The sequence below is a fragment of the Stegostoma tigrinum genome, chromosome 25 (genome assembly GCF_030684315.1).
Source record: "Stegostoma tigrinum isolate sSteTig4 chromosome 25, sSteTig4.hap1, whole genome shotgun sequence".
Lineage (NCBI taxonomy): Eukaryota > Metazoa > Chordata > Chondrichthyes > Orectolobiformes > Stegostomatidae > Stegostoma > Stegostoma tigrinum.
The window spans coordinates 21,598,967-21,738,005 of record NC_081378.1 but is presented as its reverse complement, the minus strand read 5'-3'; the positions used below and the strand labels follow the sequence as shown (position 1 = coordinate 21,738,005).

Here is a 139,039-nt window from a genome sequence, read left to right as displayed (position 1 = left end):
TACTAACCAGTAGACCATAACAGTGTATCAATTGATTTCGCACTACCGTGTGGTCTTTACCTCTCACAGCGTTTTTGTGCCTGATGTTGTTCCGTTTGTGGCTCCAGTCACATAAGAACTAAATGTGCGTGATACTCTACTGAAAGATTTTTTATATAGCTCCTCATATACGCTTATAGTGCACTGCACCAACTGTGCAAATATTAACTTATTTGGCTACGAACAATAATACACTTCTGGAAAAGTCGTTTTTCAAGTAGCTGCAATGAAGATTGACTTTCATACCCTGGGATTACGTTCTAAGGATTGAACGTTTAAATCACGAGCATGTTGTTGAACAATGGGAAATTATGAGAAGTAATCTATCACAAAGATATAATCGATATAAGCCTGTTACTATTTTCATCCAAGGAGTGAATGGAACATTATGTTGGGATTGGTACATTTGACAGGCCTCACATGCATTCATGAATCATTGAATATCTTGATTCATTCCTGGCCGGTACGCAGATTCATTTGCCAACTACCTTGTGTGTTCAATACCCATGGTCTCTGGTGTGACAGAACATTGGTGAGGCCTCTTCCGGAGTCCTGTGTTAAATTCTGACTGCCCTGTTATAGGAAGGATTTTATTAAGCTAGACAGGGAGAAAAGATTTCCCCGGATGTTGCTGGGAATGGAGGGTTTGAGTTATGAGGAGAGTCTGGATAGGCTGGGACTTTGTCACTATAGTGTAGCATGTTGAGCAGCGATCTTGTGGAAGTTTATAAAATCACGAAGGTTATAGATAAGTTGAGTGGTAAGTGTTTCTTCACCTAGGGTGGGGATTTCAAAACAAGGTGTCATAATTTTTAAGGTGAGAGAAGAAAGAATGAAAAAGACTTGAGTGGCAATTTTTTATCCAAAATGGTTCGTGTGTGGTGGATGCAGGTACAGTTACAAAATTTGAAACACATTTGGATATGTAATTGAGTAAGAAATGTTTGGAGGATATAGGCCAAGAGAGGGCAGATGGGATTAGTTTAATTTGGGATTGTAGTTGGCATGGATTGGTTGGACTATAGGGTCTGTTGCCATACTGTATGACTTGTTTGCACATTAAAATGCCTTGCCATGACATACCAGTTCATTTCCATGCAGCCAAAACGGACAAATATTCTTACACAGAATACTGCCAGGCCATCCCTGAATGATAGTCTTTCGCAACTCTTGTTGTTACTCATCTTCAGCAGGTGAGAAATGTAGCTGTTCACAGTGACTCTGACTAATGTGTAACAGATTAACTTTGAGAACATTGTCAATTTTGGCAAATGTGATTACATCATATGTGATACGTCCTAACACAGTGGGTATGGTTTTAATCTCATGAATTGTGACTGTATTGAGATCTGTGCATAATGGTAATCCTGCACTGCCAGAACTTTGGTATCTATAAATTAGAAGAATTTGTGAAGCCACATTGAGCTTGTGCATTGGCACTGTAATATGATTGTGCCAAAGCATAGAACTGATGAGCCATTACATTTGGAACATGTGTCTTAGGTGCACCATGGAGCGTCACTTGCTAAGATGTTAGACCGGTTGTTGATTTTAGCTTCTAGGGTGTGTCAAGCTGCTTTTTAGGACTTTAATGCTTTAACTAAGTACTGAAGCTTGGGTTGTGGTTGGAGTTGTTGGTTAGTTTACCAAGATGACTGATTTTCATGCAAACATTTCGTCACCCTTCTAGGTGACATCGTCAGCGCTGTGTAGCCTCCGTTGTTCTGACCCGCTCTGAATTGTTATGGTCCGGTCTGTCATGGTGGGTAGTCTTGTTTCCAGTTTTGTACAGTAGTAGTATGTAGATGGAGTCTATTTCAACATGTTTGTTTATTGCATCAGTGGTTGAAAACCAGGCCTCCTGGAATTATCATGCTTGTCTTTGCCATGTTTGTCCTAGTGCTGTAACATCGTCCCAGTTAAATTCATGCCCTTCTATGTGGCAGTTTATTGAAACAAGGAAGAGCTGGTTGTGCTGTTTTGCTGCTGGATGGTGTTCATATATCCTGGTGGTGAGTCTCCTGCCCGAATATCCTGTTTAGTGTTTCTCACAGTTGCTGCATGGTATTTTATACATCACATTTGTCCTGCTTATTGTGAGTATTGGGTTTTTCAACTTTAAGGGTTAATGGTGAAGTGTGGATATTGGTTGTGTGCTATTGTTGTTCCAAGAGGTTGCAGGAGTCTTGTCAATTCTGATGTGTTTCCAAAATGCTTTTTAGACAAAATGATGTTAATGGCCGAGAAAGCTTTTGGCAGTGAGGCCACACCTTGTGTATTGTGTGCCATTTTGGTTTGCTAGTCTGAGGAAGGACATTCTTGCTATGGATGGAGCCCAGCAAAGGTTCACCAGACTGCTTCCCGGGATGGCAGGACTGACATTGAGGAAAGATTGGATCAACTGGGCTCGCTGGAATTTAAAAGAATAATGACAAATAAAAACATATAAAATCCTGATGGGACTGGACAGGCTAGATGTGGGAAGAATGTTCCCGATGTTAAGGAAGTCCAGCACAAGGGGTCACAATCTAAGAATAAAAGGTAAGCCATTCAGGACTGAGATGAGGAAGAATGTCTTTGCTCAGAGAGTTATGAGCCTGTGGAGGTGTCTCTCACAGAAAACTGTTGGGACCAGTTCACTAGATATAATCAAGAGGGAGCTGGACATAGCATTTGCGGCTAAATGGATAAATGGATAATCGAGAGAACGTGGGAATGGGATACTGAGATTGCGTGATTGGCTGCGATCAAAGTGAAATGTGGTACAGGCTCAAAGGGCCAAATGGCCCACTCCTGCACCTATTTTCTATGTTTCCAAGTTATATAATACTGTGCATCGATCTATAAGGTTAACAACATGAAAAGATTGATCACCATCCAATCTTTTCCTTTTTCTCAGCTGACTGCATACTTCATTTTATTTACATATGCACATTTCTGATGACTTTTCCTGCTGGCAATGTTGTGGAGTTCTATCACCTTGTGTTTTTATTCACTTGTGGATTGTGGGTGTCGCTGCCTGGCCAGCTTTATTGCCATTCTAGTTGCCCTTGAGATGGTGATGTTGAGCTGCCTTCTTGAACAACTGCAGTCCGCACGCTGTAGTTTGACCCACAAAAGGGAAGGAATTCCAGGATTCTGACCCAGTGACAGAGAAGGAATGGCAATTTATTTCCAAACAAGAATGGCGAGTAGCTTGGAGGGAAACTTGCGAATGGTGGTGTTCTCATGTATCTCCTATCCTTATCCTTCAAGATGAAAGATACTTCAAGTTTGGAAGATACTGTCTGAGGATCTTTGATGATATTCTGCAATGCATCGTGTAAAAGGTATATACTGCTGCTATGGAGCATTGGTGGTGGAGGGAGTGAATGCTTGTGGATGTGGTGCCAGTTAAGCAGACTGCTTTGTCTTGGGTGGTGTCAAGCTTCTTGGGTGTTGGAACTACACCCATCCAGGCAAGTGGGGAATATTTCATCACACTATGACTTATACCTTGTAGATGGTATACAAGCTTTGGGAAGTCAGGAGATGAGCTATTTGCTGCAGTATTCCTAGCCTCTGACCTGCTCCCATAGTCACTGCGATAAAAAAGTGTGGAGCTGGATGAACACTGCTGGCCAAGCAGCATCTCAGGAGCACAAAAGCTGATGTTTCGGGCTCCTGATGAAGGGTCTAGGCCCGAAACGTCAGCTTTTGTGCTCATAAGATGCTGCTTGGCCTGCTGTGTTCATCCAGCTCCACACTTTGTTATCTCAGATTCTCCAGCATCTGCAGTTCCCATTATCTCTCCCATAGTCACTGTGTTTATGTTATGAGTCCATTTGAGTATCTAGTCAATGGTAACCCCCAGGATGTTGATAGTGGAGGATTCAGTACCAGTAACACCATTGAATGTCAAGAGGTAGTAGATAGATTGCCTTTTATAGGAGATGGTCATTACCTGGCATTTGTGTGTTGGTCACCTGTGTTCTGGGATTTGTCTTGGCCTTTGAAACCAGATTTCCTGCATGTGCAATGTCTTTAATGCCCCACACTTCATGAAATGAAGAAAAAATTGAACAGCTTTTGGTAGATGCAACAAACTGCTGCTGTTGCAGACCTTGTTGGTATGGTGCTTATTGCTGAGCATAATAATAATGTTGGATGCACCTAAAACACGCAATTAATGTTGACCTTCAGTATGGCTGCATGCTAGGATTACTTTCTTTTAAGGCATCAATGGACTGGCTCTTTTTTCTTGCCCGAGAGAAATTGTCTAAAGGCTTTAATTAGTGCAGAGATGATTACTAATTCAATGAGCATCCCTGAGAGTTCTGCCAGAAATTACATGCCCTTTGCTGTAGCATCTTGTGACAATAGACTCTTGGAGTTTCTGTGTATATGACATGATGGAGTCTGTTAAGCCTGAAGGGTTAGCTGATCTTTAAGTAGCTTCCAGATTTCCTATGGAATGGTCTGATTATCCAAGGGAAGACGTCCTTGCCGATTACAAGCAAGATTTTCATAGGTCTCTTCTTGCGATAAATAATCATATGATCTGTAAAATAAAGCTGCACATGTTGTTTGAATAGTTGTAAATCACGAAACGCATCATTGGCTGCTCAGTCCCATAATAAGTGTTTGTCTTCCATTTCTGTTGAAGGATTATGTTTTCATTTAAAAACATTGCAGGGTTTATTTCTTTCTTTTACTTGTTTTGCTTTCCTTTCATTGTTTTCTTTTCTGTTTCTGATTTACTTTATTTGTCTTGTTGCAATACCTCTATTGTGCTACAATCACTTTAGAAACCATTCATTTCAGAAATACAGGCCTGTAACAATATGTCTCTGCCATTAGATGGAGTTTGTGTCAAATAAAGCCTGATAACGTTGCTGGAGGTTCTCTCTACTTATGAGTTGAATTGGAGAGACAAAATGGCGGAACCAACTAACCTCTGCATATAGCTAGGCTTGATTAGTTTAGCAAACTGTCTTTTAGTGTTTTAAAAAACTGAATTTCATTCAGGAGTCCTCTGTACCTATGCTGCAAGAAATCATTGAAATTATTTTTACTTTTAAATTAGGAAGCAGACTTTTTTTAAAAGTCTGACAGTATTGGCGATATGGCAGATGATATCACGTTTATCCAAAGACAATGCACTAAGAAGAAAAAGGTGACAAGGCTTTTCTGTATCTAACTCTCAAGGTAGAATCACAGAAACTTTTTTTTAAAGTCTGCATTTAGCTCGATAGAACTTATATATTGAACACAAAGGAAGTAACCCAGTCTTCTGGCTGTTCAATTTTTAAGACATCTAAAATAAATTAGTGTTGTTAGTTTTATGATTGCTTTGAAGTTCAAGTTTATTGACTAGTGAACATTCAATGAGGCTTCCACGTGTCTACCACTGAAAATTTGGATTCCTATGAATAACCACTGCTGTCTTAAAGGTATACTGCACACTAGCCATGAGACTAACAGAATGCCCATGACTTACTATACAGTTCTTCAGTGCAAGAGTAAAGAATACAGTGACATTATGATGAGTGAAATTCAGATAACCTAAAATTATACATGTATTGAAGTTTTGAGCCAGTGTTGGTGACTGAATAGCATATCCAATAGAATGATGCTCACAACAAGCCAGATCTCCAGGTTGGTAACCCTGGATTCGCCAAATTTTTGTAAGCTTGTTACATGACTATTTCAAATGATTGAAGAGGGGTTAGGCCACATTGAAGAGCTAAATCATGGCGCTCTGGGCAAGCTATTATTTGACATCAAAAATTCCTGTGAAAGGATGTCTAAGCCCAAAAAGTATGAATAAATATACTTAAAAGTGGTGTTGCATTGAGAAAAACACAGACACAGAAAATAGGAGCAGAAGTAGGCTATTTGACTTCTTGAGCTGCTCTACCATTCAATATGATGATGGCTGATCCTTCATTTGAATACCATGCTCTTGCTGTTTCCACATACCACTTGACATTTTAATGTCTAGAAATCTACATATTTGTTTCTTAAATACATTCAGTGATTTGGTTTCCACCACCTTATGTGGTTGGGAATTCCACAAGTTCACCACCCACTGAATAAAGAAATTTATCCATATCTCAGTTCTAAATGTCCTTCCCCATATCCTAAGACTGTGACCCTTTGTTCCAGTGGTCCTCCCAACCCATCCCAGGGAAACATCATAGCATGCATCCAGTTTGTCCAAAAAGTGCAGTCATACAATTTGTGGATAATACGCCTTGTAGCAAAACTCAGACATCCTAAGGAAAGGGAGATTCACCATTGATGATTATTGACCATTCTGAAGAGCAAGGACAACATCATGGTACAGTTTGACGAACAGGCATTCTCTCCAGTGAGGCAGAGGAAGAGAACTAAAACACAGAAAATATGTTTGACAGTATTGGCGATATGGCAGATGATATCACATTGATCCAAAGACAATGCACTAAGAAGAAAAAGGTGACAAGGCTTTTCTGTATCTAACTCTCAAGGTAGAATCACAGAATCTCACACCTGCTATGGTGCAGAAAGAAGCCCTACTGTCCATTGCATTTGCACTGGCTCTCTAATTGAAAATTATGACTTAGCCCCATTCTCCTGTCTTTTTCCTACAATTCCTCAGTCAAACCTACTTCCACCGCACCATACCCGATTTTAACACATGATGAGAAAGAAAAATTTCACACACAGTTGTTTCCTTTGTAAGTTATCTTACACCAGTGCCCTCTTATTCTTGATCCTTTATGAATGAAAAATTTCTATCCATTTTGCCTAGACCGCTCATGATTTTGAAAGCCTCTACCAAATCTCCTCTTAGCCTTTTCCTCTACAAGAAGAACAATCCCAATTTCTCAAATATGTCTTCATTATTGAAGTTTCTCATCCCTGAAATCATTCTTGTAAACCTCTATGACGCTCTCTTAAATACATTCACCTTCCTCTTAAAGTGTGGTACCCACAACTGTGCAAATATTTTGGCTGAGGTCTAACTAGTGTCTTATACAAGTTCAGCATTAACCTCCTGCTCCTGTACTCTATGCTATCATTAATCTAGCTTAAGTTGCTGTATTTTTATTAACTTTTTGCTTTACCCATTCCATTACCTTGAATGGCATATGCACATATTTCCTCAGGACTCTCTGCTCCTGCATGCCTTTCAGATCATGTCCTTTATTTTATATTGTATCTCCATGATCTTTATATCAAAATGTATCAACTAACACTTCTCCACATTGATAACTGCCACCTATTTGCCCATTCCACCAACTTGTCAATGTCTTTTTTTGTCTTGCAATGTCCTCTTTACAGTTGGTGAAACAGAAGCCAAGTCCAAAAAAGGTTGATAGACACTACGGGCAGCACAACAGCATTATTACATAATAAGCATGAGCGTACAATTCAACACCTTGAGTCTGCTCTACCATTCAATAAAATCATGGCTGATCTCATCTTGGCTTCAACTCCACTTTCCTGCCCACACCTGATAAATCTTCAATCTATTACTGATTAAAAATCTGTCTATCTCCTCCTTAAATTTACTCAATGTCCCAGCATCTACCACACACTGAGCTAACGAATTCCACAGATTCTTGACCATTTCAGACAAGAAATTTCTTCTCATCTTTGTATTAAATCTGTTAACTCTTATCCTAAAACTATGACCTCTCATTCTAGATTGCCTGACAAGACAAAATGTCTTCATTACATCTATTGCCTAAACAACTTAATGTCCCCTCATAAGACCCTCACCTCTGGAATCAATTTAGTAAATCTTCTCTGAACTGTCTCCAATGCAATTCCATCCCACCTCAAGTAAGGGGACCAAAACCATATAGACCACTGCAGGTGCAGTATCACTAGTGCCTTGTACACTTGTAGCATCAATTCCCTGCCAATACACTATTTCCCTTCAACAATAAATGCCAAATTCAATTTGCCATCCCTATTACATGCTGTACCTTTATTTTACTTTTCTGCAATTCATACACAAGGACACTGAGATCTTTCTGCACTAAAGTGTTGTGAATTTTTTCCCCTTTTAAATAATAAGTTGCCTTTCTATTCTTTCAACCAAAATGGATAACCTCTCATTTATCCACATCACACTCCATCTTGCGAAACTTTGGCCCAATTTATCCATATCCATGGAGAGGAAATTTCTTATGTCTTTACTGCAATTTCCTTTCCCAACTATTTTGGTATCAACTGCAAATTTGGTTAAAGTACCTTCTACTCCCACATCCAAGTTATTCATGCAGGTTGTAAATAGTTGGGGCCCAAGGACGGAAATCTGTGGCTTTCTAATAGTCACATCTTACCAACCAGAAAAACACCAATTTATCCCACCTCACTGCTTTCTGTTGGTCAGCCAAGCTAATAAATTGTCCATAACCTCATGTGATCTTATCTCGTATATTTGCCTTTTGTACAGCATCTTATCAAATGCCAATGGACATCCAGATGTGTTACATCTAATGGATTCCTATCGTCCACTTTATTTCAAAGAACTCTAGCTAATTAGTCAAACACAACTTACTCCTCATAAAACCCTAGGTGACTCCGATGCATTGCATTTTGTCTTTCCAAATGTCCTGTTATTACTTGCTTAACAATGGATTGCAACAATTTCACTGGTCTACAGTTTAATACTTTCTGCCTCGATACTTTTTTGAGTAAAAGTCTTCGTTAGCATTTTTTAAATCAACCTGAACCTTTCACCCAACCAGGAAATTTTGGAATTTTATAATAAATGGATCCACAGTCTCCATTTCTGAAGAAGGGTCTAGGCCCGAAACGTCAGCTTTCCTGCTCCTCTGATGCTGCTTGGCCTGCTGTGTTCGTCCAGCTCAACACTTTGTCATCTCAGATTCTCCAGCATCTGCAGTTCCCGCTATCTCTGGATACACAATGTCTGCTTTCTTTATGACCCTACAATATAGGCGATTAGGCGCCAGGGACCTGTCTGCCTTTAGACTCAATAGTTTGCTTTTCTCCCCTTGTGGTGATAATTGTTTAAAGTTCGAACCTTTCTGTAACCTCTCCATTAATTCTTACAAGTGTCATGGGATTAGCATCCTCCACCATGAAAACTGAGGCAAAACATTGAATTAGTGTCTCAGCCATTTCCATGTTCCCAATTTCATCTTCCAATTGACAAACATTCACTTTAGCTACTCTCTTCCCTTTTAAATACTTACAGAAGCTTTTGCTATCTGTTTTTATATTTTGTACCAGCTTTCTTTCATAATTTACCTTTGCTCTTTTTACTACTTCTTTATTAACGCTTTATTGATTTTTAAAAGTTTTGCAATTTCCAACCCGCAACTTGTCTTTGAAATATGCTTTAGTTTTTGTTTTTATATTATCTTTAACTTCCTTGCTTAGCCATGGATGTTTCAACCCCTTACAATCATTCTTCCTCTCTGGAATATGTTTTAGTTAGGAGGAACTAAATATCTCCTTAAATACCTGCCACTGCTCAATAACCTTCTTACCTCTTAAATCTTCCTGCTAAGTCCAGTAGGGCCTTTTGAGACCCTAATTTCTGAACTCTAAACTATGCAGTAAGATGGCAGTGGAGTAGGACTTCTGAGTCCAGGGCTCATCAGCTTCATCCGTTTATTTTTGTTTCCTTTCTTCTTTGTCTCTTTGTTTCTTTTTTGAAAAGCTCAGTCATGGCAACAGCATGGATTCGAGTGGGCCCAGAGTGGACTTGTGGTGGTGAAGTTGGAGGCAGTTTTGGGTTCCTGACAGCTTCCGTATCGACAAGTTGGTCCTAGTGCGGACTCATGGTTGCTGCAGCAGAGATGAGTTTGTGTTTCCAGCAATGTCTGTAGCCAACGCGGATTCATGGAGGCATAGCAAAGGTGACTTTGGGCCCAGTACGACACCTGACTGCATCAGTAAGGTGGGCCCAAAACGGAGTCATGGCAGCGGCAGAGTCAGGTTTGGGCTGGTGTGGTACCCAGTGGCATCTGCTTTGGCAGGGTCCAGCAAGGACTCATAGTGGTGAGGGCATCTGTGGAGGCAAGATGGTGTCAAAGCGTGGCAACTTTCATTCAAGCAGTGGCAATGTGGCAAAGGGGACTCCTGCCTGGCCATCAGGCCAATGGTCCATGGCTCATGGTGGAGCACTTAACAAGGACTGTAAAGTTGCACGCTTGTTGTTGATTTTTTTTCTTTTTCAGCCTTTGTAAAATGGCGCTGGAGAATGGTGACACTATATAACACTTTTCACTCTATTTTGTAACAAAATGCATGTGACAATAAATCAATCAATTAATAAACTGAATTTGAAATTCTGTTATGGTATGAGATCATTAATTAATCCCATCTCAATACACAATACCAAATTCAGAATAGCCTGCTCCCTGGTTGGTTCCCCAACATATTGCCCCAGGAAACAATCTGAAATAGTTTGAATGAACTCTCCATTAAGGCTACCCTTACAAATATGGTTAATCCAGTCCATATGTACATTAAAATCATGCATGATTATTGCCATACCTTTTTTACAAGCTCGCCTACTTCCTAGTTTATATGGTGCCCCACTCTGGCTTTTTTTATCCCTGACTATGCTCACCTGATTGTGCCCAGGTATAGACCGGAAAGAGTGCTCACCGAGGGTCCTCCTCAGAAGTGTAGGTTGAATGGAGTGTCTCCGGTGATGCCCACTGTTACGACCAGGCAAGATTCCCAGTTACTATGCTACATATACACACACACATACACACACTTTTCTCCCCCATCTTGATCTCTGTAACATAGTGCTATGCTCAGTTTGCTCATCCTCCATACAATCCTGCTCTTGTCCACACAGGGAGCAAGAATCTCAAACTTGTTAGTAAAGCTCAAAGGCTGAGGCTTCTTTGGCACCGCCTCCTGGGTCCCGCTATCCCTGATCACTGGCCAAATATAGGCTGGTTGATTGAAGGGGTGTGACTGTCTTCTGAAACACAGTATCTACGTAAATTCTGCCCCCTTCCTAATATGCTGCAGTGTTTGAAACTTGGACCCTTTTACCATCAACTCTAAGCTGGAATATCTCAACACTTGCTGTAGAATTGGTCATGATGAGCCATAAAGGGGTCCGTCAGCTCTCACACCTTTCAGGCACAACACATCGCCTGGCCCTGCATCTCCATTTTGTTTAATTGGTTTTAATTTGCTTATACATTTCCTATCAGTCCCCTAGACTTTTGGTTATAAAATATTTCTTCTCTTTAACTTTAACCTAAAAACGACCTGGTGTAGGTATTCAAATGCGCAATTACTCCCCAACTGATGAACTTAGAGTACAGTAAATCTTCTGTGTCCACATGTTCACAACTTGTGAAATCACCTCCTCCCACCCTGTATCCTGCAAAAATTTCATCCCATTTTCCCAATTCCCCTGTGTCCCTCGCATCTATTCTGACAAGGAGATGTTCCACTCCCAAGCATCCCGGATGTCCTCCTATTTCAAACAGTGTTCTTTCCCCCTCTGTCATCCAGACAGCCCTCCAATGCACCACCCCCATTCTCTTAATAAAGATAGGGTTCCGCTGTTCTCACTTTCCAACCCACCAGCGTCCGTATCCAACATATCGTCCTCAAACACTTCTGACAAATCCAATTAGATCTACTACCCCGGAACATTTTCCACTCACCACCACTCTCTGTCTTCCGCAAGGACCATTTCCTTCGCTACTTCTTAGTTCATGCCACACTCCCCACTAACCAATCCAACCCACTGACCCCCATCCCCCACCCCCACCCTGGTTACATTCCTCTGTAACCATAAAACATGTACCACCTGCCCACACATCACCTCCCTCACCTCCATTCAGGGCCATGAACAGCCTTTCCAAGTAAGCCAGAGCTTCATCTGCATCTCCTCCAACCTAGTCTATTGCATCCAGTGCTCCTGACTTGGTCTTCCCTACGTTGGTGAGACCAAACATAGACAAGGGTGACCGTATCTTTGCCTGGTCCAACATGGCCAGCCTAACCACCCATATCAACTCACCAACCCACTCCCCCTTCCAACATGTCCATCCTCGGCCTTCCTCCTGTGTCGCAGTAAAACAGATTGTAAGTTTGAGGAACACCACCTTAACTGTAGGGCACCCTACAGCCCACATGACTTGACGTTGAGTTCTTCAACTCCAAATAACCTCCCACCCATCCCCCAGCTCACTATCCAGCCCCGCCTTCTCTCTTCCATTCCAACTACTGACCCTCCCTTCCACTGATCAACCAGGTGGTACCTGCTACAGGTGTCCACCTATCACCATCATTCTGCTACACTCCTCCACCCCCCACCCTCTTTATATGCAGCTTCCTCTACTCCCACATCCAGTACTGAAGAAAGGTAATACCTGAAACATTGACTGCTCCTTTCCTCCAGATGCTGTGTGGCCTGCTGTATTCTTCCAGTGTTCTGTTTGTCTACCCTGGATTCCAGCATTTACTCTCAAGCACTTTTGTCTCTATCCATGTGAAATCACCTGTCCACTCCAAAAGAGTAGCAAAGAAATTCAAAATTTGTGGAAAACTCACGTATCTGTGATTTTTAACCTATTTTTAACAGACACTGCACTGCGAATTTCATTATTCACAGCGGTTCACAGAAATGGAACTCTCATGCGTACAGAGGAATGACTGTAGTAATTGAATTGCAGAGAACATCCTTCCAGCATCCCAGTATCACAGTACACCAACTCAGAAAAATTGAACTGAACCAAACATCATTTTGTACATGGCTTTCTTCAATCTCACAAAAAACTTTGATGTGGAGAATTGGACTGGCCTTTGGAAGGTGTTGCAATAAAATTGATGCCCCATTAAGTCTGCTCAGCTATTCAAAATGATCGTGGCTGATCATCTAGCTCAATATCATGTTCCTGCTTTCTCTATAAACTCTTTGATTCCTTTAGATCTAAGAACTATCTAACTTGGTCTTGAAAACATTCAATGTTTTGGCCTCAACTGCTTTCTGTGACAGAGAATTCCTCAGGATCACCACGCTGTGATGAGCAAATTTGCCCTCATCTCAGTCCTAAATAGCCTACACTGTAATCTTAAACTGTAACCCCTGCTTCTGGGCTCCCTGATCATTGAGAACATCCTTCCTGTATTTACCCTATCTAGTCATGCCGAAGGTTTATAGGTTTCTATGAGATTTCCCCCTCTTCATTCTGAGCACCAGTGAATATAGTCCTAATTAATACATCAGTTCTGCCATCCTAGCAATCAGTCTGGTAAATCTTTGTTGCACTCCCTCCACAGTCAGAACATCCTTAAGAATAAGAAGACCAAAACTGCACATGGTACTCCAGGTGTGGTCTCATCAAGGCCCTGTACAATTGCAGCAAGACGCCCATACTCTAGAACTGGAAACTTTGCAAGATGAAGACTAACATTCCACTTGCCCTCCCTAATGCTGGCTGCACCTGTATGCTTACTTTCAGTATCTGTCACACAAGGACACCCAGGTCTTTAAATCCCAAAACCCTCTTGCATCCTCCCCCACCCTGCCCCGCATCCATCATCATTCAATTAATAATCTACATTCCTGGTTTGGTCTCCTTGTCTTAAAAGAAAAGTGAAAGCGTAATGCACAACAGTACGTAGCTGCATTTCCTCAGCCTTCCTGTCCACCATTTGTTTAAATTGTGAATGATAGCTTTGGAATCTCGTGGTCAAGCTTTGTTTCTCTGGGGTTTGGATCCAGTCGCCAGCTCAGTAACAATGCCTACTTATAATTAATGAGTTTGCTTATTTCCGTATCAGTCTCATCAGGCTAGACTTGGTGTTTGTTTTTTGTGGGACTGAGGATTTTGTGGCACGTTTAAACGATGAAGGATTCAATGAATGCTGGTCATCTTGTACGTTGTTCGATGGTGTGACCCCTTGTTTGGTCTTGTTTTTAATTGATGTTGCTTGAAAATTGAGCTATTTGTCTCCTATTCCTTTGGACTGACTTGGCCAGAAAGCTCATAAAATGCAAGGCGTGTCACATTCCAACAGGTGGTGTGTTTGCTTTTGTTCTGATAATTGCTGAAATTTCTGGGAACAGGCAAACTGCCCATTCGGTATTCAGCAGCCATTTTAAAAATCAGCAAGAGCCCATTTAAAATAACACTTAAATGAGAAAATGTAGTTTTCATTAAAGAAAATCATTTTAGGATCTTCCTCTTCCTGCCCTCTGGGCATTACAAGTGATAGAGAGGATATCATGAAACAATTGCAAATCCTTCACGTGGAAAAATCATCTGCTCCAGATGGGACAACCTTAGTAAGTAAAAATATAAATCGTGGAGATTCTGGTCACAATATTCTAATCTCTTTGGATATATGGGTGGTGCTAGAGAGACAAGATGGATAAATCAAACAATTAAAGGTCTTTACATTAGTTGACAGATTTCTCTGAATCAAAATTAATTGATGTCGAACATACTCTGCTCTAAGGAGAATAACTCTAGTAACTCCACATCACACAGTTCCCTTGTAATTGATACCATTCTAGTAAATCACTACATACTGTCCAAGTGTGCACACTTCGCATTTTCCTGAAGTCTGGAGCTCAGCATTGAAAACAATGTATCAGAAGTGTTTAGATAACAAGGTATGGAGCTGGATGAACACAGCAGGCCAAGCAGCATGAAAGCTGACGTTTCGGGCCTAGACCCTTCTTCAGAAATGGGGAGGGGAAAGGTGCTGTGAAATAAATAGGGGGGGAGGTGTATAGAAGATGGATACAGGAGAAGATGGATACAAGGAGAAGATAGGTGGAGAGGAGACAGACAAGTCAAAGAGGCGGGGATGGAGCCAGTAAAGGTGAGTGTAGGTGGGGAGGTAGGGAGGGGATAGGTCAGTCCAGGGAAGACGGACAGGTCAAAGGGGCAGGATGAGGTTAGTAGGTAGAAAATGGGGATGGGGCCTGAGTTGGGAGGAGAGGATAGGTGTGAGAAAGGACAGGTTAGGGAGGCGGGGATAAGCTGGGCTGGCTTTGGGATGCGGTGGGGGAAGGGGAGATTTTGAAGCTTGTGAAATCTACATTGATACAATTGGGCTGCAGGTTTTCCAAGCAAAATATGAGTTACTGTTCCTGCAACCTTCGGGTGGTATCGTTGTGGCGCTGTAGGAGGTCAAGGATGGACACGTCGTCTAAGGAATGGGAGGGGGAGTTGAAATGGTTCACAACTGGGAGGTGCAGTTGTTTAGTTTGAACTGACTGTAGGTGTTCCGTAAAGCAGTCCCCAACCCTCCAAGAAGTGTTGGTCAGTGTTGGTGTGGGAGATGGGGTCTGGACCATGGGAGATGGTGTTAGGGTGTGAGACATGAGATTTAGGTGTGACCGATGGGATTAGGACTATAGGATGTGGGGTCCGGATGTGGTAGATAGCATCATGGTGTGGAAGATGGGTGAGAATGAGGGAGATGGGGTGAGGGTGGGGGAGATGAGGCCAAGATCAAGGTTGCAGAGCCAGAATTTTGGCAGGCTGCAACATGCATACAGGGATCATGGAAAGAGGAGGTACAAGGTGTCAGGGTTGGGAAGAGCTTGAAAGAGGTGGGTTCTAGTCCATGTTATTTTATTAATTTCAAAAATACATTTTATTGATAAAAATATCTTCATACATAGTCACTAAAGCAATTTGTTCTGTACAGTAGCACATGAAGGAACTAAACAAACATTGGAGTTTGGCTCTATCTAACAAACAAACAAACCAAATGCATTTCTTACTTACACAGGATCATACTTACATATATCTAAGGCACTGGGAGGGTCTGATGACTGAATAGATCCCCATTTAACTGCCCAAGTTTTACTGCAGTCCTCAAGATCCTGAACCTTGGAATGTGCCAGTCTGCAACACACAGTCAAGGTCAACTCCTTACACTAGAATAAAAACCTAAAGAACTCCAGATGCTGTAAATCAGGAACAAAAACAAAGTTGCTTTGTTTCTGTTCCTTACACAGGAAAGCCAACAAGCTTCAGGCACACCAAAGTGTGTCTTTCACGGAGTTGATGGTCCTCCAGGCACAGCTGATGTTTGTCTCAGTGTGCATCCCAGGGAACAGACTGTAGAGCTGTCCCACATCACAGAGCTACTCAGGATGGACCTCTACAAAGACCATTGTTTCTTCCTCTAGACTTCCTTTGCAAAGGCACATTCCAGAAGGTGGTGCATGACCATCTCATTTCCCCATCCTCCAACCCTCTTCCTGTTGCCACTTCAAGGCTGGCATGCTGTGGCACAGACAGGCCAGATGGACAAGAAGGAACTCACAGGTCATTCCTTTCCCACCCCCAACCAAGCAATGTCTTTGTGTTTCTGAAGTACCTGGTAATTGATTCCAGTGGTTGGCAACTTGCAGTTCAATCATTGTGACTAATGATGATTGACAGGATTGACTTGCTGATTGAAAGGCTGACTCCATTGTCTGATTGGCAGACACAAGCAACTCCCAGATGAAGCTGAAAATAATGCAATGCAACAGAAAGCTAGAGGAATGAATTTATGTAAGTGCAAGGGAGAAGAGTGTGCACAATATCCAATTAAGATCAGGGTGGCACACGAATGGGACAGATGGAGGGGGAGGCAGTGTGATAGACGAAATTGTAACAGCAGTGGTTACGTATTCCCAGTCACTGCGTACCAGCTCCTAGCTCTGACTCTCTTGTTTGTCATTCTCCAGATGTGGATTCGAGCTCGTGGTCAGCGGGTGCCAGGAGTTCTTCTCACTCCAAAACCAAAGAAGCTTGTCCCGGCCTTCTATGAGAAATTTCTGCTGTGTCCTGTGCTTAATGTCGCAGCACTGCCACCTATTGTCTGAAGGCCTCAGGTGCTGGTTCCCCATGCCTAACTTCCTTGCTTGAAACTCATAGGAATTGCTTGTATATTCTTTTATGCTTTTCATGAAATGTTCCCCAATTGCTAGTGATTAATGCTCGTTAAACACCTTGTTAATAGCATAACCCGTAACATTAATATTCAATCTCTCAAGCTACTGAAATCAACAAACAAGCTAGATGTCAGGAATACTTCACAGGGAAACCAGGCTCAGATCTCTGCATATTCCAAATGACCTGCATCCAGGGATCCATACCCAGCTCCTGGATTGCACAAGGCTGCAGCTTTGGACTTTTTGCTCGCTGTCATAGCATTCACTCACTGAGTCTACCTGGATGCTTATACAGCATCGCTTCCTGGCATTACCTTTTCTTTTTGCACTTTGACCCCTGCGCCAGACATATGAGACGACATGCAGTACCAGAGTTGCTTCTGCACTCAGACCTTGGAGGTCCATGTAGGAAATAAACATTAGCATGATCTTTATTTCAGACATGCCTTTTTGACACCTTCGCACTGTTTTTAGGGCTAGGAGAGAGAGCGCCAGTTTTGCTCAGTTGGCTGGACCGCTGGATTGCAATACCACCGCTGTAGATTCAATTCCCAGCCACAGTTACCACGAGGGGTTTTGCTTCTCACCATCTCCCCTCAACTTGAGACAGGGTGACCCTCTGGATAAATCGCCACCAGTTCCCCCCAATGAGGGAGCAGCCCTATAATCCAGTAAGACTTTATCTTTCCTTTTTTTGTATTTCAACCCTTTCTTAGCTGTTTCCTCTGCATTCCATTTTGACTTTCTACTTTTTGATCTTTGATGGCCATTTTTTGTTTCCCTCAATCTTTTCTCCCACTGTGGTTCCTAACCATCTGCCGTTCTAATTTAAAACCTCCGCTACTGCACTAGCAAATGGCTCTGCTGTTCTCTCTCTGATTCAGACAGATTGTAATGTAACCTTCACATGGTTTACACCAATTCCCTATATATACAGGGGTATATAAGCAAATATTTCATTTTTTACCCAAAAAGTATTTAGGGTTTGGAATACAGTGCCTGGAGGAATAGTGGGAGCGATTCAATAAAAGCATTCAAGGGGGCATTTAATGATTATATTTAAAAAGAACACTGTGCAGGGTTTCAGGGAAAAGGCAGGAGATTGGCATGAGATTAAAATATTCAGAGATCTAGTGCAGCTATGATGGATTGAATGGCCTGCGCTTGCACTACAACAATTCTGTGGCTCACCTTGAGTAACATGCAGAATGTAAGTTGGCCAATTTGCTCCGTGCCTGTTCCACTATTCAAATAGATCATGTTGGATTTCTGCAGTTTACCTGAAAATGGCACACATGATTGTCAATAAGTGTCAGTGGTGGAGGGGTGGATGTTATGGATGTGGTTCCAATCAAGCAGGCTACTTTGTCCTTGTTAGTATCAAGTTTCTTGAATTTTGTTGGAGCTGACCCATCCAGCCAAATGGGTAATATTTCATCGAGCCCCTGGCTTGCACCTTGCAGATGGTGGACAGGTTTTAGGCAGTCAGGAGGACAATTACTCATCACAGTATTCCTAGTATCTGACCTGTTCTTGTAGGCACTGTGTTTACGAGATGAGCCAAGTGGAGTTTCTGGTCAATGCAAATCTCCTGGATGTTGGTAGTGGGGTAATCTAGTGATGGTAACATCATTGGATTTCAAGAGGCGATGATTAGATTGTCACTTATTGGAGGTGATATTTGGCTGGCATTTGTGTGGTGTGAATGTCACTTTCCACTTGTCAGCCCAAGCCTGGATATTGTACATGTCTTGCTGCATTTGTCGATGGACTGTTTCAGTATATGAGGCACTCCAAATGGTGCTGCAATGTGCAATCATTGACAAACATGCCTCACTTGTGATGGACAGAAGGCCATTGATGAAGCAGCTGAAGATAATTGGGCCTGGGACACTACCCTGAGGAACTCCTGCAGTGAGTCCTGGAGCTGAGATGACTGACCTCCACCAATCACAACCATCCTCCTATGTGTCAGGTATCACACCAATAAGTGGAGAGTTGCCTCAATTCCCATCGAATCCAGTTTTCCTGGGGTCCCTTGAAACCTACTCGGTCAAATCTGCCTTTGTTGTCAAAGGCAGTCACTCTCACATCACCACTGGAATTAAGCTCTTTTGTCCACGTTTGAGCCAAGGCTGTAATGAGGTCAGGAGCTGAGTGGCCTTGGCAGAAGATAAACTGTGCATCACTGAGCAGGTTATTCATGAGCAGGTGCTGCTTAATAGTAGCATTGATGACACCTTCCATCTTTACAGATAATCGAGAGTAGACTGATGGGGTGATAATTGGCCGGGTTGGATTTGTCCTGCTTTTTGTGGTCAGGACATTCCTGAACAATTTTCTACATTGCAGTATTCAGTGCCTCAAACTGTTTCTTGATTTCATAGACAGTGAATTGAATTGGCTGAAAACTGGTACCTGTGATGCTGGGTCCTCTGAAGGAGGCTGAAATGGATCATCCACTCAGTATTTTTGACTGAGGATTGTTGTGAGTGCTTCAATCTTATCTTTTGTATTGATGTATTGGGATCTTCCATCTTTGAGGTTGGGGATATTTATGGAGCCTCCTCCTCCAGTGAGTTGTTTAATTGTCCCTCACCATTCATGCCTGGCTGTAGCAGGAGCGCAGATCTGAGATCTGATTCATTGGTTATGGGATCACATAGCCATGTCTATCTCTAGCTGCTTATGCTGTTTGACATACAACTAGTCCTGCTTTGCAGCTTAATTCAGGTTGACACCTCAGTTTTAGGCATGGCCTCCTGCACACTCCATTGAACCAAAGGTTTAAGACCGTAAGGCCATAAGATATAGTAGTGGAAGTAAGGCCATTCGGCCCATCAAGTACACTCTGCCTTTTAAATCATGGCTGATGGGCATTTCAACTCCACTTCCCTGCACTCTCCCCGTAGCCCTTGATTCCTTGTGAGATCAAGAATTTGTCGATCTCTGCTTTTATTACCTGGCTTGATGGTAATGTTCAAGTGAGAGATAAGCTGGATCATGAGTTTGTGGATTGTGTTGGAGTACAGTTTTGCTGCTGTTGATGGCCCACAGCACCTCACGGATGCCCAGCCTTGCGTCATTAGATCTGTTTGAAGTCTGTCCTGTTTTGGTGACAGTGCCACACAACATGGTGGAGGATATTCTCACTGTGAAGGCAGGATTTTTTCTCCAAAAGGACTGTGTTGTGGTCATTCTTACTGATACTGTCATGGACAGATGCATCTGTAGCCAAAAGATTGGTGAGGATGAGGTCAAGTAATCTGCCATTCAATAAGATCATGACTGAGCTGATTGCGGCCTCAAACCTACAATCCCACCTACCCACATTGGTCCACCTGATTCCCACCTACCCATGATGTTCCACCCTATCTCCACCTACCCACAACGTTCCACTCTATCTCTACCTATCCCCATTGCTCCACCCGATTTCCACCTACCCATGATGTTCCACCCTATTTCCACCTACCCTCATTGGTCCACCCGATTCCCACCTACCCACAATGTTCCACTCTATCTCCACCTACTTACAATGTTCCACTCTATCGCCACCTACCCACAATGTTCCACCCTATTTCCACCTACCCACAATGTTCCACTCTATCTCCACCTACCCACAATGTTCCACCCTATTTCCACCTACCCACAATGTTCCACTCTATCTCCACCTACCCACAATGTTCCACTCTATTTCCACCTACCCACAATGTTCCACCCTATTTCCACCTACCCACAATGTTCCACTCTATCTCCACCTACCCACAATGTTCCACCCTATTTCCACCTACCCACAATGCTCCACCCTATCTCCACCTACCCACAATGTTCCACCCTATTTCCACCTACCCACAATGTTCCACTCTATTTCCACCTACCCACAATGTTCCACCCTATTTCCACCTACCCACAATGTTCCACTCTATCTCCACCTACCCACAATGTTCCACCCTATTTCCACCTACCCACAATGCTCCACCCTATCTCCACCTACCAACAATGTTCCACCCTATTTCCACCTACCCACAATGCTCCACCCTATCTCCACCTACCCACAATGTTCCACCCTATTTCCACCTACCCACAATGTTCCACTCTATCTCCACCTACCCACAATGTTCCACTCTATTTCCACCTACCCACAATGCTCCACTCTATCTCCACCTACCCACAACGCTCCACCCTATTTCTACCTACCCACAATGCTCCACTCTATTTCCACCTACTCACAACGCTCCACCCTATTTCCACCTACCCACAATGTTCCACTCTATTTCCACCTACCCACAATGTTCCACTCTATTTCCACCTGCCCACAATGTTCCACTCTATTTCCACCTGCCCACAATGTTCCACCCTAACTCCACCTACCCACAATGCTCCACCCTATCTCCACCTATTCCCAGTGCTCCAGCCTATCTCCACAAATCTCTGGGGAAAGCAATTTCAAAGACTCACTACACTCTGAGAAAAGAAAGCTTCACTTAATTTCATCTTAAATGGAAGACCCCCTTACTTTTGCATGGTGTCCCTGGTTCTAGAATTACACCATCAGGGCAAAAAACATTTGTTTTAGCATCCACCCTATCAAGTTCCTTAAGTTTATACACTTCAAGAAGCCAAAAATATAGAGGCATACAAATTAGAAGCAGAAATAGATGATTTAGCATCTTCAGCCTGCTTCTCCATTCAATGAGATCATTGGTGATCTGCTATCTCAACCCCATTTTCTTGCAATACCCCATATCACTTGATGTTGTTAACATATATAAATCCATGGATCTTAGTCTTTAATATGCTCAAAAAAACAGAACCTTTGCATCCTTCTGGAGCAGAGAATTCTAAAGATCACTTTCCATTCTTCTAACTCCATTGGATAGAGGACCAGCCCATCCAACCTTTCCTCATAAGATAAAACATCGTTCACATGGACATCAGGGATAGTAAGAACTGCCAATACTGGGGTCGGAGATAACACAGTGTGGAGCTGAAGGAACGCAGCAGACAAAGCAGCATCAGAGGAGCAGGAAAGCTGGCATTTTGGGTCAGGACCCTTCTTCAGAAATTTTGGAAGTGGAGTCCTGACCTGAAACACAAGCTTTCCTGATCATGTGGACATCACTGACACACATGAGCTTCAGAAGCCCACGCAGCCAGTTAGAAAATTAGAGGGAGCGCTGGTGTCCACACACATCTATTTTTCCTAATGGCCAAGTGCATGGAATCTTATCAAGTAGTATCTGGAGGTTCATAGCGATTACACTGGTAGAACCACCCTCCAGGTTTGCCATGGTAGTGATTGACTCAGACAGGACAAAAATATGGCCATCCTCAGACCTTTAGCAAATGATTTATGTCTGTGCTCTAAGACAAGGGGGCTCATGTGTGGAATTTGAGAGGGGGACAATGGTGGGGCTAAAAACTGGGTTCTGGGCTGAGGGATCTATGATGGAATCTGCTATGACAGGGTTGTGTGAAAGGGTGGTTCTGTGATGAAACAAAAAACCTCAAAGAACTAAAGATGCTAGAAATCAAAAATGAAAACAGAAATCGCTGGATAAACTCAGCTGGTCAGGCAGTATCTGTGGAGGGAAAGCAGAATTAATATTTCAGGTTCAGTGACTCTTCTGAAAACAGCAATTTCTGGTTTTGATCATGTGATGGAGTCTATTGTAACAGGATGAAACTCTCATACTCTATAGCGACAGTGCAGGTCCAAAGCAGTCTATTGTGACAAGCTGAGTCTGTGACGGGCATTTTGCAAAGGGTTCCTGCAACATTAATATCTATATTTTAGATTAACAGAAAAGCTTTACCCAGAACGTTTCTACTGGGGTACTTTGGGGAATGATATTCTAGGATGTGTAATGGTCAGGCCCAGAGAGTGGAATCTGAAGCTAAGAAATTCTAAAAATCCCAGGTGGAGCCTGGAGCAGTGCATCTTGCACACGTGTGTTATTATGCATTTGTACGAGCATTCCCATGTATGTATAAGCTAGTACGTATAATTGTGTAAAAGCATGTGTCTATGTCTGTTTGTACGTGTAAATTGTCACAAGGTATATCTAGTGTGACTATGATTGTGGGTAACTATCCTATTTCATTCCTCCTGACCTTTTGTAGCATTTTATCTGGCTGACCATGCTCGCCTGATCTTCTGTCATCCAGCCGCACAGCCCTGCACTCACATGTTTCCATTCTTGTCTTTCCACTCATAGCCAGAGAATTACTATCAATGGCTTCTTTTCCTGATCCTGCTTTATTACCTCCGGAATTCTATAGTAATTCAACCTCATACCTCTCCCCTCAATCATTTACGATGCCCCTCCAATGTCTTGAAAGGATAACACTGTATGTTGGTCTTACATCCAGCACTATCACAAGCTCCATTTTACTGGAGTCACTGACTCCACTGCTCTGCAAGAAATTGTCTTGCTGAACTAGATCATTTGCTCCATTGATGTTGTATTTGACCCTTGGCTCAGCTTTTGGTATTTTCTTATCCATTTCTTTTCTCTGCCCTAACTCAGTTCATCTGCTACTGATACCCTCCAGGCTTGATTATCTTAACTCACCCCGGACATTCCATTCTTATTTTTCACCTTCCACAAGCTTGAGCTTATCCAAATCTTTGTTTCCCACAATCTAAACTGCATCAAGTGTTATACACTCTGATTTTATGAACCCTCCATTGGGTCCTTGTTGTGCAAAACTGACGGTAATATTCTTATTCTTGTTTACAAATCACTCCATTGCTGTATCCTCCCTATCTCTGTAACCTCCAAGTCTCAACAACTTACCAAGAGCTCTGCACGTCTCCAGTTCTGGTCTCTTGCTCATTCTGTTTTAATTGTTCTAGAACTGGCAGTTGTACTTCCTGCTGCCTCGACCCTAAGCTTTGGATTTGCCTTTCTAAATCTCTATGCCTTTCTCTTCTCCTGAAAGCCAGTCTTTAAAATCTACCTCTTTGACCAAGGTTTTGGCCATCTTTCCCACTATCTCATGTGGCTCAATAACTTCCCAATTCAGCTGCGAAGAGCCTGAAGTTGTGGTTCTGTGTTAATAATACAACACCAATGTAGGTTATTGTTATTGTTTATACAAGTTGGTTTTCATGCGCTGCTGCAGTTCAGCTTTTAATGGCTAAGATTGGGTGCAAATGTAACCAGATTCTTTTAAACTGAAATTATCAGCCAATTTCCTTGAGTTAATTCACTTCAATATTAAAGCAACTTTTGAAAAATTAGGGCATTCATGAATTGTTTTTGTTCCTGGGACATGTGATAGAGAATTAGAGCATATATGATTGTTGTTGGACTTGTTGCGTGGGTCATTGACTGTCTTAGGACATTAGTTAATTGTTGTTTGTGAAGAAGACAGACCTATCAGAAGCAAAATATTTTCCAATTTGTATTGGGTAACCAACTGCTGACGCAGGTAATTTCATGTTAGACTGATCCAAGTCCCTTCCTTTCAAAGCTGCTGCAACGGGCTCCAGCTGGTAAAGCCTCCGTTTCCACACATCTGTTACTAGCTTTAATCCTAGTTAATAGAGTAAGGGATTTGGGAAACATTCAATGATTGACATTTCTGAAATGTACTGAACCTTGAGTGCCTTATAGTCATGCAACAGGTTTTGGCGAACTTTCACAAAATCTTCAGTTTAAACATGAATTTAACCCCACAGACATTAAACATATAAAACCCATGTTCCAAATGGAAACCTTAGGCACTCCCCATCTCTCGGCCTATCAGTCTGTCTTGCTCATTCTCTTTACATTTCTGACAGCGTGGAGGGAGATTTTTGTGCCTAACAGGTGCTGCACCAGTCTGAGAGTGTTTGATAAAATCATGTAGCTTTACTTTGGACCTAAGCTGTGTTGCAAATTCCCTCAAAATGTTTGATGAGACAGTATAGAGTTCCATAGTTACATAAATTTAACAGTTTAAACCAAGCCATTTAATGCAACTAGACAGTGCCTAATCCTAATTAGCCTTCACGTAAGCCTCCTGCAGACCTACTTAATCTAACCCCATTAACATATCCTTCAATTCCTTTCACTCTCATGTACTTAGCATTCCCTTAAACTCATCTTTGCTGGCTGACTCAAGTTAATCCCTGCAGTAGTGATTTTGCCTGGATTTGTATAGCTCCAATAGCACTCAAGAAGCTTGACAAAATCCACAACAGAGCAACCGACTTGACTGGCACCCCTTCAATGCCAACACAAAGTGGCAGCAGCGTGTACCATCTACAAGATGCAATGCAATAAGGTTTCTTCGATAGCAGTTTCTCTATACCTGGAAGAACAAGGTCAATGTATCCAATGGAACACCACCACCTGCCAACCAGCCACTCATCATCCGGATTTGGAATTAAGTTGCTGCTTTTGTACTGTCACTGGTTCAAATCCTGGAGCTCCCTCCTAACAGTGGGTGGACGTGACAAACAGTTCACATCCAGTGTGCCACAACAGGCTGAGAAGAGCGCTGTGAAATTTTCAGGAAGAGCACTGCTTAACTGAATTTTCAAGGCAATGCTACTGTTCACCTCCAGAACCCTGGTATTAATTATTGAAGGCAGTATCCTCTGACACCAGGTGCTTCTATTGACTGTATTTGCACAAGCTCCAGAGCCTTGTACATGTAGACTTCCAATACTGTGCACACAGAGATTCACATCAGTTCAACTGGAAACATTGGGTGCATCATGGAATTGTTTGTCTCATTGGTGTGTGTATTGATACTGAAAAGATTGGGAACTGCTGAGCTGTGTCAGGTAGACTGCAGCAGTAAAATAGGCAGATCACTATCACATTCACAAAGGCAATGATGAATGGGCAATAACGATTTGTTTAACATTCATTCATAGGAAAAACCAAAAAGGAGCAATCATGTTCTTGGGAACGTACTAGAGGCCCTCAAACAGCCAAAGGGGAATGGAAGAGCAGACGTGTGGGCAAATTTCAGAGAAGTGTAAAAGTATAACAAGGGTAGTGGAATGTTTCAACTTCTCCAACATTAACTGGGGTAGGTATTGTGTGAAGGGTATGTATGAGGTTATACAAGAAAAGTGTGGTCCTGGATTGAATTTTAGGTAATAAAGCTGTGCAAGTTGTTGAAGTATCACTTGGAGAGCAATTTGTAGACAGTGATCATAATTCTGTTAGACTTGAAACCAAAATTCTAAACAGGGAGAAGGCTGATTTTAATAACATAAGTTAGGTAAATCAGTGTTAGAGTAGTGGATAAGCATTCAAGAAGGAATTTGGGAGAGTACAGGCATAACATTTACCAATAAAAATAAAGAATAGGTTCAACAAATCCAACAGTCCCTGAATATCAAGGGATATACAGGGTTGGATAAAGAGAAAGAAGGAGGCTTCTGATGGATACCAAGGGCTCAAAACTGCACAAGTATAGATGAGTAAAGAACGTCCATGAAGGAATCTAAAAAGGAAATAAGGAGAGCAAAAAGGTGGCATGAAGGAATAATGGCAGGAAAACAAAATAAGTTAGTTTACAAAATAATAAGGGTAAATGGATAACTATGGAAAGAGTTTGGCCCATCAAGTACCACAGGAGTAATTTGTGCAAGGAGCCAGAGGACACGGGGTTGTAAGTGAATACTTTGTATCAGTGTTCACTAGTGAGTGGGAATGATGTGGGTATAGAAATGAAAGAGAAAGTCTGTGATATAATTAAAGAAATTAGCATAGACAGAGCATAGTTTCTGAGTGGTCTGGCAGGCTTAAAAAGTAGATAAATTTCCAGGGCCAGATTAAATGATTAAATGTTGAGTTAGGCAAGGGAGAGAATAGCAGGGATATGGACAATAGCTTTCACATTTTCTCTGGCACAGGAGAGGTGACAGAGGACAGTGGTACTGTTATTCAAGAAGGGAGCAAGGGATAAACCAAGAAAGTACTTACCTGTCAGGTTAACCACAGTGGCGGGGAAACTATTGGAAGTAATTCTGAGGAACAGAATTAATCTGTACTTGGAGAGCTAGAGATTAAGAAAGAATAGTCAGCATGGCTTGGTAAGGGGAAGGTTATGTCTGACCAACTTGATTGAACTTTTTGAAGATGAACCAGGTGTGTGGATGAGGACGATGCATTAGATTTAGTCTACTTGGACTTCAGCAAGGCCTTTGATAAGGGCACGCATGGGAGACTGAAAGCAAATGTAAGAGCCTGTGGGATCTAAGGAAAGTTGAAAAATTGAATCCAAAATTGGATGACTGGCAGGAAGCAGAGACTAATGTCTGGGGGTGTTTTCGTGATTGGAAGTACTGATTGCATCACCCAATTTGATGTAATTGCATTTTTGAATTCATATTCAAATTATTAATGTACATCGTGAGCATTATTATTTCTGGAGCACCAGTTCCTACTTTTGCATTACTGTTAATTTCTGCTCTGTTTTTTGTTTCATAACCAGCTTGTAATCCATTATTCTATCTATTTCCCGGGCTCCACATGCTCTAACATGAGTCTCCTATATGGTACATTATTGAAGGCCTCTGGAAAATGCAAATATGCCATCTCTATTGCACTACCCTCATCCTATTTAGTCTGTTACTTCTTCGAATAATTCAGTTATGCTTATCAAGCAATGCCCTTCTTTTTGAAAAGTGTACTAATTTTATTATTATTTTCATTTTGTTGATATTTCTGTTATACCTTTGATAAAGGATTCCATTATCTTCCAATCAGTGTCACGAAACTAATCAATCTTATCTGTTTCCATTTGTCAGCTAAACAATAGTTGCTCCCTTTCCTAGTGAATATTTATGAACAGGTAACAATGTCTCTTATATCTTCCGTAACATATTTAATCTCTGCTAATGAAAACCATCCACACCAAGGCTTTGGCTCACTTTCTTACATTCGTTTATGTACTTTTCATCCACTTCCCACCCCTTCAGCAATTAGTTGCTTAGCACTATGTCCTTCTAAGAATGAGTGAGCCATTCATGTCCTTTGTCCCATTCCATATGAATTCTGTTTCTATGTTAGTATTAGTTATGCTTTTTTCTAATGACATGTTATCTCTAATTAGTTCAGTTGCCTACAGTATTTTCTTCCTTCTCTCTCTTTCTAAATATGTTAATGCATGCATTATTTAACCACTAGTCTTATTCCTTGTTACACCATAGTTCAATTTTCCCTCACACTTCTGGCTCCTTTCTGCAGATTATTGCCTCCAGCTGGGCCTTTCTCTGCATATTCTTCGCATTGGGAGGTGCACAGTTACAATTTCAAACTGTAAACTGTCTACACTTTTAGAAATAAATCATTTAGTCATTGCCTTAAAGTGATGAATTACGCACCAATAAGGATTATGTTTACATCAACTTTTGCCTCCCAATTTAATGAAATATTCATATTTGAAATCCTTGTGAACACATGAACAAGATGAGACAGACATATTCAGCCTGACACCTGCAAAAACATGGACACACAATTGGCAGACATGTGCACACAGGTCAAGATAATGAACAGCTTTCTGTACTTTTTAAAATGCAGTTAGAGGTGAGAACGCCCATAAGGTAAATGAACTGTGAAGTGAAAGCGAAATGGAGATTATTAATAAACTGCCCTTACAATGATTAACACACAATATCGCTACAATCTAATGAAGAGTAAAAAGGTCACATTGTTGACCCCGAACATTGACCCTTACTCATCCTACAGAGAACTATTTAGCTCCATGAGTTGAAGCTTGGATGCACACATAATCTGCAGCACCATGACTGTTAAACAACCCCAAATGGTGAGTCTCTAGTGAAAACTAGATTTTGAAACTTATAATACAAATGCCGTGGTTGGGAGAGAAAGAAAAACGGGGAGGACAAGTTAGAGACAAGGTAAGACAGAACAATAAAGTGGAACAGAGATTGAGCCAGATAGAGGGAGTAGGACAGAGGGAGTGAGGTAGGAAGAGAGAAATGATCACACAAGAAGAGATAGCAATTGAGAAAGCTCCAGATGTGAGTGGAGGCTGAGCCCTATGTTAGTCAGGCTCCTCTCTCTCTTCCTATTGTTCTGTGTGGCTATCATTCTAAGTTCGTTCATTTGTCCCTCAGTTCTCTTGTTCCATCTCTATTCTCCTTGTCAATCATATTTTGTTCTCTCCCTCATCTCTGTAGTTCTCTCTATATTTTTCTCTCTCACTCTGCCTCTCATTTTCTGTTGTTTCCTTGCTGTATCTCATTCGTCATCTCTTGTTCTCCCTCTGTCTCTCTTGTTTCCACATCTTTTGTCCTGTCACTCTCCTGCTGTTGCTCTTATGCTCCCTCTCTTTCTCAATCGCTGCCACTCCATTTCTTGCATCCTTTCCTTTTTGTTGATTTTCAAACTTTTCTGTTTCCCATTTTTCTGTCCCTTTAAGCAACTTCAGATTTGTGCCAAAGAATTGTGTGAGGTCAGTATCAAGTAAAACCTAGAATAAGTGAAGATTGGATAGCCTGGGATCAGGCCAGATTGAGTTAGGAATGAGCAATAATTGGGCAGAAATTGAGTGAAGCTGGGACCATAAGGAATCAGGCAGAGGGTTAACGCCTTGACATTCCTCAATTATTACTATGTGACTAGAGAATAGGGCACAAGTTTTGACAGAAGCCACTCCTAAAATATTTTAATGCAGCTCTTTACTATTTGAATCGCCTTCTGGGTATTTCTTAGTCTGTTTATTGTAGTTATTCTCATCCTCTGCACTACTTGATTTGCAGATGCGGGTTTACCCTTCAAATGATATCTCCATAGTTTTCCAGACTGAGAGAGATAATGAACTCCCCCAAATTATAGGACCAACCTGGGGCTCAGACTGTCAGAAGTACCAGAGTTTTTAAAAAGTAGCTCGAAACTGAATCTCAGGCAGATGTAAGAATCTACAGTCACTAATGAATAGAGTTCTCCCTGTGATCCCATCCAATATCTTTCCATCAAAAACAAAATACTCAAAACATTATCTGGTCATCTGTCTGGCTGCTGTTTGCCAGATCCTATTGCCACATTAACAAGTGACTAAACTTCAAAATTCTTCGAATGTTAGCTGCTTCTGAGAGATATGATCTGGCGTGAGATAAAGAAATCTTTCTTTTGTATTCACTAACCAGTTGCTCATTGCAGAATTTAAAATTCACTGAGTCCTCACGGCTCACTACAGCTTGGAGCGACACTAAGAATTTGGCCACATACAGGAACTTCAAGGTAAATCCCAACTTGATGGCAGATGGCACCGGTACAGAAAACATTTTCAGTGAGTGATGGGCATTGGGGGTGCTTGTGTGTGTGGGAGGGGCACTGAGAGAAATAGTAGGACCAAAGAGCCCACAGCAGTATCACCGTGGCATCAGGGCTTGGAGAAATGGGGAGGAGCTAAGTACCAGAGAGCAGTCCAGTGGGTTTTATCTGTATCTGGGCAAGAGATCTGCACGGGGTGGGGGGGGGGGGGGGTGGGGGGAGGTGGTGTAGGAATACTGGATAATGGGGGTATAGGAATTCTGGACAAGTGGAGTGTAGTAATACTGGCTGGGAGGGTGTAGGGACACTGGATATGGGTAGGTGTAAGGCTACTGGGTGGGAGGGAGGGGTGTGGTATTTGTAGGGATACTGATACAGGGGGTGTAGGAATACTGAGTAGGGGGGTTGCAGGAATACCAGAGGGGAGGAAAGGGAGACCAGTAGCTAGGATCAGTAAAGGGGCTAGAGGGGATTAGAGCAGTACCTACAGGAAAAGAGTTGTAATGGGAGGGGAAGAGTAATAGGATGGGGCGAGGGCAATACAGGAGATGGAGAGGACAGTAGGGGGAGAGAGGGCAGTAACAGGAGGGCTAGAGGGCAGTAACAGAAGGAGGAGAGGGCAGTAGGAGAGACAGGGCAGTGGGGGCGGGGGTGGGGGGATGAGACCAGTAGAAGCAGAAGGAGTGGGCAGTAATAGATGGGCGAGAGTGCAGTAATGGGAGGGGGAGAGGGTAATAATGGGGGGAGGAAGTTGCAGTAATAGAATGGGAGAGGGCAGTAGCAGGAATGGGGAGAGCGGACTTGGGTTAGAGTGATAGTGAGCTAGCGTCAGTTCTACCCGCAAATGGAAATATCTGCAGGGATTACCACGTGGAGAGGGTTAAATGGCAAATCTTTCCTCTGTTTTTGACAGTCTGGATTGCTGCACGAACGGGTGCTGAACACATATCGGCTGATGCACACTAACCAGACAGTGGCATTCGTTAAGAAGAAGGTGAGTGGTTAATCCAAGCTACCTGGAACCTGGGATCTCAGTCAATGATTTTTTTCAAAATACACCTTAGAATTAGACAGCTCAGGGAGAAATCATTTAACACAACATGCATGTGCTAACTCTTTAATAAAGTTATTCAGTTAGTTCCACTCCCTGCTGTTTCCGTATTCCTGTAAATATTCTTCTATCCAAGTCGCCCTTGAAAGTTAGTTAAATTGCTTCCACTGCTTTTCAAGCTATATTTTCAGCTTGATGCCTAAAAGTATACTTCCTCCGAAACTACATTTCCTTTCATTTTTGCTGTGCGGACCTCTGACGTCTGTGCATGAATGTGACTTCCAGAGCTGGAATTCATCGGACCCACGTTTCTTTTGAGATCCCCTCCAAGCAGCTGCACACCACAGAGCTCAGAGGGACCATTGCTTACGTCGTCTCTGCTACTTACTCAAATCTGTCTCCTCTGGCTACTGGCCCATTTGTTATTGGGAAGTGTTTATCTTCAAAAACTATCAAAATTCTTCACGAACAAAACCGAAAGAGCTGCGGATGCTCTAAATCAGAAACATAAACAGAGGTTGCTGGAAAAGCTCATCAGGTCCGGCAGCATCTTGCAGAGAAATCAGAGTTAATGTTTCGGGTCCGGTTATCCTTCCTCGGATCTCTTCACAACCTTGCATGCCTCTTTAAAATGTCTTGGCAATCTTCTTTCTCGAAGGAGAACAACCGAGACGACCGCAGTATTACCATCATTGTTTTGGTAAGGCCGAGTGATGAAAATGATTCTATCGCAGGTTTTCAACCAAAATATATATCACTTTACAATTCTCTGAATTAAGATTCATCACCATGTGTCTGCCCATTTCAGTTGACGACTGCTGGACCTCTGGTACACAGGTGATTGCTACGTTTGAATTTCATGTCATTTGTAAACACTCAAGTTTCTTGGCATGCCCAAGTACAGGTCATTAATGCAGGTCAAAAAGAGTTTTACTTCCAATATTTACCACTGTATACCGCTCCAATCTCAACTTTCTGTCCGTTAGCCAACCACCGACCCTTTAATCACCAGGGCTTTAACTTTGCTAACAAGTCTATTTTTAAAGTGTCCCCGTGTATGTCAACCCTCCCTTCTGTCATCATAAAATTTTGACAGAATTAATAAACATATTTTGCCTTTTTTTAAAAATCAACGCTGACTTTCACTAATTAGCCCGTGTTGTCCATGTGCCAATTAATAATGCCCAGATGGCTGTATCTAAATGTTTCCCCCTCATGTTAACATTAGGCAGACTGGTGTCCACTTACCGAGTTTTATCTAACACCCTGTTTTTGAACAGGGGTGTAGTGCTTGTAATTTTCCAGCCCTCTGACACCAACCGCATATTCAGGGAAGTGCGCGCTCAGAGGCGCTGGAATTTATAACCCCATCGTTTCACTGGCCAGTTCAGACCAGGAGACTTTAGCACTTGGAGTGCAGTCAAAGTTTCGAACTTCCTCATCCCCCTGTCTCCGATATTGCTATTGCCTTCTTCTTTACTGCTGCACTGTCAACATTCTCTAGGGTGAAGACTCATCTAAAATAATTATTTCCTACATCTTACTCCATAAAAAGATTTCCTTTTCCATCCTGAGTCAGTCCCCACTCTCACCTTTTCTTCTGTAAGGCGTTGGAGTGTCCTTTTATATAACTCACTAATAGAGACCTCACTTTGTCCCTCATTTCATTTTTCAATTTCCACTGTATCTTACTTGTTTCCCTACTGAACTAAGAAGCCAACAATCATAATAGTCCCATTGCCATAATAATATTTCCAAAATAACTGCCCTCTGCGCAGTTAAGACGGGCAATAAATGCTGCCTAGCCAGCGACGCCCTCATCCTGTCAATGAATGAAAAAAAATAATTTGGACCTCTACACCCATAATAATCCAGGGAGATCTAGTTTTGGACGCCTTTCCTTTCTGCTTCACGTGTTTCACCTCTTTGAAGTACACCCCTTGCTTATTTGTGATTTTTCCTATCTTTGATTCTAACACACGTCAGCCAAATATATTATCATTTGAAATTTTGCCTTCATTTTTATTCATTGATTCTTAATAACAGGATGACGTTACACAGGTGTGTTCAACCCAATGGGATTTGAGATATTTTGAATAACTGGGCAAGATTGGATTGAGGGTGTTGTATCGAGTCTGTTAGGACCTGGTGGGCTGGGGAATTGAGTCATCAAATGAACTGGTGACTTCAGTCACTTATGTACTCGCCTCTCTGGTTTTAGATCTCTCGATGGGCCTCATGTTCACAGGCTCAGATGACGGTGATGGAAGCTCTTCAGGCACTTGATCAAATAGTGGATGAATCTGACCCTGATGTTGATTTTCCAAACTCTTTCCATGCCTACCAAACAGCAGAAGAAATACGGAAGGTCCATCCTGGCTTGGGTAATCTATCTAACTCTACTGAGGGAGAGGCTACTGAGAATGAACTGAATACAGATACATAGCATACTCATCGAGATTCCTACACAAACACATCGGGAGGGAAAGCCAAACTAAAGACAGTCAGACACGTACAGAAAGAGAAGTAGACAAATGTAGGTTGGCATGGACAGTTAAAACCAAGGACACAGATGGTAATAAATTTCTGCAGATGTGAAAGAGTGGTTTTGTGGGTTCTAGAACATCATGTGGTACAATATGTGATAATGGTTAGAATGTTTGATTTGGGACTCTTTCAGCACCGTCACTAACCATGGTGCACTTTCACTGTCCCATGATGGTGCAGCTCTCAGTAGTGCCCCCTCTGTTGGCTTAGCATTCCTTCGGTACAGTCTCTTGAACAGTGCACCACTCCTTCCATCAAAACTCCTCCTGCAATGCTCCTTCAGTACTGCACATATCAAATTACCTTCTCTTGTAATGCCCCACACAGTGTAATGCTCCCTCAAGACTAACTGACAACACAGCACTTCCTCAGTATTGCCCCCTTCCACAATGCAGCACTTGGTCAGTACTGAAATCAAAGACAAGCGCAGTTCTCCCTCAGTACTGTGCCTCCAACAGAGCAGCATTCCCTCAGTACTAACCCCAATGCAGACCTCTCTCAGCATTGCCACTCATAGAGCATATTTTCCCCAAATACTATCCCCAGGAGTACCGTGCTCCCTTTGTCATTCTAAGTACTGCCACATGACAGTGCAATGATGCTCTGTTATTTCTATCCCTCTGACAATCCAATTTTGCTCCATTACTACTGCCCCTCTGACAGTGCAATGCTGCTCCATTAGTCCTGCCCCTCCAACTGTCCAATTTTCTACATTAGTACTGTTCCTCTGACAGTGCAATGCTGCTCCATTAGTCCTGCCCCTCCAACAGTCCAATTTTCTACATTAGTACTGTTCCTCTGACAGCGCAATGATGCTCCATTAGTACTGTCCCTCCAACAGTGCAGCATTCCCTCAGCACCATCCCTCAATCAGATTCTTCAGGCCTGACTGCTGGAGAGTGATTATTGGATGGGGTTGGTGGTGTCGATTGATGAGGATTGGGGAATTATGAGATGCTGCAATGAATCTATGTATGTATGTTCTATTTTTATTTCATAGACTGGCTCCAGTTAGTTGGGTTGCTGCATGATATTGGAAAAATCCTCATTCTCTGGGGGGAACCACAGGTAAGGACAGCAATCCTAAGTGTAGTGACACTCTTTGAGATCTCAATGATGATTGTTGCATTTATCTCTAACAGATTGTATCTACTACCCAAATGGACATAACTATAGGAACATGAGGCCATTCCAGCCATCCCTATGGGGATGTTCCACCATTCAACTAGGTCAAGGCAGATCTTTATCTTACCCCTATTGATTACCTCATCACCTTAGGCTAATAAAAATTTATCAATTGACATTCTCAAATTTTCAATAGATCTCCAGAGGCAATAGGCCAGATTATGTGAAGAAGTTTTTCTATGATGCTGAATTGAGTTCTCATTTTAAGGTTACATCCTGCAGTTGTAGGTTCCCATGCCAGCAGGAATAGTTTTTATTATATACTTTATCAATGATTTTAGCCATTTTAAATACTTAGGTAACCTCTAAATTTTCGCTACACATTTCTAACTATAATATCACTGCCTGCATCCCACCACGCACCAAATCCTCTTCCCCAATCAGTCTTCTGCCCCTGACTCAAGTTCCACTCCCTACAGATACCAATCCTAATGCACACATTTCAACATCATCCTACTCCTCCAGTTCGCTGCACACTCGAAACCTGAGTCCCTGACAGCCAATGCAGAAGTGAAAGCTCTGTGCTGGTGCACAGCCTTTTTTTTTGGACTGTGGATATTTTTTTAAAAAGTGTTTTAATGAAACGTGGCTGTTTTCTGTTCACAGTGGTGTGTGGTTGGAGACACCTACCCAGTTGGGTGCAAGTTTCGAGATTCCATTGTTTATAGGGACTCCACATTTTCAGACAACCCAGACCTTAAGGATCCTAGATACAGGTAAGAGGCTCTGCTCATAATTTTTCCTTGTTGAAGTACCTGGAGGGTTTGAGCTGCAGGGACAGGGTGAATAGGCTGGGTTTTCTTCTCCCCGGAACATCGGAGACTGAGGGGCTACATTATAGAGATTTATAAAATCATGAAGGGCATGAATAGGGAGGTGAATACCCAAGGTCTTTTTCCAAGGGTGAGGGAGTCCAAAGCTAGACGGCATAGGCTTAAGGTGATTTAAAAACGACCTGGAGGATAACTTTTTCATGCAGTTTGGTGCATGTATGGAATGAACTGACAAGGAAGTGGTGGAGGCAATAACAATTACAACATGTAAAAGGCATCTGGAAAGGTATACGAATAAAAAGCGTTCAGAGGGATGTAGGCCAAATGCTGGCGAGTGGGATTAGGTCAGATTGGGATGTTGGGTTGGCATGGACAAATTGCACCAAAGTGTTCGTTTCCATGCTGTATGACTCCGAATTAAATCTAACCACCATTAAAACACCACTGAGGAAATCAAACAAGTATTCGATCCGATCCAGGGATAACAAGGTGTAGAGCTGGATGAACGCAGCAGGCCAAGCAGCATCAGAGGAGCAGGAAAGCTTACTTTTGGGCCTAGACCCTTCTTCAAAATGTCAGCCTTCCTGCTCCTCTGATGCTGCTTGGCCTGCTGCGCTCATCCAGCTCTACACCTTGTTATCTGAGATTGTCCAGCATCTGCAGTTTCTATCTTTGATCCGATTCAGAACCATTTCACCCTCTGATGCATTATCATGTGTAAGAGAATCAATGCACAGCAATGTGATTGTCTTTTAACTGGCCTCTGAAATAACCAGCTACTTGGTTATACCAAAACCACTATAGCAAAGTCAAGCCTGTTTGACTGCAACAGTTAAAGGAAGCAGCTCATCACCACCTTCCAAAAAAGAATTAGGGATGAGTGACAAATGCTAGCCTCACCAGCAAAGTCCATATTCCATGAAATACTGAAAACAAAACTTTCATCCTCTCAGTCTTAAAACTGTACTCTACGACCAAGGTTTGTTTGTGTGTCCCCATCCCGTCTAATGTAAACCCAAGCAGCTAAAAATGAAATTAATAAAAATTAAGCCAAAGAGGGGTACTGATTGAAGACATTTGTTTGGGGTGTGATGGTATTAACACCACCTATTCCTCTCTGAACACAATCACAAGACTGTTACAAGAAACACACTTGACCCTAAGATCCCAAAGTTGCTACAAGACAATGACAGAAAGCATGCCATGTGACATCATGATATTTCTGTCTCTATTTTGGCAATACATTAAGCATGTCATCCTGTCGAGGTGGAAATGGATAAGGATGGATATGTCTTAGATGATGCTGTCTATGTGTAAAGTTCCCCTAATGATTTAGTTATGTATTTTGCAGCTCGTTTTATGGGATGTATGAACCTAACTGTGGGTTGGACAAAGTACTGATGTCATGGGGACATGATGGTAAGCAACATTTGGGAGTCCAACGTTGTGACGAAAGATGGGGGAAATTTTTAAAGGAAACGGAGTGCCTGTTGTACCACCTGAAAACAGAATGTAGAAGTGGCATTTGGCTATGTTCATGCGAACTCTAAGCATACAGGACGATGTGTCAAAACATCAGAATTTATGTAGATGATGCATATTATATATGGACTAAATAGATTGCTATATATAGGAGCATGGGACCTAAGAGCAGGCCATTTGGCTGATTGAGCCTGCTCCACTATTCAATAAGACTACAGGTCACCTGGCCGGTCTCAGCTCTATTTTTCTGTCTCTATGCCAGAGCCTGGATTTCCTTATCAAAAGATGTATCGTCATCTGATGTAACCTTAACTGTAAATAAATAGAAATATCTAGTCTCCACTACCTTGTGGTAAGAAAAAAATTCTCATCTATCTTAAAGAGAGATCTTTTGCGTATAACATATTTTCCCTAGTATTAGTGTCCTGGATATCCAGAGGATGGTTCCTCTTATCCAGTATCCCACCTAGATCTTAAGTGCATCAGTAAGATCATCTTTCATTCTTCTAAACTCTAATGGGTACTGGCCTAACCTGTTTCAAACTATCTTCACAAGATAAGCTCTTCATCCACAAAATGTGTTGAGTGAAATTTCCCTGAACTGTTTCTAATTTAATTATCTTTTCCAAATGAGATCAAAACTGTACATTGTGTTCCAGATATGGTCTCACCAAATTCCTGTTCAGCTGCAGCAAAACTTCCCATTATGTTCCATTTCTCTTTTAATGAATATAAATATTGTCTTCCCAACTATTTGCTAGAACTGTACTCATTTCACATACCAAGGCATACAGATCCTTCTACAGAGGTGTTCTGCAACTTCTTTCAATTTACACTAGATATTGCTTTTCTGATATTCTTGATGAAATTGTAAAGTTCACAATTATCCATATTATCTCTCACAAATTCTCACCCAGCCTATATCCCTTCACATATTCTTACCTCCTCTTGAAAACTTCCTTTCCCAATTATCAAGTATCATCAACGAATTTCAAATCCATTCATTCCATCCCATGATGCAAATCTTTGCAAAGTTCAGAATGTTGTACTAATTCTTCTTGCATTTCACTAGTTACAGCTTGCTAATCTAAAAACGAAACCAATTTATTCCTGTTTTCTGTTAGCTACCCAAAGTGCTTTTCATTGTGCAGTAACTGTGAAATACTCTGCAGTGGGAAACAATGAAATAGTCAGTGAATTAGTTAACAAGGGCAATAGATTGACAATTATAATCCAGTCACTTATTGTCAGAGAAAAAAGAACTATATCAGGGTCATAAATTGAGGACTATCACCGCGAGAATGGATGAGTTAAGTTTTCAAAACAGAGGAGTATCACCTGGAATGACGAAGGAGAGACTAACAACATTTAAAGCAGTTCACATAATTTAATTGGATAAGGATTTCAGAAAGAACGCAAACAGATATAGCACAAAACAGGAAAACAAGATTAGTAGATTGCCCCAGCAGAGCAGGCTAGGATCATCGCCACAAGCACAATGAGTCAGAGAATTTACAACCTTTAAGAAGGGGCTGTTGTGTTGCAGTGGTACTGTCCATATCACCTCTGAGCCAGGAGGTCCTGGGATCTAGTCTCACCTGCCCTGGGGGTATGTGTAATAACACCACTGAACAGATTGATTATTTAGTAAAATATCCACAACCTTTGACACGCTACGAGTTCACTTTTGTGGACCTTACCTTCAGTTACTATTGTAAGCATCCAAAGAGGAGAGCTTGGGACAGATGCTGTTTTGTTTTAAGGCTGGTAACACTGAACAGTTAAATACTAAAAGAAAATAAGTTTCTTGAAAGTGGGTTTGCTGGTGAAGGCTCAAAACAGAGGGACTGTGTTGCACTCACCATCACATCTTATAGCATGTGTTTGCAGGAGAGCAAGAAAGTGAAAAGAAAACACAAATGAAACAAAAAAAACTCCTTAAAACCTTGTTACGTGTGATGATCTGAGTTCCAGGGCTACTTCCTGAGATTTAACTTGGACCTTTCTCTTGTAGAGTATCTATACAATGTGCTGAAAACTAATGGGTGCAAACTTCCTGAAGAGGTAAGTTTGAAAGCCTTTCAACTTCTTCTCTGAACTTAAATCTGGATTAATGTACCAGGTGATCACTATTCTCCACGACTGCATGATCTTCCAAACAGCCATACCTCAGGGGTACCACACATACCTCAGTCATTATGTTATGGGTTTAAGTCTTATTGCAGGTTCTTGAACACAGAATCCAAGCTGATACGCATGGGTGACTGTCAAGGGGTACAATGGGAATGCCCCTCTACTGGAGCTGCAGTACTATGGGAGCACTATGTTACAAGGGGCAGAACTGCCCGAACACCCCTCAAAGGAGCAATACTGGAGAAAACACTAACTGATGGGAAGGAGAAATTATAGGAAAGAAGGGGGAAATTCTGAAACAAAAATTGGTGTCAACATTTTATCATGTCTATGTGTCTGTCTATGTTTGTATGTTTGGTTCAGGGACTGTATATGATCCGCTTCCATTCATTCTACCCCTGGCACACAGAGGGAGATTACATGCATCTCTGTAACAGCAAAGACCTGCAAATGCTTCCATGGGTTAAAGAATTTAAGTAAGTTCATTAAAGCTGCTGCAGCTTTTCTAATCAAAATTCTGCTGTTTCAGCAAAGCTATTAAATCTGTGCCACACAATTAACACTTGGTAACTTTAGCAGAGGGAACAGAGGTGTCAGAAGCAGGTGGAAAAAGAAAACAAAACCAATCAATAAACTGGGCTGTGTCATTACAATGAAAAGTCAATGGGAAAACCATGGAGACCATCAGGGGATAACACTTTTGTCACTGCTGGAGCTACTGGAGTACATAATTGGTTTTTGTGCTAAAGACTGTTCCTGAGCTGAGTGTTACTATGGGAGTGATAGCACTGGGAACAATTTGTGAAGATGGCTTGGTGATTTTCAACTGATACTTAAAGCAGAAAAGTCAAAGAAAATGACACATGGAGTAGTCACCCAGAATAGAAACTAACTGGGACAACTCAAGTGGGAGGGTATGTAATGGGGCTGGTTTTCCATGTTGAGATACTTCCTGCTAGCCTAATCAAACGCTCTTGTGCTTGCAGCAAGTTTGATCTGTACACCAAGTGTGATGACTTGCCCGATATGAAGATGTTGCAGGCCTACTATCAGCAACTAATTGATAAGTATTGTCCAGGAAAACTGCACTGGTAATCAGCAGAACATATTCAACCTCAAATCAATGCTCTAATCTTGGATCAACAGCTTCAGAACCAGAACAACTTTCCCTCAAAATGGCTGCTTACCCGGAATTAAACACTATGTGGCATTGGATTCCAACTTTAGACTAGGATCCATTGGGTTAATCTAACTGTGACTTCCACAGGTCAGACACACATCCTATTGACCTGTATGTTTTCATTTTAAATAATTATTCTCTGCATTCATAAACCACCTTGTGGACTGTTCCCTTGCTGTTGTAATAGGGAATGAATCACATCCAGTTACTCTGTTTTTCACATCACCGCTCCACTTGCTATCAAATCTTACACAGTTTGAGTCCTTGAAGCTAAATATATTTTAATTAGTAATAGTGATTCTTTTAAAATAAAAAAAATCTGGATTTAGTGGGTTACAGTGGAGTAGTTGGGTAAACTGAGGGAACATACACCACTTTGGCTCACACAAATACCTAGTTTTAAACAATTTAGGTGAGGAAGGTACTCCCGTCATCGCTGCGTCGGCTGTTCAGGCAGTGGGTCTACAGCTCAGTTTCTGACTGCTAGAGCCCAGGAAGCACAAACTCAAGATAGAAATAAAGAGCTGAGTGAAGGCTGCAAGGAGGTTTCCTGGTTTCCTTCAGTGTAATAATGAGGAGTCAGCAAGGATACAATGCAAACAGTTAGGGAACAAGCTTTAGAATAATTAACTGCAGGTGGGGAAGTAGAGAATAGGCCAGTCCAGAGCAGGAGGGTTGCAGGAAGCTTGCTAAAACAGCAGTTCCAGTTTGACAGAACAACCTTAACTACCCTGTTGTTTCTATGGGTATTACAACAACTATTGTTACTTAATAAACACAACAGCACTGAAATTAGGGTCACTTGCAGTTACTAATTTAAGTGTCTTCACTAAAATTGTGATTGCTACTCAAAGCTTCCCGACTAATAAAATGCTGTACCACTCCTTCATATCTTAGATGTTGTCTGTCTCTGGGTATAAGGAAATGAGAAATTCATCACTGAAGTGCTAATGCAGAGACACTTACAGTACATTTAAGATTCTTGTCTTACACATTATTTCACTCAGCTTGAACTTCTCAGTTTGACACACCTTAGTATTCCAGACATCCAAAATCTATTCCACGACTTTGTATTCAGACTCTGTTTAAAGAACATTACATATATTATACAAAACAAGAATCCATGGAGTTCCAACGTCACTGGAATATTTTGAGCAGGGAATTTTTTATTGCAGAAGTGAGAATTTTGACAATTCCTCTTAACATAGAGCATCATGGATAATTTACAAATTAAATTGGGATCAAGACAGCAGCAAGAGCCCATTAAACGGCACATAAGGCAAGTTACCATTTCACCAGGAATCAACAATTTAAAAACTATAATATGCTGACTCATAGTAGGTGCAGGGTGAAACATGGTTAGAAAGAGGAGTGGGAAACTTGCAAGTCTAGTCAGGTGTGAGTGAGAATCCGCAGTTTGAACACCGTGGAATCAGATGGATTTTATGGTGACTTACTGACACCTGGAGGCAGAACCGCGACACAGCAACCTTTCCTGAGCCAGACTGCTAGACATCTGAATACAGAACTTGATGTCATATTGAAGCAAACTTAATGACTTACCAATTCACAAAGATTTAACAAGGCCTCACAGAAGGACAAAAGCATAACTTGAAATATATAACATGATCCTTGTCAAAAGAAGGCTTGCAACCAAAGACAAAAGAAAATGTTGTCAAGATGGGAAGAGACCCTTAAAATCCCCTCAATATATAAAAAGCAGCCAGTTTACCAACCCAAAGTGCAGAACAAACTCTCAAACATCAAATATTGAACCCCAATACATTACCTGATCAGTGAAACTTGGGCACTCAGGCTCCAGTAACTCAAGGCATACCTGTACAATAATCTGTAGATTGTACTAATGAATTCTATGGGTGACCAAGTTAATTACTTCAATTAAATACACAACTTAGTGTAAACAGATAATAAAGTTACACAAAGCACTTGTTAGCACAGAGTTGAAAACTATGTGCAGTTTTGGTTCTCCACTATAGAACATACATTAAAGCCACAGAGTGAACAGTGTACATTCTTCATGATTTCAGAAACAGGAACTAGGCTTTGAGGACATACTTGAAACTGGTACTGTTCTTAATGGAGCACAAGAGGCTCAGAGGAGATTTAATAAAGTTTTTCTTTTAAATAACCAGTCTGCTTCTACCTCAGACATTTAGATCCTAAGTAAGTGGCACCCTGGGATCAGATGGGATCATTTCTGTCATTTGGCAGGTGTAACATGCAGTCTGGCAACCGAGTCTCTCTCATTCTCAAATGAACCGCAGCAGAAATGTGAGGGAGAGAGTTAGATATAATAGAAAAATATACATCAGTTAAAAAGAGACACAATTATTACTTTCTTCTGCGAACATTCTCTAGTGGCTGTTCCTCAGCAGGTGGTCGCACTTTACCCTCTGATCGTCGAAATTCCTTCCACCTCCCACCAGCATCTACCTCCTCACCACCACTCATGTCCTTCCTCTCAGGCCTCCTTGAACCTGGCTTCAATGTGCTCCCTTTGCAGTTTGTTAGTGACTTGAGCAAGGAGATGAACAACATAGCAATGAACAGTCCCCAAATCACCTGCTCCCCCGAGTAGGGCTCCACTTGTTCACGGGTTAGTTTCAGGATGGATGGTAAAATACCCTTCACAACCCGTTTTGGCTGCACTTTGTCCTATGAGAAGAACAATAATTAGTTACAAAAATGCAGATGGGTGAAGCACAGATGCAGCACATGACTATTGCATGAGTTGGATGCATGCGCAGAGGAAGCTTTACATTGTGTCTAAGATCCACAAACAGGACTGCTGTGACAGGCTCATCATTTCAGTCTGATCTTTGCAAACAAAACTTATTTCCAGCTCCAACTTATTTCCCCTGTTCTCTGGCTTCTTCTGTTAACTTCTGTCAGTTGAATATTTTCTAGATGCTGACTTGCCTCCTTCCCAAGGTGGGTATTCAGTACTTCTATCTCCTCCGTCAGCACTTCCTGCCCTTAAATACCCTCACTCCCAGCAACATCTAGGTGGGCTGAGGTGCTTCCATTTCTTCCATGATGAAGGCACAAACAGTGCCCACTCTGCTGATCAGATTTATATCCGACTCCACTCCTTTCTAGTAAATAAGGATCGTCATCATGGGAACGCAAACAGATCTGGGTTTTTCATGGAGAATGTGAACAATCATTCCAGTCCTGCTCAGTTCTCTTGAATCCTTATACTCTCAGTACTGCATTGGTATCACTTTTGGCTGTCTATCCAAAATACTCTGATTCCAGCCTTCCCTGCCTCAACTTTTCTATGGTCCATCTTTAACTATTTCTTCTTTGATTTCTCAATCTACATTTCCAGTGTATAATCACTGGACAATATTCACCACAGTCCAACAATTCCTGATGTTATCCTGATAAGATTTCTTTTCACCAGGTTCAGGTAACAGCTCAATTCTATTCCAGCAGCTTCTCCAGCCACATTGCATCTGTTCTGACGATGCCACTTTTTACTTCAGTGCTGCCGATATTGTCCCTTTCCTTCAAATGAGGACTCTGCTTTACTGTGGTCGACAGCCTCTTGACCTTACCTGCCCTGTTCTCTAACTTCTCATCACTTCCTTTCCTTTTAGAGCCACAATAGGAATCTTGTGCCCTGCACACCCATCACAGTGTGAGCTTTATTCTGCATCCAACCAACACTTTACATATTCTGGACAGGTTTGATAGCAAAGTATAGAGACAAATCTTAAATCTAATCATTGCTATTCCTCCACGAGTGGGTTTAACTGGTCAGTGTAAACAAATCAGCCACAAGCTGCCGTGCAATCCTCACCTTGAAACCATGTTCATGCAACAGTGATGCCAAACTGGGGTCTCCTAACGATACCGAAGGGAAGAATTCTCCTACATGTTCCCGAGTCCACCAATCGTTAAGCGAGCTGCTGGTAGGAGGAGTGGTCATAAATGGGACAGCAAACAGGGAGGGGAAGGGTGATTGATGGCAGAACAAGGGTATAGTGGGAGAAGAAAGACACATATTAGAAAGGGGATGTATGGCATGGTACCAAGCCATTTGTTCCAAACATCTTTACCTACCACCCGATCAATTGGTTCCAAACACACTGTTCCTAGATCCCTTCATCCCCCGTTCAATTCAATCTCAAATGGTAGCAGTTTTACTAGCCCTCCAACATCACATGCTTTCTCCCTCTCTCAATTTCCCTAACATCATGTTTTCTGTGTGGCACATTTTCTCTTTCTAAATTCGACCCTCAATAATGCATCTGGTCTCCCGTCCCAACTTGCCTCCTTCCCAAGGTGGGTATTCAGTAGTTCTATCTCCTCCATCAGCATTTCCTGCCCTTAAATACCCCCACTCCCAGCAACATCAGGGTGGGCTGAGATGCTTCCATTAATGAAGGCACAAACAGTGCCCACTCTGCTGATCAGATTTATATCCGACTCCACTCCTTTCTAGTAAATAAGGATCGTCATTATGGGAACTCAAACAGATCTGGGTTTTTCATGGAGAATGCGAACATTCATTCCAGTCCTGCTCAGTTCTCTTGAATCCTTATACTCTCAGGACTGCATTGGTATCACTTTTGGCTGTCTATCCAAAATACTCTGATTCCAGCCTTCCCTGCCTCAACTTTTCTATGGTCCATCTGCAGCACCCCATATGCTTTCCCCACACATCCAACATTGTGCACTTGCTCGAACCCATTTTCACAGCAGCTGTGTCATTCCTCTCTTGCCCCACCCACTTACACACATACACTAGACACCACCTTGACACTGTCAGATTTTCTCCTTCTGCTCCCATTTCATGTTCTGAATGCACAGACTTCATAGTTCTCACGCAGTAAGATGTGAAATTGAAAACTACAAATGCTGGAAATTGTAGCAGGTCAGGCAGCATCCATGGAGACACAACAAGCTAATGTTTTGAATCTATCAGCGATTCCAGCATCTCCAGTAATTCGTTCCTACTAGTACCAAGTGAACGTTTTCTTTTTCTCTTAAGCCTGGAACTGTGTATAGGCTCTCTCTCAACATGATCCGGTTCCACCCTCAAAACTACATATGCTGTGCTTTCACCCTCCCGTTGTTATGACTTTCATCTTCTTGCTCAGGAGCAAAAACGCACACTTCACCGCTCATTCCCTACTCCTGAGCCACACTCTCCCTCTCGGGGAATGTATGTTACTCTATCATGGCCACTCACCTGTCGGTCCCATACATTGTATACCAATACTTGTAGAGCTGGGCTCGGATGTAAGTAGGGGGCTTGGTGCTGAAAGCATATTTGGTCTCATCCACTTGCACCAAGCGAATGACTGAAACCAAAAACAAATGAGAATGAAGACGAGATGACCAGCTGGATAAGTGTAACTTTTAACACTGTACTACTGCAGAAGCACCCTGTGACAGTGAGAAATGCTGCGAGTAGTGCAAGATAACATGATCAGCATAATGTAACTGTCAGTTACTGTAAGCAGTTCAGTGCGACAGTGAGATATACCACAACCAGTGCAGTGTGATAGCGAGAGAAACTACAGCCAGCTCAGTGCAACAGGGTGCAAGATTCTCTGCACTCACCATTCCTCTTTCCCTGGAGAAGCCGATGGATAAAGCTGGTGAACCAGGGGCTGTGCCTGTGGTCACCCAGGGCAGCAAACCACATCTGCCAATCGAGCCGAGGCTGGTGTGGGGCCACCAGAGGAGGGGCTACGCTGAGGTTCCCTGGCTTATACATGAATTCAATTTCCTAAGAAAAGAAAAACACTCGGAATATGGGATCAGAAACAACAGGAGTAGAATAAAGGACCAGGGTAGAGAGTTAATGTCCTCATTCTCAGGACAAGGATCAAAGGTGGCTATCTCCCATAAAGAAGGCAATGATAAGAGAGCCCTGTATTCCACACACAAGAGTGAGGACCGAGGGGTACTGTACTGTACTGATAGGACAACGAATAAAACAAAACTGTACTGTCTCACAAGGAGTGAGGGGGACTATACCACACTCTCTGGCAAGAATGGTGGGGTGCTGGTTCAGAATACGACTCTCCTGGAAACCTGTAATCTGCCCCCTTTCACAGTTTGCACACCCACCTTCTCCACTGTGCATGAATCCTACCTTCCATTTCTGGCCATCATAGCTTCCTTCCACCACAACCTCTGGACGACCACCGACCCCAGTCATTCGACGAAACAGTCCGTAGGAATTGACTAGTTGGTAACGGTCGACCACATCATACAGCTGACGAACCTCAGGCCTCAAGTTGGAGTTAGCCTCATACTCAATGAAGGTATATGGTACCTGGGGTAAGGTAGAACATTAAATTATCAGTGTCCTGAACTCTCCAATCAATCACTGATGCATTATATAAACGTTATAACAGGTGAGACTGGATCAGGGTTGGAGAGAATTGATGGTGGCTGAAATAGAAAGTGTATGGGAAAAGATGAAAAAGGGAGAGGGGGTGGTGGAAGACATGGTATGTGGACATTAGTACTTTATCTTCCCAGCTAATCTGACTCCATATTTCTGGTCATCAAAATTCCACCAAAGATCAGCATTTAACAGGGAATCAGATGAACAATTTTAAACGAACAAAGTTGGATGAATGGCTGGCTTCAGCTGCAGGTCTAGCCAAATCACAGCTCTATAGGCAAAACGTGACCCGGAGAGAGAAAATAAGTGGCACGGAAGATTATTTATCTCAAATTTTTTTGACAGAGCCAACAAAAGACAGATTCATCCCATTTTAATTTCTAGCTCTTGATTTGTTGCTCTGCTGCTTACAAATGTGTACACCTACTGTTTTTTTAAAAAATGTGACCAGAGTATCTGTATCTCATCCTTTTCGGCCCCGAATTCCAGGTCTCCATCACGTTCCAGGTGGACAAAAATTCTCACCTTTCCTCTAAAGCTTTTACCAATTATTTGATGAACTGTAAATCACCATTAAACTGTGAGACACGGATGGTCTTGGCACTATAAATCAATCTTCAGTATTCACACACTTTTCTTTAACCTTTAGTCTGCTCGAAGGAAAAGGAATGACTGGCAAATAGGAGGCAATTAAAAGTGTGATATCAAGAATCCAGGGACATTATGTCCTGTTAGCGTAAAGGGATCCCTGACTGATGAGGGATATTGAGGCTCTGGTCAGGAAAAAGAAGGCAGCAGACATTGGGTTTAAGCTATTGGGCTCAAGTGAATTTCTAGATGATTAAGTGTAGGAGCACACTCAAGAGGGAAATCAGAAGAGCAAAAAGGTGTAAGATTGATCTGGCAGATAATGTTAAGGATAATCCCAAGAGGTTTTATAGCTATATTAAGAGTAAAAGGGTGATTAGGGAGAGAATAGTCCCCTTAAAGACCAGCATGGCTGTCAATGTGTGGAACCACAGGAGATAGGGGAGATTTTTAATGAATATTTCTCCTCAGTGGATGCTAAGCAAATAAAGGAAACAAATGGGAATATTTTTGACTGCATACACGTTACCAGAGAGGAGATGTTTGAAGCCTTAAAGCACATTACGGTGGGTAAATCCCCACGGTCTGATCAAGTCCATCCACAGACGTTGTGGGAGGCTAGGGTAGAAATTGCAGTGGCCCTTGCAGAAATTTTTGCTTCATCTTTAGCCACTAGTGAAGTTCCAGAAGACTGGATGGTGGCTAATATTGCTCCATTGTTTAAGAAAGGTAACAAAGACAAGCAGGGAACTGCAGGCCCATGTTTTTGGACAGGATACTGAAGGATAGGATCAACCAACATTTGGATAATCAAGCTATGATTAGGGATAGTCAGCATGGATTTGTGCATGGGAAGACATGTCTGAGAAATCTTTTAGAGTTTTTTTGAAGAGGTAACCAAGAAGATGGATGAGGGTAGGGCAGTGGGTGTTGTCCATATGGACGTTAGTAAGGCCTTTGACAAGGTTCCACATGGCAGGCTGGTCATGAAAGTTAGGTTGCATGAGATCCAAGGAAAGCTAGCTAGATTCAAAATTGGCTGAATGGCAGGAAGCAGGAGGAGATGGTTGGTGGTTGTTTTTTCTGAAAGGAGGCCTGTGATTATTGGTGTGCCATACTGGTTGACGCTGGGCCCTTTGTTATTTACATAAATGATCCGGATGTCAACGTACAAAGCATGATTAATAAGTTTACAGATGATACAAAATTAGTAGGTATTGCTCACAGCGAAGAAGATTATCAAAAGTCACAGAGGGATCTTGATCAGATAGGGAAGTGGGCTGAGGACTGGGAAATGCAATTCAATACAGACAAGTGTGAGGAGTCGCATTCTGGAAAGTCAAACCAAGGTAGGACTTACACAGCAAATGGTAAGGTCTTGAGGAGTGTTGCAGAAAAGGGGGATCTAGGAGTACAAGTACATACTTCACTGAAAGTGGCATCACAGGTGGACAAGGTTGGTGAAAAAAAGGTCATTTAGCATGCTGTCCTTCATTGGTTGAGGCACTGAGTAGAGAAGTTGAAATATTATATTATAGTTTTGTAAGTCGTTGGTGAGGCCACACTTGCATTATTGTGTACAGTTTTGATCACCCTTTTACAGCACAAAGAGGATTTTCAAGGATGCTGCCAGGGCTAGTAGGCCTGAGTTAAACGGACAGGTTGGCCAGGATAGGATTTTATATATTGGAACGCAAGAGAATGAGGGGGAAACCTTATTGAAGTGTATAAAATGATAAGGGGCACAGATAGGACGAATGCATATAGTCTTTTTCCCATGTATGGGGAATTGAAAACTAGAGGGCATAGGTCTAAGGTGAGAGGAGATAAATTTAAGGAGAACCTGAGGGGCAACTTCTTCATGCAGAGAGTGGACTGCCAAGAAAGTGGTTGGGGTAGGCACAATAGCAACATGTAAAAAAGAATTGGACAGGTAGATGGCTGGAAACGGCTTAGGGGGATTTGGACCAAGTGTGGGCAATTGGAACTAGCTGAGTGGGCACCATGGACCAGTTTGGGTCGAAGGCCTGTTTCCATGCTTTATTACTCCATGAGTCTAAACATTTTCACGCATCTCCTTGAGTCAGCTATTCCACAATTACCATCCCCTTTGAAGGAGCCGAGTCTGATCATGTGCTTGAGGAATTCACTCTAATGAATACATTATCAAGATTTATCCATTCTCTTAGAACAATCGACTGGATTATTAATTCTCTTGTCTTCTCACATGAGTTCCTAATAATTGAATGACAATTTTGACCTAATTTCACACTCTCCAAATAATTAACCTTAGTTTTTCAGTATCCGAATAATCCGGCTCTATAACATGGCCCAGGGTGAAACATGTGCATATTCTAGGAAATGAACTTGATTTGCCTTCATTGATTTGGGCTGTCATTAAACTATTAACTGTGCTCTGTTTGTAACACACACCTCTGAATCAGAAGAATGTGTTCAAGTTTTAACTCCAGAGACATGAGTTCAAAAATCAAGTTTGACACTCTTGTGCGAAGTGTTGCACTATAGGAGATGCTATCTTATAGATGAAACTTCAGACCAAGGTCCCCCGTTCTCTCAGGTGCACATGAAAGATCTCATGGTGCTATTTTTAAGCGGAGTCTGGGATTTGTTCCTGATGTCTTGTCCAATATTTAGTCCTCATTCGTCATCTTAAAAACAAATCATTTAATTTTTAAAAATCTTATGAATGCTTGTAGGATATTGGCTGCTATGATTTCGACTTGACAACTATTATATTCAAAAGTTCTTAATTGGCCGTAAAGCACTTGGGAATGCCTTACAGTTATTTAAACATCATATAAATGCAGTCTTTCTTTTTCTTGAACTAGGACTCAAAATTCTGAAGGGAAGAGTCCCAGCTCCACCTCATGATCCTCACTCACCAGACTAACAGCAAACATTGCAGCAGCAGCAGCAGCAAACACAGCCCACTGAGAGGTAGCCCAGAGTTTGGCGATAAATCCTCTCACCATGAGGGAACTATGAAAGACAAACAGATTTAATGTTAAAACAAGAGGTAGCTAGTCAGTGCAACTTCAGGGGTTCATAGGATTTGAGAGTGTGGTTGTGGAAAATCAAGAAACTGAAGAATGGGGGATTTGGGCAACAGGACCCCATAAACCGAGCACATAATAAGTAAAACAGGAGTGAAAGAGTGCAAAGTAAACTGTGCAAATTGGAAGGGATGCTGCAGCAAGAAACCCTGTATTTGCAGGCTAGGCAACATCACAGACCATGAATAAGACAAGTAAACCCGGGGATTGGGAAGAGGACATGATGAATGTTTTCTGCAATTTTTCTATTTGTGTGGACCCACTCAACTTAATGGGAACATTGATTAAGAAGAGCAGGATATTTTGCTGTATTTATCCCTGAAACAACTTCACCAAAAAAAACATGGATAATCTGATTGTTTACTTCATTCTTGTATGTGGGAGCTCACTGTTTGCAAAGTAACCAAAGTACTTCCATAAACTTCAAGGACATACTGTATGAGGAACGGTTAAGTTGGTTAGATAGCTAGAGTGTTTCAGGTTATGCTAACAGCAAAGGATCAGCTAGGGTAGCCTTGACGTCTGTCTTCTTGTGGATGGCAGTAGCACTAAACTGATAAAAACAGATAAATATCAGCAGCAATAAGTCAAGGACATGCCTTCAAGCAAAGCACTCATGAAGGAAGGAGGGAGAAAAAGACTCTGTATAACTCCTCAGAAACCCACCTGAGCAGTGACGAGAGTATCTCCCACGTGAGGGACACAGCACCAATCCAGATGGTGAGCGGAGTCACAGTCTTCAGCCATCGAGTAAACTCATGGAAAGTAAAGCCTGTGAACCATGATGAGAGAGAAAGAGAGAGAGAGAGAGAGAGATGTGAGAGTGCCCACGTTGTACCTGCTCTGGGACCGTTTAACTGGACAATGCAAAAGGATCTCTAACCTTTACCTGACCCGTGCTATATACGGACTGGAATTTTTGGTGATACAGCACGAAGTGAGGTTTACTCTGCTGAACCTGTGTTGCACCTGTCCTTGGAGTGTTTAATACTAACAACCGAATGCTTCAAACTCCAGTGAGTTTCATTCGTAAAACCATTTTGTCAAACAAAAGATTAGTCATTCTAGAATTAGTCTGTACCAGTATTTTAGTAGAGCTATCCAATTAATCATTCTCATTGCAAGCAACTTCCCCTTCAAGCAAGCATCCTATTCTCTACTGTGTAGTGTAATTATATTTCCTTCTATCACACTCTGTCACAATATATTTCAGATGATAAAAATTTTTGTCATTGTTTGAATGCTTTACTGATGGGTCAGTAAAGCCAAAGATCCCATGTGCTTTTTAAATAGTCTTTGCAACTTGACGAGCTACCTCCAAAGATTTGTGCACATACACCCCCAGTCTGAAGACGTAAATCAGATTTTGTTTTGCCTCTCTTCATTCTTCCTACCAAGATATATGACTTACCCCTTTTCTACATTTAAATTATTCTGTAACGTCTGCTTATTTTATCTATCCATGCCCTTCTGAAGCATATTACTTTCTTCTTCAATGCTTACATTTTCAAGTTTCTTAACTGCAAATTTTGAAATTATGCTCTGTATAATTAAACACAAATTGTTAATATGCACTACCGCCTCTTTAGTCTGGAATGCTTGGGACAAAGTCAATTCTGGATTTTGAAATTTCCTTAATTATAGAAAGAAGTTAGAATGCCTAACAAGCATATGAACTAGAAAATGGGGTAGATACAAATATTTAGCTGAAACATACAACAGTGATGAAAATTTATAAAGTAATAATATAAAATGGTTTTACTTATCTAAATACCACAGCTTCCAGGTTTCCACTCTGCACAAAGTAATGTATGAAAACAACACTGAGGATGCTTGGGTTTGCTCAAAAGCTTTTCAGACTACTGCTGTTTCCAAACAATAGATTTCCATACTTCAGAGGTTACAGCATGAAATAGAAAAGATAATTCCAACTCTTGGGGACAATATATGCTTTCCTCCAGTCTCAAACATTTGTCATTATTTGCTGTTGATTCTGCATCCAATGTCCCTTTATGCCCTTTAGTTTCAAAGGCATTGATTTTGCTAATGAGTCATTGACATGGCACGTTGAAACCCTATATGCACATCAGCTGCATTACTCCTATCAACCCTCTGTGGTCTCAAAGAACACAACTGAGTTTCTTAAACACTACTTTCCTGTGACAAGAATACATTAGCTTTCATTTTTAAAAACATTTACTTTGCGGGACGTGAATGCCACTAGCTAGGGCAGCACCTATTGGCCATGCCTAATTGTCCTTGAGAAGATGGGGACGAAATAGCTTCTTGAATCACTGCATTCCTTTGTGTGTGAATGCTCACTTGGTTACTTGGAAGGGAAATCCAGGATTTTGACCCAGCAGCACTGAAAGAACAATTAATATTTCCAAGTTAAGATGGTGTGTCTTGGGGGGGAACTTGGAGGTGGTGGTATTCCCATACATCTCAGCCCTGGTCCTTCTAGGTGGTAGAAGTTGCAGGATTGTAAAGTATTGTCAAAGGAACCTTGGTGAGATCCTACATTTATTAGCCTATGCATTGAGATGCCAAGTAATTTTACCGGAATTGTTGTTTTTGAAAGTTTCCCCGACTACGGTTAGGCTACTGCCTCCTCTTTACTGTGACAGTGCAGTCCTCTTTAGTGAAGACAGATGAAAAACACTGATCTTCTATCTCAGTTATGCCCTACATCTCCACGAGAGAATTTCCTCTTTTGACTGGTTCTATGCTCACCCTTCCCCCATGGCTATCTTTTAACTATTTTTGTTTATTATTGTACATCACTGTGCCATTTTTCAGTACTCATACAAAGGATGCACAAATTTACCTGTAGAAAAGAGATGAAAACAATTACAACTTGTAAATGTAAGGAATCTTTAGTAACTAAGTATTGAGGAGGATGTCTGAAGTGGACCAGAGTCTGCTGGTTTGTTGAGGCAGGTTGACGGACGGATACAGGCAAAGAATCTGAAGTTTGTGATAACACAGTGTGGAGCCCGAGGAACACAGCGGGCCAGGCAGCATCAGAGGGGCAGGATAGTTGATGTTTTGGGTTGGGACCCTTCTTCAGAAAATCTGAAAATCAAAAAAATCTCTCTCAATCTGAAGTTTGTGTTGTTCATACCTGTTTTGGATTCTATCATCCTTTTCTCCCAGTTGAGACTTAGTCCAAAGTAGTGAATTGTTCCATAAATCAATGCTACATAAACTGCCAGCTCAGTGAGGCCAACGACAAAAGATTGTAGTGTCCGCAACCAACCCAATCCTATAGGGAAAAGAAGCAACAATTGCAGTTCAAATGTCAGAGTTCAATCACTTTCTCCCTGGACGTACATCACGAGTCGCTGAGCCTGGGCCCGCCTACAGAGACTGACCACGGGTACAGCATCAGTCATGGATAGTCAACATGGACACGTCATCTGCAACAGTGTATGTACCACACGCTCTCCCCTCCCCTGCCTGATACTCACTCTCAGGATTTTGCTTCTTGCCTCTCCTGACCCAATAGTGTACATGCTGATCGTCCAGTAGTGAAAGCCCCAGAACAATTGTGAGTAGATTGAAGAAATTATAGTTACCAGTGATGATAATTAATACCTGGAGCAGAATCTGCAGATCCAAAAAGAAAATCATCCATTAGTGAGAAATGTTCATGGAAGTTGAGAGCACAAGCAAGACTCCGAAATTTTTTGCACAGGGACATGGAAGACTGTAAGTATGATCCAGACCAGAAATGTCATCTTTCTGCTTACTTCAAACCCATCCCTGTCCTCCAAACTTCTTTTGCAATCTTCAACACTTTCTCAGTTGAGGAGGCAGTGAATAGTCACCATCACCCCAGATAAGAAAGGCACTGGGTGCTCTGTTTAACTCCAAGAACACCCACACCTCCTCCCACACAGGTATTTACAGAACCTGGACCTCAATCCACCAATGCACGAATCTCAAGCTGCAAACTGTACGCTTTCATGTTGTTCCAAGCACAAGTGTACCAGGGGGTCTCAGATTCGATCAACTCTTCATGGCACTTCCTTATTTTGGCCACACCATCCTTTGACCATCTGATACAACAATCAAGTATTTGAATTAGGTTTATTGTCATGCGTACTCAAGTACAGGAGTACAGTGAAAAGGCTACAATGTCATCTGTACGGCACCATCTTAAGTACAAAGTGCCAAGCTACAAATCTTAAGCTACAACATAGAGAAGTAAAGAAAAAAGCTACATTAATCAGTTAGAAAAATACAAAATAAAATTAAAAAGATATATATTACTGTCGTTCTTTCAAGGGCCTGCAGTATATCAGCACAGGGGCATTCACACGTGGTCTAACAGGTCAGACGTTATGATATCTGCAGAATCTAGGCTTACCTGTGTGTAGAATGCAAATATCCTGAGGTGACGAACTGGAGCAAAGAACAACACAGGAACCACAATCTCCAGCACAAACACAATGACCACACTGAACTTGTGAAACCAAGACGGCAGCTGATGTGCAAACCAAGCAAGAGAGGTGGGGATGCACTGTGTCTCGTAGTGGTATGTCAGAGCTGCAAGGAGATCAGGAACATAAATTTAATGAGTTCTGATGAAACATTGTCAACCTGAAACATTTACTCTCTTCCTCTCTCCACAGATGCTTCAAGACTTGCTGAGGATCGGCATGGTTTATTAATTTCAGCATGCACAATAGTACACTTTGTACAGTGTTTGCACTTGACATTTTTCAGGTTCACCATCAACAATCCACCCAAATGTGGATGGAAATATTCCCTTATATGACATGGGAATAAAATCCAAATGAATGGGTGGGACATGCATATCTCTGATGTCCTCAAAGATCAATTGTAAACACCAGTGAGAGTGGCTGCATACAAACCAAGAAATTCTTTTACTTTGCACAAAATACAGACTGAACAACATCCAGTCTTAAAGAAAATCTCTAGTGCTTCTCGCAATACTAAAAATAACAAATGGCAAAATCATTGCCCAACCCCCAGGATAACCTGTGCTTTTATAAGTCAACTTTCCATTATCTGGCCAAATCTAACCTCAGTAAAAGGTCCACAAACCAGGTAATTGTTTTGCTGCTTGACTGCAGATACTGTGTAGCTTTCTAACTGGATAGCATTACCAATAGCTCACCTCTGACTCCTGCCCCTGTTACAATTCAAGGAGAAGGCATTGGAACCACCAAAATCAGATGCTGCCCTCTTGGTTAGGCGCTCTGTGTATCTGACCCTTACCACTGATTCCACAATCAACTATCTCTTTCAAATATATCATATGTAAAAGGCCACAACAATGTTCTCCTGAACCTTGACTGTCTCCAGCTGATGAGGATGCACGGGTAACACTTCCAGATACGGCTGCAAGGTTGAACAACATGACTTTTTTTTAAAACAGACAATGTTGAACTGATGCTTGGGCGGGCTGCATCTAGCCAGTAGTACAATTAGTTGGGGTGGTACTGGTGTATATAAATAACTGCAGTAACATTTACTCACCTGTTAGACCCCACCATGTGGGGCATCGACTGGTCAGTTTCACCACGCCTGATGCAAACATTAGCCTGAAGAAAAGCCATCGCACCAACCAGAATGTGATGCCATCATGGTGCCGTACAGGTGCTGCACGCCATTTCTTCAAGTGTAGTGGTGCCACTATGATTGCCAGGAATCCAGTCTCCAGTAGCAAACTATCCCTACAAAAATCAATGAGGTGCTAGTTATAAATACATGATCCATCTCTTTACACACTGTCCACTGCTTAGCCCTTGCATACTATTCACACCTTTGCACACTGTTCCCTACATGCATATTGCACGTGGATCACTCCCTGACATGGTGTTCTGTGTGTCCCTCGCACACTGTTCCCTCCTGACACATTGCCCCTCACCAATACACTTGCACACATTCTGGTAGAAGGAAATAGGGGATGAGATGGACTCACCATTGAAAGTAGAGGAAGACTTGTCCAACCTGGGGAAATAAAAGGTGAATCATTAACACTTACCCAGAGTTTGCCCCCTCATTGAACATCTTCCCCCTCAAAAGCTCAAGCCTGGTACCCAAGCACACAGATCAACTCCTCCCAAACCTTAACCCACGGGTGATCAGTTTTTGTTGCACAGTTTAAACTCTCTCACCATATCATGTTGCTCTGGGTTTTGCTGTCACCTTACTTTGAAATTCAGGCCTAAATCTCAAAACCGATTGGCTCTTGGCCCAACCTCTAACATGCCAAAAACCTGACCCAGAAGCTGACCTGTTCCAAGCCCATGCCTGGAATTGACAAAACATACATGAACGCAAGTGGAATAAGCTCACAGACATGGATGGGAAAGATACATTATGCCATTTCACAAGACACAAACATAATCCTGCCAAAGTTGTTGTGCCACAGTTGGCTCTGCTGCAAGGGAGAGGGAGAATAGGTATGAGAAGGCTATCATAATAAGGAATTGCAAAATAGCATTGTGCGCACCCCCCACCACCACAAGTGGATGGATTAGTCAAGCAGACAGAATTATACTTTCTCATGGACTTAGAGGCTTGGCTGCAGGGTGACCAGGGATGGGAACTGAATATCCAAGAGTATTCAATTTTTGGGGAGGGCAGACAAAGAGAAAAAGGTGGTGGGGTAGTATTGCTAGTTACAGATTACATTGACAGGAGAGATATTACCTCTAGTGTAGAAGGATCTGTATGGGTAGAGCTTAGAAATATCAAGGGACAGAAAAAAACAGTGGTTTGTATACAGACCCCAATACTGCAGCAGTAATGTTGGAGGAAAGCATCAAACAGGAAATGAGAGAAGGAAGCAATAAAGATACAGCTCTAAATATGGTTGACTTTAATCTGCATGTAGATTTGGCAAGTCCAATCAGTAACAATATCAGAGAAGAAGAATTCCTGGAGACTGCACAAGATGGTTTTTGGGATTAATACATTGAGAAACTAACTGGGAGTCAGGCCACACTAGACTGGATATTGTGTAATGAGAAAGGAACAATTAGCACTCCAACTGGGAGGCCCCTTGGGAAACAGTGACCATCCCTGCTTTCCTGACCTGTCCGTCCTTTCTCCCACCTATCCGCTCCTCCCACCTCAATCCCCACCTCACCTCCTACCTACCAGCCTCATCCCCACCTCCTTGGCCTGTCCTTCTTCCCTTGACTGACCTACCCCCATCCTAACTCCCCACCAACACTCAGCTTTACTGGCTCCATCCCTGCCTCCTCGACCTGTCCGTCTCCTCTCCACTTATCTTCTCCTTTAATCCACCTTCCATTCGCCTTCGCCCCTCTCTCTATTTATTTCAGAATCCCCTTCCCCTCCCACATTTCTGAAGAAGGGTCCAGACCCGAAACGTCAGCTTTCCTGCTCCTCTGATGCTGCTTGGCCTGTTGTGATCATCCACCTCTACACCTTGTTATTTCAGATTCTCCAGTATCGGCAGTTCTACTATCTCTCTAATAATATGACGTAATTCTTCATTAAGATGGAGAGTGGCATACTTGATTCTGAATCCAAATAGAGGTAACTACCTTGGTACAAGGTGCAAGCTGGCTATGATAAATTAAGGAGTATTACTTAAAGGGATGACAATGCATTGGCAAGGGCAAACATTTAGAAAGTACATGGAGGAACTGCAACAATTGCACTTTCCTATCTGGCACAAAAACAAAACGAGAAAAATGGCTGTGCCATGGCTAACAAAGGAAATTAAGGATAGTGCTAGTGTTACGAAGTTGGGTACAGAATTCATGAATTGGAAGGCAGGAAGTTAGAATTTGTTGATAAAAATCAGCGTGGGGTAAAGACTGCCACAGTCCCTTTAACAGCTTGTGCCTTGTCTGCACTTTGAAGTTAATAAATGCAGGTGAACAGCGAGTGCTTGAATGGAAACATTTTGTATAGGACAGACAAGCAGCACTTTTTCCAAAACAATAAGTTTGAATTTGGCCAATTAATTTAAACAAAGCGCCTAGATACGGAAAGCCATTAAGTTTAAATCTGAGTTCCTGGCAACCTGAAACCAATCGCATTATAAGAATTTGATTATGTCATTACGGGTATCTCAGATGTGGGCATTTGGAAAATCTGGGACAGCCAACTGCCACCTGAACAGAGAGCCATCTGCCAGAATTAGCACCATTCAGCTTTCAGAGAAAACCATCTAACTAATCACAAGTATCATGGTGTTTTAGCTCCAAGTCCTCATTGAAGAAATTATAGAGATAAAACATTCCTGACTGCAGAATTAGCAGAAAAAATGCATTTGTGAAGACAGGAGAGATGACAGAATATTCCAGAAGGCAATCTGTGCGAACGTGGAGAGATTAAGTTGTTCTTTCTTTCCATACTGTCATTATTAGAGCTGCTAAGAGGAAACCAATGGATGTAGTTGATTAGACTTTCAGAAGGTGTTTGCTAAGGCCCACGTAACAGATTAGCACAAAATTAAAACGCTTGGGAATAGGGATAGAGTGCTGACTGGATAGGGGACTGGCTGGCAGACAGAAATTGGCAGGAATAAACTGGTCATTTTCCAAGAGACAGCCAGTGGGTGACTAGTTGGGTACTGCAGGGATCAATGTTTGGACCCCATCTATTGATAATGTAGGGAGCTCTGTTATAACTCATGTTCCAGCAATGCGAATTGACTATAGTGAGAATGATGAATAGGGGAACTTTATTTCTAAAACACAAACTTGTGTTGGCTCTAATGTGATTTCATCGGTGCGCAGAAGACTTAAAGATTAAGCCTGTGATGGTGTATCACTCTGCCGACCTGTGAGCCTTGAGATGTTACCTTAAGATTACTCTGGCATGTACTTTAGGCCAAACAAAACAGGTTGAATGATGGGGCAAATTTTTTCTGACTTTATTGTCGGTGTTTTGGAAGATGTTTTTAGAAAGTACTGCAGGAAAAAAATTTAGATTTCAAGATTCTACTCATCCTGGATAAAGCATCAAGCCATCCTTCCACAACTGGTGATCTTTCTGAAAACACCAAAATGCTATTTCTATGCCCAAACACAACCTCTATCATTCAGCCCACAGATCAGGGTGCAAGAGCAGCTTTTAAAGCTTATTATTTAAGGCGCACATTTAACAGGTAGCTTGCAGCCAGAGGGGGATCAGGACTGTGTTCTTCAATTTTGGAAAAGTTTTAACATCAAGGACGCCAGTAAGGACTGCTTGCATGCAGTTTGGTGGAAGCTTCTCCCAGACGTCTTTCAAGATTTTAAAACCTTGATCTGTCGGAGGAGCACCCAAAATCAAAGACAATTTGTGTTGATCTTGCAACGCATGTTAGATTTGAAGAAGTGGAAAGTGACGATGTTGAACAGATGCTTGAATCCCACTGCGAAGACCTCCCCACAACCAATCTACAACTTGTCGCTGAGAAGCAAGTTGAAGCTGAAGATGAAGTAGTAGTAGTCTATGATGCAGCACCATGAGAGTTTTCCACTTATGTTTTGTCTTCCATCCTGAGGGCAATTGAGAAGCAGCTGCAACTCTTACAGGATAACAATTACAATGCAGAACACAGCAGAGTAGCAGTTCGTGGAATAAGATCTTATTTGGCACCCTATGAGCAGCTACTTCATGAAAGAAGAAAAAGAGCAAAGCAGAAAAATCTGGATGTCTTTAAGCCAACATCAAAGAAACAGTCAGGAGACAATGAATCACAGCCATCCACTTCTGGATTAACAATTTGTCGCCCTGACCCTGGAACCAGAAGGTGATGATATCAACCCCCAGCCCCTGCATCAACAACAGAGTAACCTCAAAACCTCCTCCCCCATCAAGTCATCTTAATATTTTTTCAAGATAAGGTGTTAAATTTTCACTGATTTCATTATTAGATATGAATAAAACATTTATTCAAACTGTGTGCTATCCCTTGAGTTAAGCTTTTGAGGGATTTTTGAGCGATTTTATTGTGAAATTTTGCTGGTCTGCCCCAACCCTGCTTTTCCCATAGGGCCCGTTTTTGTATCGTATGATTTTCTATAATGCAATGTTGCACAGGAACACAGTTAGTGCCCTAAAGCAGAACCCCCATATAAAAAAAAAGTGTAATATTTCCAAGTTTGTAGATGACAGAAAATTGTGAGGGAAGGTGAATTATGAAGAGAATGTAGAAATACTTTGGGCAATTTGTGATTTGGGCAAGTTGAGTGAGTGGGCAAAAGTATGGCAGATTAAGATTAATGTGGATAAATATGCAGTTATCCACCTTAGTAGCAAAAACGGGAAGGCAATCAGCTGAATGGTGACAATTTCAGAAAAAGTAAGGTGCATTAAGACCTGGGCGTCCTTGTGTACTAGTCACTGGAAGTAAGCATGAAGGTGCAAGTAGGTTGTGTAAAAGGCAAATGGTATGCTAGTTTTCATAGTCAGAGGATTCGAGTAGTGGAGCAGGGATGCCTTGCTACAATAGTACAGTGCCTTGGTGGGACAACATCTGAAGTACTGTGTGCTGTTTAGATCTCCTTATCCTTAAGGACGCTCTGGATATGGAGGGAGTGCAACAAAGGCTTACCAGATTGATTCCTGGGATAGTAGGACTAATGTATGAAGATAGATTGAAGTAGTTAGGACTATCTTCACTGAATTTAAAAGAATGAGAAAGAGCAGAGTCCAGAATGAAGAAGCAAAGAAGTTAGACAGACAAAGGGATTGTTCATAGTAAGCTAGGGAAGAGGAGAAGCTAGATGTGTGGTAATGGGGGGAAGCATTGGCCAAGTGGTATTATCACTGGACTGTTAATCCAGAGACCCAGGTAACGTTCTGGGGACCAGAGTTTGAATCCTGCCATAGCAGATGTTGGAATTTGAATTCAATAAAATATCTAGAATTAACAGTCTGATGATGACCGTAAATCCATTGTCAGTTGTCGGAAAAACCCATCTGATTCACTAATATCCTTTCGGAAAGAAACTGCCATACTTGCCTGGTCTGGCCTATATGTGATTCCAGACCCACAACCATGTGGTTGATTCTTAACTGCCCTCTGGGTAATTAGGCACGGGCAATAAATGCTGCCTAGCCAGTGAATGCCCCCATCACGCGAATGAATAAAAAAAAAATCAGAATCCAATAAAATTCTATCAGGATGAGACAGGGCAAACACTGGAAGGATATTCCGAATGACTAGTGACTCCAGAACCAGAGGTTACAGTTTAATGACTTGGAATAGGTCATTTTGGACTGAAATGAGGAAAAAGTTCTTCATCTAGAGAGAGGTGAGCCTTTGGAATTTTCTGCCACATAAAACAGCTGAGGCCAAAACATTGAATGTTTTCAAGGAGACAGGTATTGTTCTTAGGGCTAATGGGATCAAAACATATGGAGCAAAAACATGAAGAGGCCGCTGAGTAGATGTCCAATCATGGTCATACTGAATGGAGAAGCTGGTTCAAAGGACCAAAAGACCTGTTCCTGTTCCTATTTTATATGTTTCAATATGCACACCTACCTGGTACAGTGACAGGTAGAGGACCCAGAGGCATGCAAAGATGAAGCAGTCTCGGAGAGGCTTTGCCACCAGAGCAATGATGGACAGGCTGATGCCCAGTAAGCAAATCAACTCCATGCCTTGCGCAGTGTCAAGCCCAAGCCAGGGGCATAACCACAGTAATGTTGGAGAATCCATCAGCTGTTCAACCAGTGGCCTTCCAGTGAAAGGCAGCATCCTGCGGACTGGTAGAATTCCTTCATTCCCATAGAGTCCTGTCAGAAAAGTAAAAAGTCATAAAATTATTAATAATAGAAACAAGCATGGTTTGAGCGATAGGACCCTGTTCAGTCCATCAGCATTGTGTGAGCCAGCAGACTGTTATCTGATCTAATCCTAATTCTCAATTAAATTAGCATTTTCTATTTCAAGCGACTCCAACTTATGAAAATAAAACAAAGAACTGTGAATGCTGGAGACCTGAAACAAACAAACAGAAATTTACAGATAAACTCAGCACGTCCGGTAGCATCTGTGGAGAGAAAACAAGAGTTAACATTTTGAGTCCAGTGACTCTTCTTCAGAACCAATTGCAGCTATGATATGTTGGTATTAATGCTGATGAAAGCATGGCTAATGGTGAGCGGCTAAGTGGAAACAGAGCCCAAAGTGAAGAAACAAAAAAGTTAGGCAGACAAAGGGATTGTTCATAGTAAACTGGTGAAGAGAAGAAGCTAGATACGTGGTAATGGGGGCTGTACGTAGTGGAAAATGGTTGTACTGGGAACAAGTCAAATCAAAACAGAATCTGGGATGTGGATGTAGGTAATAGACATTGAAGATGCAGATCATGCTCTGAAATTATCATTATAGAATCCCTACAGTGTGGAAACAGGCCCTTCGGCCCAACAAGTCCACACCAACCCTTGGAACATCCCATCCAGTCCCATTCCCCCATAACCTACCTAATCTATACATCCCTGAACACTACGGGCAACTTAGCATGGCCAATCCACCCAGCCTGCATATTTTTGGACTGTGGGAGGAAACTGGGGCACCCGGAAGAAACCCACGCAGATACGGGGAGAATGTGCAAACTCCACACAGTCACCTGAGGGTGGAATTGAACCCGGGTCCCTGGCGCTGTGAGGGTGCAGTGCTAATTGCTGAGCTACCGTGCCACCCTCTTATTAAACTTGATATAAAGAGCTGAAGGCTGTTACAGGAGATGAGGTGTTGTTCCTCCAGATTGCGCTGAGTAATGTTGGAGCACTACAGCAGGCCTGAGACAGAGATGTGTGCTGAAGTGGCAGGAAACTGAAAGTTCAAGGAGATTTTTGCGGAGGGATATAGGTGTTCTGCAAAGTGGTCATCTAGTCTGTGCTTCATCTTCGCCCGTGTACAGTGGACCGCAATACGAGCGGCAAATACAGTAGATAAGATTGAGTGCAGTGCAGTGCAGGTAAATTGTGATTGTATGGGTAGGGGTGTGGGGAGTGGAGGAGTTGGACCAGGTTATCGTTGAGGGAATGGTTTCAATGGTAACAAGGGAGGGGAGGGAATATGTGCCTGGTGGTGGTGAAAATGGCAGCTGATGATCCTTTGGATGCGCAGCTGGTCGGGTAGAAAGTGAGGACCAGAGACACTATCATTGTTGTGGGAGGGGAGAGAAGGGGTCTAGGCAGAAGTGTGGGAAATGGCTTGGACAGTGAATTCTTGGTTAAGGAAAAAGGTGAACATTTGAGGCCAACCATGTCGAAGGTAGCATCATTAGAACAGCTGTGACAGAAAACTTGGTGAATAGAATGGAATCCTTACAGGAAGCAGGAGTGAGGATGTATAGTTAAGATAAATGCAGGTGTCGGCAGGTTGTAACAGATATTGATGGCCAACCTACCCTCGAGGTGGAAACAGATGTCGAGGAGAAAAGGAAGGAGTCAGATGTATCAATGGTGCTGCTTCCCTCATTTGTCTGAACTGGAAAAATTTATCAATTTTGCTTCCAACTTCAGCTTGTCCATTTCTGCCTCCTCCTTTTCATTCTTTGGCATCTCATTCCATTTTTGGCCATTTAATGTGTATTCTCCTGCCTTGTTAAGCTTCTCCGAATGGTTATCTCTCACCTGTTCACACTGAATTCCACCTGCCACTTTTCTACACATCGATCAGTCCACAGCTTTCGGCTTCCACTATTAACAACCATTGCAAACTTTTTAAGCATGCCCTCTAGAGTTACTCTAAATCAGTGATTTATAACACAAAAAACGAGCAATTTAACACTGAGACCTATGGAACATAGCTGGAAAAACCTTTCCAGTCACAAAAAAACATGGATCATTGTCTTTTGTTTCCTGCCCAAAGGCAATTTTGAATCTCATGGTTTTTACTTTCGAGGCTACTTTGCATTAAAACTTGTCAAAAGCCTTCCCAAAATTAATCAGTTGTGCCACTTTCTCAAAAAAAATTCAGCAAAGTTAAATAGACTTATCCTTTCCTAAACACATTTCTGCTGTCTTAAATAAATGTGCCGTTAAATGACAATTTATATCGTGCCTCAAAACTTTCCCTAATAAATTGCATTGGGTTTAGGATGGGCTGTCTGTAAGTACTTGATCAATCCTTTTCTCCCTGTTTAAACAAGGTAGAACCTTGACAGCCCTATATTTGTAACCAAAAAGACTGGAATTATTGCAGTCAGATCCACCTTAACTTTCTCAATTGCTTCTCCCAGCAGCCTATAATGTACATAATTCAGACCCAGTTATTTACTGACTTTCAAAGATTCCACTGCTCTTAAAGTTTCCTCTCTATGTTTATTCTGTTCAATATTTTATATTCTGTAACTATGAAATCACTTCCTTTATTTTGTGGAGGCGAATGCAAGTTATTAATTAAGAACCATACCCTTGATTTTGGCCTCTACACACATTATACCTTTCTAGTCTCTATACGGCCCTACACTTTTGGCTATCTGTATAGCCTTTATGTATTTCTGGGAAAAAAGTGTTTCAGTGAAACTATATGTATTGACAAACTAGCTTTGATGATTCTCTCATTTTGCTTTTCAAATGTCCTGTCTAGGTTTGCTCCTGCCCTTTCTACATATCCCTCAGTTACTGCGTTACTGGTTCTTAGCTGTTGCATGCTGTTTCACATTGAGGGAAGCCTGTATTTGGAACTCCTAAACCTTATCTCTACAGGAGTACATTTATGCCAAATATTCTGTCTCCTTCATGTATGCCTCTCATTGTTCTGACACTGGTTCATCCTTGAGTAGCTGTTTCCAGTCTTTGCCAAAGCACATCTCACAACTTTTACTTTTGTGGCTACTTTGCATTAGAAGCTTGTCAAAAGCATCCAAAATCAATCAGCTGTGCTACTTCCTCAAAAAAAATTCAGTGAAGTTAATAACTGTAGAAACATTGGTCTCAGGATAAGATCACTGAAGAATGTCATTTCGTGTATGTGCATGGTTTCTGAACAATCATATTACCTAGTGACATTTCCCAGTGTTCTGTGTAAACCTCCTGCACATCATTCCTTTGCAAAATAATAAAACTCACTTTTTGAATATCTTGTTTCAAACTTCCTCCACCACTCTCCAGTCCATTCCAGGCCCTAACACTGTACTATGTGCAAAAGCTTTTCCTCGTAATTTTCTTGGCTGAACAATTACTTCAATCTATACCTTTTATTTCTTGGTCATTTCAGGAGAAACAGTTTCTTCCTATCAATTCTATTCAGACACATCTAAATTTTGAGTGCCTTTATCAGACCTCCTCTCATCCTTCTCTTGGCCAAAGGAAGGAGCCCCAACTTCTTCAATGTATCTTTACGACTAAAATTAATTTCCCTAGAACTAACCTTGTAAGTCTCAGCCCTCTACAATGCCTTCACATCCTTCCTGAAAAGTTAAACTGCCATTGTCCTGGAGGACCACAGGACTGCTCTCTCATGATAGAGACAAGACTGGTAACGAATTTAACCTGAAGATCAACATGTCTCAGGCAATGAGAGAGGTTGACAAGTTGGGGCCTTCATGTTAACCTTGCTTGTGTGCAAATGAACCCACGCTACTGGGGTCACTCTGCACTGTAAGCCAGCTGTCCAGCCAACTGAGCTAACCAACCTCATTCTTTCTAAACTGTGACACCAGAAACTGTCACAGTAATCCAACTGAGGCCAAACTATGCAAGTTCAATGCAATCTCAAGTAAAAGCAAAATATTAAAGATGCAGGAAATCTGAAATAAAAACAAAGTGCTGGAGAAACTGAGCAGATCCAGCAGCATCATTGCAGGAACAGAGTAAATATTTTCAAATCAAAGATTACAAAGGGACATTGATAGGATGCAGAGATAGGCTGAGAAGTGGCAGATGGAGTTTAACCCTTAAAAGTGTGAGGTGATTCTTTTGGAAGGACAAACTTGAAAGCAGAATAAAAGGGTTAATGGAAAGATTCTTGGTAGTGTGGAGGAGCAGAGGAATCTTGGGGTTCACGCTGGCAGTTCCCTGAAAGCTGCGACCCAGGTGGATACAGTTGTTAAGAAGGCATATGGTGTGTTAGCTTTCATTAAGAGAGGGATCGAGTTCAAGAGCTGCAAAGTTATGGTCCAGCTATACAAAAGCTTGGTTCGGCCACATCTGGCATATTACGTCCAGTTCTGGTTGCCTCAGTACAGGAAAGATGCAGAAGCGTTGGAAAAAGTGCTGAGAAGATTTACCAGGTTGTTGCCTGGAATGGAGGGAAGGTCTTAGGAGAAAAGGCCGAGAGAGCCAGGGCTTTCCTCTTTAGAACGACGACGGATGAGAGGTGACTTGATAGAGGTATACAAAATGATCAGAGGCATAGATAAAGTGGACAACCAGAGACTTTTTCCTAGGGTGCAGGTAGCTGTTACAAGGGGGCATAGTTTCAAAGTGAGTGGAGTAGAATGCATTGCCAGACAGGGTAGTGGAGTCGGTCTCATTAGGGGCATTTAAGTGGCTATTAGATGGGCATATGGATGATAGTGTAAGGTAGGGGTGCAAGTTAGATAGAGCTTAGGATTAGGGTAAAAGTTCAGCACAATATTACAGGCCCTTCGGCCCACACTGTGCTGTAAAAAAAATACTGTACTCCAAACGTTTCTCTTTCCACAAATATTGAGGAGTTTCACCATCTGACTTGCTGATTTCAATATAATTTCCTGGCTGTATATCCATGTTAAAAGCCTTTATCACACCTGAAATTGGCCAGTGACAAAAAATTCAAGGAAAGGGAGTGGACAATGTGAAAAAAGAAAAATGTTACTTTTAGGATCTGCAATAGTTATGTTTTGAAAGTCCTTCTGACATCATCTTAATGGGAACGGCACACAGCCTCAGCTAAACAGCCCAATCACAGTCCCATACTGGCAAACAGCTCTCTTCCAATCACAGCTGCCATCTTATCAGAATGGAGTTCAACTGATCCTACGATTCAGAATTTCACCCTTGCAGGTGAAGCACAACATTCTGACTGCTGGCCTGTTGTTCTCACTGGTAGATGATTCAGGAAAAACTGTGCATTCAAATGAAAACTTCAAATCCACACACGCACACGCGTTAAAAAATTACAGACAGAAGTGATAGAGATAGAAGATGCTTGGCCTGCTGTGTTCATCTAGCCGTACACCTCGTTATCCCATGAGAGAGAATATGTTGCTTGTCCAACATGACTCTCATTGGACTCAACGTTTTTGTATTACTCTCTGCAAGGTACTGCCACACCTGGTTTTCTTCAGCACTTTGTCTTTACTTGGGAAGCTTAAGCTTCCCTGGAAAGAAATGTGATGGAGAGAGAGAGAGAGAGCACTCACGATGTTCAGAAACATGGAAATAAAACGCCTAGCAGGTTTCTTCTTTAATAAAAGTCATGGGGTGGTGGCTTTTCTGTTCGGACTAGCATTTATTGCCCATCATCTTCAGGGTAACTAGGAATGATGCTGAGCTGCCTTCTTGAACCTCAATAGGGGAGGGTTCACAGTATGGAATGGTTTCAATGAACTGACTGCAATGGTCATTTCCTAAACATTATTCCCTCCATACATAGCACACAATTCAAGTCTCGCACCAAAATAACCATGCAATCTGAAGCAAACTCGCACCAAACTCGAAACGTTACTTCAAACTCCCTCTCTCTCCCCCCACACGCTGCCAGATCTGCTGAGTTTCTCCAGCATTCTGTGTTTGTTTTAGCTTTACAGCATCTGCAGTGTGTTGCCGTTAACTATAGAGTGGCTCTGCTACACCAGAGTCCCCAGATCAAAGTCTAAACTGCACCACTTCATAAACACAAAAATGCACTCTGTCAACATTAACAGCAACAACTCTTTCCAAACTGCCAGCCAACGCTAACTCACACGGTGCTGTTTTGGAAATAAACGATGTGTTCCACTTCAGTCGGTTTCCTTCCATTAACCACACCTCTCCCTTCTCCATGAGGCTCCTTTACCCAACTCCCGCCAACTGACTACACTCTTCACCGAGGCAGAGCTTTTAAAACCCAGAATATCAGTGTCATCACTATTACCTGGGATCTGTACATAAAGCGAGGTGAATGCACACAAGTAAATAGCATTCGTGCCCCAGAGGAAAGCTGCCCGCGACAACACAATCTCCCCCATTCCGAGCTGCAGGCCTGGACATAACCACTCTCATCACCGCAAAGGGGGGGGGGGAGGTGGTCAACAGCTTCGATCCATAACGATTCCATTATAATAGCTCACAATATAACTCAGACTGAGTCGCGCTTTGAAATAATAACCACATTTTGAAATATATAACCAGATTATCCACGGTGTTTTTTTTTACTTTAAGAAGTTTCTAAAGTTACTATTCCCTGTTCCCGGAATGGATTGCTCTTAATCGTTACCGTCTTTCTGCATTTGCAGCCTGTACCATCATGGCAGAAGGGGAGATCATCTCTAAACATCTGAAAAAAAAACAAAACAAAGTAATAATTTCAAATTAAAATTTAAACCCGCGTTAAAAATTTAGCGATCTGGTTTTATTGTGATGGAAATTCTTTCAAACTCTGTTTTCTTGCCTCTTACTAGTAGACTAATGATTGAGTCCGTGTCGCGCGCATGCGCATTCTGTGGTTTGTACCTGCGCGGGAAAAACAAAAAATGGCGCTGGCCTAAAAACGGGTAAAATAAAACAATCAGAGAAAAGAAGGGAATATTCAGAGAAAATAGGGGAATATTTTGAGAACTGGATTTATAATAATCGTGCTTGAGAAATGTGGAACGTAGCTAGATACGGTTCTTCGGTGGGGGGTGAGTCTCGGCTTGTCAGTGTCAGTTCGAATCTCCTTTTGTTAAATATAGTTTCTTTCAGATTTCTGTGATTGTATTCTTGTTCGTTACAGTTTCTTGTGTTCTGGTTTTGAAGAACGGCCCACTTCAATCATTTACTAATTTCTTCCCTACAGTGTCTGATTGAACCACTTCTGTTTACTGCAGTTACTGGTTTACTTCTTGGCGGCAACAGAAATCAACTTGTCTTTAATAATATGATGTAACAGAAAAATAAAACGTGTGAAATATATTGGAATGGACCATTGTTATTTATTGCAAAGGGCTTTGGTGCGCAAACGTTGGGAAATGTCATTATAGTTGTTCGGCCCTTGGTGAAACCAGGTGTCGTAGACAGTTTGGTCACCTGAAGAAATAATGTAATCGTATTGGAAGCGCAGAGAAGGTTGAATCGATTGATTTCTGAAATGAGGAAAATATGGGCAGGTAGGGCTCGTGTACCTTGGAGTTCAGAAGAATTAGAGCGTATATTGTTAAAATATGTAAGGTACTGAAGGCAATGGGCAGGATGAATGGTGGCAGGACGAGAGAGATTCGGACTAGGAAACAATTTTAAAGTGAGAGGTTTCCCATTTAAAATGGAGATTGATGAGAATTATTTTCCTGAGCAGGCCATTAATTTGTAAGAGCAGTGGAGGCATGGTCATTGAACATTTTTAAGGGTGTGTTAAATATATTCTTGACTGAAAAGAAAGTGATGTTTTAAAAGGATGTCAGAGATAGCAAAGTGTGAAGCTGGATGAACACAGCAGGCCAAGCAGCATCTCAGGAGCACAAAAGCTGACGTTTTGGCTGTGCTCCTGAGATGTTGCTTGGCCAGCTGTGTTCATCCAGCTTCACACTCTGTTATCTTGGATTCTCCAGCATCTGCAGTTCCCATTATCTCTTCTTTTAAAAGGATGTCGCTTGGGCTGTAAGGTTTGAGTTATAGGGAGAGGCTGAATAGGGTGGAGTACTGAAGGCTGAGGGGTAACCTCTTAGAGGTTTGTCAAATCATTAGAGGTCCAGTTAGGTGAATAGCCAAAGTCTTTTTCCAAGGGTGGGGGAGTCCAAATCCAGACGACATAGGTTTTAAGCTGAAAGAGCATTGATTTTTAAAAAGGATCTGAGGGGTGACCACTTCACGCAAAGTGTGTATGCAACAAGCTGTTAGAGAAAGTGGTGGAGGTGTGTACAATTGCAACATTTAAAAGGGATTTGATTGGGTGAATGCATGGTTTGGAGGGTTATGGGTTAAATGCTGACAAACGGGTCCAGGCCAGATTAGGGTGTCTAGGTAGCACAGACTAGTAGGACCGAAGGGTCTGTTTCAGAGCCGTATGACTCCATTAATCAAATGGTGTAGGGGTAGATAGGAGCAGGTACAGGGTGCTGAATCACCTACTCCTGCTCTTAATATGAATGTCTGTGGAACAGCTCTTCAAGGTCAGAATTCAGGACGTCAGAAAAACTGATGTCACAATAATCAGTTTATTTAATTCTGTTGTGTAACCTTAATTGTTATTGTATTATCATTATCTGAGTAATGTACTTGGATGAGACACTATTGCCTCAATAATGAGGACTTATTTAAGTGATTAAAGTAATTCCCAATAGACTTTTTGTTTGCTGTATAAACCGTAATTTCATGGCCTCAGACATTGGTAGCAAATTACTGACTATTGTACTCCAGGAATAGGGTTGGAACCGAGCTGCGTTTTCCCCATGTATTATTTCTCATTTTTTCTGTTAGGATCTCTGCCTGAGGTAGTGTTGACTAGATGAAACAGTGTGTGATGTGTTTTAAAGCTTTGAAATAACAACATTATTTTTAACCCTTCTTTCCCAATCATGCCTCCTCTTCCTCCAACCCATGTTTTTGTTGCTCTTTCTGTAGTAATGATTTCTTGGTTCGATGATTAGTGGCTTTTTGCTTTGTTCCCTATATGCTTTGATTATGTATTCCTTTTAAATGAACATCTTGCCCAATTAAAGAGATGTTTAAAAATTCTTTTAAAGGTTTTGCAAACAGATTGTTTACAGTCTGTTGCTGATGTTGTGGGATTTGATTTGATTTGATTTATTATTGTCACATATGACATACAGTGAAATATATTGTTTTGTGTGTGAGACAGGCAAATCATATCCTACATAAAGTACATTCAAATGCTAGAACAGAATACGAATATAGTGTTACAGGCTTAGAAAAGTTGCAGAGAAAGAACAAGTTTAATACATAAAAGGTCTGTTCAAAAGTCTGCTAATGGATGATATCAGTTCATCCACATGAACATGACAAAAAAGGACAAGGAATTTGTATTTAGCTTTTTAATTGTGGAGGTAGACTTTCTTTTGAATTCAAGGAGGCTGAAGTCTAGAAAATAAGAAGATTATGACTTGTTATTTTGCTTGTGGTTTGTGATCTTGTCTCCGAGCCTGTGACCTAAAGACCCTAAATGTGAGGGGCAAATAACTTCCATCCTGACACTTACTGAGACACAGTTAGCCATGATGTCTGAGCCAGTGGCTGTCACATTCAGTTTACTGTTTATACCAAGCCTCCAGGAACCAATAATAACGGAAGTTGGGACTAAGTGTTCTGACTCTAAACATATGTGACAGAGTTTTGAACCCATACCTGGATACTGCTCGACTACCACCAACTATCTGGAGTCTGTCTTCACGATTCACCAAGGAAGGAAATAGCAATAGTTTATGAAGCATCCCTAGATTTCAGAGTTTCCGTCTGAAACCATGATTGGAGATGAAAGTGCTGTTCATGTAGAGGATAAACACCAACACAATTGACTGCGCTAGATGGACCTATTTGAGTTCTAATCCTGCGTATCTTATAGTTTGTGCTTTTATAAGCACCTTCCTGTCAGGTACCTATCTAAATTCCTGTCGGAAGGAATCCTCTTCATTACATTTTAATGTTTGATATGACCATTGTCAGCCCTGTTAGTTGATTTTGTCATACGATGAAAATTGTATTTTTTCACTTTGTGAGAATAGCAAACAAAAAGGAAATTTCTGTTTTATACAGTTAGAGATTCTTCTGTGAAATGAATTGTCATATTCTAGTAATTATATACCCCCAACCTTATGACATTATTACAGATTTTCCCATATTTCTAATGGTTTAATGAAGTGTAATTGACCTGAAATGTTAACTGTTTCTCTCCCACAGATGGCTGCTTGATCTGCTGAGTACTTCTGTTTTAACTCCTTGTCTCAAGGGTTCTGTGCTTAGTCAAGGATGGAGGATGTTGAGTCACGATTCACACATCTCCTTCAGCCCATTAGAGAGTTGACGAAGAACTGGGAGATTGATGTGGCATCTCAGCTTGGGGAATACCTAGAAGAGGTGATGCCTTTGTATTGCTAAATTATTTGGTCTCTTGTGACACAATTCATTCCTTTTTGCTTTTCTCCCTCTCTCTGATACTTTCTGTTTTGACCCAAAAAACTGGTGGTGAGAATTGTAAGGGGGAAGCAAAGGTGCTCAAGTAGGAACTTGGAAAAGTGAAATGACTGGGCAAAGATATGGCAAATGCTTTGCGCTGTGGACAAATCTGAGGTTGTCTCTGTTGGGAAGAATAGAAATGCAGAGCAATTGTTAAATAGTAGGAAGTTGGGAAGTGTTGGACCTCAATCTTTGTGGCCTTGTTCATGAAAATTAACATGCAGGTACAGTAAGCAATTAAGCAGGTAAATGGCACGTTGACTTTTATTTTAAAAGAATCTATGTACTGTATAGGAGTACATGTCTTACTGAAATTATATAGCGCCCTTAGTGAGACCACACTTGGAATATTGTGTACAGTTTTGGTCTCCCTACCTAAACAAGGATATACTTGCTGTAAAGGAAATGCAACAAAGGTTAACTGAACTAATTCTTAAATTAGAGGGATTGTCCACTGAGAATAGATTAAGTAGACTGGGCCTGTATTCTGTGGCATGTTAAGGAATGATGGTAATCTTTGGACATCAAACATATAAAATATTAAATCTGGCATTTCAAAATATCCCCACTCTTAATTATTTTACCTCTTAAGTGATGAGGCATTTTTGTATCAGATATAGGGATTCAAAATGCGTTTTTACTATTCGTGGATTTTACCTCCCAAAGTTTATGTCTATCAACAAATAACTGAGGGAAAAGTATTCGATACATTGCGTCTGTAGAAGTGTTACTCAAAAGGTAATAAAGCCAATTTATTTAATTAAAAAATATTTGAAGTATGTGTAAATGATGATGTTATCTTTTTCATTTTCTTACATATCTTGTTTTGAACTCTGGCAATTTCAGTTTGTGACCAACCAACTTAATTTTGGCCAAATGTATTTTCTGTAAATTTTTGCTGCATTTACCCATGCTCTAATTATTGAAATGTCTTCCCTGTGGAATGGACTCGTGGGATATCCCACTTCCAAGTTTTGTCCCTTAGTGCAGGATCTAGGGATGCCCCAAGTTCCAACTGCTCTTTGATCTGAGTATCATTGAATTAACTGATTGCTGTTCCCTTTTTTCAATCGACTTTCTATTCTTTTGGTTGCAGTTGCATTGTGCAATCTTGCGACAATCTATCTGCCTCTTGGCAGGACTCTGATGACACGTCAGCAGGGTCCATACCTCTGATCCATAAGAACCGAGCTCAAGCATAACTGATCAGTTTGATTAGAAAATATCTCTCTGCCTTTTTCAGTTGGACCAGATCTGCATTTCCTTTGATGATGGGAAGACGACAATGAACTTTGCAGAAGCTGCACTCTTGATCCAGGGCTCGGCATGTATTTACAGCAGGAAGGTCTGTTTATGCCATCCTCCACTGGTGAATGGGATGAAGTCTGGGGTGGCATGGGTGTGCAAATGGGTGGGCCTGGTCGAGAAGAAGAGCAAAAAGATCTGGAGGATGATTGGGACAGGGTGGTAGGCAGAAATTTGGTTTGAGGTGAAGGGTCTGGAAGCTAATCATTGATCATTTTTGATCCTTAAATTTTTCACTAAGATGATGAAATATGCCTAAAGGGTAAAGCAAGACTTTCAAAACTTAGGTATTTAATGCATGGTTTGGAAAATGTCAGACCTGCCCATGTTGTGGGTCTTGGTCCGATGACTGCTGCTAACTAGCTTATGGGATTGATGAAATTGAATAGTATGAGGATGTTTTTCATTTCTCCACAGGTGGAATATCTGCATTCTCTGGTGTTCCAAGCGCTGGACCTGATCTCCAACAAAAAGTAAAGGATAAAAGAAATGAACTGCAAATGCTGGAAATCAGAAGAAAAAACAGAAATGTCTGGGAAAACTCAGCAGATCCAGCAGCATCCGTGGAAAGAAAGCGAGTTTACGGTTTAGGTTCTGAGGAAGAGTCACTGGACCTGAAACGTTAATTCTGCTTTCTCTTCACAGATGCTGCCAGACCTGAGTTTTCCCAGTAATTTCTGCCTTTGTAAAGAATCCTTGTAATAACTAAACAGTACTGGCCTTCAGGAAGTTTATGCTAAATACTCCATATACACAAGTGTAGTACAGTCAGTATTGCACGGTATCTTATGTAGTGTATACAACAAGATTATGCAAATATTAAAGTATTACACCTAGTGGAATATTGTTTGGTAATATATAAGGTGATTATTCAGATGCTATTTACAGTTTTGTAGCAAAATTATCTAACTAAACATTTAGTTACTGCAGGAGCATCACACCCAGTGATGTCCTGTTATTACAGAAATATTACAATTCAAAATCACATTATTTCACACTCAGTAACTGAAATATTGCACATATTAAACAGATTGTGAGCCTTAACATGCGTATTACACCTGTGTCTCTGTGGGACTGTAGCACCCAGTAACAGTCTGTGCTTTGAGGTGACACAGTGGTGAGAACTGCCTCACAGCACCAGGTACCTGGGTACGTTTCCACCCTCAGGTGACTATTTGTATGGAGTTTGGACATTCTCCCCGTATCTGCCTGGGTTTCCTCTGGGTGCCCTATGGCACTATACAATCTGTGCCACTAAAGGGCTGTAACAACAAGTAACAATTAGTGTTAACATGAGACACAGAAGAGGATTTGTCTACTTTCTCCAAGTAAAAATGCTTTTATGGTACTCTTGTTGAAATGGTTGTAAATGATCTTTTTATGTTTGTTATTATAGACGGAATCAAAAAGTTACATCCATTGCTGCGGATGGGACAGATAATGATGTGTCTTTGGCCAATGACCAGGATTGGGAAGTAAGGAGCATTGACTCAGGACTTATTATTCATTAAGACTGAAATTAATTAGATACTAATGACTGAGCAAAATAATAAAAGACTTGCATTTACTTATTGCTGACAGTTGAGTAGATCCAGGCACTGTGATTGTTATGTTGGCGAGCTGCTCCGTGAGCCAAAATATTGGTGTCAGGGGACTTGGGACCGAAACTTAAATTGTTTAATTCCTTTGTATGGTCAAAATAAGCAAATAATATATTCTTGAGGTTGTTTATATACCTATCCCTGGGAATTAGGTTAACCACTATTCTAGAGGGTTTTATGTCTCTGTGACATTGATGTTTGTGCCTAATATCCTTTCACATTTCAACACCATAACAGTCATAGATCTGGTGTATGTCGTTGCATGTATAAACAATGTTTGAATTTTCTATCTTTCTATGTTAAATATCACTAATTGCTGTATCCTTCTTTACAGTTTTTGTCTCTTGACGATATTGAGTGTCCATCAAAAGCCAGCATTGATTTGCAGATGGATCACAGTTCAAATGTATGTATTCTGTGCAATTCTCCCTACCTTATTTGAAGAAGGATGTAAATATATTGGAGACAATTTAGAGGAGCTCTACTAGATTGATGTATGTTGTTTTATAAGAATAGGTTGAACATGTTGGGATTGTTTCCACTGGAGTTTAGAAGAGAGAGGAGCAACTTGATTGAAGTGTATAAGATCCTGATTGGACTTGACAAGATGGATGTGGAAAGTATGTTTTCTCTTGTGAGTTAGTGCAGAGGCAGGTGGCACTGTTTTAAAATTAGTGTCCTTAGAGATGAGGACTACCCCCAACCCTCCATGTTGCCTCAGAAGGTATGGTCATTGAATATCTTTAAGATCAAGTTGGATAGATTCTTGTGAGGAAAGGGACTTCAGGGTTATAGAGAGTTGATAGGAATGTGGAATTCAAAACACAAATAGATCAGTCATGATCGTATTGAGTGGTGGAGCTGGCTTAATTGCTGAATGGCCCGCTTCTCCAGTTGCATGTATTTGTGTCTTTATTTGTGATTCCTCAAATTTTCAACAGTGCAATGTGGTACTTTGTTTATACAATGAGTTATCACTGTCCCCAACACTGTTCACTGCAATTTTCACAAAGGATAAAGACTGGAGTTCAACATCAGGATTCATCACAGGGAGATCAAATACTGGGAAAATAATGCATTTGAACCAAAGAGAGTTAGAATTAAAGATTAAGGGAAGTTGATATCTGGATCAACAGTTCGGTAGATAATTTGCATGAGATAGAAAGTGGCAGTGAAGATAGACCAAAAGACTTGAGGCCAAGCCAAGGAATATGGGGCAAAGTGTAGCAGACAGTCTGCAAAAAGCGATCAAGTAAAGAGCTGCAGTAAGTAATGGGAGCTGGGGGGTAGTGATGGAAGAAGATGGTATTTGGGCATTTGAGAGTAGCAGAGCAGTATTCAAAGTGGGCAAGTACATTGAGTAGCGATGGACAGAGGTGGTAGGAAGCTAAGTTGGAAGAATGAGTTTTCAAAGCTAACTATGACTGTGACTGTATCTAATCTGACTGAGAGCCTGTATTGATTTATCTTGATGCTACAGGTTGTGAACATTATACCATTAACACCAATGGCACTGGTTCCACTAGAAGAAATTGAGAAAAAGAACAACCCGCTGCTGAGGTATGGAATTTGCTGTATCTCACACAGAAAGGCAGCCACCTTGTTGGTAGGCCCTGTACAGAGTGCAGAAGATCCAGTCAGTGTATGCCAACAAACTAATTTGAAAGGCTTCTTAGCTCCTAGCCATGTGGGTTTTGAAAGCGTAAGACAACTTTATTCGAGTTGCTTTGGAGGACTCAAATTGAGTTTTGTGCTGTCACTCAATACTAAATTGACTGGCTGGAGAAATAGATGTGTCACAGTCCAACAGTACAGATGTGCTTTCAAGTCTGGAGATGGTTACTTAAGAATTGTTTGGCAGGATTGCATAGAGAGAGCTTTTCTCTGCATCCTATCCCCTGGGGGTATTTGATGTTGACATTGAGTTCCAGCTTGAAGCTTGCTTCATTTTCCAGCACTGAAATGTTTCACTTATTTGAGAACAGCAAATTTCTCAGATTCGGGATACGATCATGTTGCATGCTTCTTGTCAGGTGAGTTGTATTTATCAAGGAGGTCTGAAGTTGTATTCCAGGATTTGGAGGCAGATGTTAACTAGTGCAATACTGAGTCAGGTAGAATAGGAAGATTACAGGTTACCTTCAATGATAAATTTTGTTGTCCATTTGAACTAATGAGGAGCAGTGATGATATAAATCAACCTAGTTACCTGTACAAATACTAATGATGTTGGGTGATGCCTAGGGTGAGATTTAGGATTAGGTATCTTCCCTCTACATTTGGTTGTGGTGTTGATACTGTCTTGCCTCTCTGTCCATTCCAGAAGTAGAGAGACATTGGGAAATTATGTGAATGTAGATTTCAAATTACAAACGCAGATCGACCATGATCTTATTGAATGGCAGAGCGGGTTCAAGAGGCTGAATGGTCCACTTGTTCTATTTCGTGCAAACTGGATCGTGGAAGGAATGGGACACCAGTTAGAAGATTTGAAGATAATGCAAATGTTCTGTCCTCAGTTACTAACCTGATTGGTTTTCCATTTCACTGTAGCCGAAGAGGAGAGATCCTTGGCAGCCGCAAGGATTTCCGAATGAATACTTGTACCCCTCATGCCACAGGTGCATTCATGTTAGAGCTGGCCACTGTGTCACCGATGAGCTATCTGCACAGGCAACAGCAAGGCAACACAGAGTACACTAGGAATGGTAATTAACTATGTGCCAATGAACAGTTTGCACATTGTTTTGTTGCAACTCTTGCTGAGAATGAGTCTGAATATGTCACTGATCTCAATACTATGCCATACCTCTGCAGCTTGGTTATTGTCTGATTGGATAGCTGTTATTCCATTTATGTCTGGCTTGTTGCTGACTCGTGTTAAATGTTATTTGTTGTGATTTGACTCAATTATTCCCTCTATTATTTGTGACCACACATGTCATTTGAACTTTGCACCATGCTGAACGTTCTGGAGTACAGAATGATTTGCTATGGGTATTTGTTTAAATGGAAACCTTTTTGTCATTTCAAAACAAAATGGTGGACTAATATTTAAAAAAAACAAAATTACATATCTCTGGAAAATGTGAAGCAATGGGATTGGTTTGGGATTAATACAAGGAAAGAGTGAGTCTGTGTGTTTATTTTAGGGTTAATACAGAATTATGGAGTTACGGCAAGGAATAGGATTAGTATGGTATCAAGGGTAAAAAAAGGCCTTTGGGGAAGTGAATAGGACACTGCCATTAGCTCAAGATTTGTCCACAATAGGCAAAATGAGCCCCTTGGCCTACTGTGCTGTTAAACATTGAAAGTTCTGTGATAATGGAAAAGTCTCAACTAGATCACTTAGTATCTCCACTTCTATAATTAAATCCACCTTGACTTTCTTAGACTTAAAATCCTAGAGACCTGAGATTTCCTTTTGACTTTCCTAATCCTCTGAAGATCTGTCCTGTGTGTTAGTACCCTGAACTAAGCACTGTTTAAGATGGAGCTTGATTGGCATCATTTAATGCAATTCTTAATGACTGTGTCTCCCACTGTAAGAGATTGGTATAATCAAAGCATGAAATAAAGCTGAAATTGTTTTTGGGATGCAGGGAGGTGGGAAGAGATCAAATGCTCAGAATCGGGCACAATACTCCATAAATTTTCCCACAGCTATATGATCACCTGAGTCCCCAGTGATCCCCTTTCTTGGCCTCTTTCTTTTAGTCTATCGCCCAAGATCTTTAGACAGTACCTTCCAAACCCATGACCGCTTCAACCTAGAAGGACAGTGGTCGCATACACATAGGAGCAACACCACCTGCAAGTTCCCTCCAAACCATACACCATCCTCACTTGGTCATATATCAAGTTTCTTCATTGTTGTTTGGCCAAAATCCTGGAATTCCATTCATAATGCATTGAGTCTACCTACAGACATGGACTACAGTGGTTCAAGAATGCAGCTCACCACCAACTTCTCAAAAGGGCACCTAGGGGTGGGTAGTAAATGCTGGCCTGCCTGTGCTGCCCATGTCCCACAAGAGAGTAAAAAACAAAACTGCTCTCAGTGACATAATTCAAAAGGGCACTGTCAACTTTCATGTGTATGCCAATCATACTTGGCTCCACCACACCATCACTTCTGTTTCTTCCACTGTCCTGGTTTGCGAGATTGCTTCTCCAGCATATAACTATGCATGTTATGCCTCTCTGGGGTAGCTAACTGGAAATCAAATGCTGCCATATCTAGAGTCGTTGTAAAAGTAAAAAAATAAAATTTCAAAATATGTAAAATACCCTATTTACCTTTCCCGTAGATTCATACTAACAGAAAACACGTATCCATTTTTGGTTATTAACAAGAAGCACTATTTATTACACATAAATAGATCTTGTTGTTTTTCTGTAGTTAGAATCTATCAACATCCAGCAGATAAAACCCTTAATTCCCCAATAAATCCCCCTACGCGCATACTTGGACAAAATAACGTTTTTATGGATGGAGGGGAGTAAAACTGTGAAGCAGTTTGATGGCCCCAATATACCTTCACTGAGATGATCCTGTTGTTTGCCACGATTTCCTCTTATTCAATCTCTCTTCAGCTTCTTTTCACTTGTTTTTAGGAGGCACTGATTGTGGCTACATTAACTGCAGAACTCTTGCTTACTTATTAAACGCAGCTTATACCAACTGGAGAGGGGAAAGGCTTCAGACAACCACCTGTTGTTGCAGAAATCTGAAGACTTCTGCAAGTATCATGCAAACCCACAAACTGTTCAGCTACCCAGGAGTGAATCAGATGATTGAGAGGCGAGGCTTGTTTCCTTTGCCATCCACAACTCCAGAAACTGATCAGCAACCTGTTGCTATCTGAATCTCAATTTATGCACACCCCTGGTGCCAGCCAGGTTACGACCAGCCTCCTCCACTGTTTGAACAAAGCAGCAGTGTAAATATGAGCTACAAGAAGTTTCAGGAACTTGCTTTTTGAAAGTGCAGCAATTCCTTCCTCAAATCATTTGTTTTAAAACTGTCTTTTTTGCATTTAAGTCCTGTATCAAAATTATGGAAAAATAAAAAGAAACAATTTTAAATGGCAAGCAGAAATTTTCTCCTGCTAAATATTGGGAAGAAAGTAGTCGTTGTCTCTTCTTCCTTCGCTGCCACTTTCATTCTGCTCTTGGACAACTGTCCAAAGCTGAACTAGATCATATGCTTGGTATTTTGTTACAGATGAGCTTTGACTATATATGTATTTCAACAAGACTGCTTGCTTCCACCTTTGTTACGTCACCCAATTCTGGTCCTGTCTAGGCCTATCTGCTGAAACCTTCATCCGATCTTTGTTATTTCTAAATTCACTATTCCAGCATACTTCTTCACAGGGACTGTTGTTTTCGATTCTGTGTCATCTTGTGGTCGTCCAGAACTCTGATTTTTGTATCTTAACATGCATCTGGTCCATTTCACCAATCACCCATTTGCTCCCTGACCTTCACTTCTCCATGTTTTCAGACCCTGTATGACCTTGCCCCTCTAGTTTCCTTCAACCCAACTCTTGCTATATCAGCATCTTCAATATTGGCATCTTGCATGTCTCAAATTTACATTGTTTTACCATTTGTGGCAGTTCTTTTAACTGTCTGGGTCCTAAATATTTGAATTGTCTCCTTAAGCCTTTTTTATCTCTTTTCTGCACTAAAGGTTCCATATTTAACCAAGCTTTAGTTCATCTGTGCATAACCTCCTATAAACTGATATCAAAGTTTGTTAATTATCTTGTGAAATACATTGGGATGGTTTCATTTTTAAAGGGCCCTCAAAAATGGAAGGGTTTTTGGCAGGATATGCATTAAGGGGGGTTACTGGTAGTGCAGACATTTGTTAGAATGGTTCCAGGGTTGAGGAGCATCATTGATGCGATGAGACTGGGAAACTTGGGTTGTTCTCAGTGTAGAGAAGTTAAGCGTAGATTTAGTTGAGTGTTCAAAATTACGAAAGGAGGCAGTAGCAATTTTTTCCATTAGCAACAGAGTCAGTAACCAGAGGGGCACAGGTTGAAGGTAATTAGTAAAAATACGAAATGATCAGAAGATTTTCATTACATTATGTTATGATTGAGAATTCATGATCTACAAGTGTAATGGAGATAAATTCAATAGTGTCAAATGGGAATTGAATTAATAATTGAAGAGGAAAAACAAAATGCAGGACCAGGGTTAAAAAGCATTGGTATGGGACTATAGTATAATTCTCTTTCAAACACCCAGCACAGATATGGTGGACTGAATAGTCAGCGGTGCTGTATTATTTATCGAGTTTGAATCTTAGCGTCCCTACTGTTGGAAATGGGGCCCAACAAGTCCACACCGCCTCTCCGAAGAGCAACCCACCCAGACACATTCCCCTAACCCTGCATTTCCCATATCTAACCCACCTAACATAGACATTCCTGGACAATTTAGCATGGCCAATGCACTTACCCTGCCCATCTTTGGACTGTGGAAAGAAACTGGAGCACCCGGAGGAAACCCATGCAGACACGGGGAGAATGTGCAAATATCACACAGCTTCCTGAGGGTGGAAGCGAACCTGGGTCCTCGGTGCTGTGAGGCAGTTGTGCTACCTAATGAGCCACCATGCTGCCCATTATTCTTAGAAGAAATCTGCCCCCCTTATAATTATTGACTTCAAAGATTGCTGTTAGTGCTTACTGTGTGCACAGAAGGCTGGGTGGAGCATATGATGTTGGCACAGACAGATTACCCTGCTGAAATGTGAGCATTACACTGTGCATTACATCTTTACAGGCTTGCAGAATGTTCAGGAGGACATGGGCATGGATAACAGTGACTGTCAGGCTCCAGTTCCAGTATTGAACTTCTTGGACGAAGCGGGTAAGTAGGCTACTCTGGAGAGGAAAGAAACAATTTCGTTTTGAGGGTTGCTGCTTTGTCTCTTCTGCTTGGTATATTTCAGTACCACATGGGATTGACAGACCAATCTGGTATTTCACATTAATTCATGCAAAGTAAACAACTGGTGCATTTCACCAGGTATGTGTTGCAGAAATCTCAGTGTTTTGTTTCACACTAACTCAGATTGTCAGTTGTGTGGCTTAGAAGGTGGTGTCTCCTGTTGTTCTGTAGGTGCCGTGCCACCTGCTGGTCCCTTGCATAAGCGAGGAAGAATGACAGCTGAGCTTTGTTTTAGCCTTGCTTAACATCCCAGAGCCCACTAATTAAAAACAGGATACTTGAATGATTTTACTCTGTCCAAGATCAGGGATACTTAACATTGTTCTGGTATGCAGAACGGGCAAAGTAATAAGATGCCTTTTTGTCATCTTTTGGGTAAAATCAATTCTGTTCATGTTTAATCACAACTAACCCAGCATGAAATACCTGCTGCAGAAGGCTGCTTTGTGTCAGTGTCTTGCAGATGAGATACCAAATCCATGACTCACCAGCTGACAGCCTAGTAAATAAGATAATAAAATGTGAGGCTGGATGAACACAGCAGGCCCAGCAGCATCTCAGGAGCACAAAAGCTGACGTTTCGGGCCTAGACCCTTCATCAGAGAGAGGGATGGGGTGAGAGTTCTGGAATAAATAAATAAAGAGGGGGAGGCGGACTGAAGATGGAGAGAAAAGAAGATAGGTGGGGAGGGGATAGGTCAGTCCAAGGAAGACGGACAGGTCAAGGAGGTGGGATGAGGTTAGTAGGTAGGAGATGGAGGTGCGGCTTGGGGTGAGAGGAAGGGATGGGTGAGAGGAAGAACAGGTTACGGATGCGGAGACAGGCTGGGCTGGTTTTGGGATGCTGTGGGTGGAGGGGAAGAGCTGGGCTGGTTGTGCGGTGCAGTGGGGGGAGGGGACGAACTGGGCTGGTTTTGGGATGCGGTGGGGGAAGGGGAGATTTTGAAGCTGGTGAAGTCCACATTGATACCATTGGGCTGCAGGGTTCCCAAGCGGAATATGAGTTGCTGTTCCTGCAACCTTCGGGTGGCATCTAAAGAATGGGAGGGGGAGTGGAAATGGTTTGCAACTGGGAGGTGCAGTTGTTTATTGCGAACCGAGCGGAGGTGTTCTGCAAAGCGGTCCCCAAGCCTCCACTTGGTTTCCCCAATGTAGAGGAAGCCACACTGGGTACAATGGATGCACTATACCACATTGGCAGATGTGCAGGTGAACCTCTGATTAATATGGAAAGTCATCTTGGGGCTAGGAATAGGGGTGAGGGAGGAGGTGTGGGGGCAAGTGTAGCATTTCCTGCGGTTGCAGGGGAAGGTGCCGGGTGTGGTGGGGTTGGAGGGCAGTGTGGAGCGAACAAGGGAGTCACGGAGAGAGTGGTCTCTCCGAAAAGCAGACAAGGGTGGGGATGGAAAAATGTCTTGGGTGGTGGGGTCGGATTGTAGATGGCAGAAGTGTCGGAGGATGATGCGTTGTGTCCGGAGGTTGGTGGGGTGGTGTGTGAGAATGAGGGGGATCCTCTTTGGGCGGTTGTGGCGGGGGCGGGGTGTGAGGGATGTGTTGCGGGAGATGCGGTCAAGGGCGTTCTCGACCACTGTGGGGGGAAAGTTGCGGTCCTTGAAGAACTTGGACATCTGGGATGTGTGGGAGTGGAATGCCTCATCGTGGGAGCAGATGCGGCGGAGGCGTAGGAATTGGGAATAGGGGATGGAATTTTTGCAGGAGGGTGGGTGGGAGGAGGTGTATTCTAGGTAGCTGTGGGAGTCGGTGGGCTTGAAATGGACATCAGTTACAAGCTGGTTGCCTGAGATGGAGACTGAGAGGTCCAGAGACATTAACTGCCTCAACCTCAACACCCCTCTCACCCACTCCAATCTTTCCCCTGCAGAACGGGTAGCCCTCTGCTCCCTCCGCTCCAACCCCAACCTCACCATCAAACCCGCAGACAAGGGTGGCGCAGTGGTAGTATGGCGCACTGACCTCTACATCGCCGAGACCAAATGCCAACCCTCCGACACCACCTCCTACCGCCCCCGCGTTCATGACCCCACCCCCGAGCACCAAACCATCATCTCCAACGCCATTCATGACCTCATCACCTGAGGTGACCTCCCACCCACAGCCTCCAACCTCATTGTTCCCCAACCCCGATTAGCCCGTTTCTATCTCCTTCCCAAAATCCACAAACCTGCCTGCCCTGGTCGACCCATTGTCTCAGCCTGCTCCAGCCCCACCGAACTCATCTCCACCTATCTGGACTCCATTTTTTCCCCTTTGCTCCAGGAACTCGCTACCTACGTCCGTGACACCACCCACGCCCTCCACCTCCTCCAGGACTTCCAATTCCCTGGCCTCCAATACCTCATTTTCACCATGGACGTCCAGTCCCTATACACCTGTATTCCGCATGCAGATGGCCTCATGGCCCTCCGCTTCTTCCTGTCCCGCAGGCCCGACCAGTCCTCCTCCACCGACACCCTCATCCACCTAGCCGAACTCGTCCTCACCCTCAACAACTTCGCTTTCGATTCCTCCCACTTCCTACAAACAAAGGGGGTGGCCATGGGCACCCGCATGGGCCCCAGCTATGCCTGCCTCTTTGTAGGTTACGTGGAACAGTCCCTCTTCCGCACCTACACAGGCCGCAAACCCCACCTCTTCCTCCGTTACATTGATGACTGTATCGGCACCGCCTCTTGCTCCCCAGAGGAGCTCGAACAGTTCATCCACTTCACCAGCACCTTCCACCCCAACCTTCAGTTCACCTGGGCCATCTCCAGCACATCCCTCACCTTCCTGGACCTCTCAGTCTCCATCTCAGGCATCCAGCTAGTAACTGATGCCCATTTCAAGCCCACCTACTGCCACAGCGACCTAGAATACACCTCTTCCCACCCACCCTCCTGCAAAAATTCCATCCCCTATTCCCAATTCCTACGCCTCCGCCGCATCTGCTCCCACGATGAGGCATTCCACTCCCGCACATCCCAGATGTCCAAGTTCTTCAAGGACCGCAACTTTCCCCCCACAGTGGTCGAGAACGCCCTTGACTGCGTCTCCCGCATTTCCCGCAACACATCCCTCACACCCCGCCCCTGCCTCAACCGCCCAAAGAGGATCGCCCCCGTTCTCACACACCACCCCACCAACCTCCAGATACAACGCATCATCCTCCGACACTTCTGCCATCTACAATCTGGCCCCACCACCCAAGACATTTTCCATCCCCACCCTTGTCTGCTTTCCAGAGAGACCACTCTCTCTGTGACTCCCTTGTTCGCTCCACACTGCCCTCCAACCCCATCACACCCGGCACCTTCCCCTGCAACCGCAGGAAATGCTACACTTGCCCCCATACCTCCTCCCTCACCCCTATTCCTAGCCCCAAGATGACTTTCCATATTAATCAGAGGTTCACCTGCACATCTGCCAATGTGGTATAGTGCATCCATTGTACCCAGTGTGGCTTCCTCTACATTGGGGAAACCAAGCGGAGGCTTGGGGACCGCTTTGCAGAACACCTCCGCTCGGTTCGCAATAAACAACTGCACCTCCCAGTTGCAAACCATTTCCACTCCCCCTCCCATTCTTTAGATGACATGTCCATCATGGGCCTCCTGCAGTGCCACAATGATGCCACCCGAAGGTTGCAGGAACAGCAACTCATATTCCGCTTGGGAACCCTGCAGCCCAATGGTATCAATGTGGACTTCACCAGCTTCAAAATCTCCCCTTCCCCCACTACATCCCAAAACCAGCCCAGTTCATCCCCTCCCCCCACCGCACCACACAACCAGCCCATCCCGTCCCCTCCACCCACAGCATCCCAAAACCAATCCAGCCTGCCTCTGCCTCCCTAACCTGTTCTTCCTCTCACCCATCCCTTCCTACCACCCCAAGCCGCACCTCCATCTCCTACCTACTAACCTCATCCCACCTCCTTGACCTGTCCGTCTTCCCTGGACTGAGCTATCCCCTCCCTACTTCCCCACCTATACTCTCCTCTCCACCTATCTTCTTTTCTCTCCATCTTCAGTCCGCCTACCCCTCTCTCCCTATTTATTTCAGAATGCTCACCCCATCCCCCTCTCTGATGAAGGGCCTAGGCCCGAAACATCAGCTTTTGTGCTCCTGAGATGCTGCTGGGCCTGCTGTGTTCATCCAGCCTCACATTTTATTATCTTGGATTTTCCAGCATCTGCAGTTCCCATTATCACTCAGCCTAGTAAATAAGCCCCCATCACTGTCCTAGCTTCAATAAACTTGCAAATTGTTTTTGAAAGCACATTTCCAATTTTTTTTTCTTCATTGTTTCTGTGTTATTCATGTGGCGTCGCTAGAAAGATCAGCACTTTTTGCACATTTCTAATTGTCCTTGAACATAGTGACTTGCTAGGCCATTAGAGGGGGCAGTTAATAGTCAATCACATTGCTGTGGATCTGGAGTCTCATGTAGCAGGCGAAGATGGAGGATTTCCTTCACTAAAGGATGTTAGTGAATTGGATGGATTTTTATGACGGCCATTGTTAGGCCCATAGCACTATTACTGAGTCCACTTTATATTCCAAACTTAATTGAATTCAAATTATATCAGCTGTCACTGGATGGCTAGCCCAATGTCGCTACTGCTATGCCAAGCTACTGCCTTCCCATTATTGTCAACAGCTAGAAATAGATTTCATCTCCTAGTGCAGCAAAACAAGCTGACTAACTCTTCTATATGCGACTACATTTAAAATTGCTACGGCGTGGCCAAGTTGCTGATTAAGTAGACAGAATGTAAGCATGCTTATCTGAATTCAAACAAATCCCTAGGGTGCATAAGCATAACCTGCTTGTTTCCATTACATCTAATTGTCTTCCTTCCTTTATGGAAGACCTTTCTGGAATTTAAATTTTGAAAGCTTGCAAAGTGTTCAAGCCATTGTTTACTGTATATTGGAAAGTTTTTGCCTCAATATCATGAATGAGCTTTGTATTTTATGCAACAGTATTGATATAAAGGTAGTGGATAGTGTTGGAAATGTTGCCAAACATTGCTCTTCTATTGAGCTTAAGATCACTAAGGCTGGTTGTAGCACCCTGACTTCAGACCATTCAGCCTGGCAATGCCGGGAATCACATTTGGGACTTTGCACTGTGTATCCGAGCACTGTTACAGGACCTCAGTGTGGATGCTTGCTACGCAAAGCCCTCCCAATTATTGATCTTTACTATTCTGGGGAGTTGCTGTATTTGCTCAGAGCTAACAGATTGATCAGCATTGAGAATTATTGACATGCGGACCAAGGATTGGAGTAAGTTTAAGAATTGGATAAAGACATTTGGGGTATATCTGGGGCAAAGGCTTGTGTTGAGACATGCGCGAGCCTGTGCGTAGAACTGTGCCTAGTTTTGGAAAGACTGCCGTTATTTTGAATAAATAAGTGGAATGCAATATATTGGCAATCCACAACCCCCAATCCTCAACTGGGGAGGCGATGGCCTCGTGGTATTATCGCTGAACTATTAATCCAGTGACCAGACAACATTTGGGGATCCGGGTTCTGGAATTAAGATTCTAACGATGACTGTGATTGTTGGAAAAACCCATCTGATTCACTGCCATCCTTACATGGTCTCCATACATGTGACTCCAGACCCACAACAATGTAGTTGACTCTTAACTGCCCTCTGGGTAATTAGGGACAGGCAATAAATGCTGCCTTGCCAGCGATGCCCTCATCCCGTGAATGAATAAAGAAAAAAAATCTGTTTATCCTTTAGATGTTAACATGCAGAAGGGTCTGAGCGAATAATACGAACTAAATGCCTTCAATATGTGGTCTTGTCTTGGGTCCCACAGGAATGGATGATGATGGTGGTGATGCTGACGGCAATTTTGTTCCACCTTCAGCAGAGGGTGATTTCGTTCAGGAGCACATTGCAACACAGAAGGTGAGTGCTGTTTATGATGGAGATCTGAAGATTAGTGAGTGTGTGCAGTGATACTAAACTCCATCAGCTCTTGGTGTAAATGTAATTTGTCCACTTCATGTTCCTGCAGGCTGAGAATGAAAATCGGGGTTATGTACTGCGTAAGCGGGATCCAGTGGTGCCTGACGTGTTGCACACAAAGGTAGTGTAGCAAATCCTGAAGTCAGTTTTCATTTGTTTCATTTCAAAGAAAATTGCAGGCAGCTTGAAATCACAGCAGAAAATATGTATCTTCTCATTGGGTATAGTAGTACAGTGTCTTTCTCTCTGGATTAATATACCAGCCGTCTGGGTACCTCCTCTGAAGATGAGAATGGAAATCTTAATGTGGTTATCTGTCAATTTGAATTCTATTAATTTCATCTGGTGTTGTTTTTAAAAAAAAACTTCAGCCAGCCATTCCATTGTGTCAAACCACTACTTAAAAACTGAAAGGATGAAAGCATGCAAATCATCTGACTGCAACCTGGGCGTTGGTTTAGGACATCATGACTCCATGCTCAGTCCCGTCAAACCTGCAAAGCCCTCCTCAATAACGTCTGGGGACTTGTGCCAGAACAGCGAGAGTTATTTTATAAAGGAGTTAAGCAACATGTACCCTTGGCCATTGTTCTTGTTACCTTTCCCACTATCTGGGATTGGCTTGAAGAGTCCTCATTGAATTCAGTCTTCTTGAAATCTTGTGACTCTGGGTCAAACATGTCTAAAGAAACTGGACAGAGAACTTGTGCCATTAAGCAGAATTCCAGCATTCAGATAATGGAATTCTGTTCTACGTTTTTAATTTTTTGCTGGTCCACCGCTGGTAACAAATTTGGAAGAAAGACCCATGAGCCCAGGAGTGTTTTAATTACATGATTCTTTGTCACAAAAATATTTGGACCTTGCTTTTAGTCACTAATTTTCAGACCTTTTGTTTTCTGCAATTTTCATCCCTGAGGAAACTGCCCTTGTCATGATTTGACAAATCTGTACTCCTTCATGTTAAATAGCACTTGCAGGAAGCACTGAGGATAGCACAGAATGTAGACTGGACATCAGTGTTCAAAAATACTGGAGGAACTTGACACCATCCAGGACAAGACAGATACTTGACTGGCATCCCATCTAACATGTTCATCATTCACCCTTCCTTTGCCAACGCACAGTCCATTAGCTTATCCCAGCTAAAAGATTTTTTGCAATAACTCACGAAGACTGCTTTGAAAGTATCTTACAAACCTGTGATCTTTAACACCCAGAAAGACAAGCAGCAGAAACGTGAACACTACAAGTTTGTGTTCCCCTCCAAGTCATACGCTACCCTGACTTGAAATTATATTGCTGTTCTTTCACTTTTGCTGTGTTGTCTCAGTTGGCTGGCCCATTGGTTTGTGGTGCAAAGTGACACCAACAGTAGGGATTCAGTTCTGCACTGATTGAGGTCACCATGAAAGTCTTGCCTTCTTAACCTTACCCCTTGCCTCAGTCGTGGTGAATCTCGTGTTGAACCACCGCCTGTGGTCTCTCTGTAATGAGAACAGTCCTGTGGCCCTGTCACTATGGCAAGGTTACCTTTTTATTAAATCTTTTGTTAATCTGGCCTACCATCTTTAAAGATTTGAGCACAACATACCAAATGTCTCTGTTTGTTAGCCTTCTTTATGTTGCTGTGGCTGTTGTGGAGAGAGTGGGGAACCAGGAAGTGGCATGTTGTGACTCACCTGTCCTGAGATAACAAGATTCTCTGTCGGAGCTTGATTTCAGAAAATTAGTTCATTTTCAGAAAAGGTATAAAGTTTTTAAGAATTCATCACTACTTTCTCCAGCAGCTGCTACTCCATCCTATTGCCCCTATCTGTACTCAGAGTGATGAGACGTTCTGGAAGAAAGTATGAAACAAATGATGAAGATAAATCTAATGTGGTGGGGGAGGAGTGTGATGTGTGGTCTTGGATATTTAATAGATTGACATATTGGAACAGTTTAGGGATTAGCTCAGGGATTAGCCTGAGCAGTTTTTTTCATTAGATTTTCGAGAATGCTGGAGGGAGAATTTGGTGGACTTGATCTCAACTCTTAATTCAGGCTGACATTCCAGGGTACTGCGGAAAGGTTGATACATTGGTAAAGAACCAGTGCTCATGGAGTGCTGCACTGGCTGAGGGTATGTTATGCTGTCAGATGTAATATCTGTATTCTTCAACCAAAATCATACGCACACACTTGATTCCACTCTGCAGCAACATTGATTCACCCTCTCTCAAAGCTGTGCCGTTCCCCAGGTTCACTTCATCCTCCACCTCATCCAGCACCTCAAAAAAACTTTTTCTTTCAGACATCAAAGCGCACAAGCTCCAACAGCCTATGGACTCCAACATCTGTCCTGTGGACTGCCCCTTAGCACTCACCCCTTTCCAGCCATCCGATGCCAATACTTTCTGTCTCTGAGGCCACTCCCTCTAACCCCTTGACGTGTTTTCACCATTCGTCCTGACCCTACCCTCTCTGAGGCTGAACATAGTGTCCTCTGCAAAAATAACCTCAGCTTCATGCCTTGCATCCCCACTTCACTGAATTTTGGGCTTGCCATGATGCTGAACTGTTTTTCTGCTGTTTCTGCCTCCTCACTCATTTCTTCAAGTAGGACTCCCCTTCCTGTTCCACTGATCCCTTCACCCACTTCCAGTATTCACCTTCCATTTGCACCCCTTCTCCTGGCCTCTTACCTGCCTTTGATCTCTTCAGTGAAAACTGCCGATATGACATCGGCCATCTCAATTTATCTGCTTCTCTCACCAACTCTAATCTGTCCCCTTCTGAAATTGCCACACTCCATTCTGACAGGTCCAACCCTAACTTTCATTATCAAACTTACTGACAAAGGTGGTGCTGTTGTAGTCTGGCGCACTGACCATTACCTTGTGGAGGCTCAATCGGTCTTCCTACTGCCCCCCAGACCATGACCCCACATCCGAACATCAAGCCGTTGTTGCCAGAACTGTCACTGACCTCATTAAGTCCAGAGATTTCCCGCCAACCCCCCACCTTGCGGAATAGAGACAAAAAGGTCTCCCAACCCTGGACAGCCCGCTTCTACCTCCTTCCCAAAATTTACAAACCAGACTGCCCTGGTAGGCCCATGGTATCAGCCAGTTCCTGCCCCACTGAGCTCCTTTCCTCCTACTTTGACACCATCCTGTCTCCACTTGTCCAGATCCCGCCTGCCTACATCCACAATTCCTCTGATGCCCTCCACCACGTTGACAATTTCAAGTGGTGTTCACCGTGGATATGCAATCCCTCTTTTCCTTTGTTGCCCACCAGGACAGTCTGCAAGCTCTTGGCTTCTTCCTCGATCAGAGACATGAACACTCCTCGTCCACCACCATTCTCCTCCACCTGGCTAAATTGTTCTGTCATTGAACAATTTCTCCTTTAATTCATCTTACTTCTGCCAATTCAAAGGAGTAGTTATGGGCACCTGCGTGTATCCCAGTTGTGCCTGCGTCTTTATGGCATATGTGGAACATTCCTTGTTCCAGTCCTACACTAGTCCCCTCCCACAACACTCATTTTTTTTCTGTTTCAATGCTGTTTCATGCTCCTGCCAGGACCTTGAAAATTTGTTCATTTTTGCCTCCAGCTTCCACCCCACTATAACTTTCACATCATCTACTTCCCTCCCTTTCCTTGATCTCTCTGTCTCTATTTTGGGGATTAAACCGTCTACTGCCACCTGCTACAAAGCCATTGACTCCCATAGCTACCTTCACTACAGCTCTTCACACCCATCCTCCTCCCATTCTCCTAATTCCTTTGGCTACATTGCATCTGTTTCAATGATGCCCCCTTCAAAACAGCGCTGCTGACATGGTTTCCTGCTTCCATAACATGGTTTCCCGCTTCCATAACGTGGTTTCCCACCCATAGTGGTTGATAGGGCCCTCAACCACATCTGACCTTTTTTATAATTATTCATTCAGGGGAGGCCAGCATTTATTTTCCATCCCTAATTGCTCAGAGGGCAGTTATGAGTCAACCACATTGCTGTGGATCTGGAGTCACATGTAGGCCAGACCAGGTAAGGATGGCAGTTTCCTTTCCTAAAAGACATTAGTACCCATGGACCTATCACCCATGCTTCCACCCTTGTCCCTTCCCAATCCTCACAATAGCATGGGTGGTTCCTTCTTGTCTTCGCTTTGAGTCCTGCCAGCTACTGCATCCAAAGGATCATCCTGCACCATTTCAAACAACTCTAGCAGAATGCCACCACCAAACACATCTTCCCCTCACTCCCCTGCCAGCATTTTGCAGGGATCATTCCCTCCGGGACACCCTAGTCCATTCCTCGACCATGAACACGACACCTTTCCCACGCCACCTTCTCATGTCACCTTAGAAGATGCAGCACCTGCCCCTTCACCACCTCCCTACTCACCGTCCAAAGGCCTAAACAATCTTTCCTGGTGAAGCAGTACTTCACCTGTACCTCCTCCCGTGTTGTGTATTGCCTTCGCGGCACCCAATGTGGTGTACTGTACGTTGGAGAAACCAAAAGCAGACTGGGTGACCGCTAAATAGAACACCTCCAGTCTGTGCACAAGCATGATCCCAACCTATGCGTAGTCAGTCTTTGAAACACTGTGTCCTGCTTGCATGCCCACTTGTCTGTCCTTGACATGCTGCAGTGAATCACAGCGCAAACTGGAGGAACAACATCTCACCTTCAGACTAAGCACTTCACAGTCTTCTGGACTCAATATTGAGTTCAAAAGTAACTCACATTTTTTTCCTTTCTTTTAGCTTTACTTGTTATATTCTCTATCACCATGTCCTCTCTTCCGTCCACCCACCCCAGTGGGACTGCCTGTTCTTTCTAGTCTGGCAGGTGTATACACCAATGTTCTGCCATTCTCACATTCCAATCACATCTCTTCTCCCTAGCACTTTACACCACCCCCCCACCTGAATTATAGTACAAATGCTGTCCGCTACATGCTTCACTTCAGCTGTGATGAAGAATCATTGAGACACAAAATGTTAGCTTGCTCTTTCTCCAGCTCTTTTAACCTGCTGTAATCTACAGCATTGGTCGTTTTCAGAACAGATCCCAGCATCTGCAGTAACTTTACTCCATCAAAACCAGTTAATCTGGTCACACATCTCAACTGCTGTTTATGGATCTTGCTGTCTCCAAATAGTTGCCAACTCTACTAAATGTTGCATACAAGTTGTGAAATATATAAATACAAGTTAATTCTTTTAATGATTGTTGGCTGTTTGCACTATAGGAAGTGCTCGACCCCTGGAGGAGTCTGGATCCTTTTGAAGCCACTCAAGACAAGCCATTCAAGAAAGGTACCTTGGTGGATATATCAGTTTCCATCTCCAGAGTTCTGCCAAGAGGAAATAAACCTGGGCATGGAGATTTTAAACTTCAGCAAAATTTCTTACACTCAAAAGGGAACATTAATGGATTATCAAGGGACAAGCTGTGCATAGTATTGTTGCGTGATAGTTGTGTGATTATTCCATTATTCTACCTTACACTGTTTCCACATTCCCACCTGCTGATATTTACTTTAAGGAATGCCGTGATTTTGATGATGATGGAAATTTCAGCAGTGTTCTTTGATAGCCCTCTTCCTCAAGTCGTCTTTTGTGGCAACCATCAACTGCTGCTCACATTGGCAGGATGCTGTTTGGACAGCACATTTTGAGAGTCACGTTTTGCATCACAACTCTTGTGCAAATGCAGCTGCTGGTGCCTGAGGCTGAACAGTTTGAGGAAGATGGATGTGATCAGATTAGATTAATTCCCCTGTTATTTGCTGCTGTCTCACCTGTCCAATTTTCATCAGTGAGCTTGGGCTGAGGCTGACCTCTGTTGAACCACAAAGGACTGTACAGCTGAATCTACCTTAGCACAAGCACCTCCCAACAGGACAGTGATTGGAAACTGACCACAATCTGAAATTTAGAGCTTGGCCTTTCAAGAGTGATGTAGGGAGTTTTCAATAATAAATTGTAGAAATCTGGAACTTTTCCCTCAATATTCTTAGTGCTGGGGAATTTTTGGGTCCTCTTAACCTAGAGTAGCAGATCTTAGCCAAAGTGGGGTCTAGAGCAGAGGTGGATAAATGGAGTTGGCATGCAGATCAGCTGTGATCTAATTTGAATGGTGGAGCAAATCGGAGGAGATGAATATTTCCTGGTTTTGAACTCTGGGATTTTATACCTGTCCCCTGCTACTGACTCACTTTGAAAATAAGCCAATGATTTCTGACCTGGTGTCCTGGCCTGCACAGCTGAATAAGAAGCTGACTGCCACTGTGCAGCACACTGGCGCACTGATCAACCAGAAAGCTATTGAATCATGGAGTGAGTGAATGTCTGGTTACAGTGTGTTGTTTCTGATGAATATCCACGTTATTACCTGTTCAGGTCCTAGATATGATGCTATGATTTTGTATTTTTCAGGAATACATTTTGTTATACCACCACGTGTTGATATCACTGGAGGCAAGCGGAAACGAAAAACCTTTGTAAAACTGAAAGATTTTGGGAAATGGTTCTCTGAGACATGTAAGTAGTCATTGAACATTTTCCTCCTTGTGTTTACCGAATCTATACAGTTTTGTGCTGTGGGTGACACTAACGTTGCTGTGACGCTCTGGTCACCAGTCCCAGGTGAATCATTGTACTGTGTACTTTACACTAGGTGTGCTATGTATTGTGAAATTCATTGCTACAGTAATTATACTTTATAGTCTTCTCTGCACATTCCATCTTTTTCAATCTCTTATATTTGCTTTTCTCTTCCTTCCAGATTATGGTGGATGGAGTGAGGCAAAGAGTCGGAAAAGAGGCCCAACATTTGCAGGTGAGAGGCAGAGCTGGGTGTCTGGGATCAGCTTTGATTTGTGCATCAGTGGGTAAATTTAGCATATTTCCTCAGACTTTAGGGAACATAAGAGCTGGAGTGAGTTGCTTTTAGAAAGCTTACTGGCCATATCTTGACGGAGCCCTACTCTTTCACTGAGGCAACCATTGTCTTTTCAGTTACCCAATCCTTCAGCAACCACCAATGATGTGTACTTCCATGGGATACAATTATCTGGTTATGAGACACTGACCAAGCAAGAGCATAAAATTAGGAGCTAGATAATTTTTTTTTGGGGTGGGAGCTAGAGATAATAATGAAGAAAATTTCTGCAGATTGTGATTTTGTTATAGGATGAGCAGTGTGCCAAATCAGTGACATTGGAGGGTTGGGAGAGGTGGTTGTGAGGTACAGTTGATTGTTGTTGGCTATGTGAGGACCCTCAGAATATATTTTTAAATTGTGTCACTGGGGAATGGATAAGATAATAAATATGAGAGGGACAAGTATAGATCGTTGGAGATTTTGAATGTAATTGTGAGAGTGGGAAGATGAGCCATTGCATGTGACTCTCTAGCTTTGATTGGATGGCTGAAAGTGGAAGCAGGTATGTGCATGTTCTTGAAAAAATATTTTTAATTTTTGGGATGTGAGCATCGCTGGCTGGGCCAGCCTTCATCGCCCATTCCTAGCTACCTTGAGAAAATGGCTGTGAACTGTCGTCTTGAACTGCTTTGTTCATTTACTGTAGGTAGACCCACAAATGCTGTTGGGGAGGAGTTCCAGGCTTTTGACCTGGTGACACTGAAGGAATGGTAATCCATTTCTAAACTCAGAATAGAGAGTGGCGGGGAGGGAAACTTGAAAACGGTGGCATTTCCACATATCTACTGCCATTGGTCTTCTCGATGGTAGATGCTGAGATGGTGCTGCTTAAGGACCCTTGATGAATTTCTGTAGTGCACCTTATAAATGGCACATACTGAACATCAATGGTGGAGAGAGTGAATGTTTGTATACGTTGTTTTTATTCCACTGATTACCATTGATTCTTGTTTTACTTGGGCTCCAAGGTGCCACACGCCGTCAGTTACAGCGTCAATGTAAAGGGCAGTCATCCTCTCATCACCACCGAGTTCAGCGCTTTTGTCCATCTTTGAATTAAGGCATTAATGGGAACAGAAGCTGAACGGCGCTGGCAGAATCCAAGTCGAACATCACTTAGGTTATTGCTGACTAAGTACCTCTTGATAACACAGTTGATGTCTTTTCCATCACATTATTGATAATCAAGAGAAAATTAGAACATAGAACAATACAGCGCAGAACAGGCCCTTCGGCCCTTGATGTTGCGCCGACCTGTGAACTAATCTAAGCCCATCCCCCTACACTATCCCAGCATCATCCATCTGCTTATCCAAGGACTGTTTAAATGCCCCTAATGTGGCTGAGTTAACTACATTGGCAGACAGGGCGTTTCACGCCCTTACCACTCTTTGAGTAAAGAACCTGCAACTGACATCTGTCTTAAATCTATCACCCCTCAATTTGTAGCCATGCCCCCTCGTACAAGCTGACGTCATCATCCTCGGAAAAAGACTCTCACTGCCCACCCTACCTAATCCTCTAACCATCTAGTATGTCTCTATTAAATCCCCTCTCAGCTGCCTTCTCTCTAATGAGAGCAGATCCAAGTCCCTCAGGCTTTCTTCATAAGGCCTTCGCTCCAGACCAGGCAACATCCTGGTAAATCTCCTGTGCACCTTTTTCATTGCTTCCACATCCTTCCTATAATGGGATGACCAGAACTGCATGCAGTATTCCAAGTGAGGCCGCACCAGCGTTTTGTACAGTTGCAGCATGACATCACGGCTCCGGAACTCATTCCCTCTACCAATAAAACCTAACACACCATAAGCCGCCTTAACAGCACTATCAACCTGGGTGGCAACTTTCAGGGATCTATGTACATGGACACCAAGATCCCTCTGCACATCCACACTACCAAGAACTGATTTTAGATTTGTCCTGTCTTTTTTGTACAGGGCATACCTGGGCAATTTCCCACACTGTCAGGAGAATACCAACGTTGTATCTGTTCTGGAGCGGCTTGGCTTGGGGTGCAGCACGTTCAAAGTACACATCTCCAGTTGCTATTGCCAGAGTATTGTCAGGGCCCATAGCCTTTTCCGTACAAGCATTTTCATCTGTTTCTTGATATCATGCGGAGTGAATTGAATTGACTGAAGGCTGCCATCTTTGATGTGATGGGTTATCCACTTGGCACTTCTGGCTGAAGATTGTTGTAAACTACTTCAGTGTTATCTTTAGCTTGATTTGTTGAAGTTCCCTATAATTGAGGATGGAAATATTTGTAGAGCCTTCTTGCCCAGTGATTCATCTGGTTGACACCTCAGTTTTAGGTATGCCTGATGCGGTTCCTGTATATTGTCCTGCACACTTCTATGACCCAGGATTAGTCCCCTGGCTTGATATTAGTGGTAAAGTGCTAGGCCATGGAATTGCAGATTGTGTTGGAGTATGGTTCTGCTGTTGATTACGATGGCCCACAACTCCTTGTTGATGCCCTGTCTTCAGCTGTTCTATCAATTTAGCAATGTAGTAATGTCACAATCCATGATGAAGGATATGCTCAATATAAAGAACAAGGCTTTGTTTCCACAAGGACTGTGTGGTGGTCATTCCTACCACTGCTGTCATGAACAAACACATCTGATGCAGGAAGATTTGTGAGAACGAGACTAAATAAGTTTTCACCTCTTATTGGTTTCATCACTAGCTGCTGCAGACCCAGTTCTATCAGCAATGTCTCTTAGGATTTCTTTATATTTTTGTTCAAGAGGTTTGGGCATTGCTGGGTAGGCCAGAATTTATTGACCATTCCTGTTTGCCCAGGGGGCAGTTTAAAGTCACTTTACATTGTTATGGATCTGGAGTCACACGTAGGCCAGACTGGGCAAGTATGGCAGATGTCTTTCCCTAAAGAGCATTAATGAACTAGATGACAATCAACAATGGCTTCATGGTCATCATTAGACTTTCAATTACAGATTTTACGGTTTCTTAGTCACCAATGAGTTAAATCTTTGGGTTCTGGATTACTAGCCCAGTCATGTTGGCTGTGATACCATTGTCGTTTTCAGTGCCTTGGCTGATGCCAGGTTGTCTGTACAGTTTCATGCTTTTTTCCTGAGATATTTTGGCAGTTTGATAGAACAGAGTTGCTTTAGAGGGTCTGGAACTGCATGTATGCCAAATCAGGTAAGGATAGTAGATTTCTTTCCTGAAAGGATGAATGAACCAGATGGAATCTTATGATACTTAACAATGGTTTCGTGGTCATAATTATACCTTCAATTCTACATTTTCTTTTTTTACACTCAGGTTCCACCATTTGTCCTGGTGGATTTTGAACTCGGGCCCCCACAATATTTCCTGTTCTTCTGGATTTCTAGTCCAGCAACAAAATCAGTATGCCATTGTTTGTCCTCAACAAGCTGGTGGATGGTACAAGAGGATGGTGTGATCACCCACGTGAATAAGCAAAATCGAGAAGGATAATTTACCATTGTCGCACAGCTTGTCATTTATGATTTCAATAAGGGCTGTTTCCTGCTGTGGCATGTGTATGTAAAACAGATTGAAAGGTTCATTGATAGAATTATGGGAAGAAATGGTCCAATATTGTAGATGATAAAGTGTTCAAGCTTGTTGGAGAGGAAAGGGAGGCACTTTGGATGATACTTTGCAAGGTGCAGGTGCCCAAGGCAGTACTCCCTGTAGAATGTTCAGTAACCTGAAAGTGTCTGTGCACAAGTGGTCTGCTTTTCAGATACCACACATATGTGGCTGCACGTGACAATTTAAAAGACCTATATACTTAACTGATTCACCTGCAATAATAGACTAGGAATTTACATGTACTTTTACATGAGAAATATAGTGAAAAGTTTTACAAGCTGCCCCACCACAGCATCTGTTTCAATGCCAGAAAACATATATAATAACTTCTAAAAAGTAAAGTAAAGACAAAGTTCACCGCGATTCATTTAACAGCCCCTGGGCTCGGGGAAAACAGGTTAAGGAGCGATGGTATACCATGATGATGAAGCCAGGACGAGACTGCCTGCTGGGTCCCTGAATACCTGGACGCCAAAGAAGAAGAAGACCTCCACACAGGACAACCGCCATGCTGAGTTGAGTCTGCCTTCCTCCTCCTTCAGGTGGCCACGCCTAGCTGCAGACAAGGATCCTCGGCCTAGACTGCAAGTCTGGGCTGGGGGAGTCAGCCTAAGATTTGTTCGTGCTTTGCTGGGAGACCCTGGACTGGTTTGGAACTGTGTCTGACTCGTCCTAGTGTTCCCGCTTGCAACTCTGGCAGAGTATCCATTCCTCAGCTTCCCATTGATCTCACACGACAGACAAATGGACACCATTGTGCAAAGACTTATCTATAATTGGGGTGGCTGATGGTGCTCATCAAGTTAATAACTTTCCTGAGGGCGTGGAACTTTGAGCTTTTGTTTTTGCTAATTTTAAAATGATCTCTTTCCTTCGCAGATATGGATGTTCTGTACTGGCAACATATGAAAGACAGACTCCGAGCACAGAGGAAACATCAGCAAATGATGGTAAGTGTTTGGTGAGAAACATTTGTTAGGGAGAGAAATGCCAGTGGATAGTGGAAAACTCTAAGTGTTTTGGTACATTTTATTCCAAAAAATGCATTTATACCAGTTGTTAAATATTAATAGCAGGAGTTTTGACTGGATCAGGACGGGATTGAACCACTTAGCTAGGTCTGTGTTAAAGTGTTTGTTTTCAGATGGCAGTCAGGGCACTCCAGTCTGACAGAACTTTGAGAAGGTGAAAAGTCACCAAGGTTTCTGCTCTTGTTCAATATCTAATGAACACTTCTGGTAATGGTACGTTGTGAAACACCATCATCCTCAGATCTATGAATCTGTAACTAGGGGTACAAATTAAAGATGCTACAAGGAGAAGGAAGGAGGAAGTTAGGTTTTCACATTATTATGACGAATGATTTGCCGTAAGGACCTTTCAAGGACAAAATTAGTGTATGTGTATACAATTACATCCGTTTAATGGGGAATTGAAATGGGATTGGAAGAGAAAGCTATGGAATAAAAGTGGAAAATGCCCGTTGAGAGCTCAGAGTAGCTTTCTGAGAATGACCTCTTGTGCTGTAATAAAATTCTGTTTTAAGTGCGTCATACAGAATAATTAATTCTTGCTGTATTGTGGAAGAGATGACAGATCCAATTTTGTGTGCTTGTGTTTAGCGTTGACTGAGGGTATTGGTGTGTGGGTGAGCATGCTCTTATGTTGGTGTGCTTGTGCAATATGTGTTGAAGGTGTATGTCATTACAGGGTGGGCATACAGTATGAAGGTGCTGTAACATGTGGCAGAGTTTAAGCTCACCCTTGAGTCACCTATCTGAAAGGAAGCTGATGAAAATGGAGTGTGATTCAGGTGCTGTGTTCGTTGATGTGTTCTGGTTTGTGTCAGAACTCCTGCTGTTTGTGTATATGATTATGCTAATCAAGTCTTTCCTCTGCAGATTGCTCTACGTGGGAGGGTAATAGAGGAGTTAGATGTAGAAGCAGGAAACATGGAAGAAGAATTAAATGACTTGCAAGAGCGAGCTGAAGACCATCTGGATAATGACGGACTGGAAGGTAATGAAAGAGAAGGGATTTCTCCCATTCTGACCTAAGTTATGTTGCAAATGTAGAAATAGTTTCTGTACTGAAACAATTGCAGGGACTACTTCCCTTATGTAGGCCATTTGTATATTCTGGTGTTGGATTCTTTTTCTTACAGTTCTGTTTGCTTGGATTTGTGATCTACAGCGGTGTTCTGCTGTTCCTGAAACTATTTTTCATTTGATCTCTCACATTATTATCTTCTATAGGCCTGCATTGCAATCTTAATGACCTCTGTTTACTTTCTCAACACTAGTGAGGAGAGCCTTAACTCGACTCTAAATTACGTAGCACCTCTTCTAAGGCATTATGAGCCTACTGCTTAATATATACAGCACAGAAACGGACATTTTAGCACAATATATCTGCACAGGTGTTTATGACTTAAATGTGCCTCCTCCCATCCTTCTCCATCTAACACCAACAGCATATCCTATATTACCCTGCGCTTACCTGGCTTTCCTTTTAATATTTTGACCTGTGCTAGTCAATTTCATTGTAGCATCTGTCTATTCAGCACATAATTTAGTTTGCATATTTCTCATTGCTTTTACATTCTCCTGATAATGAAGTGCCAGAACTTTAACTGTGGCCTCAACAAGATGTATAGATTTAACAGCATTTTCTTGCTTTAGTTGAGGCCCCTTTACTTTGCTTTGAAGTCTCATTATTTAAGAATTTTTGCTGCTTTCATGAATGTTTCATGAAATTACATCACCTGGCCCATGACACTAGCTGTGCCCTTTGTTTATTTAACATTATTCCAATTTGCTGAAATGACCAAATTTCAGTATCGCATTCCCCTGTGTCAATTGTCACGTCCTGATTTGCAGGGTATAAAAGATCAGGATGTAGATGTGAATATCAGAATTTCTAGGTGAAAATGTCTATGTAGTTGATTTAATAACCTAATATTTGCAGGATTTGACAATAATGGAGTTGTTGACTAATCATGCTAATCAACACACATCCACGACAAACACAGGCATGAGTGAGAAACCAGAGGCTGAAGAACACAGCAAGCCAGGCAGCATCTGGAGGAAAGGAGCAGTCAATGTTCTGGGTCCAGTCCTGAAGAAGGGTAAAACTCCAAACGCTGACTGCTCCTTTCCTCTAGATGCTGCCTGGCTTGCTGTGCTCTTCCAGCCTCCTGTTTATCTATCTGGATTCCAGCATCTACAGGTTTTTTTTTGGCTCTACCGAGTGAGAAATCACCTGGTGCCAAACAGTTATGGGAATCGTCGATCAGAAGTCTCTTGTTACCCCCAAATTTGAGTAACCATTTATGTAACTGAAATCACTTGTATTGTACCACGCAATGTTATGCCCGAAATATAATTTTGAATTTCAATGATCGGTATTACCTGCATTCATCATCTTCCAAGAGAGCCTGTGCTATGTATTAACCAGTTTGTTCCTGAAATATTATTTCCACAGATTAGTTTGGAAGTCACCCAGTCTAGCTCAGGCCAGGTCCTCTACTGTTATGGTCAAATAATTTGTGATCCTTTAGAATCCTGGAAGCAATCATGTTACCTCTCAGTAGAATTTACATAAGTATTCAACACAAAAAGGATTAATATTCTTCTGTACAGACATGAGGTGATTGTTATCTGGGTTACAGGGATAATATACCCTGATCTCAGTGCTTATTGTGCTTGAAGAGTTATACACACTACTCTGTAAGGGTATGTTTTAAGGGTGGGGTGTGATATGAAGATATCAAATGTGCTGCATCTGCTACCTTTCACAACGGGACTCTGCCATAAACATAAATATTCAGAGAATGCTGTCACTGAGAACATTTCTGAAATTAATTGATTTCTGTGCTTAGTGCAAATAGAATCACAAGTTGGCCATCTAGCCCTCAGCATTGTTCCTTTATTACTTGAGAGAGATCTGTGTGCATGCTGCTGTAATGGGCGTTTATAATAGAGAGAGAGAGAATGAAATCAAAATCAGCAGTGTATGTGTGAAGGGAAAGCATGACTGGGATCAGTGGGGTGGTGCCCAGAGCAATATCTGCTGGACCTGTTCAGCCTGTTTACTGTGCAGATAATCATCTGATTGCACAATTACATTTTAATATTCTATAGAGTGACACACAGCCCACTCGTATAGTTTCAGAGCAATTGTTTCATATTTAGATATTCACCATTTGTCTTATTTGTATAATTTATTTGTGTAGGAGGTGGGATTAGTTTCCTCCCACAATGTGCCTCAAAAAGGCGGCTGAAACAGAACTTCAATAATCTGCCAGAAGTTGGATTGAAATCTGTGACTTTCTAGAATTTCAAATACAAATTAATTGCCATGTAGGAAGAAAGATTGCAAACACTCTCCAATCACTGTTGGTTAGTAGGAGGTGGTGCCCTGATTTAGAATTAATGGAATTCTTCTTTAATTACGGATGGTACAAAAAAGAAATGAGAAATGTTAAACTTTAATGAATTAATGCTATAATTGGCCACAACATGTACTGTAGCATCTCTGACAACTAAGTGATCAGTACCCAAAATTTGAAACAGACAAGACACTTTCTAGAAAACCATAAAACATGAGAGCAGAAGTAGGCCATTCAACCCATTGATTCTGCTCTTCCATTCAATGAGATCATGGATGATCTGATAATCCTCAAGTCAACTTTCCTGACTCTTCTCTATAAGACTCAATTCCCTTACTGAGAAAAACTCTTTCTTAGCCTTGAATGTACTTAGTGATCTAGACTTAAGAGCTCTCTGTGGTAAGGAATTCCATAAATTCACTACCTTTTTGAAAGAAGAAATTCTTCCGCATTTTGTCTTAAATCGTGACCCTTACTCTGAGGTTATGTCCACTGGTCGTAGACATTGCCACAAGGGGAGACAACCACCAACAGAAGTTAGAGCATTGGCATGCTGCTCACCACATGCGGAACATTGGATTGGCTGTGAGTATGCACAGTGCAGCTTAGAGGGGAATGTTGGAGACAACCTTTACACATCTACCCTGTCAAGCTCCCAAAGAATTGTGCATCTTTCAATATGATTGTCTCTTGTTCATCTGAGTTCCACTGAGTACAGGCCCAATCTACTTAACATCTTCTCGTAAAATATCTGGGAACAACCTAGTGAACCTTCAATGCCTCCATTGTCAGTATGCCTTCCTCTTAGATAATGGCACCAAATTGTTCACAGAATTCCTTTTAGATATGGCGTGGAGAAGCTATTCTCACATCCAGATCCAAGTAATTCAGCAATGGTTTCTATCACTGAAATATCGAGATTCTGCTTCATCATAATCCAGGAAGAATCTCTGGTGTCTTGTCATATTATTTGGGATGCTGCGGTTTAGGCAGATTACCTTTGGGCACGGGAGAGTGGAAAAAGTGAACAATGTTCATGTGCTTGGTCACAGGCCATTTGTCCTGGCAATATAGAGCAAAGATGGACAGGTAGAAATGATCTGATCAATCTCTCCTCTCACACAACTCTTCCTTATAGCATTGTGGAGGTACCTACACCAGATGGACTGCAGTGGTTGAAAAAGATAGCTCATTCTACCTTTCTCAAGGGCAGTCAGGGATCAGCAATGAGTCTGTGAGATCCAGCGGTGAGCTTGGGTCATGAACCAATTGTGCATGAAAGTTGAGTTTGCCTGCTGTTTGACATATTAATTTAGCATTATTAACCAAAATATTGTGAGCAGTTGGAAAGCTGCAACATTTCAATCTGTGTTTTTTTTTTCAGATGATTACGACATTAATTTGGATCAAGAAGCTGATGCAGCTCAGGACAACCACAGCCCCCCAAATCTGGGTAATATCCCTTCCTCTAAATATGGATAAAACTTGTCCCTGTAACACAAGTTTAACACTCCACTCTCCTCTGTGTAACACTGGGTAAACACTCCTGTAAGACAGCAACAATTTCCAGCTGTTGTTTTCTGTCAGTAATTAAGTTACCATCTGTAATTGCAGAACCTTTTGGAGAAATGGGATCAGCGTGTTATGAGGAACTTGTCAGAAGGAATGTGGTATGTAAAATTCCTGAAAACGAAATATGTTTTAGCCTCCATTATTCAGTAACCATGTGGAAAATGTTTTAACATTCAGTTATAATTAAAATCTCTGCTCCAGTTGAAATCAGTACACATGTTTGGAGGACCAGGTTATTTGATTATTAGTTAGGGTATGAAATGACCTGTCTAGAAGTTCAGTAAAGGTGGGTTTCATTGAGGTATTCAGGTATTGAGGCATTAATTATTTCAATGTAAATAGTGTGCAGCGATATGGAAAAGGCAGCAGATTGACATACTCGCAGGTGCAGACACGATGGGCCCAATTGCTGCCTCCTGTGATTTAGTAGGCTCACAGTAGATCCAGTATCCAGTATCCAAAGATTTCATAATTCATTCTTTGGATGAGAGCATCAGTGATAAGGCTGGCATTTAAATATGATAATTTAGTTTTCCTGAGAAGGTGGTGGAGGAGAGGGTAATAACCCCCTTATTTAAATATACAAGAGTAGTGTTGTTGAGGTATATACTGTTCATTTTAATATGAAAGGAAAGGACAATGTTGTAGGGAATAAAAGGGTGATATACTCCTTACAATGCCCTGGCTGTGATGAACACTATGTAAGCTGGAGTACAGGCTGTTTTTACTGTTCTAATTTACATACATCCTGTACATGTAAGAAGTGAGTCTCACAATGCACCTGAGACTTGTGTTCATCTCTGATCCTGAATTCTTGGCAATTCCTAGTGCATTGTTGGACTGAGCTGTTCTAGATTGACACATTCTTGTGTTCCAGGAGCTGTTCATCGCTAACTCCCAGCAGTATGCCAAGGAAACAGCCCTATCCCTTCGTGTGAGGGACTGGGAGGAGAAAATTGGCCCAAGACTTGAAGAACAGGTACGAGTGATTTCATTGAGCCTAATGTGGCAAGCAATATTCTTGGGGGTGTGGTGATTATGGCAGATTACTTAGCATTTTAACAAATTAGGCTGAAAATTATGATCTTACTTCAGTCTCCTACTGACAGTGTCATTCCAGCATTTTCAGGTTTTATTTTAGATTTTCCTTTGCTGAAACTCTCTTTTGTATGGTGGCTGTTCTTTGAAGGGCTGGCTGAAGGGTCAGTAATTAATAATACTGGAAGGGTGTATGTACCTCCTAGGAAATGAAATGATCTTCAATGCAACAGAAGCAATAAAGGAGGTAATAAGGCATATTAAACGAAAGGCCATAAATGATAAGGGAGTTGTGGAACAAATAATATAAATAAAGTGGAAAGTAACTGCTATTAAAAATGAATGTAACTATCTCTACAATACGCAATGTCCATGATAAAATAGGAAAGCTGGAGACAATGAGGAACCAGATATAATAGGAATTACTGAGAAATGGCTTCATAAAAATCAAACTGAGACTTAAACTTCCAGAGGGGGCAATTTGGAACGAACGGAAATGGAGCGTGAAATAGCTGTCTTTGTTAGAAATAACTATGGCAGTACCAAAGTGTGGTGTAGCCATGAGTCAGACAGAATAGAATTCACATAAATAGATGTAAAAGCATCGAACACTTTATTCAGGAAATCTACAAACCATCCAAAAGTGAAAATAAACCAAAGGAAGAAGGATGAAAACAAATTAAGGAAATGAATTTTGAAAAATGGAGAAGTTCCATTACCCTGAATTAATTTGGCCAGAAGTGATGAGTAAAGTGGAATAGAGTTCCTACAATGAGTTCCGGACTCCTTTCTAACCTGGTATGCAAGCATGCAATAAAGGAGAATTCACTATTGCATCTACTGTTAAGGTATAAACCAAGAGGAGGTAGTAAGAGTTAGGCAATGTCTAGGCAGAAGTGAATAATAATTGAGAAGGGCATTATCATGAGACAACAGTAAATCTTTTTTTTGTTGGCTTTATGTTGGATCACTTTGAAGTTTATATTCAATTAATACAGAATTTACAAAAACGCACGTAGTTAGTCTAACTTAGTAATTATGACTATTTATTTTGTCTGTGCACACATGCTGTAAACTATGGTGTACCATATTATCAGTATGGATTTAAAAGATTCTTTGGTTATGCTTTTCACCATATCCATCTGGTGGACAATTCTTGTTGTATTTTATTCCACCCTAGCCCTCAATTGTTGCAATTTCAATTTCTGTAATCCTTCCTAACTCTAACTTGTTGTTTTTCAACTTGCAAACCTGAAGTCCACTTTTATTCCTTCATCTGGCAGCTACTGAGTTGCTGCAACAATCTTCAGGCTGTGTAGTTAAACAATTTCTTCTATTTCCCAACCCTTCCATTTGGAGCTTGGGGAGGCTGTAAAAATTCCATAGCTGAGAAAGGGGAAATGGTGTTTCTGTGCCCAGGTAGTTGTCCTTTCATGGACATCTTCCCAATTATATTAGGGAAAGTGCATACTTGCTCCAAAATCACAAAAACTAGAATTAAATGCAAGAAGAGGCCATTTAGTGCTGGAGCCTGGTCTTCCATTCAAGAATCTCGTTGATTAAGGTTTCGATCCATTCTGTTATCCATGCGGTCTTATCACCACTTTGTTCGGCCCATGCAGACTTATATAGGCTTCGTTTAGCTACTAACGTAAATTAAAATGTCACCATTTATCATTTTTAGTTGTAACTCCCTAATTGCACTTCAGGTGAACAAACAGTACGTGGACTACATCAGTTCAGGAATGTGGCTTATTACCAGCTTCTCAAAGGCATTTAAGGTGATCAACCATCAGTGACCTTGCCTGAGGCTGCACAAATTTCTCGAAATATTTTTTTTTAAAAAATGGCATGGTGATTCAGTGGTTAGCACTGCTGCCTCACAGCACCAAGGACCTGAGTTCGATTCCACCCTTGGGTGACTATCTGTGTGGAGTTTGCATGTTCTCCCTGTGTCTGCATGGGGTTTCTTCTGGGTGCTGTGGTTTCCTCCCACAGCCAAAGATGTGCAGGTTATATGGACTGCTGTGCTAAATTGCCATAGTGTCCGGAAATATGCAGGCTAGATGGATTAGTCGTGGGAAATGCAGAATTTCAAGGAATAAGGTTAGTGGGGGAATGGGTCTGGTGGGATGCTGTTCGGAGAGTTGATGTGGAATCAATGGGCTGAATGTCCTGCTTCCACACTGTAGGGATTCTACAATGTGTGGCTGATTTTGCTGGGATACTGCATTGAATCCTCCGTGCACAGCTTAGCTGTTCGCACCATTTGGGAGCAGCCGTCACTCCCTGTTGGGATGCCCCAGTTGTTGCTGGATTTCCTACATTGTTACCATTGCAACAAAGCTAGTTCACCAACAATAGCTTCGTTGTGGTTTGAACAACTGGACTCTTTTCTCTCGAAAGTAAATGGCTGAGGGCTAACTTAACAGAATCCTTTAAAATTGTAAAGGTTTTATCAGATAAACACGAGAAAATGTTTCCTTTTTCAGGAAGAGCAAAACTACATCACCATAAGGTGGTGATTGAGAAAAATCAAATAGGGAATTCAGAAACAATTCTTTCACCAGAGTGGTTGAGAAATGGAACTTGCTGCTACAAGGAGTAGTTAAGGTGAAGAGTACAGATACACTTCAGGATGTATATAAGTGTAGAGATGGAAGGAATTGGAGGATCATGCAAAATGTGCTGGGTAAGGAAGGATGGGAGGGATTTACAGTAAAAAGTATAAATGCCACCATTAACATTTTAGTTTGAATACCTTCTCTGTACTATATGTTCTATATAAGCATAAAACAGAAAAGACAATTGTCAAGAAGTCAGATGGCAGGTTTCATGCAACAAATTATCGCAACTTGGCATGCATGACCTAAGTGGTGGTGCAAGCAAATTCAACAGCAATGGTCAAAATCAAATTGAGTAATTTGCAGAGGATGGGTTTAAACTACATAGATCTTTTGAAAAGATTGGGACATAGAGGGTAGTTTTAATGGCTCTATTCTATAAGTCCCTCCTTATCACATTCTGACTATTTGCAATGTTTCTGATCTCCTGTAGGATGAACGAGCTGCCTTTGACATCCATGATTATGGAATCAGAATTATGGATGCGTTTGACTGCATCAGACAGAGGCGTTCATTTGCAAGCATTGTGGCTGGAAAGGAGGCATTCGAAGTGTGCAGATATATGCTGGCCACGCTGCAACTGGTAAGCATGTTCTTCACTGTGAATTGAGATTAGATAAGAATCAGGAGCTTCATGCACCCACCACCATAGCAACATGTGGTGACTGAAAGGAAGGTGAGTGCAAAGAAAGTGAGAACAGAACTTTGCTATAAACTAGGCAGATATGATGTGGGGATGCAGTTGAAAGCAATTCGGTGAACAAAGCCTAAGAAATATGTTGCGACTCAACAATGGTTCAAAATAGAGATATTTCAGGTGGATAGTATGAATGAATGAATGACCTGATATGTTGTTACTGCACACTAGCACTTTTTTCCCTGATGGATTTCATTAATGGGTAGTCTCAGTGCCAGCTTGGCTCAATGACAGCATTCCTGCCTCTGAGTTAGAAGACTGAAGATTCAAGCCCTGAGCTGAGGGCTGTCAAACACCAGCTAAGTTGTTGCTGAAAGGGTGCAGCATCTTTGGAGAGGCAGTACTGTGAGAGTGCTACATTGTTGGAGAAGCAGCACTGAACAGGTGCTGCAGTATTAGAGGAGTGGTACATGGGGTGGTTGCACTCATGGAGGAATCACACTGAAGAAGTGATGTATTGTTGGAGGATGAGAACTTTAAACTTAAGATGTCTCAAATGGGTTTTACTTGACTTTGTGACAATGAACAATTATATAATTGATGCTTTGGGATGGATACATAAGGTTCCTGGGTATGCCATCGCTGAGATTTTGTTTCCTTCAGTTCCTTTGGATTTACTTTTTTCCTCTCATTTACCCATTGTTTTTACCCCATCCTTGTGTTAACTTCTGGATGTTCAGGGGTGCCTCTGTACAGAGAGTGGGCTAACGAGATTTACTTCAGTGTGGACTCTGAATGCCTGTTACGGTAATGCCAAGTTTAGCTCCAGTGCTGTGAATATTAACTATCCCTCAGCTGCTCATGGTGAGATCTGTTTCCTCTCCTTTGCAGGCCAATGACTACACAGTGGACATATGGCAAAAAGAAGGGCTGTATGAATCAGTCGACACAATGGAACTGACCCTTTTGAGCAAAGTAAGAGCTCACGAACGTTTCCGGACATACATGGCTCCATCCATTTCAAATAAATGAGAAGATTCACAGACCTTCATTCAACTTGCACAGTCCTCAAACTGCAATCTTGACATTACATCCATTGTTTATGGCACACCAGGAGGGACTATGCCCATATTTCCTCGCCGTATGACAGCAAGTGTCTGGGACACTGACTAAAAGGATGCATGTTCCTCATGTTTCAGTGGAATGCACCACTTGCCCTAAGCCCTGCCAAAACAATTCCTGGATTGTGATTATTCTCTACTTATGCTTATATATTTGCTGTGTTCTGTACAGCTACTATCCTGGGCTGTTTTGATTATATAATGTGCTTCGTGCAGTTTACTGGCTGCATCCTGTGCAGTATTTTTATACAAACTCATGATTTTCTGATGGAGGGAAATATAATCAAAATGAGTGCAGCTATCATTGTCTATGCTTTTTGAGATGCTTAGCAGATTTGTGAAGGAGAAAATCTCTTCAATTAAGTGCTATATCTAACCTTGTGCCAAGTGTAACATTTGTAAAGTTAGGGCTTGTCCATTTATATTTAGGTGAGGTTTTGTGCAATAATTTCCTCACTCCAGCCCATGCTGGAGAAGAAAGACTTTGATTTCATATTTTAAAAAATACAATTGTTTTATCAAACATTCTTCCTCCCTAGCCTCACCTTTCTGAATGAGAAAGTGAGAATCCAGAAATGTTTATGAATTGAAATTCGATTGGATGGTAATAAATGATGCTTGTATTTTGGGGAATAGTGTGTGCCATCAGGAGCAGATAATCACAAATCTGTACAAAGTGGGATTTTTAAAAATGTACAAATCTAAATTTTGTAAAAGTACTGCAGTAAACTTAGAACTCGATTGCATTCTGTGCTTAAACTTTTTCATCAATTTGGGATTGGAAGATCCCTGAAAATGGGAATGAAACGCCCGTTGGATATTGTATACCATAAAACACAGAAGTAGGTTATTCAGCCTATCGAGTTTGCTCTGCCATTCTTTCATGACTGATCTGATCATCCTGAATTCCACACTCCTAACTTTTCCCCATAACCCTGATTCCCTTATGTATAAAGGATCTGCCTACTTCAGCTTTAAATATTCTTGACTCAACCTCAGCAGCCCTCTGTGGTGAAGAATTACACAAATTCATAACCCTTTGAGAGAAAAAATTTCTCCTCATCACGATCTTAAGTGTACAACCCCTCGTTCTAAGATTATATGCTCTGGTCTTAGGCTCTCCCGTAAGTGGAAACAACCTTTCTGCATCTACCCTATTAAGCTCCCTAAAAATCTTGTATGTTTTAATACGGTAGGCTATTGTTATTCTAAACTCCAATGAGTACACACCCAACCTGCTCAACCTGTCATAAGACAATCCCTCCATACCAATGTTATGTAATAAATTGGGATACACAGCGTAAGATTTCAAAGGAATGTGGTTTCCCCACCGATCCAATGCAATACAGGTGAACCTTCAGCCCACTGCCTTTACTTCCAGGGAAACAGAAGCAATGCCTTCCTTTCACATAGTGTCACTAACCTGCACAACACAAATGGAATGCAATTTATTAGAATGGAGGGGTCTCACTGTTTAATGTTACTACTGAAATTTTCACTGCAGAGTGAGTGCAAAAGATTGAGAAGTGTTGGGCTGAAGGAGATTAGAGATATGGAAGGATAAGGCTGTTGTTTTTTTGATATGTATCTTCATATATGTTTTCCCCTTGGATAAGTGTTGGACCATGTCAGAAGCATTCCTTCCATAGTTCACAAGTTTTGAATTGTAACTTGATTATGGAGCTTCTAGCTCAAAAACAGGTATGTTACCTCCTGGGTGACAAGACCTTCATGGGCAGGCTATGAAGTAGTTTGAAAAGAATTTTGAAAATTCTAAGTGCAAACAGAAAATGTTGGAAAAACACAACAGGTCTGGTAGCATCTGTTGAATATGATCATTGCCAGGCACTTGTGTGGGATGCATGTTATTTGGCAGGTGTGGATAATGTGGATAATATCCATATCTTGTTGCATTTGGACATGGACTGTTTCAGTATTTGAGGAGTCACAAATATTTCTGAATGTTGTGCAATCATCCTCACTTTTGACCTTTAAAGAGAAACTAGCTTTTCCACTCTTTCAACATATAACTGGGGTCATTCATCCTTATACTATTGTAGTGTTGAACTTTCTTCAAAATCTTGACTTCCTTTATGAATTGCAGTAACCACAAACTCCAGCTGTGGACTAATCAATATTTCAAAGAGATCTATCATATCTTCCATGCCATTGTACTCTACTCCTAAATATAAAGCTAAAGATTCCATTTGCTCTCAAGTTGTCCTGCTGCTTCAAACATTTGTTTTACATACGCCCCCAGGTCTCTGTTCTACAGACCCCATTTCGTTCAAATTGCTACTTGTCATTCTGCCTGTTGAAGTGTTTCCCAGCAATGCCTTTTGCCTCCACAGATCGTCTTTTTGAGGTTAATCTGCTTTGCCGTTCCTTTGACTTGTAGTAGATGGAAAGTATTCAGCCTGGAGCTTGGTGACCAGTGGTGTTCCACAGGGATCTGTTCTGGCACCTCTGCTCTTAATCATCTTTATAATTGAGTCGGATGAGGAAGTGAAAGGGTGGATTAGTAAGCTTGCCAATGACGCGAAGGTTGGTGGAGTAATGGATAGCATGGAGGCCTATTGTAGGTTGCAATGGGACAGTGACAGGATACAGAGCTGGGCAAAGACATGGCAAATTGGATTCACCCCAAAAAATGTGAAGTGATTCATTTTGGAAGGTAGAATTTGAATGCAGAATACAGGGTTAATGGCAGGATTCTCTGCAATGTGGAGGAACAGAGGGATCTTGGGGTCCGTGTCCATAGATCACTCAAAGTTGCTACCCAAGTTGATAAGGTTATAAACAAGGCGTATGGTGTGTTGTCTTTCATTGGCAGGGGAATTCAGTTTAAGAGCCACAAGGTTATGCTACAGCTCTATAAAACACTGGTTAGACCACACTTGGAATATTGTGTTCAGTTCTGGTCGCCTTATTATAGGAAGGATGTAGAAGCTTTAGAGAGGGTGCAGAGGAGATTTACCAGGATGCTGCCTCAACTGAAGGGCAGGTCTTGGGAAGAAAGATTGGGAGAGCTAGGGCTTTTCTCATTGGAGTGAAGAAAGATGAGAGGTGACTTGACAGAGGTGTACAAGATGATGAGAGGCACAGATAGAGTGAATACCCAGAGAGTTTTTTCCAGGGCGCAAATGACTATTACAAGGGAGGATAATTTTAAGGTGATTGGAGGAAGGTATGGGGAGATGTCAGAGGTAGGTTCTTTACACAGAAAGTGGTAGGTGTGTGGAACGTGAGCCAGCAGTGGTAGTGGGGTCAGATACATTAGAGACATCTAAGCGACTCTTGGATAGGCACATGGATGACATTATGATGGAGGGTGTGCAGGACAGTTTAATCTTAGTCAGATAATAGGTCAGTACGACATCATGGGCCGAAAGGCCAGTACTGTTCTGTGTTCTCATTCCTCCACCCTGATTCACTTTAAAGAACTCTTTTGTATTGCTTTCTTCATTCCTTTAGTGTTATTAACTATTTCTATGCTAACAACAATTCCATTTTCTCTAACCCCTCCTCACGTACAATTCTTGCAAAATATCTTAAACCCTCACAAAGGTCTTGAGACCTTTCCTAAACAGTGAAACTGGGAACAGCAGACCATTCAGCCCTTTGATCCTGCTCCACCATCAAAATGATTACAGTTCATCCTCTTTCTCAACACCATAGTGCCATTATCTTCTTTAAAGTCTAAAAAATATCTACAGTGGACTGCCTGGAATTAAATGCAATACTTTAATCAGCTATTTGAAAAATTTGGAAGGAACAAGCAGGGAATCAAGATTGTGTTTCATATAGGCTGGTGTCCTCCTTTCATTTCTGATTTAATGAAATTTATTTTGATAATTTGTTTCATTTAGAACTTCAGCAATGGAAAGGTGCCTGACAGTTGAGTAAAATCACAGGACTATATTAGAATATGTTAGAACACAACAACTTAGAATATACCTTGCCTATTGTTCTATAGCTTTTTGATGAGGAAAAATCTCTACTGCAGTCCTAGCACTGGGAATGTTATAGGTTGTCTCATCCCTTAAACTTCTACATAATTCGTCATTTTACTTCATGTTATGTCATACCTGTTGCCAATTTATTCTAAGGATGAAAACAGTCATTATACAAATGTGTCACAGACCAGCTGATCAAGTTGACATTATTAATGGTAGATTAATTAAATTCAGAATTACATTGAGATTTATTCAAATAACTTGTTAGAAATCGCAGAAGTTGCAGGTGAGCATTTTGAAACCTTGGGCATTCAAAATCTCAAGGAGCAGTACTAAAACTTGAGTAAACCATGTATCACACAATATCTCCAAGAATTGTTCCATTTTGAACCCAGTCTTCTAACATAATGAAGACCAGTGCTGGACAGCAAATTACAATTTGAAGTCTATGCCTCCCTGTGTTGGTTCCACAGGACTGACCCAAGCCTGCTCCTTAAAATTCAAAGATAAATGAGTTTTAGCACTGCTAAAATTGCATTAACTGTTATTTAGACTGTCCTAAATTAACTGAGTTCTCCCATCTTCCTGCTAATCCTGTTGTAAATAGCTAGAACATCGGCAATGATTGTGATTTGTTCCCATGTACAATGAAGGTTTGATTCAGTTGAAAATATTGACAATATACAGACTGTGATTCTATTTATTATTTACATAGTACAGGAAAGCTGCACTGTTGGAAGTGCCATCTTTTGCAGCAGGCACCTCATCAGACGGACAATTTCATAGAAATGCAAAAGATCTGTCCCTGATCAGTATTTATCCTTCAATATTATTCAAAAACATTATCTGGATATGATCATGTCACTTCTTGTAAGAGCTTAACATAAGCAAATTGGCTGCTGCATTTTCTAATTGGAATATTTAAAATTAACCTCAGCTGCGGGATGACCCAAGGTAACGTAAGGTACTACATAAATGAATATCTTTCTTCTTAAATTGTTCGTGGACGTTAAGGAGTATGTTGGCATATTAAAATTAAGGTTTGGTTCAAGGCATTCCAAACAGTTACAGTCAAATTTATTAGAGGGGTACTCACTCACCACCACCATCCCAGACATACATATACAGACACACACTTTTGCAACAGTGTGGAAACAGCAATTCACGCCTGATTAGATTACTGAATGGACCCTGCATTGAACTGTAGGTTGACATCCAGATTTTCTACAAGCATGAAATAAAGGATAATTAATCATCCCGCACAGACTGATATTCAATCCCACCAGATAATTAAACTTCAGAAGTCACACGACACCAGGTTGAAGTCCAACAGACTTATTTGAAATCATCTCTCTGCCTCAATTAATCGGATTATAGATCACCCCTTCACTTGCTGTTCAGCCTGCTGACACTCCACACACAATTTTTCTGATCATTTGATCTCTCTCTGCCTATAAATTCTGTGCCTTTCTTCACTTCACCTGACAAAGGAGCAGTGCTTTGACAGCTTGTGATTTCAAACAAATCTGCCGGACTATAACCAAGTGTCATGTGACTCTTGACTACGTCCACCCCAATCCTACACTTGCACCTCCACATCATAATTAAACATGATAACTAAAGATTACTGCCAAACTCTCTAATTTCATTGATTTGTGGTTGGGCTGGCAAAACACCTGAGAATCATGTGAATGGCTAAGAGTATCAATAGGGTCAAAGGGCCAAAAATACATCTTTCACAGTGAGGCTGGTAGACGTACTTTAACAAATTACACTCCTGCAACTGATGCCAGCACAAATCTTCTCTAAGAATCTCCACTCATCAACTGAAGAAATTGACATAGTTTTTCATGTGGCTGCGTATACTCTCAGCAATTTCCTGGTCATTTTTGCTCCGATTGTAGTAATCGGTGAAAAGCCCATCTGGATTTAGAAGGTAAATGATGATTGTGTGATCGACAATGTAGTCATTATCTTCATCCTTGGGGCCAGCACTGTAGTATACTCGGAATGCCTTCCCCAAATCCTTGATCTGCTCTGGTGTCCCAGTCAATCCTATCATACGAGAATGGAAATCCTTGATATACCTCGCCATCTCCTCCACTCCGTCTCTGTCTGGATCCACTGTGATAAAGATGGGTTGGACTGGAGGCAGTGCCCTATCCATGTCTAAAATCTGCACCACACTTGAGATCTTGTCCAGCTCATCTGGGCAGATGTCAGGGCAATGGGTGAATCCAAAGTAAAGCAGAACCCACTTGCCTAAGAAGTCCTTTTTGGTTCTAGATTTTCCAGTGTGATCCAGCAAAGTGAAATCACCTTGACCTAGTGCTAACTTCTGAAGCTGCTCCTGGCGTTTCACCTTTTCCTGCTGCTTCTTTTCCAAGTGAACATAGTACCATAATCCCATTATTGCACAGCCAAAAAGGCATGTCACCAGGAATTTGGACCGCAAGCTGATCTGAGGGCTCCCTGAGCTCCTGTCTGAGGCAGACTGTGAAAATAGTCTGTGGGTCAGGAAAGTTGAACAGCCAGGGTTAACATGCACAAGTGGCAGAGAGGAAAGGCCAAGCAAACTGTGGGCTGCCAATAGTCTTCCCTCAGTTTGGAAGTGTAGCTTCTCTCTCATGGACTGACTTGATGTGTTACAGATTGTTAAGTGAGGAGTGCCTTGCACACTTCCCAATGGATAGTTTGGATCAGTTGCACTGATTTCAGATGATGGAATAGCTACGGTTTCAGTGCTCAATCCCATTACATTGGTGTAGAAACAATACAACCCATTAATGCTCCTATGGTTTAACTTTTGGTTGCAATCAATGGTTGTAGATACAGGTTGCAAATGCCATCCCCTGCTTCCTGTGATCCTGAAAGTTTTCACCCCTGAGTGTCCATTACTCAGGCAGCTGGCATGTCTCAGGGCCACAGCACCTCTTCTGCTCACATCCTCACTCCCTGACTTCGACAAGCTGCCACTGACCAGCAGTCGTTGCCAGCATGAATTGTGGCCCCTCGTGATCATCGTGGTAAACCTGTGGTGAAAGAAAAATGCTTAGAGGTCAATCAAAACACACCAGTGCCCCTCTCCCCCTACCCGACCCCACACAAACCTGAGAAAAAGAACACCCACAATCCGGCCTGGTTCACCTCCCAGCAGTCCCTGCCCTGTCTGGGTGGCAGGTTGAGGGCCCCTCTGATACTGAAACCACGCCTGTTCCCCCAGCATCTCCATCGCCCTCTTGTCCCCACATTCCTCCTCTCCCCGCACCCTGCATCCCCCGACCTCTCTAGATCAATCCAGCATCTGACCCTTCTCTTCCTCGCCCCACCTAACCCTTCCCCCAGCCCGCACGCGCCCCTCCGCCGCCATTTCCTGGTACCTCGCCGGCCGTTGCTTTAGGGAACTACAGATCCCAGCAGGCTTTACAATTGCGCGTGCGGAGGCGGAGACCCGGATGGAAGGGAAAGGTGAGAGTGGGCGACCGTAGAGACCGGCAGGGACATATCACTTTAATGATATAATAAACACTGGGATTACAGAGAAGCTGCGGAAATCTGAAACAAACACAGAAAGTGTTACAGAAACTCAGCAGCTCTATCTGTGGAGAGAAAACAGAGTGAATGATTTGAATCCAGTGCCCATCTTAAGTTTTTCCAACACTGAAACCCAGGAGACTGAAAAACTTTGAAATCCCAGGAAAGGAAAGAGCTATGTTTCTCTGTGCAGTAAACACACGGGAAGGGAGAGGAGGCAATGGCCTAGTGGTATTGTTGCTGGACTGTTAATCCAGAGACATGGTTAACATTCTGGGGACCCAGGTTTGAATCCCACCAAGGTAGGTGGTGGAATTTGAATTCAATAAAATATCTGGAATTAAGAATCTAATAATGACTGTAAGTTGATTGTCAGGAAAAACCCACGTTGTTCACAAATGTCCTTCAGGGAAGGAAACTGCCACCCTTACCTGGGCTGACCTACATGTGGCTCCAGACCCACAGCAATGTGGTGGTCTCTGAACTGCCCTCCAAGCAATTAGGGGTGGACAATAAATGCTGTCTAGCCAGCAACATCCTCGTTCTGTAAATGAATAAAGGAAGGACCTCAAGCCTGAAGAAAGCTAGTTTATTTCCCCTCATCAATTGCTTTAGGTTGTGGCTTATGTCTAATAAGTCAGGGACTTAACATGTATGAGTCTGTACCTCTTGTCAGCAAGTGGAAGTACCTGGAGAAGGAAGATGAAGAGTAGCATGTCCTGACCAGCCAAAAGCATCACATTACAGAACAGGAAGCTATTGAATTGCTTCTCTAATCTCTCCCTTCACCGATAACATTCAGGGTGGCATCGTGGCTCAGTGGTTAGCACTGCTGCCACACACCGCGAGGGACCTGGGTTGATTCCAGCTTTAGGTGACTGTCTGTGTGGAGTTTGCACATTCTCCCCGTGTCTGCGTGGGTTTCCTCCAGGTGCTCCAGTTTCCTCCCACGGTCCAAAGATGTGCAGGGTAGATGGATTGGCTGTGCTAAATTGCCTGTAGTGTTCAGGGATGTTTAGGTTAGGTTAGACATGGGAAATACAGGTGTAGGGGAATGGGTTTGGGTGGGATGCTATTTGGAGGGGTGGTGTGGACTTGTCGGGCTGAATAACCTGTTTCTATACTGTAGGAATTCTATGAATACCCATGTTTGTTTTGTGTATGTGTGCATAGAGGGAGTTTTATAAGGCGGGCAGAGTTTATGTTGATGGTTCATCTGTAGCTGTGTCATCTGTCTGTAGCTAGAATTTTTTTTGCAATAAATAGTAATTCTTGTAAAGTACAGACACCCTGATCTGTGCTTTTTTGTCTAACTGGGTTTAAAAGACAGGTAAACAAAAGAATTTTTCATACTTGTACAAAATTTTCAACTTTTGTGATGCCTTCAGGAATAAGATGTCTTGATCTCCAGCACACGACCCCATTTAGGTGTAACACTAGGCAGCAATTCAGGCAAAAGGCACCTGGCTTATCTCATCAAAGTGTCAAATCCATCTACTCCAGAAGTTTCCTGATCTTATGTAACTAATAAGGGGACACCACATAGTCCTACTTTTAACCTTTGAATTGTGAAAATTAGGACACTTTATACATTTTCTGTAAGACAGCAGCGTCCATATTTCCATTTTTCTCACTTTGCCCTTCAAAGAAATGTAATGTTTGCCTTACGTGTATACACATGCGTGCTCTTTAACCAGTGTTCCTCTGAATCTTTCAGGTCTACATGTGCAGCGACTTCCAGAACCAGAAGTCAATGTGAAAGCTCGATCCTAATATTTGGCATGGGGAGTGCTGCGCTACTGGTTGTAACAACTCCTTTACTTCAAACTGTATGTCATTATAGCCCATGATCTATGGGTGGATAGCCCTCATTGCTGAAACTTCTATTACAAAAATCGTAATTTCACCTCCTCTAATTAAGGATGCCCTCAATCGCATCTCCTCCATTTCCAGCACTTTTGCCCTCAAAGCCACTCCCTCAACAGCAATAAGAATAGAGCCCACTTAGTCCTCACATACCACCCCACCAATCTCTGAATCCCACAAATCATCCTCCAATATTTCCGCCACCTACAAAAAGATATTTCCTTTCTCACTCCTGTCTGCTTTCCTCAGGGACGATTCATTCCATGAATCCCTTGTCAGCTCTATATTCCCTACCAATCCACAAGAGGTGCAACACCTGCCCCCACACCTCTCCTCTCACCTTTGTCCAAGGCCCCAAACAATCCTTCCAGATCTGGCATAGATTCACCTGCAACTCATTGAACCTTATCTGTTGTATCCATTGCTCCCGCTGTGGGTCTCCTGTATATCAGGGAGACCACACACAGACTAGGGGACCAGTTGGCAGAGCATCTGTACTTGTGCACGCATCAACCAACCTGACCCGGTTGCCATCCATTTTTAATTACCCCCTTCCACTTCCCTGACGACATGTCCATCCTTGGCTCCTCCACTGTCAGAGTGAGGCCAAATGTAAACTGGAGGAGCAACGCCTGATATTTTGCCTTGGAAAGCTTACAGCCCAATGGCCTTAACATTGACTTCACCAGCTTCAAAATCCCTCCACCTCCAGCCCTTAAACCCATGTCCAGTTCTCCCCCTCCCGACCTGATTTAACCCATCCATCTTCCAACTCATCTGTCTGAGCTATCCTTCCCATTGGACAATCACAATAACCCTGTATCTACATCCACTATTCACCATCTCTCCTACCCTTGCCCCAGCTCTACCCCCCTCCCTCTATTTATTTATGGGCTCCTTCCCCCTCCCCTGAAATGTTGACTTACCTGTTCGTCGGAGCTGTCTGAACTGCTGTGCTCAGGACTGTAGAAACTACAGAAAGCTGTGTGCACAGCCCAGACTATCACAGAAGCCAACCTTCCATTTACAGAGTTTGTTGCTGAAAGGTTGCCTGCATCATCAAAGCACCATCACACACCAGTGATGACCTCCTACAACCCTTTCAATCAGAAAGAAGATACAGAAGCTTGAACACTCACACCAGCTGGTTCAGGAACAGCTTCTTCCACGTTGTTATTTGACTGATGAATGGACTCCTAAGCCTCAAATAACGCTGATCTTGCTAACATTCATCTCACCCACTGTACGCCCTGTGCAATGTAACCTGTATGCCTCTAAGATTTTTTTCCAACCTTTGACCTGTACATCCTGGCATACTGTGATCTGCCTGTATTCTTCATAAACAAAGCTTTTCATTGTACGCTGGTACACATGACAATAAATCAATCCAGTTGATCAGCTAACCTGTCCAGGGAAGGTTTGAGGGCAGCAGGGTGTGCATTCAGAAAAAAAATCAGAGACTGACACATTTCGCTGTAGAATCTCTACAGTATGGAAGGGGATGTTCTAGCTATTGAGCCTTCAAGAAGCATCCCACTTGGTCCCAGCCCTATTCTTGTAGCCCCATGTTTATTTACAATGTTTAATCGGCCTAATCTTCACATTTTTGAACTGTGGGAGGAAGCCTGAGCACCTAGGATGAACGCATGCAATACATTCAAACTCTACATAGACAGTTGCCTGGGGTTGGAACTGAACCCAGGTTTCCGATACCGTGGGGCAGCATTGCTAACCATTAAGGCACCATGCCACCCTAAAGAGCCAGTTGACCAATATGGGGCTCGAACCCAGGACTCTGACATTAAGAGCCTCATGCTCTACTGACTGATCTAGTCAGGCCGTATAGATATATTTGTGCTGCACAATCCCAGGATTGCCACACTCTGAGGGTAGATTTTAAAATGCATGCATTTGGGTTCTTCTCACTACTAGCTCCTGAGCACAGGAAGGTGCTAGAAAAATCCAGGCTTCACCATTCCTGCTATAGGGGTTCTGACACTAGCAAATCTCTCATGCTTCAAAATATAAGCTTTTCAAACTTGGTCCTAGAAGAGTTAGGATTCCACACCCCACCCACCCACTCCAGTGGAGGGTTAATGTGAGAGAATAGCCTTTGGTCTCGCTCATCATTTCCCCTGGGATTAGAGTGGTGCTGGTGCTGCTCAGCAGAATGAGTATGGTGCTGTCGAGGCTCTTGGACTTGAACTCAGAATCCTTGTAGCGTAGAGCCTACATCACAGAGACAGATCATTTCGGCCAACACTGTGCCAGTGCTTAAACTCTTCCCATGCCTAACCATCTAATCTTAGCTTCATTTCCTTCTATTCCTTTCTCCCTTATGTGCTTACCTAGCTTCCTCTTAAATGCACCTTTGTTATTTGTCTCAGCCACTCCTTGTGGTAGTGAGTTCCAAATTTTGCCATCGTCTAAGTAAAGAAATCAGTCTTGAATTTCCTATTTCCTTGTTAATGAGTATCTTATACTTGTAGCCCATATTTCTGGTCTAACCAACACCACAACCATCACCCCTGCTGCCCTTCCCAATTTTTTAAAAACATCCTAACCTCCTCATTTGCTGACAAATCTAATTAGTTTCCAGTGGTTGTTCTGTTTTATATTTGGAAAGATTATAATCAGGCAAATGGAGCACAATCTGGAGAGGTATTTGTAAAGGGTGAGCAAAGCAGACAATATGTATTGAATACCAGAACATGTAGCACATAGAGAAACACTGGCCTTGAAGTGAATGTCTACAGATCCCTGATTCTAACTGGACGAGTGGGTAGAAAACTTGTAAATGCTTTCCTTCATTAGTTTTAAGGTAGAAGGGTGATTGCACCAGAACTGTCCAGAACACTTAGACCAGAGCTACATACTGCTTCCAGTTCCAATCACTGGAAAGTTGTGATCATGATGGAAAGGGCTTAGAGTAAATTTATAAAGACATTGCCAGGAATTGGCAATTTTTAACAGAAGGATTAGGTAGGCTGATTTTTTTTCTTTGAAACAGGGAAGCTGAGGGGAGATTTATGTGACATTTCTAAAATTTAAAGCATCAAGATTGGGTGGATATAAAGTATCAATCTGTTGTGGTAGAGAGGTCACTGACCGGGAGGCCTGGATAAAAAGTATAATTAAAAGGGGAAATTCCTTCATCCAGTGGGGATGGGGAAGGGGGAGCGACAGTCTGGAACTTGGTGCCTGACAGGGTGACTGAGACAGGTACCCACATCATACTTTTGAAAAAAAAGTCTTGTGCAGTAAGGTAGAGGACAGAGACATGATGGACTGAACTTCCATTGGGATAGGTAACACTGTCAGACTAGTGAAAGGCCGTGATCTAGGAAGGTGATCTGGATCATTCCTGTTAGTGGGAGAAAGCTAATTCGGTACTACTCCTACTTCCAGGTGGGAACGTGCTGATCTGAGATTACTCCTGTGTTCAGATGGAAAGTTGATGATCTGGAATTTTGCTGGCCAAATGGAATATTATTTCACTCATTCATTACTTCTGGCTGCTGTTCATCAGAATGCCATTTACTGCATTGCATTCAGCCTGGAACAGATTAGCATTGATCAGGAGCACAGCCAATCTCAGACATTTGGACAAGTATGGAGCCCAGCAGCTGCCTGTCTTTGGAGGGTTTTTCCTCTGCTTTATAATTCCACAACTGCCATAACACTTTTCTTAGAAGCTAAAATATAAAACCTTCCAGACTATTGCATTTGTGCTGGTTATTTTGCTAGAATAACTTCAAAATTAATCCCACTTTCCTCCCCTGCATCAATTCCTGCGTTAGTCTCACTGCCCCATGATTTCCCTAACCCTATTTCTTTCCTTTAAAATATTGAGCAACGTTTTTCCCTGGAAAGATGATCTTTAGCTGAACCACGGTATATGCGTGCTGAATATTTGCTAGCTCCGTCTTCATGCTTTAGTGATTGTTTTGATGATCTCTCAACACTTGATTTCTCAGCCAGAGGAAAAGATCTTTCATTTTATGAATAGTTTAAACACATTTTCTTAAAAAAAAACCACAGTGGGAACTGTTCCAGTACCTGATTTCTCCGCACTTAGAAACATAGAAAATAGGAACAGGAAATAGGCCATATGGCCCTTTTACCATTCAATGTGATCATGGCTGATCATCCAACTCAGTACCCTGTTCTTACATTTTTCTGCATATCATTTGATACCTTTAGAAATCTGAGGTATATCTAACCCTTTCTTGAAAGCATTCAGTGTTTTGGGCTCAACAGCTTTCGGCAACAGAGAATTCCAAAAACTCACCACCCCCTGGGTGAAGGCATTGCTCCCCATCTCCAACCTAAATGCCCTATCTTTTATCCTTAGACTGTGACTCCTGGTTCTGGACTCCCTGGTCATTGAGAACATCTTTCCTGTGTTTACCCTGTCTAGTTCTGTTAGAATTTTTTTAGGTTTCCATAAAATCCCGCTTATTGTTCTAAATTACTGTGCATATAGCCCTAACTGATCTAGTCTTTCTTCATATGTCAGACAAGGAATCAGTTTGGTAATCCTTTGTTGCACTTCCCCTATAGCCAGATCATCTATCATCAGAAAAGGAGACCAAAACTGCACACACTCTTCCAATTGTGGTCTGTACAATTACAGGAACACATCCCTGCTCCTGTTTTCAAATACTCTTGCTATGAAGTCCAACATACCATTAGTTTTCTTCACCATCTCCTGTACCCTGCATGATTACTTTTAGCAACTGGTGCACAAGGTCACCTAGGTCTCATTGCACCTACCCCTCTCCCAATCTGTTGGCATTCAATTATAATTGGTCTTGTTGTTTTTGCTATTAAAGTGCATCACATTTATTCGAATTATACTTCATTTCTCATGCGTTAGCATCATCATTATCATCATTGGCAGTCCCTCGCAGATGAGGATGACTCTCTTCCATTCTCAGTGTGAATCTATAGTTGGCTGTACAGCCAGATATGGCTACCGCAGGCTCTGTTAAAATTGGGGCAGGTGGTAGTCACAGGAAGGGGTGGGTGGGCCTTAGGTATGATTACCTTGCTGTGATTTTTTTTCCCGATGGAAAACTTTGAGGTGCTTGATACCTTCCCAGATGGTCCAAGACCACGTTGGACGAGCTTGGGCCAGAGATTCCCAGGTGTCTGTGGAAATGCCACACTTTACCAGTGAGGCCTTGAGGGTATCACTGAAGCACTTCCTCTGTCCAGCTGGGATGTCCCTGGCTTTTGAAAGCTGGGAGTAGAACACCTGCTTGGGTAGTCTTGTGTCAGTAATGTTGACGATGTGTGCAGCCCATCATAGCCAATCAAGGGTGGTCAGAGCCTCGATGCTGGGATGTGAGCCTAGTCAGGGTCACTGGTTCTTATGCGTCTTCTTCCCAGCAGATTTGCAGGATCTTGCGCAGGCAGCATTGGTGGTACTGCTCCAGCGCCTTGAGGTGTCTACTGTAGACATTCCATGTCTCAGAGCTATATAGAAGGGTGGGTACCACCACAGCTCTGTTACCATCCTTTACCTGCTCCATAATGACATGGAAGTCATGGTAATAACAAATGGCTTCACAGTGATGCATCCCCTGTTAGGACCGGTATCAAGTAGGGCAATGCTTCACCTCACTGCTGACAAGCTCTCTGTTGGAGTGGAGCTAACTTACAGAACCCGTGGGAAGTATTCAACTGCACTGCCTTCAAGTCACAATCAAAGTCACCCCAACCAGTGTCATCAAGCTACAGTATGCAGATGATGCTTCTGTATGTGAAATCGCCAAGGACATGCTCCAGACTATTGTTAGCACCTTTGACATATGACAGCATAGGTCTCACCCTGAACATCCGCAAGATGAAGATCCTTCATCAATCTGGCCTGGTATTGTGGAGCAAACCAAAGATCATCAAGATACAAGGAGAGGCTTAGAGAATGTTGGCCACTTCCAATACCATAGGAAATATCCTGTTGGCCAAAGCTGTATTCATGAAGAGATACAGCATCACCTCCAGAGCGCTAGCATAGCCTTCAACTGCCTGTGGAAAAGGGTGTTCGAGAACAACAACATCAGATCTGACATCAGGATAATTTCTAATGCATTTACCCACTCACTCAATTTGTCCAAATCTGACTGAAATGCCCTAACTGTCCTATCAAAGCTGATCCCATGAATCCCTGGCCTTGTATCAAAGACCATCTCTCCAGTCCTTTGTCTCTACTGTCAAAGCCCATCCCATTGTGTTCCTTAGTTCTCCAGCATAAGCCCATTACTTTATACCCCAACTATCCCATTGAAGCCCATTTCTCAAGTCCCCTGACGTCGTAATTGATTTTCTGTGATCCAATCCTGATTGATATGCCCATACATTTCACATATTGTAAAAGAAGGTAAGTTTGAAACAGAAAACTTAATTGTAGATACAAAATTGCTCACTCTTTGTACCTAAAACAGATCATTTATTGATTTAATTCATAGCTGGTGCTTCAGACAGAAAATCACTTGTTTATACACGTTGGTTAAATGTTAATGAACTTTGATAAAATCCAAAAATATCTTGCACTATAAATAATCTTTTATCCCTATTAATTCGGTTATCACAGTTAATTATTGTATTTCCTTTAAAAAAAATGATGAAGCTGAGCTGGGAGAAGGAGATCACAGATTGGAGTCCCAGTAACTAACAGCAAAACAATTAGGGCATTTCAATCTGTATAAAAATAGCATAAACCTTGCAGAAATAGCAAGAAATTAGGAGGTATGCTTGGTAGGAAATGAAGACTGTTTAGGGTAGATTTAACTGATGTAATGTTTTCCCAATCTAACTCCTGTGATATTAGGCCTGGAAAGTGACAGCCTCATGGTATTATTACTGGACTGTTAATCCACAGACCCAAGCAATGTTCTGGGCACCCAGGTTTGGTGGAATTTGAATTCAATAAAAATCTGAACTTTGAGCCTGATGATAACCTTGAATCCATTGTTGATTGTCAGTCAAACCTCTCTGGTTCACTAATGTCCTTTAGGGAAGGGCTATGCCTTTTTTACCTGGACTGGCCTGCATATGACCCCAGACTCATTGCAATATGTTGACTGTCAACTGGCCTCTGGGCAACTAGGCATGGGCAACAAATGCTGGCCTAGCCAGTAACACCATCATCCTGTAAATGAATACTAAAATAAGTTTAGACCAAGCTTAGTCTTTAGGGAAGTGGAACTGTAGGAGAGGAATGAAGAGAATCTAGTCATGAGGATGCAGATATAGTTAAGTACTCATTTTAAAGTAATGTATTTCCCTTTTTTTGCAAAACAGTCCATGTTTAAGTCCCTATGTTTATGTTTGTCATTGTTCTATCCATGTAAACGCTCCACACCATATTCTGACTGAGTTAATACAGGATGCTGGTCAACTGGTGGATCAGGTCAGTCCACTAGGGGATCTAGGACAAGGTCAGTCTAGCTGGGAGGGCCCAGAATCACATCTGTCTATGGGGTATCTTGGATAAGATCAGTCTAGATGGGAGGGTCTGGGATCAGGTCAGTCTACCAGAAGGATCTGGGACAAGGTCAGCCTATCAAGGAGGTCAGGAATGTGGCCATAATTCAGGGTGGGTCTGGAATCAGGTTTGTCTATCAAAAGCAATCTGGGATCAGGACAGTCTCTCAGTAGATTCTGGGATTGGGTCAGTTAATGGAGGCTGGGCAGGGTGTCTGGGTCAACACATTGAGTGAGCTGTGCAATGTAATAACAGGAATGGACACTGTAACAATGTGATGGGACCAGTATAATTTAAAGATGATCAATTTACCGGGGCAGGGGATTATTGTATTGGGATGAGGGGTTGGTGTTTGGGGTATGGGACTGGCCAGTCTATTGGGCTGGAGGAACTAGTCAAGGTATTGCGGGAGGTTTAGCGTCAGAGGGAGGTATATGAGGGGCTGCTACAACTTATTCAAGTACAGCATAATCCCCACCCTGTACCAACCTTTGTTGTATTTCCCACACATTGGGCTCAGATCCTCATTGCAAGCAAAAGGGCTGGTTGTTCTGGATTTGCCATGGCTTAGTCAGAACATCTTTGGAAAGATTGACAGTTGCACTTTCTCATCCATGTCCATCGCTAAAGAAAACATGGAGCAGGGAAGAACTGGAGGCTGAGTTGCAGCTGGAGCTGGACAAATGCCCACAGCCCATTGTGGATCTCTTGAGAAGCTGCAGTTGGTTTCTAACACTGACTCAGATCAGATTATTGTTGCAGCCTAGCTTAGGCAAGAGATGCCCAGTGATGCATGGATGAGGGAGGACTGCTTTAACTTGTACCAAGGGGTGGTATGTAGGTGGCATTGTGAGTTTTGCTTTTCTTCTCAGGCTTTCTTTCTTAGACTTCAGATACACTTAATGAGGCATTGTTTAAATGGACCAAGAGTGTTATTGGGGGACCTGACAGATAGCAGCACAAGTGGTTTGTCACTTGAAAAGGTGAGATTAAACGCACTGACAGAGCATCAGCCTTAGTGCAAGTATCTAATAATTCTCTCAGTTTTACTGTTCAAGGGTGGAGACCTCCCAACCTGAACAGCCTAGCTTTGGACACTCAGTCAAAGTGTTTTGAGCCACTCACAGGAATCCCAAACAAGGAAAAGCTGCTTCAGAAAACCAGCACTGACTGCGTGTGGGTTTGATTCCATTCTAGCCCCCTTTAGGCATTTTATGTAACAAAATGTACAGTTCCAATTCTGACCTAATAGTGTATACACGAGATCAAATCTTGCAAGAAGAAGAGTCGGCTAACACTTTGCTCCAAGCTCTTGACCATTGAGGAAAACCCTTGTGATGTGTTAATGGTAAGGTTAAGATACAATGCTTCTCAAGTCTCTGTGGTGGAAAGCCAGTGTGCAGTGGCTAATGCAAAGGACCTTGAAGGATCTCTGATGCCATTTGGACCCATGACATTCCCTTGGTCTGCATTGGAAGGGGTTAATGGAACAGCTGGTAGATTGCAATAGTCATGATATTGTTAGCTGCACTTGGACAGATCTCTCATTTTACACGTTTTAACCGATCGCCCAGTAACAATCGAGATATTATACCAGTTTCACAAACAGCTGGGTGTGAGGATTGCACCAGATTGATTGATATGATGTTGAGAGATAAAGTGCAGAAGAAGTAACTGTGTCACCAACTTCACTGACATGTATATCTCTCTTAACTATGCATAAACAGCAACTCAGGTCATAGATTAGTGCATGGTGGTACATACTGCCTGGGTTATATGGAATGAAATCATTTGTTCTTGGGTTGAGATCAATGAGCCCTCTAAACTGCGTGGTTGCACAGCATCCTGAAAGTTCCTTTAATTTACTGTACATGTAGCCATGGCCTTAAATGGATCATCAATTCACATCAAAGAAAAAAGTAGAGGACATGTTGACTGTGTCTTACGTTGAATTCATTTAAAAGGGCTGAACTAATCACAACAAACGAACAATGGATTAAGTCAGAAATCACACAGCGCCAGATTATAGCCCAACAGGTTTATTTGAAATCACAAGCTTTCAGAGTGCTGCTCCTTCATCAGTGAAGTCAGCTGCAGGAAACTGCAGTTAGATTCTTCATAATGTTTCAAAGTTATAGAACATAGAACATTACAGCACAGTACAGGCCCTTCGGCCCTCGATGTTGTGCCTACCTGTCTTACCGATCTCAAGCCCATCTAACCTACACTATTCCATGTACATCCATATGCTTGTCCAATGACGACTTAAATGTACCAAAAGTTGGCAAATCTACTACTCTCTGAGTAAAGAAACTACTTCTGACATCTGTCCTATATCTTTCACCCCTCAATTTAAAGCTATGCCCTCTCGTGCTCGCCATCACCATCCTAGGAAAAAGGCTCTCCCTAGCCTCCCTATCTAACCCTCTGGTTATTTTATATGTTTCAATTAAGTCACCTCTCAACCTTCTTCTCTCTAATGAAAACAGCCTCAAGTCCCTCAGCCTTTCCTCATAAGACCTTCCCTCCACACCAGGCAACATCCTAGTAAATCTCCTCCACACCCTTTCCAAAGCTTCCACATCCTTCTTATAATGCAGTGACCAGAACTGTACACAATACTCCAAGTGCGGCCGCACCAGAGTTTTGTACAGCTTCACCATAACCTCTTGGTTCTGGAACTTGATCCCTCTATTAATAAAAGCTAAAACACTGTATGCCTTCTTAACAGCCCTGTCAACCTGGGTGGCAACTTTCAAGGATCTGTGTACATGGACACCGAGATCTCTCTGCTCATCTACACTGCTAAGAATCTTACCATTAGCCCTGTACTTTGCCTTCTGGTTACTCCTACCAAAGTGCATCACCTCACACTTGTCCGCATTAAACTCCATTTGCCACCTCTCAGCTCAGCTCTGCAGCTTATCTATGTCTCTCTGCAACCTACAGCATCCTTCATCACTATCCACAACTCCACCGACCTTAGGGTCGTCTGCAAATTTACTAACCCATCCTTCTACGCCCTCATCCAGGTCATTTATAAAAATGACAAACAGCAGTGGACCCAACACCGACCCTTGCGGTACACCACTAGTAACTGGTCTCCAGGGTGAACATTTCCCATCAACTACCACCCTCTGTCTTCTTTCAGCAAGCCAATTTCCGATCCAAACTGCTATATCTCCCACAATTCCATTCCTCCGCATTTTGTACAATAGCCTATTGTGGGGAACCTTATTGAACGCCTTGCTGAAATCCATATACACCACAACAACTGGTTTACTCTCATCTATCTGTTTGGTCACCTTCTCAAAGAACTCAATAAGGTTTATGAGGCATGACCTTCCCTTCACAAAACCATGCTGACTATTCCTAAGCAATTTATTTTTTTCCAGATGATTATAAATCCTATTCCTTATAACCTTTTCCAACACTTTACCAACAACTGAAGTAAGGCTCACTGGTCTATAATTACCAGGGTTGTCTCTACTCCCCTTCTTGAACAGGGAACCACATTTGCTATCCTCCAGTCATCTGGCACTATTCCTGTAGACAATGACGAGTTAAAGATCAATGCCAAAGGCTCGGCAATCTCCTCCCTGGCTTCCCAGAGGATCCGAGGATAAATCCCATCCGGCCCAGGGGACTTATCTATCTTCACCCTGTGAAGGATTTCTAATACCTCTTCCTTGTGAACCTCAATCCCACCTAGTCTAGTAGCCTGTATTCACTTCATTCCGTTTTATTGTTTAGAAAGGATTGGGGAGAGAAACAAGAACACTATAAGCTGATTAGTACTAAAACCAGTTGCTTTAATATCTACTAGGATCTGTGATCAAGGACAGAGTGATTAAGCATTTGAACAAAAAAGAGCTGATCAGAAGGCCAGTTTAGATTTGTGAATGACAGGTCATGTCCATTTGAACTTGGTTGCATTTTTGATTAGTACTAATATTCTAGACAAGGGAATTTATTTAGTTTTGTCCATATGTACTCTTGAGGGCATTTGAGAAGGCTTCACACAAAATCATTTGTATAAATGAAGGCGAGTGCTAACCGATTGCCCAGTAACAATCGAGATATTATACCAGTTTCACAAACAGCTGGGTATGAGGATTGCACCAGATTGATTGATATGATGTTGAGCGATAAAGTGCAAAAGAAGTAACTGTGTCACCAACTTCACTGACATGTATATCTCTCTTAACTACGCATAAACTATGGAATTACAGCTCATCTAAACATTTTGGGAAGTAGTGAAGGGTTAGGAGATAAGAGTGGTGACAAAAGGCATATACACCAATCGCTAGAATGTGATATGTGATTTAGGGTACTATATTGGGATAACAGCTTTTGTGAAGGATAGTAGATAATGTAGATTGGTGCAGGAGTGTACAAAGGGACATTGACAATCTTTGACCTCGAAGCAGTATTGTAAGGAAAATTTATAATTCCTTTTAAGGTGTCTGTGGAATCCAATTGACTATAACGATATTTGCGAAGGACTTTAAAGAATTTTTATCGATTGTAATTTCCTTGACTGATCTATCCATGTGACTTGGCAGCCCATAGCCTGGAAGCAGTATCAGCAAGAAAGAAGTTGAGGCCCTGACACCATGGGCAGATGCAAAAAAAAGCTGCAGCAGAAGAGAGGACAGGCAACACATTTGTAAATAGTTGTGTATATGTAACATAGACTAATAGACTAAGGCTGGAGATATGATTCAGTCAATGATTGTGAATTGAACAATTTATGTTGCTCCTTCAGCCTTTCCAGAGCTGACAGCCTGGAGTATATTAAAGTGGTTGATTAAAGGGGTCGCTGTGTAATCTGTGCTACTGAGATTGCCATGAAGTGGCAAGCTGATGAGGTTCTGCAGCAGTATCATTCAGGTGATAACTATTTTCAGAATAGACTGTAGCTCCTGGTGAATCAACTCAAGGGCCAAGTCAACTGAGTTGGAAAATGGGAAATGCTGTGTCTCTGAGGCTGTGTTAGAGAACTATGTGTGACACCACATGTTTGTGGAGGTGATGAGGGTGCTTGTGTTATATTCAATATTTAGAGTGAAATTTACCTTTCTGTTTGAAATAGCATTAACCTATCAATTTATGTTTAATTTGTGTTGGTCTGATTCATGTTAAAGTATACATTTCTTCACATAAAGGATGTGAAGATCTGGAACTCTATGAAAAAGCTGTAGATGTTGGGAGCCAACTGAAAATTTGTTAGGCTACATTATTAAGGATGAGTAGATGAAGTTAAAGTTCATATTGGCTGTGATCTAACTAAATGACTCCAAGTTCTACTTCAGTTCCTCAATCACCGATCAGAGGCCATTCCTTGTGATCTGTATTTCGTTTTGGTTTTATTGGGATTCAGTGCTGGAAAGAAATTAAACTATTTGCTTCATTTAGATAAGCCTGGTATTGTAATGTCCTGAAGGAGTTAAGTTATTTTTTGTGTGTTTGAGAATTCTTTTTTTAACTGTTATTGCGTCAGTATTTATAAGTATCAATTCCCAGTAACCGTGGAAACAATATGTTCAGTGGTATCAACGCAGTGCTCAATTGAAATTTGGAATCTGTAGCCATGAAATAGAATGTAAGCACAACATTTGTCTTTGTGCTTAGCATTAGCAATAGTTTTGAGTTTTACAACATGCCCATCACTCCTGGAACACATGAGTGAGTGAATGAGAGTGAGACAGAGAGAGAGAGAGAGAGAGAGAGAGAGAGGGAGAATATGTGTGTGTGTGTGTGTGTGTGTGTGTGTATGTGTGTGTGTGTGTATCTAGCATCATGTATACATTTTCATATGTATTGAATATCTAGTATATTTATCTGTAGATCTTATATGCGCATATATGCTGTGTGGGTTAAAAGAGGGATTCTGATTAACCCTTTTTATTTGTTCAGGGAATGTGGTGTCATTGGCTGAGACAGCATTTACTGCCCATCCCTAATTGCCTTTGAACTGTGTAGCTTATATGCCCATTTCAAAGGGCATAAGAATTAGCTACGCTGCTGTGGGTTGAGAATCGCACGTAGGTCAGAACAGATGAAGATGGCAGATATTCCTCTTGAAAGGATATTAGTTAACTAGCTTTTACAACAATGAATAATGGCTACATGGTAAGCATTAGATTAACTTGCTTAATTTGCAGATTTCTATTGAGTCCAGATTTCACCATGTACCATGTTGGGACTGAGAACATTTTCCTGGAGATTGAGCACCGCACCAGTGACTAGCACTATACCGTTCCTCTTCACCTCTGGTCATAACGTGTGGAATGAATCAGATTGATTGGTGACTGACTTCTTTGATAGATTATCTACTCAGCACCTTTAATTGAAAATGACTCCAGCCACCTCAGCCTTGACTCTCCTACATATGCTGAACCTTTCAGTATTGAGAACAGGAATATTTATGGATTGTAGACATCTTCCTGTTAGTTGTTCAACTGCTCACGATCATTCACAATGACAAGTTGTGGCAAGACTGTCATCGGCTTCTGCAATTCAGCTAAATGTGGCTAAATGTGTGGGTCTTTAAGATTATGTGTTTCTGGCACTGTTGAGACATGCCCCTTGAAGAAGGCAAAAGAAAGAAATTTTGGTATGGCAGAGATGAGGATGTTGAGGTGTATCTGCCACATCTTGAAAAAAGAACAGGCTCATAAAGTTCGGTGAATATGTACAAATGGCTTCAGAGAGGAGACTGGGATGGTAGGATGGTACAAGCAGATCAAGTGAAGGCTTGAAGGCCACAATGTGAGAAAATCTTTGAATGGGCCCTACCAGAAAAGAAAAGATCAAGAAGATGGGTTGGCCTAATGTGATTTAAAGGAGAAGGGCCTCAAAGAAGGGATGCAAAGAAACCAGAGCATTTGAGAAGGGCCTTTGTGAACTGAGACCCTAATTAGTGGAGCAAGCGAAAGCAAAAAGAAAAATATACAAATCTGCATGGCAACGTAATCAGTTTGGCACCTTGTTTTCAAATGAATCATATGCTACTTATGGCATGCTCTCCTGCACTCCCCATTGAACCAGGATAAACCTTGCTGGTAATGGTAGAATGAAGAATATCCCAGGCAACAAAGTTCGAGGACTTTTCTACTGAGGTGCGTTCTGCAGGTGTTAATTATCTAGAATGCCTCATGGCTGTCAAGTTCTGATATTTGCTCTGTAATTATCCCATTTGTGCCATGGTAGGATGAAGATAAGGCTTCAACTCTGTAAGGACTTTGCTGTGGTCATTTAAACAATCCTGTCATGAACATATATATCTTTGACAGGTGGATTTAAAAAGGCTTCTTTTCCTTCACTTTGTGTTCTCATCAATTGCATCTGGCCCAATCTTACAAATATTTATTTCACGCCTTGGTCAATTTTAGTGGTAACTGATTCACTGTTGGTGATGTACATTGAAGTCTACCATACAAGTGCATTCTTTCCCTTGCTTCTGTTTTGCATTGTGATCTAATATGGGTTATTTGAGTGTTCGTGGCTTAGGCCTGACTTTTAGGTTACGATTAAGAAATGTTCATTAATATACGGTGTATGACACTAAGCTACAGAGCAGCTTGCCATAGCCATGCAGGATCCAATTCCCTTATGGAAGAATAGGGGAGCTCTCAAAGAAACCCATAAAATATTAACAGATCCAAACAGAAAGGATGTTCCAGATGAGCAGGGAGTCCAGAACCAGGGGTCACAGCCTAAGGATATATGATCGGCCATTTAGGACTGAGATGAGATAGTTCTTTACCCGGAGTGATGAGCCTGTGGAATTTCCTGATTCACCAAATGGATGAGATCAAAATATTGAATATTTTCAAGAACGAGTTAGAGCAAGAGTGATCAAAGCCGCTTCTCAAATGCTGTAGTTTCTGCTGGCATGGTGGCTCAGTGGTTAGCACAGCAGCCTCATAGCGCCAGGCCCTGGGTTTGATTCTAACCTCAGGTGACTGTGTGGAGTTTGCATGTTCTCTTTGTGTCTGCAGGGGTTTCCACTGGGTGCTTTGGTTTCCTCTCACTATTGCAAGTTAGATGGATTGGCCACACTAAATTACCAATTGTATTTAGGTGCATTAGCCATGGGAAATGCAGGGTTAGGAGGATTGGTCTGTGTGGGATGCTCTTTGGAGGGTTGGTGTGGAGTTATTGGGCTCAATGGCCTGTTTCCACACTGGGGATTCTATGATGATTCTATGAAAAAGTGAAAACGTGGTACTGAGTTAGATGATAGCCATGATCATTTAATGGGCAGAATATCACCACTCAACTGTAGTAGCAGTATGAGAATACTTTGAGATTCTTGTACTATAATTTTAATTTTGGGACAAAGGGATGGCTGAAGTGTGTATATTTACTACTTCAAAGGACTCTCAAGTTCCGTTTCATTGTCAGGTTTCAGTATTGCTGAAGAATTTTCCTGTATGTGCAGAATTTCCCACTGTTTGAACACTTGGACAATTTCAATGTGAACATGCTGTATGCTGTGGAAGGGAATTGCGTTACTTTTTCAATTGATAGATGTAGTGCATCTTCATGACCAATGATGGTCACACAAACTGGCTTCAATTTGGGATGTATGAAGAATTCTGCGTACTCTGTTCTGGAAGACTGACAGAAGAGTGAGGTACCACAGGAATTTCTTCCTGAAATGATGAAACTGGGCCAAATGGCATGTTTTCACATTCACCCCCTTGATGTGGACTGATTAGGATTTTTTTGAAAAACAGAGAGGCTCACCCTCAACTGGAGAAGAATCATAATGCTGATCGAACTCTCAGAAAAGCACAAGAAGTTCTTCACGAAATGTCATCCAGTCATCTTAGCATGGAAGTTCAGTTGGAGAAATTTGTGGAAAGTCTTCATAAAACATTGTCCAAACTTTAGGTTAAAGCTCATATTTCTGGAGAGGCTGATTCAAGTCCTCTTAAAATGAAACATAAACGTCATCTGCATTTCTTCACAGAATGGAATGCAGTCTTTAAGCTGGCCTGCTGCATCTGGTAGCCCCTGTAGAAAACTTAGTTGGATGTATTCTTGCCAACTGAACAAGAACTTGTTCTGATTTTGTAAGACAGGAACAGGCCTTCTAATAACTTTGCCATTGTGGATAAATGTTGCACCAAAATGATCTATAGCTAAAGAGTGATATTTTCCAATCACTGGATATAGGCATTTGATGGTTAAAGGTGTACTATATAAAACTATTCTAAAGTTTCAGGTAGGATAGTAACAGTTAGCTGTGAATTGAGAAAAAACAATTATCAAAATTTACTGACCAAAAATACTGATCTAGTTAATCACCCTCTGCAATAGGGCCAACCAAGTTTACTTGACACAGAGAGTGTGAAATTTCTATATCTTTTTGTGCCTCTTGTGCAATTTGTTTCATTCTCCTACACATTGGAGATGAATTATTTTATTTAAGAGGTGATTATGAATTGTAAAAAAGCTGAAAATGATCAAATCTGCCTCACTGGAAGGATACCCTCTGCAGTGCAGTTATGTCACTAGTGTTTCCTTCTGGTCCCACGTCTTCTGCAATTCGACTTGGCAGTTCATGGTCTTTTTACAATTTTGGTAGATGGCTCATTGGGGAAGTGGGTAACTTTGGCGCAAGCTAACTTACAAGTCTGGACTGAGCCTTTGAATCGGGTTGAATGATACCTTAGTTCTGCATTCTTCAAGCAACCTGCTTAGGATCCTGGACAGCACACTCTGATGTTACAGTCATTGGTGATTGACCACTATTCTTTTCTGAATAATATTATCCTTCAATATACCATAGTCACATGAACCAGCCAATCAATTTAAATGATTAATAAAGGAGTTTGGTGATTTCCTAGGTTGTTGTGACTGCTGTTTGAAGGGGGTACAATCTACAACCAGACTTTGTGGGGGATTAAAATTTGAGTCAAATATTACTAAAACTGACTGAATATCTGCTAAGGTATAATCCAACCTTGCTGGATAATTAGGGCATAGGCAATGGGGCCCAATGCATTTAGGAAAGGAATGATCTGGACTTGTTGCTGCTTCGAAAGAAGATTGGAGGTGAATCTGTGACTGATAATGCATCTTCCACAACTCCCATTTGTGTGCCTGCATCAGACCTTCAGTGACTTTGTGGGGCTGCTGAAGAGGTGGGCACAGATATGCTGCTACTTCAGAGTATACCTTATTTTACCTCATGCTAGATAAGTCTTCAACTTCATCTTGGTTCAGGAAAGTCATTAAATCACTACATCTGGGAAATTGTCTGAGGATCTTTTTAGTTTGTGGTTAATCTTGTCCTGCAGTTCTTCAGACTAGTGTAAAAGTACCAACTACCTTGGATTGGTGTCCTCATCACACTACCATGTTGTAATGCATTCTAATGTGGGTCTTTAGGGTCTCCACACAAGGCCAGGGCTGGATTCCTAAATTGCAGTTAAACAACATTTATTAATACACTGTACACAATAAAAGGGCTAAAGATCCACAAGCTTTGAACGGTACAGGGTCCAACTTCTTATCAGAACAATAATATGAATGCTGAGGTCACATAACATCGTAGCTTTCCTCTGAGTTTCTTCTACATATTTGTTGAATCCTACCTCTACCCCGTCTTATTTCTTCCAGGTGATGTTCACCAGGGAGGAGCACTGTTTCTGCAGCTATGAAAGGCCTCATGTTTGACCTGATTCCATGAGAGTTAAATGACTCAGAATTCAAGTTTGAAGACTCAAGGGGCTGCTCCCTCTTGAATGTATGCTGTTGTGTAGCACTTCTGATGAGTCTGGTCTGCTGTTGGAGTTGGGGGGTGTGGTGGCAGTGGTGGGAATAGGTGAACAGGTCAAACCCAAGGACACTGAGAGAGATGTCTAAGACTGGATGTAAGAGAGAATTCTTTGCTTAACTAAGCCTCATGTCTCAAACCTAGTTTTTACTTCAACACTTCACATAACAGTTTGATGGACTTGCTAAGCCATTTCTCAGAGTGGTTATAAGTCAGCTGCAGTGCTATAGTTCATATATTGACCAGACCAGGTAAGCTATTGTTCTCTAAACACATGTTTTGCAACAAAACAAGATTCATGATACCATTACATCACTTCAGAGATCTTGTTTTGTTACTTTGAACTGGTTTTAATCCAATATCCCTTGATCATTTCTGGACTACTCGTAACCTGGGCAGGCTCAGTCAAGCTGTCAATTAGTTATTTGTTTTGTGGGAGTTGGGATAAATTGAAATTGACATTTTCTTTGTTCCGCAGTCATTGTCCAAAGTTGGAAGAGTTGTTGTTAATAATGATCCAAATCTGGCATATTTGGGCCTGTGACTGCAGGTCCTGTTGAGAGATGGTGGCCAAAGCGTCTGTCACCAAGCTGATGGTTCTCCAGGCACAATAAATGTTTGTTATTGTATGTGTCCTGGGAAACAGCATTTATTGCTCATCTCTATTTGGCATTGAGAAGATGGTTGCAAATTATCTTCCAGAACTGTTGCAGTTGGTGTAAAGTATACACCCACAGAACTGCTGGGT

The 139,039-nt window shown here is 42.1% G+C and overlaps 4 protein-coding genes and 1 long non-coding RNA gene across 15 annotated transcripts; 3 read left to right on the top strand and 2 right to left on the bottom strand.

Annotated features, from left to right (window-relative positions):
* The first annotated feature begins 28,603 nt into the window (after positions 1-28,603).
* miox (myo-inositol oxygenase) lies at positions 28,604-41,423 on the top strand. 4 transcript variants are annotated; one of them, XM_048553882.2, is made up of 10 exons: positions 28,604-28,711; positions 30,070-30,150; positions 31,097-31,177; positions 33,456-33,618; positions 34,782-34,849; positions 35,573-35,682; positions 37,091-37,158; positions 39,236-39,285; positions 39,718-39,830; positions 40,341-41,423. In XM_048553882.2, the coding sequence occupies exons 1-10, from the start codon at positions 28,688-28,690 to the stop codon at positions 40,447-40,449; spliced, it is 867 nt and encodes a 288-aa protein (XP_048409839.1). In that variant the 5' UTR covers positions 28,604-28,687; the 3' UTR covers positions 40,450-41,423. The 4 variants fall into 4 exon arrangements, with proteins under 4 accessions (XP_048409839.1, XP_048409840.1, XP_048409841.1 ...); XM_048553884.2 differs by having other exon boundaries at positions 28,658-28,711; positions 30,057-30,150; XM_048553881.2 differs by lacking the exon at positions 28,604-28,711 and adding an exon at positions 28,740-28,805.
* Positions 41,424-41,682: 259 nt separating this feature from the next.
* lmf2a (lipase maturation factor 2a) lies at positions 41,683-68,745 on the bottom strand. 2 transcript variants are annotated; one of them, XM_048553879.2, is made up of 14 exons: positions 68,613-68,745; positions 62,082-62,335; positions 56,541-56,569; positions 56,096-56,292; positions 54,960-55,138; positions 54,058-54,196; positions 53,712-53,852; positions 51,254-51,359; positions 50,417-50,513; positions 46,668-46,850; positions 46,130-46,298; positions 45,756-45,867; positions 44,361-44,469; positions 41,683-43,210 (listed from the first exon to the last, which is right to left on the bottom strand). In XM_048553879.2, exons 1-14 carry the CDS (start codon positions 68,704-68,706, stop codon positions 42,887-42,889), a joined length of 2,133 nt encoding a protein of 710 aa, XP_048409836.1. In that variant the 5' UTR covers positions 68,707-68,745; the 3' UTR covers positions 41,683-42,886. The 2 variants fall into 2 exon arrangements, with proteins under 2 accessions (XP_048409836.1, XP_048409837.1); XM_048553880.2 differs by having other exon boundaries at positions 44,361-44,466.
* Positions 68,746-69,195: 450 nt separating this feature from the next.
* Positions 69,196-111,389, top strand: ncaph2 (non-SMC condensin II complex, subunit H2). 5 transcript variants are annotated; one of them, XM_048554601.2, is made up of 21 exons: positions 69,196-69,360; positions 72,618-72,745; positions 74,088-74,189; positions 74,567-74,622; positions 75,546-75,624; positions 76,085-76,156; positions 77,231-77,310; positions 78,304-78,458; positions 82,558-82,644; positions 88,566-88,657; positions 88,767-88,838; positions 93,973-94,039; positions 95,162-95,266; positions 95,511-95,564; positions 100,146-100,216; positions 101,168-101,285; positions 105,041-105,109; positions 105,271-105,326; positions 106,106-106,207; positions 109,324-109,473; positions 110,419-111,389. In XM_048554601.2, exons 2-21 carry the CDS (start codon positions 72,638-72,640, stop codon positions 110,557-110,559), a joined length of 1,836 nt encoding a protein of 611 aa, XP_048410558.1. In that variant the 5' UTR covers positions 69,196-69,360; positions 72,618-72,637; the 3' UTR covers positions 110,560-111,389. The 5 variants fall into 5 exon arrangements, with proteins under 5 accessions (XP_048410558.1, XP_048410555.1, XP_059510515.1 ...); XM_048554598.2 differs by having other exon boundaries at positions 72,569-72,745; XM_059654532.1 differs by having other exon boundaries at positions 69,221-69,231; positions 72,569-72,745.
* A 3,899-nt stretch (positions 111,390-115,288) lies between these two features.
* Positions 115,289-118,013, bottom strand: LOC125463180 (protein SCO2 homolog, mitochondrial). Of its 3 annotated transcripts, none has more exons than XM_059654789.1 (2): positions 117,985-118,013; positions 115,289-117,636 (listed from the first exon to the last, which is right to left on the bottom strand). In XM_059654789.1, exon 2 carries the CDS (start codon positions 117,624-117,626, stop codon positions 116,427-116,429), a length of 1,200 nt encoding a protein of 399 aa, XP_059510772.1. In that variant the 5' UTR covers positions 117,627-117,636; positions 117,985-118,013; the 3' UTR covers positions 115,289-116,426. The 3 variants fall into 3 exon arrangements, with proteins under 3 accessions (XP_059510772.1, XP_048410008.1, XP_059510773.1); XM_048554051.2 differs by lacking the exon at positions 117,985-118,013 and adding an exon at positions 117,715-117,899; XM_059654790.1 differs by lacking the exon at positions 117,985-118,013 and adding an exon at positions 117,735-117,782.
* A 69-nt stretch (positions 118,014-118,082) lies between these two features.
* On the top strand, positions 118,083-124,852 carry LOC132210977 (uncharacterized). The gene is made up of 2 exons (XR_009447240.1): positions 118,083-118,440; positions 119,856-124,852. It is a non-coding gene; the product is annotated as an uncharacterized LOC132210977 (long non-coding RNA).
* Positions 124,853-139,039: the final 14,187 nt, after the last annotated feature.

Excerpts from the sequence above, each read along its gene's own strand:
- ncaph2 (XM_048554601.2), top strand. The coding sequence starts at position 72,638 with ATGGAGGATGTTGAGTCACGATTCACACATCTCCTTCAGCCCATTAGA. Across the intron at positions 95,267-95,510 it reads GAAATGGTTCTCTGAGACAT|ATTATGGTGGATGGAGTGAG; the intron begins GTAAGTAGTCAT and ends TCTTCCTTCCAG. Across the intron at positions 105,110-105,270 it reads CCACAGCCCCCCAAATCTGG|AACCTTTTGGAGAAATGGGA; the intron begins GTAATATCCCTT and ends CTGTAATTGCAG.
- LOC125463180 (XM_048554051.2), bottom strand. The coding sequence starts at position 117,836 with ATGGAGATGCTGGGGGAACAGGCGTGGTTTCAGTATCAGAGGGGCCCT. Across the intron at positions 117,637-117,714 it reads GTGGGTGTTCTTTTTCTCAG|GTTTACCACGATGATCACGA; the intron begins GTTTGTGTGGGG and ends CTTTCACCACAG.
- lmf2a (XM_048553879.2), bottom strand. The coding sequence starts at position 68,706 with ATGGGGGAGATTGTGTTGTCGCGGGCAGCTTTCCTCTGGGGCACGAAT. Across the intron at positions 51,360-53,711 it reads GATGATAGAATCCAAAACAG|GCTTTACTTTCCATGAGTTT; the intron begins GTATGAACAACA and ends CATGGTTCACAG. Across the intron at positions 46,299-46,667 it reads ATGATGGCCAGAAATGGAAG|GAAATTGAATTCATGTATAA; the intron begins GTAGGATTCATG and ends TTCTTTTCTTAG.
- miox (XM_048553881.2), top strand. The coding sequence starts at position 28,755 with ATGCCGTGGTTGGGAGAGAAAGAAAAACGGGGAGGACAAGTTAGAGAC. Across the intron at positions 31,178-33,455 it reads TGGCATTCGTTAAGAAGAAG|ATCTCTCGATGGGCCTCATG; the intron begins GTGAGTGGTTAA and ends CTCTGGTTTTAG. Across the intron at positions 39,286-39,717 it reads GGTGCAAACTTCCTGAAGAG|GGACTGTATATGATCCGCTT; the intron begins GTAAGTTTGAAA and ends TGTTTGGTTCAG.